At 47.3% G+C, this 140,617-nt stretch overlaps 4 protein-coding genes across 9 annotated transcripts; 2 read left to right on the top strand and 2 right to left on the bottom strand.

Moving 5' to 3' along the window:
• Positions 1 to 8,889: 8,889 nt before the first annotated feature.
• On the bottom strand, positions 8,890 to 23,386 carry SLC16A1 (solute carrier family 16 member 1). 3 transcript variants are annotated; one of them, XM_030465306.1, is made up of 5 exons: positions 23,316 to 23,386; positions 15,696 to 15,953; positions 12,520 to 12,663; positions 11,361 to 12,224; positions 8,890 to 11,081 (listed from the first exon to the last, which is right to left on the bottom strand). In XM_030465306.1, exons 2-5 carry the CDS (start codon positions 15,910 to 15,912, stop codon positions 10,804 to 10,806), a joined length of 1,503 nt encoding a protein of 500 aa, XP_030321166.1. In that variant the 5' UTR covers positions 15,913 to 15,953; positions 23,316 to 23,386; the 3' UTR covers positions 8,890 to 10,803. The 3 variants fall into 3 exon arrangements, with proteins under 3 accessions (XP_030321166.1, XP_030321167.1, XP_030321168.1); XM_030465307.1 differs by lacking the exon at positions 23,316 to 23,386 and adding an exon at positions 23,152 to 23,237; XM_030465308.1 differs by lacking the exon at positions 23,316 to 23,386 and adding an exon at positions 21,006 to 21,204.
• A 14,389-nt stretch (positions 23,387 to 37,775) lies between these two features.
• On the top strand, positions 37,776 to 56,976 carry LRIG2 (leucine rich repeats and immunoglobulin like domains 2). Its single transcript, XM_030465538.1, has 18 exons — positions 37,776 to 38,110; positions 40,642 to 40,713; positions 41,199 to 41,273; positions 42,578 to 42,712; positions 43,194 to 43,337; positions 43,471 to 43,614; positions 44,181 to 44,324; positions 44,581 to 44,724; positions 46,745 to 46,825; positions 47,621 to 47,692; positions 47,816 to 47,884; positions 48,389 to 48,552; positions 49,452 to 49,772; positions 50,684 to 50,965; positions 51,584 to 52,033; positions 52,280 to 52,429; positions 53,569 to 53,850; positions 54,468 to 56,976. Exons 1-18 carry the CDS (start codon positions 37,851 to 37,853, stop codon positions 54,695 to 54,697), a joined length of 3,219 nt encoding a protein of 1,072 aa, XP_030321398.1. The 5' UTR covers positions 37,776 to 37,850; the 3' UTR covers positions 54,698 to 56,976.
• An 18,768-nt stretch (positions 56,977 to 75,744) lies between these two features.
• On the top strand, positions 75,745 to 130,131 carry MAGI3 (membrane associated guanylate kinase, WW and PDZ domain containing 3). 2 transcript variants are annotated; one of them, XM_030465377.1, is made up of 22 exons: positions 75,745 to 76,090; positions 106,204 to 106,320; positions 108,113 to 108,232; positions 109,133 to 109,342; positions 110,603 to 110,777; positions 111,265 to 111,344; positions 113,303 to 113,360; positions 114,260 to 114,354; positions 114,955 to 115,143; positions 115,839 to 116,447; positions 117,467 to 117,498; positions 118,187 to 118,340; positions 118,446 to 118,537; positions 119,137 to 119,329; positions 119,982 to 120,167; positions 121,075 to 121,260; positions 123,271 to 123,373; positions 123,465 to 123,582; positions 124,048 to 124,191; positions 125,151 to 125,289; positions 126,353 to 126,442; positions 126,899 to 127,185. In XM_030465377.1, exons 1-21 carry the CDS (start codon positions 75,769 to 75,771, stop codon positions 126,400 to 126,402), a joined length of 3,372 nt encoding a protein of 1,123 aa, XP_030321237.1. In that variant the 5' UTR covers positions 75,745 to 75,768; the 3' UTR covers positions 126,403 to 126,442; positions 126,899 to 127,185. The 2 variants fall into 2 exon arrangements, with proteins under 2 accessions (XP_030321237.1, XP_030321236.1); XM_030465376.1 differs by lacking the exon at positions 126,353 to 126,442 and having other exon boundaries at positions 126,899 to 130,131.
• Positions 130,132 to 130,369: 238 nt separating this feature from the next.
• On the bottom strand, positions 130,370 to 140,024 carry PHTF1 (putative homeodomain transcription factor 1). Of its 3 annotated transcripts, none has more exons than XM_030465378.1 (18): positions 139,887 to 140,024; positions 139,765 to 139,821; positions 139,614 to 139,683; positions 139,116 to 139,274; positions 138,651 to 138,810; positions 137,791 to 137,916; positions 136,874 to 137,033; positions 136,086 to 136,256; positions 135,929 to 136,006; positions 135,254 to 135,463; positions 134,744 to 134,872; positions 133,912 to 134,184; positions 133,493 to 133,624; positions 133,265 to 133,351; positions 132,954 to 133,109; positions 132,473 to 132,568; positions 131,759 to 131,884; positions 130,370 to 131,361 (listed from the first exon to the last, which is right to left on the bottom strand). In XM_030465378.1, exons 1-18 carry the CDS (start codon positions 139,929 to 139,931, stop codon positions 131,341 to 131,343), a joined length of 2,256 nt encoding a protein of 751 aa, XP_030321238.1. In that variant the 5' UTR covers positions 139,932 to 140,024; the 3' UTR covers positions 130,370 to 131,340. The 3 variants fall into 3 exon arrangements, with proteins under 3 accessions (XP_030321238.1, XP_030321239.1, XP_030321240.1); XM_030465379.1 differs by having other exon boundaries at positions 134,828 to 134,872; positions 139,887 to 140,007; XM_030465380.1 differs by lacking the exon at positions 137,791 to 137,916 and having other exon boundaries at positions 139,887 to 140,007.
• Positions 140,025 to 140,617: the final 593 nt, after the last annotated feature.

Here is a 140,617-nt window from a genome sequence, read left to right as displayed (position 1 = left end):
GTTATTTCCAAGTAGCCATGAAATTGCTCAGGATTTCAAATTTCCCCACTCTGATGGAAACTCTTCCTGCTCAGAAGGAATCTGCAGGGAATAGAGACAAAATGCTTTGGAGTGCCAGTGAATTAGGAAGGATTTTCCTTAGCCCAAAGGGTAAATTCACTTCTTGCCTACCTCTCGTGGGGCTGAGGAGGATGTTCTTTGCTGAGAGTCCAAACAGCCCAGGAGTACAGCAAGATGTAGTGAAATGAGGCCACTAATTGCAAGGTAGTGGGCATGAGCTTGTGTTAAGCCCACCTGTGCCTGATTATGGGATCCTCCACTGCACATGAGCAGGATTAGGGGGCAATAAAAGGCCCTAATCAGGCACAGGTGGGCTTAACACAAGCTCATGCCCACTACCTGGCGATTAGTGGTACCTGGTTGCCTCATTTCACTACAGCAAGGGATCAGCCTCTGAGGAGCAGGGAAAGAGATAAAGCAGGTCTATGGAGATTAAGCTAATTAAACTGAGATTCATGGCTACAAAGAAAGACTAAAGCAGGTGCCTTATCTGCTGATTAAGGCAGAGAGGGATGGAGGACACCTGGCTTCTAATCTCAAGCCCCTCCTTAATGCCTTGTGTAGCCCAGGGCAAGCCAATTAATTCCCATTTTAGCCATTTAACCCTGCACTAAGGTAACCTCCATCCAGCTATTCACTTGCCCTGCAGCTTTGCTGAAGCTTGGAAATGTTTGAGATCCTGAGTCATTTCAGAGGCACTGGAGAGGCCCCATCACCCATCCCAGCTGTGGGCACATCCCATGTTCCCCCCCTTGCACCAGGAGCTCCCAGCCCTGGCTCCACCAGCTCTGCAGTGATGTCTGGGTGTGCCTGCTGAACAAAACATCTGATTTTCTGCAAGTCCTCTGGCCCTTTTGGCAGCACAGCCATCACCAGCAGCTGGGGTTTCCTCCCAGGGAGGGGAATGTCCCTTACAGCCAGGGACAGGAGCAACCCCAGAGGATGCTCAGCTCTGGCTGACCAGCAGGATTTCAGGGAGATCCCATAAATAATATTTATCCTAATAAACAAACCTGAGGCCCACAGCTAGTGGTAAAGGCAGCAGAAAAGGAGATCAATATGATGGCTAATGGATACAGAAGGGCAGTTTAATTGGGTGTTGTGTTTGATAAATTATTTGTGAAGTTAAACACACAATGAAAGTATTGCAGGGCTGTCTGCTCCAGAGGTAAATGAGTAAGCAGCACAAATGGAGCCCAAGTGATGAATGGTTATAAGCTCCATTGTTTGCTAAACTGACAAGAAACCAGGAGTAAAAACAAAGCTGGAATATTTTTAATTTGGTCTTATTTATGCCTCCCTGTTTGGAACTGGTTTGGAAGCAGGCCTTTATTTGAGACAGCTAGCACATAATGAACAGCTATATGGATTTACATTTTAAATTAACTTTGGAAAAAGTATAGTACTCTGTTGATTGCCTAAAATATGGAACAGTTCTGCTGTCTCATATTTAAACCCACAAAACCACTGCTGTTACTAAAAAATGGCTACTTTGGGAGTTTGAGCCCTGCATAAGCTGATTAGATTTAAATTCTGACACCATTTCCTTACAACTTTTCCCATTATTTAAAAACTAGTGCCCTGCACTTCACCTGAGTGGCACTCGAGCTGCAGCTGCAGACACTCTGGGGCTGGACAGTGGGTGACAGCCATGGAAACAAATGGAAGTGATGTTGATCTAGCAAATGACTTTAAAAAAAAAAAAAAAAGCAAAAGATTCTTTCTCAGTAAGGACTAGGCAGAAGACAAGGGATGGCAGCTTTCTCCAGCCAGCTTTGCCTGAATCCTAAGCCAGGACAGGAGTCCCTGGGTGTGCTCCAGTTACTGGATGCCTGATTTATGTAAATTTATCATGGAAGGGTGTGTGATGATAGTGGAGAACCTGAAGCCACCACTGTTTCCTCTGCACATCACAAAACCATACCTGAAGCTCTTTCTCCATCCCCTTTGGCAGCTCCTTCTTCTCCATCCCCTCCTCCCCTCCCCAGAGCCTCTCTGCACTCCAGCCAGGCTCTCTGCAGACACCCCTGTGCCTGGGCATTCCCTGGGAGCAGGCTCCAGGGTCAAGGCTGCTCTGGTCCTGAACTAATAAAGGGAGGAAGTAAGGGAGATTTTTGTGAGCACCTTCTGCAGACACAGGAAGGAGTTCAGGGTCCACTTGGGGCCTGCTAATTACAGCCAGAGAGTTTGGAACTAATGAAAGGAGTGATGAGGTCTCACAATGACCGAGGCTGAATGGAGAGGTTTCTGGCACCCTTTCAAATTGATTTTAAATATGAACTCACTTTAATCCTCCTCCTGATCTCATTCCCTACATCACTGATTCCTCATCAAACAGTTTAAATTAATTTGAGCCTGCCGTTCTCTGCCCTGCTATCTTTCCCCCCACCACCATTTATGAATTTTAAATCAACTTGTTAACAACCTACTTAGTTGCATAATTTTTCTATAATAATCCATGCCCCTGGCCGATTGCATATTAATTCTGGAGATAACACACTCTGCAGCTGATGACGTGGCAAGCTCATTGCTCTTCTCTTACTGCAGCACCAGGAAAATGTCTTTGTACAGACCAGTAGCCTGGTGGCTGCCAGGACTGGGGCTACTGGTGCTTTGCCCCCTGCCCTGCAGGAACAGTGGGGTGCAGGATGGCTTCGTGGCCAGGCAGGGGCTGTGCTGACCCTTCTCTCTGAGCTGACACCCACTCTCTCTGTTCATCCTCACAGCCCCGAGGCTCTGGAGCAAGCTGTGATGCAGGCAGGGACTGTTTCCAAGGTGGAAACTGAAGATACAACCTATACATCATTTCTTAAGGGTTATGATAATGGCTTATTGATTAATAGGAGAGGATAGAGAAAACATGGGAAGCATTGGAGGTCATAAATCCTGTAAATTAGGTAACCCTGCATGATCCAAGCAACACCAGCTCTGTGCCCAGGTCCTCCCATGGCAGCAGCTGCAGTTCCTGCCCTGATGAAGTTTTAATTCTCACCAGTATCAGGGCCAGGCTCAGCACCACCATCCCCATCCTGTGGCACAGGGCACTCACCCAGGATCCCAGGAAGGTCTGCAGACACAGAGGTGTTGGGTCCTGTGGGTTTTCCCCTCAGCTTCATAGGTAAAGGTCTCTTCACTGAGATGCTCAGAGCAGCCCTAGCTCTCTGTTCCTCTGAGGTTTAATTCTCTCCCATGCTTGGCTTTCATTCTTCCTCTCTTGTCCCTCTCAAGCCATGGAAAGCAACTCCTCTTTATTTGACCATACTGTGCATTAATCCTTCTTGTTCTATTGAGAGGAGCTGAGAGTGCCCTTATTCACGTTCCCTGCTTTTTGGTTGTCTTTTAAACTGTTTTGGTATTGTGGTTTGTTTTTTTTTTTTTCAAATGCCCTGATTAGAGAAGCTGTCCATTGCCTCTCACAGCAGCAAACCATGTGAGTGAGCCATCAGCACTCCGTTCCAGCAGGCAGGTGTTCTACCTGAGCATCCCTGCTCCTCCCAGTGCTGGCGGCTGTGACAGGAGGTGACCAGGGGCTGCCCAGTACCGCTGGTCCTGCTCTGGGGGTGTCCCTGCTGTGTGGAAGTCCCTGTTCTGGGGGTGCCTTGCTCTGGGAGTGGCCCTGCTCTGCTGGTGTCCCTGCTCTGGGGGTGTCCCTGCTGTGTGGGTGTCCTTGTTCTGGGGGTGTCCCTGCTCTCTGGGTGCCTGGGTCCAAGGTCCCGATGCTGAGACCTCCCCTGGGTCCGGGGCCACCCCCGGCTGCGCCCCCGCGGCCGCTGTCGCCAGCCCCGCAGTGCCCTCTTGTGGCTGCGCGGGGAAGGACCCCCGGGAAGAGGAGGGGGTGGGAGAGTTCGGGGGCAGCGGGGATGCGGGGACAGAGAGGGAGCTGCGGGGCCCCTGGCTCCCACCCACCCCAGCAGCTCACGGCCATCCCGCGCTGAGAGAAACTCGGGTGGCCACTGCGGGGACTGGTGACTGCCATGAACGTGGTGATGTCCTCAAGAAGCAATGTCAGGGGGCACTTGTGTCCTTGTTACTGTCACCTCTTACCCCGGGGATGTGGAGAGCTCCTCTGCCCAGTGTGGGACAAGCAGCCCAAGCACCATCCAGGGACTCCCTCCCCAGTCAGCACTAACTGGGCTGGATTTGTGTCAGGACATGATGCCCTGACTCAGTTCTCAGCCAGTGCCTAAGCTTGGGGCTGACCTGATGTGGCAGCAGAAGTTCTGGCTACCCAGCCATGGGCACTGAGTTGCAGGCAGGGCCTGAGCAGAGCTGGGCCCTTAGCCGGGGGGTGTCTGCCTGTCTCAGCTCCTGCTGTCCGTGCAGGACTCAGTTCTCCACCAGCAGCTTCTGCTCCAGTCCCGGTGGGATAAGTGAATCAAGGGATTAACCTCCAGGATGTCTCTAGGAAGGGTTTAATCACCAGCCTGTTTGCTGCAGTCTCAGCTGAACGCTGGGTAAATCTGCTCCCTCCATGCAGATAAAAGGAATGAAGATATCCGAGATGTGACACACTGCAGTGTGTCTTGACTCGACTCTTCATTATTGAGTCATCCGACTGCAGAATTGATTCCATCTTCACACGGTTTATTGCAGTTCAAAGCCTGGTTAGCTTTACTGTTTCATTGTCTGTGGGAGCTCCTGAGACAGACATCAAAGAGAGGGGAGCAGTGGAGGGGTGAGCAAGGGGCTCAGGCTCAGCACCCACGTGTAGGCACAGCCCAAGGAGCTGCCCCCCATCACTCTGCTCCCCACAGCTCAGCCACCCCACATGGGCAGAGAGGGACAGGGTGGAGGAGGGAGTGCTGGAGGAGGGGTGCTGCACGGGGAGGAGGTGAAAACAAGAGACTAGCTGTAATTGCAAACAATTATGTTCACAAAAACAAGCTCATTGACATGCACAACATGTGGCCTCTAATTAAGTTTTAAACATGGTTCGTTTTCCGTCTTTTCCCAGTTTTCCATAGAAGGTAATTAGCCATCTTTTTTTTTTTTCTTCTTTTTTTTCTGTGGGTACGTAACTAATTAATACTTTGTTAATCATGGCCAGGATCATACTGTTTTGATGAACTCAAGAGTTAATCTTTTCCCTGTGCGATCACTCCCAGCTCTCAAGCCTGGAGCTGCAAGTGCAGGCAGGCAGGGAAAACACATCAGAACCCTGCCTGCACCCTTGCCTGCAGCCCCCCGGGATGCTGGTGGCCCGTGGGACACAGGACACGGGTGTGTGTGCTGCAGGGGGAGCAGGGTCGTGGGGGGACATAGCCACGAGAGGGTGCTCATGGAGCTGGATCCGGCACCGGGCTCTGCAGTTTGGAAGTGACCAGAGCGTCCTGCCAGCACCCCACTCCTGCCTGCACCCCACTCCTGCCTGCCCCCTGCTCCTGCCAGCACCCTGCTCCTGCCAGCACCCTGCTCCTGCCAGCACCCTGCTCCTGCCTGAATGCCTCACAGCAGCTCCCGCAGGGTCAGTGATCTGGGGACACGTTTTCCCTTCCCGGAGCTGGTGCCCACCCACCCCAGGGTTCAGGGTGCAGGAGCCCAGCTGGCCCTGCACAGAGCAGCAGCTGCCCCAGCACTGCCCTTGGAGCCCCTTCCCTCCATTCTGGGTTTGATAGACCCACCCTGGTCCCTATCACCCACACACACACACTACAGATGGGCATGGGTCCTGCTCGCTGCTGCACTGACACTTCTCCACTTCTCACACAAGTGTTTGTTTCTTAGTCTCCAAGGCCATGTCCTGAAATGGGCAACTCTCAGCACCATGAAGCATCCATCACACGGGCAGCAGGGCTGGCAGCAGGCCTGGCTCAGAGCTCCTGGAGGAGCAGGGGCTCCTGCTGGGACCATGGCAGACAGTGGTCCTGTGGCAGCCAAGCCTGGAGCCATCCCCAGTGCATGTCACCAATGCTCAGCCCCAATCCTAATTCTAACAGTGACCATCCACTCTGGTTATAAATCTTGACTGGCTCTACAAGGCACAGCCCCTTCTCATGATTAACAGCAATAATTAAATTCTTAGCAAGCCACAGAGCAACGTCATGGGGCAGCATGGCAATAACAGCCACTGTTGAGATGCTGACAGCCCAGGAGGGATGAGCAGGGGATGCACTGTGGCCCCAGGAGGCTCTGGTGATTTACAGTGGGATAAATCATCTCATCCCCACATGCCTGGGCATGGACTTGTGGCATCCAGGGTGGGCTCCCCTCACCACACACCAGAGCGTGGCTGTGGACACAGAGGGGCACTGGGCCAAGGCACCTCGTGGCAGCCATCAGCCAGCACTGCAGAAAGCCTGGGGTGCCAGGACATGTCTGGGCCCATCTTGGGGCCAGTGCAGCTTCTCCTCACAGTGCACAGTCAGGGCATGCAGCACAGACAGGACCAGCCTGCTTGCCCTGTGCCTCCAGCCTGCTTTCTGCTCAAAACCCTCCTTTGCCTTGCTGCCCAGAGCCGCCCTGCACACACCCCAGCTGCAGCCTGCCAGCCCCTGCCCAGGCAGCACCCTGTGCCCAGACTTCGGGGTTGTTCTCCCAGGCTACACCTGAGAGACAAAATTTGCATGAAGTAGAGCAAAGATCTCAGGTCCACCCCGGAAAAAACCTGGACAAAGTGCAGCAGAGATTGTCCTTGGCAGTGTTTGCAGTGAGCACAGCCCATCCCCACGGGAGCCACCCAGGGTGTGCTGTGCCCTGCAGCCAACCAGCATCCCTCACCTCCCCACTCACCGCTCCCTGACACCAGCCAAGGGCTCTCATTAACAAAATATAACATGCAGTGAAAATAATTTATGATCATCTTGTAGCAATTGATTATCTGTCTCCCACACTGCTGCTTTGCTCATACATTACGGGGCTGTTCCTTTTCCCTGCAGAGCCCAGTGAAGGCTGAGCACAGCTGGGGCTGTCTGCATGGACCATGAGCTCTCCTGGGGGTTCCCTCCTGCTCCTCAGGATGGGGTGATGCCTGAGGAAGTGTCCCTGCAGCCACAGCCACCCCAAAACCTCCGTGGGAGCAAAGGTGTGGGCTGTGGTCATTCCCACACACCCACCTACAGTGAGAAGGTGGCAGCTGGCACTGGCCACCCTGTCACCTCTCCGTGTCCCAGCCAGGGCACCTGCAGCCTTCCCCACACCCAGCTAGGCAGCACAGGCCATGGGACAGCCTGGCCCTTCCCAGATCTCCTGTCCTGTCCATGCTGCCCTCAGCACAGCTCAGCCATCACCAGTGGCTGGGAACAGCAGCAATTGTTTGCAGAGCAGCCCCGACTGCTTGGCTGGAGCTGCACACTCAGCAGAACCCAAATCTCCCAAAAAACTTGAATAAACTCCCCAGGCAGAGCAGGAGCTGGGCAAGGACCCAGATCCCCTCCTCATGCTTGTCACATGAATGAGCTCTGTGGCCTGGCAAGGGGATTGTGCACATTGTAGGGAGGATTAGGGCATTTTGGGAGCCTGGAGGCACTGTGCCTGAGGGCTGCTGGGGGGTTTCTCTCCCCCTGCCCACCATGGCCCCTCGTGGGGCTGCATTCACCATGGCAGAGGTGTTCTGCCCCACAGAAAGGGGCATCAGGCTCCTGAGGGGCTGGGGTGCACTTGGGCAGCCCCTGGGGAGGAGAGGGGTTGGAGGAGGTGCCAGGGCAGACACAGCAGCTCCCTGGCCCCTGCATCCATTGACAGTCACCCAGGGACATCCCCTAAACCCCCCAGAATCAGAGGGGCAGAGGAAGGGCAGCCCAGCAGTGCCATCACTCCAGCAGCTGGCTCAGGTTCCTGGCTGGAGCCACTGCCTGCTCCCCAGGGCCTGAGCTCCCCCCAGCTCTCCTCTGGCCAGCAACCTCAGATGTTTGGGAAAACAAACTGCACGGGAATTAGCGCTCAACTATTTCCTCAATTCTGCCTGCTATGAAGAGAATTTTATTGTGCTCCTCCCGGGAGGAAGGAAGGGGACCTGGCAGAGGAAATCTGCAATAACTCACAGGCTGGGTTTGCTGTGCTGCCCTCAGCAGGGCTGACACTGTCACCAGCACCACGTCCCCAGCACCCTTCTGGGGTCCTCTGCAGAGGAGTGGGTCTCAGCAGGGTCAGACAGCCCCCCAGGTCCCTCCCTGACACCAGCAATCTCCTGAAGGCACCAAGGGCTGCTTTGAGCACTCACCACTACAGCAAAAGCCAGGGCTGCCACCAGCCACAGTGCCCCATGGATTGTTTTAGCTCCTGAGGGGGTCCAGAGGTCAAGAACCCGGAGCCTTGGCTGACAGAACCGAGGTGACCCAGCACACCATGGCTGAGCCCTGAGGGACAGAGCTGGCCAGGCTGCCCAGGGCAGAGTCCGGGTCCTGCTGTGGTGACAGCTCTGCCACAACCCCTGTGATCAGGGCAACCACATCAGGCAAGGGTAGGTTCCTCCTCCTGATCCCACACACCCTTTTCTTCCCCCTCCACGGGAGGTCCCAGACAGGATAAGGAGCCAGGGCAGGGCTGACACTCAGAACAGGGGACAGGGCAAGGAAGCCACACCAAGAAAACAACCCAGGATTTACTACAGAAGTGTTCCCAGCCAGCCAAGTCCCAGCAGCAAGAAATTATTTCAACATTTTTCCTTAGAAGAGTGGCTGGCACCCTGCCCCAGCCACCAGAACCTCTTCCAGGCAGCCCTGGCCACAGGGACATCCATGTCACCCACTGTGACACCCCAGGGCAGAACCCAGACCCCCTGCTCAGGGATGGGCACTGCAGAGCAGGGTCTGGGGGTTTCTTCTTGCAGAGGATAGGGAGCCCAGGCAGCTCATCCAGACCTACAAAAAGAGGGACAAGGCCAGAGGGAGCTCCTCAGGGTTGATTTATTGCGAGGTGAACCCATTGCTGCAGCTACAGACACACCATTTATGAAAACAGTTACTTGGCTTTACAGTATCACAGCTCAGCACTGTACAACAAAAATCCTTTTGTACAAAATACTCTGTTGGCTTTATAAAGTTACTCCACAGTATGAAAACACCCTGGCCTGCTTTCTGTGACACTTGGACCAAAATAAAAGCCCAAAGTGACCCCCCCACAGCAGAGGGAGGACAGCAGTGACCCCACTCAGCTGTCAGAGGGAGACACAGACAGACAGACAGGAAGGGTCAGACAGACGTTTAAGCCTGTGTCCATCCCTCTCACAACAAAGAGGGATCTCAAGGCTTTCACAGGAGTTCTCTAAAGAGGGGCAGGGGAAGAGAGATGTCTCTAAAAACAGAGTGTATGGGGAGCCTTGGCTGTGGGCAACCCACACCCCAAACAAAGCCTCCTCTGGCAGCTGAGGAAGAGGCTGGGAAGGGGAGAAGCCCCAGTGGGGAGCAGCTTCCACTCACTCAGCAGGAGTGGCAGGTGGAGACCCAGGCTTTGCCACAGCCCCACCTATTTCTCCCCCAAAACTGACCCAAAATACACTTCTAGGAAAAAAAAAAATACGCTTCTATGAAAGAAGTTCAACATTTGATAGGTAAATTGTAAAAAAACCCGAAGTTTATTTGAAAAAAAAAAAAATAATCCAAAGACCTCAGCCTCTTACATGATTTCTGATCAACATTTTCTAGAACTTGAGAGCCTTTAACCTGCTCCACGTACATTGGGATATTTTCCAGCACTAAAAAATAAAAAATAAATACATACAAATTCCTTCCTCCCCCTTACATGTCCTAGACGTGAGTGATTAGGCACCCACCGCCTGAAGATCTCAGTTGAACAGAAGCAAGTAAAAGGTTTCTCTAAGAGATATAAGAGCAAAAGCAGGCCTGTCTCAGGGATGTACCATCTCCACCCACCCCACCACCCTGCCCAGGGTCAGGCACCCATACACCTCTCCGGGTTGGACTGACCAGTACAGGGATGCTCTGGTGGAAACCCACCCCAAGAGGGGACCAAGGCTGGCACCCCGACCCAGCACAGCCAGCCAAGCCCCTGCTGCCTCCACACCATTTTCACATCACCCAGAAGTGGGCTGGGAAGGGGCACTGCCAGGGCAGAGTCCGGGGGGACCCCAGCCCTCCCCACTGAGGGCTCGGTGATGCTCCCCACCCCAAAGAGCAGCCAATCCTTCTCCAACCCCAATATCCCATGAGAGCACAACTACAAAAGAGGAATTTTTAAAAAACTACAGTAGCTAAAGTGTTTTCAAAAAATACCTAAAGACCACCTACAGAGCCAGGAGGCACCTGGCATGGGGGCTGAGGACCACCCTGCCCCGTGCCCAGATCTCCCCTCCATGGAGGGCCAGCGGTAAGAAGCGTCTGAAGCAGTATTCATCTGGGGCCAGCCCTGAAGCCCATCGTGCTTCAACAATCCAGCATCCTGCTTTTTATGGCTTTTTAACAACAAAACTCCCCCAAACACACAGATACACACGCACATCCCCACCCCAAGCAGAATACAGAGCTAAAGCACAGTTGAGTTAAGGCTTGTCCAGACTCAGCTAGATATGAAGACTGTAAGGCACGTATTAGTACATTCATGTTACTGTTAAAAAGCCAGACTATAAAAGCCCCCCCTGCCCCCAAACACACGAGGATACTGTGTGTGTGTGTGTGTAGTCCTGTTACCTTTGTTGAACACAGATGGAAAGACAATTCAGAGCCTGGTTAAAAATGAAGACCTGGTTTAAACACTTCTCACGGCCGCCCAGCACCGGCGGAGCACAGCCCCGGCCACCGCGCCAGGGCAGCGGCGCTTCCCCGACACTCCGGGATTCAGACCCGTCCCTCACATGTGGCTCTCCTCCTCTTTGACACCATCCTCCGCACTCTTCTGAGGCGAGGGGGCCACATCGTTGTTTGCCTCTTTCTGTTTCTCGGCCTCGTCGATGTTGGTCTCCTCCTCCTTCCCTTCCTTCCTTGCCTTCTCCTCAGCTTTCTGCTCCTTTGCCACCAGGCGGTAGTTGATGCCCATCCCGATGAAGAGGTAGATCCCAGAGATGATGAGGATGACCCCACAGGCCCAGTACGTGTACTTGTAGTCACCATACATGTCATTGAGCTTCCCTGAAGGACAGAGAGGGAACAGCTTAGTGAGGTACCCCCAGGAACTGCTCCAGGTTGTGGAGATATTCCCAAGCCCATCACCCTCAGCTCCCGGCCCCTGCTCTGTGCCAGGGGCTCAGCCTCCACTTCCTCAGCCACCCCTCAGATGCTAAAGCACCCTCAGGGCTGGTGCTAATCTCCCTCACCCCTGCTCCTGTGCCAAGGGCTGCTCATGGGTCAGGGAGAGCCTCCACCACCCTGTGAGGCTGGGCAGAACACATCAGGCATGGCAGAGCCTACCTAGCAGTGGGGGTCCCAGAAGCACAGGGCAGCATTCCACAATGGTCACCAGCCCAACAGCACTGGAGAACCGCTGGGCTCCCACCAGGTCCATCAGGGTCTCAAAGAGGACTGAGCTCAGCCAGCCAAAGGCAAAGCCGAAGAAGCCAGCGTAAATGCAGAAGCCAGCATAGGTGGTGGACATGGGGGCCAGGAGGTGGCACACCCCGTTGTAAACCACAGAGATGGCGAAGAAATACTGCACTCTGGGTCTGATCCACTTGGTGTTTGCCACAAGTCCCATGGAAGGTCTGGCCACCATGTCTACGAAGGCCAGGATGGAGAGCAGGAAGGCTGCAGATTCACTAGCAATCTTCTTGCTCTTTGCGTAATTGCTGAGAAAGACCAAGGGAGTGAACAGCCCAAAGAACATGATCACGTTGCCTGACAGATAGAGCAGGAAGCCCCTGTGTGTGAACAGGGACAGGTCCAAGAACTTGTTGATGGTCTGGAAAAACGTGGTCTTCTCTTTCTTGGTCTTCCCACCGATGAGATCTGTGCTGGTGTCACCGTCATCCTTTTTCACCGCCTTCCCAGCTTCCTGCAGCACCTCCTTAGCAGCCTCCTTCTTCAGCTGATCAGGCTTGGGGCCTATGGGCCGCATCAGGGATCCAGCAACGCAGCAGTTCAGCAGGAGACCACCGAGGATGAGGAAGCTGCCACGCCAGCCAAATATACCAAAGAAGAGCTGGTTGACAGGTGCCAAGGTAGAGAGGAAGACGGGGCTGCCGGCCATGGCCAGCCCGTTGGCCAGGGGACGCTTCTTGAAGAAGTACTTGCCAATCATGGTCAAGGCTGGGTTCAAGTTGAAGGCGAGTCCAAGGCCTGAAGAAGAGGACAGAGAAGGGGCTCAGGGCTCAGCCACCCCATGACCCAGCAGCACTGCCAGGCTGGGGGTTTCACAGCTCCCTTCCAGCTGTGTTAACTGCATGAGCAGCCCCCAGGCCCCACTGCTGACCTGGGAAGATGCTCCAGGACACAGGCAGGAATTTGGGAGCACCAGGATTCATGCAAACTCAATGACATTCCCTAATAATTACTCCTAATAGTTGCTCCTCCCAGCACCTCAGGAGAGGACCTGCCCCCGTGGCAGCCCTGTAAGGGCAGAGGTGTCACTTACCCCCTACCACTCCCACGCAGAAGTAGAGCTCCTCCACCGTGTTGCAGAAAGAGGCAGCAATCAGCCCGCAGCCGGAGAGGCAGCCACCAGCAATCATGATGGGCCTGCTGCCATACTTGTTGACCAGGATGCTGCTGATGGGACCTAGGAAGTCCAAGGAGATACGGCCAGATATCAGTTATCTTTGCACTAGAGACAAAGTAGATGCACATGAGGACGCAGAAGGTTTGTCACAGCCTCCCAGCTTTGGCACAGTGACATTTCACCCAGCAAGAGAAGCAGGGAAAGGACAGGAGGTTCAGAGACAGACAGAGATAAGAGTGATGTTTGGTTAGGGCACAGGCAGGACCCCAGCTGGAGAAGTGAGGCCCCGGCCAGTGCCAGCACACTGCAGCTTCTGCCAAGCACCAGGGGCCGCGTGTGGCTGCAGAAACATGGGGACTCCTCCAAGCCTCCCGTGGGCTCAGCCAGGAGCTGCCAGGGCACAAGACACTCCAGGGACAGGAGCTGGGGCAGGGCAAAGCCACCAACCCCACACAGTGAGCTGGGGCTTGGCTGCAAAACAAGTGTACAGCAGCACCCATCACCAGAGAGAGGTTTCTGAGGGACACAGACAAAGCTGTGAGGAACAGCTCCAAAAGGCACAGGTGAAGGTCCCCAGAGGCTTGCAGAGGAGCAGCACTGTGCCACCTGTGGGAGGCCAGGGTGCTTCTGTTTTCACTGCTACCCCTACAGTAGGAAGAGCCCAATAGCTCTGCAGACCCTCCTTTTAAGTGCTTCACTATCAGGAGCTCTAATCCAAAGCAAACAGTGATTAGATACTCCAAAGCATGCTCTACAGATACTAAAATGCATTTAAATAAACTGAATGAACATCTATTGAATATTAACAGACCTAGCTTTGCCATTAACAGATAGCAAGGTTGTCAACATGTTATTCATGGGTCCTCGGACGCTACTTGACCTTTCTGCCCAGTTTAAACAAAGCCTGGAGAAGGTTATAAAGCCCTGCTAGTGCAGAGGCCACCCTCAGCATCCCACTCCCCACACCAGAATCGGTGCCTCCCCTGTGCCAGCAGCTCCACATCCCCAGGCCCATGAGAGGCAGCACCAGGTCCCAGGGGCTGCCACAGCACCCCAAGCCCCAGACATTTGTGTGCAGAGCACTCAGCAAAAGCTGTACCTTGAACTCAGCAAACGGGATGCCCCTGGACAGAGTCTAAAGGCAGCAGAGGCCTTTCCTCCGGGAAATACAGCACAGAGCAGCAGATTCAAGGGCAGGGACCAGGAAGCCAGCCAGGCAGCACTGTGTTCCCTAACCCTGATAGCAATTCCCTTCTTTTTTTTTTAGTTTAGTTTAATTAAAAAGAATAAATTGCTCTCAGCCCTATTTTGTAGATCCACATGAAATATTTCTCTGAAAATGGAAACTGATCTATTCTGATTATTCATGCTGTGAAAAAAGTTTAAATGATGGAACTAGAGTTCTCTGTAATCCTCATGCAGAGCTGAGAAAGGGGCATTTGAGATTAACAACCCCCTCCTCATACCCTGACTATGAAAGCACAGGGTGGCTGCAGGACACACTGCTCCACCACCCCAGCCCTGCCCAGGATCTGCCCCAGCACGATACCATCAGCCCAGGATGTTTTGCCAGAGCACAAACTACATATTTTTGCCTCCAGGCAAGCACAGAGTTCCCACAGAAAGGTCCCCAGGGAACAGGGAGAATGGGATACACATTGTGACCACTCTGGCACAATTCAGACCTTGCAAAGGGTCTGGGCACAGGCTGCAGAAACCTGGATGGAGTGAGATGAGCAGCAGCATGTTCCCATGCTCTGGCATGTCAAGGATGCATCTGCACAGGTCCAGGGTACCTCCAGTATCCCTGCTCCTGCTTTGGGTAAGTGGTTCAGACTGGCAAGGTGCTGGGACCCAATGGCAACAGGTCAAGAGGAGCAGGAGAGGTGCTGGTGTCAGCACAGAGGGAAGGGGACAGGAACACAACCCCAGGACCAGGCAGCTCCAGGCAGTGCCACCCATGGGGCACCCAGAGGGACCAGCTCTGAGCTGTGGGGAGGAATGGCCCAGATTGAGCCTCATTAAGGCAGTTACACAGTTTACAAGCTTGTTATAACATCAGAGCAGGGAAATGTGCTGGTCGCTTCGCTAGCTGAGCGAGGACAAAGCAGAGCCTGTTCCCCCAAGGAAAACCTCGTGCCCAGCCGGGTGCTGACGTCAGCTCCTTTCGATGCACAAATGCAGGACACAGGCACTCAGCCACAGGCACCCAGCCAGCCGGGCACAGCAGCCCTACAGGCTCCCATTTGCCTCTGAAGTGGCCAGCAGCAGGCTCCCAATAAGAGTTTCTTTCAACCCAGAGCCCCAGCACCAGGCTGCATGTGCAGGCGGGCAGAAGAGGTTGGGAGCACATCACCCCGTGGGGAGGACACTGCCTGCAGAACAGCACAAAGCACACAGCCCAGGGATTGAAAAAAAAACAACCACCCAAAACATAGCTTCTAAAGGATGGGGGAGGGGAACTGCTTCAATTTAAGTAGTTTTGCTTCATTCTGCTCATGTCTCTGCACTTCCATTATGCTCTGTCATCCTCAAACAGCAACAAGCTGCCTACGGTGCTGCTTGGCACTGAGGCTCAGTGCATGCCAGAGCACAGCTGAGCCATCCCAGCTGAGCAGAAACTGGGGACAGATCCCTGCATACAGCCACTTTTTGCTGGACTAGATAAGAATTAAAAATCAGCATCTTATCTAAAATGAGACCCCAGGAGCAGGGCTCCTACGCATGGCACAGCAGCTCCCCTGGCCTTCGGTGAGCGCTGGGAGCAAACACAGAGTGCACAGCACACTGTAACAAGGACAAGGGCAGAATTACACAAGGCGTAATTCCCCAGAAAGATTTTATACTTACAGCTTTGCAGGAGGACAGATTAACCTGGTTTTTGCATTCTGGGCACTAAGTAGAACTTTTTGAGCAACCTCCTTCAAGAAAATTCGCTAAGGGAAGATTTATTCTCACATGAAGAGAGAATTCCACCTTTCAACAAAGTTTCAGATTTTCTCACAATACCAAGGTGTGAATCAGACCCAGCAGAAGAGCCACATCATGTACTGAGACACAGGCATGTGTCCTGGTGCTCCTGGTCCACTTACCTCCTGCGTACATAACAGCCAGCATGATGGAAGAGATCCATGAGACTTTGCTGCTGGATGCGTTGAAGATGACCTCAATCTCTTTGAAGAAAACAGTGATGGATTTGGGGAAGGCATAGGAAAACCCAATGGAGATGAAGGCTCCGACGACCACAGCCCATCCCCATCCTCCTTCAGGAGGAGTGTATCCCACAGGGCCCCCGACGGCCGGTGGCATCTTGAACCGAGTTGGCGGTGGCTTAGTTGGGGTTCAGAGATCTGCAAAGAACAAGGTATTGTTCATCAGCTGAAAATAGATGGCTGTATCCCTGCTCCTGGTTGTGTAATGGCACAGCTGCAGCTCTGCTGGCAATGCTGGCACAGCATCCCTGCCCTGGACCACCACTGAGAGAGCTGATCCAAGGGGAGAGCCCTCATGGCTCACCAGCATGCTGCCCTCATAAGGCCACCCCAAAACACACACATTGCAGCTGGCCTTTAAGGGACCTGGCCAGCAGGTATTTATGAGCAACAAATTTAAGACATGATACCCTGCCCCAAGCCAAGAGTGCAGGCAGCAATCCCACCAGCAGCAGCCAGGACACAGCAGTGAAGTGGGCAGAGCCACTGCAGGTCCTCCAGGAGGACAATCCCAGCACACCAGGACATCCTGGGACACCCCAAGCCACCCGGAGCAGGAACAGCACCCCTGGGTTATTAAATGCAGACACCCCAGGGGAAATATGTCCCCACACAGGAGCCAGAACATCTCCACTTCTACAAATAAAGCACAGGCGGGTGTCACAGCACAGCCCCAGCCTGGCCAGCCCTAAAGGTCAGAGGCAACAGCTAAACTTAGCCAGAGCGGTGACAGGGGAAGGTTCCTACAGCTGCCCAGGGACTCCTCTGCAGCCAGATCCTCCTGCCTCCTCCCCTACCAGAAAGGGCAGCAGCAGGTTTCACAAAAACACCCAAGCATAAAAACAATTCCCCTGAAAAGCTTAAAACCAGAAGAGAGTAGAAAACAAAATAAATGGGGAAACGTCACCCAAGCTTGCTGAAATGTGCAGTACCTCCTTAGAGAGGCTGACTGGGAGCAATGTGGGGACAGGCAGGGTCAGGCTGCTCACTCCTTCCCTGCACTGCAGCTGTGATGCAGCTGGATCTGGATCCCTCCCTGGAGCTCTGGTTACTCGGAAAATGAGGCTGATTCAGGCAGCAGAGAGCAGCACAAGCCATCCCAGGAGGAAACGCAGCTGCTCACAAACATGGGTTGCAATATGCAAAGCAAGAGGAATTGGTGCAGTCCCCAGAACTCCCCTGGATTTCAGAAGAGGCTTTCTGAAGCCCCGTGACCCTCCCCAGCAGAGCCCACCCCTCGCTCTTCACTTCTCTGCCGATGCTCTGGTTTTCAAACCCTGCTTCGAGCAGGAAAGTTTTCTCCAGAGCTCCCCTGGGTCTCTCCAGGCACAGCATCAAATCCGGAGCAGCGTGCTGGCTCGGGGAGGTGCAGCCTCCTATTTTTAGCACACATCCATTCAGGCTCACAGCGATTACCATCTCCTCCACCTCTGCTGACATGCCAGCACCCATCTGGCCCGTCCCCTCCTGCCCTCCGCACACCACACAACCCCACATGTCCCCGCCTTGCCTTCTCTCACTCCATCCCTCTCCACACACATCCAAGGACAGGATGGATCCAGGTGTTCTACTGGTGACCCCACCGTGGGGAGCCCCGGCTCCCAGTGGGCACTGGAGGCAGCAAAGTTACCTGATACTGCACCGGGTTCTCCAGAGCCACCTGACACCTGGAGATGCTCAGGTGATGCCTTGGACCCAAAAGGGAGGAGAGGAGGCAGAGGACTGCCAGCCAGGTCCAGTGAGCTGCTAAGGCTGCTTTACCCTGCCAGAGACTGATTTTTTGGGAAGTATTTCCCTGCATCCTGGCCAGTCCAACACATGACTACCACAAGCAGATCCCAGCCACCCCACTGCTCCAACAAAGGAATCATTTACAAGACACTGCCCTGGACACGTCCACAGCTGAACTATGCCCAGGAGCCAGAGAAGCCAATTTCTTCTCCTGGACACCTGGGGACAGCAGCAACACTGAGTGACCCCTCCAACACCAGGCAGAGCCCACACCAGCAGATCCAACTGTAGGCAGAGCTGGAGCCAGCACATCCCCAGACACCAGCCTGGGGATGAACACGCCAGGCTCTGCAGTCTCACCTTTGTCCCCTCAGCATGGGGAGAAGCCCACCAGACTGTTTCTGAAAAGCCACTATGAACACCAAGTTGTGCTTAACATCCCTTTTTCACACAGGCCACACATCAGAGTCTACAGCCCCCGCCTGCTTTGAGTCACACTGAGATTTCAGTGTTCAGTGAACTTTAGAGCATCATCTCAATACCCTGATTTGTCTGAAACATTTAAAAAATAATACTACCAGGTGTTGGCAATGAAAACTACCAGCAAGGAATAAAGTCTACTTCTTAGCACTAATTAAAACTACTGGCAATATTAGCTATCCAAAGCAAAAGCTGGGGGGTGATGATGAGGTGTTTGGGATTTTTCCCTTCTGCTCCTGAGACACACAGAGGTTTAATTCCCCACCACTCCTGAGAAGCTCAACTGCACTGAAATTACTGCTTGGTTCACCTATTTGTTCTTTCCCTGTGAACAGCATTCCCTCCTTCTGTGGCTGCACAGGTGGCATCTCTGCAACAACCTTTTGGCAGGCCAGACATGACCTCTCTTGCATTGCTGAGGCACAGTAAAAAACCTTGGACTGAACAAGACTCAAGCCCATAAAGCAAGATTCCCAAAGCTTGACGCCAGAGGGTTTACACGAGTTCTGCATGCCACAACATTTTTCCCTGACTCATTGAAAATCCTTAAGACAGACCATTTTTAGAAAGCTCTTCCTTCAAAAGCACTGAGGCTCCTTGCTGATTTGCTCCACACAGAAGTAGTTTCAAGGGAGAGGAAAAAGAAAAAAGCACACCAGGAAGACAGCTCAATTGGAAAGCCTCCCTCCTCTTTGCAAAAAGGAAAGGAAAAAAACAAAAAACCACCACCCTGAACATAGTTATGACATTTACAGCTCTGTTTTGGAAGAGCTGCAACGTGTAAGACGTGTTTGGAAATTGCATTCAAAGCTGCCAGGCAGCCAGCTACGGTTTGCCCTATTAGGACATAAAATAACTGTATTTGCAGTAATTAAAACTGATGAGACTAAGTAATGACTGCAAGTATCACATCTGCTCGCCGTAAATGTCTCAAGTAACCCACAGGAATGGGTAGCCTACAGCAACCCCCTTCTGCTCAGCACTGGGAAGCGCAGGGATTGAGACTTCTTGGGAAAGGAGGACTGGACTGTATCACCTCAAACCAGATCCTGCAGAAGATTGAAACCCTCTCCCTCGTTCCACACACAAGCAATCTTATCCCTTCTCCAGAGGGGCCTGGAACAGGAAGATTTTGAGACTTTTAGTTACATAATGCAGCAAATTGCTGCGCTTTTAAAAGCCCCAGACTGGCAGTACTCCAGAGAGGAAAGACAGAGGCTCACATTTATAAAGTGCTGCAAATGCCACAAAATATTTCTGGGGCAAACCCTTTATGAAAGTGCCCTCACATCGCTGGTTTTCAGGGTCAGAGGAAGCAAGAGGTCCCCCCACCTACGCAGGGGCCGTGCCTGTCACCACACACCTCCACCTCCCTCCCTGCACATCCCTCCAGCTCAAGGCTCTCCTGCTCACCCAGCATGTGCTGCCCTGGGACCTTACAAAACCTCTCCCAGGGACTAGGGCAGTGAGAGAGGCTGGAGAAGGGCAGGAAGCAGATCCTGCAGCCCATCACCACCCACACAGGCTGGCAGAGGTTCACCAGCACCTCAGCATGTTCCTCCTTGGCAGCTGTGAAGTCCAAGGTGGCTCATCCCAGCACCACTGCTGCCCAGCTGCTTCCCCTCCCAACCACTGCTCCTCCAGCACTCTCCTGGCTCCAGAAAAGGATGGGAGAATTCCTGGAGTGGGACCTCCACAGCAGCAAGAGCCCCAGGGGCATCCCTGCTGTACAACAGCCATTTGAGTTCCTTCTGCCTCTCTCAGATGGACACAGCCTTTGGCCAAACTCTTACACTGGAACACCCAGTTCCAGTTGCTCCTTCCCAGCAACACCAGACTTTGATCTGAGGGGACTCCTGTCGTGGCCAAAGGGAGGACACGGTGGAGGAAAACTGCTCCTCAGGAGCCTGGTGAGCAAACCTGTGAGCCCCATCCCAATGAATTATCCAAATAAGAGCCTAAAACACATCTACCCCTCCCCAGCAACGGGAGGGGCTCTCTTCACAGCTCTTCCAGTGCTCAACACGCAGTGGGGCAGGAGAAGGTCAAAAACATCCCTGGGGAACATTTATCCACGTGGGGAGCCAGCAGACCCCAAGCATCCCTGCCGGTCCCCAAAACTAAAGTGCTGGCAATCACAAACCGTCTCCAGCCAATAACTCTGTAGCTTCAAATTCCGCCGTTTTCTGGCCAGCAGCGACATGAAATAGAGATTGTTATGAGCTAATGAGACACCAGTTTTAAGCGGGTTTATAGCATTAAGCACGGTGCTGTAATTCCAGCGATCGTCCACAGCCGGGTTTAACCTGGCGGCTCACGGCCTACGTGACTGCCCAGCGCTCGCAAGGGCTCTGCACCAAGACAATGGTCGATTGAGGTCCCGCTGGGGGGTGAGGGGAGGTCAGCAACAGGGGCAGGCCTCGCTCAAGGCCGTAGTCTGCTCGGGCGAGCCGAAGGTTTTGCCAGGAGCGTCCTGGGGCGCCCAGCGCAGCCTCCGACGTGCCCCGGTCTGCCGGCCCGGGGAGCAAACCCGCAGACAGCCCGACGCCACGGGGCTCGTTGGGTGCCCTACTCCAACCCCAGCGAGCCCCGGCCTGCCGAGACACGGGGCAGCCCACACACCCCGCCGGCAGCCGCAGCCGCAGCCTCCCCGCACGCCCACCGCCGGGCTCCCCATCAGACAGACCCCCAGCCGGCTGTGAGGAGCTTGGTGCAGCAAGACACGGGGATGGTTGATGGGGAGCCCTGGGGGAAGAACAACCAACCAGACAGAAGGACGGGCACTTGCTTATGCTGCCCCTCCGCAGGGTTTCCCAGTCCCACCCTCAGCACAAGCTGTGCTCTGCCAGGAGCAGAGCAGATCCTCCGCACACCAGTAGCGCTTTGGAACGCTCCCGGGACACCCTGTGCCCGCCGGGATAATCCTCAGAATGATAAAAATGTTTTACAGAACAGCATCGGCATTCTTTCATTAGATACCTGCATCACCAGCCAGGGATGGCCACTCCAGGTTTCATGGCAGAGCAGGACAGCAGTAGGCTGCTAAAACCCCAAAGTCACAGCCTTACACTCAATACACAACTACTGCTCCTCTAGCCCAGAGCAAGAGCTGGGGCTGCCTGTGCTCCCAGGCACCACCGTGTCACAGCCATGCCACCGCAGGGGTAGAGGTGGGACACATTCGGAGCACTCAGGTGACTGTGGCTTCAGGAACTCTCTCTCCAGTCCCACATGAATTTTCTTTGGCTGCTGCACAACTACACTGCAGCAGCTTTAAGGGCAAATTTGAAAGTGACTCATACAGACACCACGGGTAAGAGGCTCCCACTTTCTCTACAGTCACTGTTATAGGCTGATTCCACAAAAGGAAGTAGGAAAAGCTATAAAAGTGCAACAATGAGATCAGCACTAGTGCCTAATGGGATACAACTTTCCTCCCTTAGCCTACGTGCAACTTTTCAGCTCCTCATAAAGAATATATAAAATAATAGCAAGTTACCGGGTATTTTCCACCTTAACTGCTAAATACATCAGGCCAATTGTGTGGGATCAGAGCCAACAGAAAGCACATGAAACCATTCACACCTTTTTCAAGACCCACCCACCGGGAGGGGAGGATGCTTCACACCTTCCTGGGTGGGGAGACAGGACCAGGAGATTTTGGGGCAGGGAGATTTGCGGTGCACTAGCAAAATACTTGCTAGTAATTATGAAATCTATCACTGCAGCGATTAATCCAAGATCGAGGAAGCTCCTTCTCACAAAGCCACTGAACAGGAGCTTCGGGGGGTCCTCCACACCTGGAGCCCAGACCCGCCCCCACCAGCTTTTCCCTGCATTTGACCCATTTCTCAGCCCTGCTCCTTGTAGACACAGCCAAAAAGCCCCAGAGCAAAGACACCCAGGAGAACCAGCCAGCACTAAATTACCTCGCTTAGCATGAAAATAGGATGCCTGAGCACCACAAAAAGGCTTAAGGCTCACAGAAAAGCACAAAACCAGCACCATTAGCTTTCGGGTTTCTTGTTGATGGAACTAAAAAGCTTCTTCACAGAGGAAATATAAATCCCAAGCAACCCTTGCGGGAAGTACCAGACCTCCCCGGGCAGGTCGGGAGCGCGGCAGAAGGGACTGAGCAACAATTTGCTATGGCAGAGAAGAACACAATCCCCCACCCCCTCCGACTGCTGCTACAAGTTATCCACCGTTTCCCTTTGATCCGCCAGCTCATCCTCTTTTCTCAGGTCAACTTCTGCCCCCGAGAAGTTCACCTCGGCACACATGCACTGCTGCCAGTCTGCTGCCTGCTCCCTGAGCGATGCAAAAAGCACATTAGAAGGCGCCTCTCCTGGGTTCCGAGCCATGCCAAGGTCTTGAGACCCTACAGGCTGCACATGCTGACCCCAGCAGCCAGTCACCATGCTGGGAAGACTTCACCAGCTCACCCACCCAAGAACCTTCCAACACCCGAGTGCCGATGCGAGCACCCGAAGGGGGAGCAGCCTCTCGATACTGTCCCAGGCAGAGGGCTCCAGCTCCATATCCAGGCCGCCCCCTCCCACCCCCAGCACTGCGGACCCACCCCCTCTCGCAGGACACCCACCACGCGGCTCCGGCAGAGCCGAACCGCCTCCCCGAGTTCCCCTTCCCTTATCGGGGAACAGAGGCTGCGAGTAACCACCTCTGTTCGCTGCGCTCCAGAGCTATCTACACCCGCAACGCGACGGGGCCAGCCCCTCCCGTGCAGGCCAGGAGGACAGCGGGGGTGCCCCGGCCCCGTGGGACCCTCCGGCCGCAGCGGGGACGAGCCCGACGGGGCAGAGCCACGAGAAGTCCGGCAGGGTCTGCCTGCGAGATGGCCTCGGCCCTGAAGCCAGCCGGCACCGGGCAGGGTGGCTGGGAATCCGGTAACCCTCCCCCACTTCCCTTCTCTCCAGGCAATGGAGCGGCTGCGGGCAGGGGGCTCATGTTCCGCCCCCCGAGCGGTTACAAACGCGCTCCCCAGCCGCCCACCGCACCGGGCTGTGGATGTCGGAGAGGCCGCCCCGACACAGCCAAACCCGCCGCCCGCCCCGACAGCGCGGGGCTCCCCCCCGCCAACCCCCGCCGTGGCCCCCAGACCCACCGCACCACGTGCCCGGGATCCCCCTCCCGACGGGCCGGGAGCGGAGGCCTCGGGGAAGCTCTCGCAGTGAGGAACCCAATCCGACCTGCATCCCCCCCCCTCGCCCAGTCCACCCCGGTTCGGTTCGGTCCCGCCATGTGGGCGGCTGTGACGCCAGGCCCTACCTGCACGTGCCGCCGCCGGCCGAGTGCCGCCGTCCCCGCCCCGCCGCTATAAGGGCGGAGGGACAGGGCGGGGGCGGGGGGCGGGCGGGGTCTACCCGAGCACCTCCCATCCACTCCCCACCCCCCCGCCACGTGCGCACCGCCCCCGCTGCCCCGGCACCCCCCGACACCGCCCCGGGACCGGCGGGGCCCAGCCGTGCTCACCGGCACGTACCGCGCTGCCGGGGGAGCGGGGGGGAGCGCAGCCCCGTCCCCAGCCCCCGGACCCCCTGGTTCCCGCTGCTCCGGATCCCCGATCCCCGAGGCGCCCACGCCGTTCCGCGGCTCACGGTGGCGGCGGGGAGCGGGTTTCCGGTTGGTTCCGATGGCAGCGGGCGGGGGCCGGTCCGAACGCGGCATCAGCCCGGGGAGTCTTTGTCCCGCAAGCGCTATGGCAGCGGTGCTGCGGGTGGCCCCGAGAGAGGGACGGGGACAAGGACAAGGCGAGCCCGGTCCGGCCCAATCCCTCCTCACTGTGCCGGGCCAGCCGTGACCCCGGTCTCGGTGGTCCTCGCTATGATTCTGTGACCCGCTCCCTCTGGGCGCAGCACGCTGCCACTTCTCTTTATTATCGCTCTCTTGTTGCCTTTCTTGTTCACCACAAGATCTCAGACGGTCGCTGGCCGGAGCTGGGAGCCCGCAGCCTGCGCTGCCGGTGGGAGATGTTCCTCGTGTATCTGCTGCTAGTTTAGCCGGAGCAAGCCCGGGCAGCCGCTGCCACGGATGTCAGCTCCATATGAAAGCAGCTGAGGGATGGAGACAAGCGGGATGCCATTGGCGTTCCCCTCACAGTTCGGCTTTGCAAGGAAACAGGCCCGGACTCGGGGTACCCAGCACCCCACTGTGCAGGAAAGGCCCTTGCTGGAGGAACGTCCCCATCCCGGGCAGAACTCCTCACCTTCCGAAGGCAAAACCAGCTGTGGCACCCGAGCATCACCCGCTCTCCTTTCTCCACGTGGACCAAACCCTGCACAAAGGGACAGTTACCTGTGGATGTTTTCCAAGAGCTGCTCTCTCCTGCAGCCTAATGACACTAATTGTCTTCTGGGTTGCATGTCTAATGCTATAATTTGTTTTAGAGCTCGAAAGAAGTGTGGTGTAGTTCAACTCAGAGCCCGAAGAGAGAAAGAAAGGAAAAGCATTGACACTGCACAGATGGAGGGGAGCAGCTGCCGGGGAGGTGTGAGCCCTCTCGTATCAAAGGCAACAACCGCTCCTCGCGTCGCAGCCAGCGTGGTTCCGGGGATGCTCTGTGCATGTCGAGGCACTTAATGGACCAGGTGCACTCGATAAAAGAAGACCAGGGACTACCACAAACTCATTCACCCACTTCTGAGGCAAAAACCTCGTAAAACAAAGAGCGAGTGGGTGGGAGGTTTCGTGAGCAGCAGGGTAAATAACAATTTGAAGAGGCAATTTTGGATCAGACACAGAGTGCCGCTAAGCTTTGCCATTCTTTAACATCCCAGCTAGGATCAAGGGCTCTGCACAAATGAAGCTGTACATGCCCTGGGCATGTCCTTTCCCTGGTGCTGCTGTGCAGTGCCCCGAGCAGGGCTGTGTTTTAGAGAAACATAGAAACTGAGAGTCTGGGGATGGCAGAGCTCAGGTGAGATGGGAGCTGCCGGAGCAGTGATGGGATGACAGGCAGAGGAGAAGCTGTAGGACAGTGCTGCTACTGCTGCTGTTTCTCCAGCTCATGGAAAGTGGAAAGGATTCCTTCCTGTTCTGTTCCAGATTACTTGTGTCTCCTTTAAAAGACCGATTTAATATTAATCCCTTTAGGGGATTTTTTTTCTGGTGAGGAAAACAGGATATTGTTTCAGGATATTGGGCAACAAAGCTGTCCTTGAAAAGCAACTCTAAGCAGCCTTTCAGGCTTGCTACTGGCTGCATTCGTTGGGGGCACTAATCGAGCTCAAAGTCGGGTACAGACAAGGCATTTTACTTCTGGAGTGTGAGAAAGGCCACACCAGAGCAGTTCAAGTTCTGGTTTTCTGTGTTGTAAACACTAAGGAACTGTAGTAATTTTAATTTGCAATCACCAGCTCTGGTTACTCTTGAAATTAATGTCTCTAGCAGGTGTAAAAGGCAAGCCATCTCATCTGCCATGAGTACACATGTCCTGCTTGATAAGAGAGGCAACAACAAGTCCAAATCCAGGAACTATTGGAAATCTCTTGGGAAAGTCTGTTCTTTTGAGATATCCATCCTAGTTTCCTAATTAGGCTTTGGGAAAAGGTTTTCTGAAGTTCTGGATTCATGTTTCACTTCAGCTGAGCTTCCAGGCTTTGAGTTTACTCATCATAGCAACACGGTGACAATGGATGGGGAAGAGAAGGCGTCGGAGCACTGTCCTCAGGGACCATGCAGGTTCTGCCTCTGTCGGATGTCAAAGGCACAACATTGTTCAGGGCTGTGTTGGTGTAACAGCCTCTCTCATTGTTTAGAAAATAATCTGTCTTAGGAAGACAGTGTCTACTGGTGAGGAGTTAAAAATGGCCACTAATATGACACATGAAGCCTCTGCAGTTGTGGTTGTCTTTCTGCTCATGTAGGTCAACTCTTCTCAGACCTCTGGGCTCCATTGGCTGCTCTCTGCTCTGCCTGCCATCCAGCTCACACACATGTCCCCTGAGACACAACCTTCCCTTAGCCAGGTCCTGTCTCAGCAAAGCTGTCCAAGCCTCTTGTGTCCAAACACCAGTGACCACGTCAGAGTCCTGCATCTGCTGGCATGCTGGCACAGTGAGGAGAGGAGGTTTTTCTTACACTCAGTGCACTGATTGCACTCCTGGTGTCCACTGCCAGGAGAATGTTCTCTTTAGCTAGAAATAAGGGACCTTTGACTGCATGGAGACCATGTATCAAATGTTGAGAGATGTCTCAGGTACTCTGTGGTCCTCCTTTGACCCTTGCACTGTAGCTCCTTAAGGATGAGGGGTCTCATACTCTGGGGTGAGAGTTCTCTGGCTCCTTTCCATGGGCCCCTTGTGTTGCAGCCTACACCATGTCCCCTTTTGCCAAGGAGCAAAATGGCATGAGAAATAGTACCCCTGTTCCTCCTCCCTTGCCATCCCTGGAGCCAGAGAAAGGCAATGCTGCTCGATGTACTTTCCAATGCTAATTCTCTGATCTGCAGGGACTCAGAGGGTCTCAGCTCACTCTTCAAGGAGTGTGGGGGCTGCTGTCCTTCCCTGCAGATTGCCATCCCATCTGTTCCTGTCACAGTGACTCGTTCCTTCCACGCTCTCCTTCCTTGTTTCCCCAAGTGCTGGCTTCCTGACAAGCACATCTTGGCAGCTCTCAAGTCAGCAGCTCATCCTATAGGGCCTATATCAGGAGCTATCAGCCCCTTGGTGCAGGCAGGGGAGGGGCAGACATCTCACTAGGCAGGAAGTCTCTGCCTTCTGCTTGGAGGCAAATCCCACCCCAGGGAGTGACTGCTGGGATGGGGCATCACCAGGTGCTGTAGGTAGCACAGAGGTCCTGTTCTCAGGGTGGACACCAGACTGTGGCCCCATCACTCTGCTGTTCTCTTCAGGCTGTGGTCACCTGAACCAGTCTGACCAGCACAAGATCCTGTTCTGCAACATGCACCAGATGCTGGGATAATTTTCCTCCAGAAGCTTTCTAGCAGGCCTGGGGACCCCTGAGGAAGGAGGCAGGGGTACCGGGTCAGGCCAGGGGGTGGGTGTACTTCTCACCATGTCCAGCTCTCCCGCGGGATCACTGCTGTCCCAGAACATGCTGTTTTAATGACTCTATTCCTGTTCTTGGGGTGGGGAGGAAAAGGTGGGGGCTTTGCAAATAATTTAACCATGTCCTGCACCAAATAACTTCACGTGTTGATGATGCTGCCTCACCTGTCTTTTGGTCTCCTCTGTATCCCTGCCCAGCCAGCCACTTCCAGCTGGTTTCATAGCCTGCAGCATGTGGTCCCCACCAGTCAGGGCCATGGCGTTCATGGCCGTGTCTCTTGGCCTTCAAACAGGCCACAGCACTGCTCCCTCCACACAACACCTCTGTCTTTAGATCAGCTTCTACTGCTGCCAGGTTTGGTGTCTGGGCTGCTTCTGGCTTCATCATGGGGATAATCTGGAGCTCCTGGCTGCTCTCCTGCTCTGGTTCTGCTCTGCAGCATCTGTAGCAACTCTTTCCTTGGGATGTTCCACTTGAAATTTTTGATCCTGAATCATCTTGGGTGAGCTTGGGGCACCCTCAGAGTTCCGAAAAGGCAGGGAGAGGACCGCAGGCATCCCGAGAACCAGGAGGATTGCAGGCAGCCTGCCTTCCCCCAGGCACAGCCAGTTCCAACACCATGGAGATGCCTCTCAGCCCTGGCACCCCAATTCCTCTGCCCAGGGCTGCCCAAAGCACTGAGGTATCACTGGGGCAGACCAGGGCACTCGATGATTTGGGGTATGAGTGTGTGGAGCCCACGGCACTGCAGGGCAGAGCCACCAAGCCACCAGACCACTGTCAGAGGGGGAAAGGCAGTGGGTGAGACCAAGGCCCTGGACGTTCAAATGGCCTCATCTGTTGTCAGGATATTCCTGGCTGGTAAGCAGGGCTGTGTGCTACCACCTCACTGCACAGGGTAGATGACTTCCCCGGCCTGGTCCCCTCCAGAGCCACAGAGTGGCCCAGAACTGTGCCAAGACATCACGGCTGTGCCAGTCCCTGCAGAGGCAGCGAGCACGGAGCCAAATGCCTGCTGAGAACAGACAAAACACAGCCCCCAGTATTTGTTCTGAAACCTGCCCAGAATTACTTTGGCCTCGATGAGACTGGAGTATTATTTTCCTTAAGTATTTTTAAACCTGGAGTCTGGCAAACACCAGAGGGCTGGGATTTCCTGGCTGGAGCACACAGGTTGTGGACAGCAAGGAGCCAGATCCTGGTGCTCCACCTGGAAAGCCCTAATGGCCAGCATGGCTGAGCCAGGATGACCAAGCTGGCAAGTGCTTGGGAAAGAACCTGCAGAGCTGCCCTGGGGCTCTCTGACTGCAGACTTGGGGACTGAGCACTCAGTCACCCTCAGAGGCACGCAGCCAGGCTGGTGCTGGTGCAGAGCCCTGTGCCAAAGGGACTTCCCAGCCTGGGCTGCTCTGTGTCTGAGTGACCAGCAGGAAGGAAGGGCAGAAGTTGCAGGGAGGAGGTCAGGGACATTCTTCTTTTCTCCTGCACCAGTGAGGGTGATGCAGAGCCCTCAGATGAGGTCCTGATGATTCAGACTGGGTCCTGGGCAGCATGGATGTTGTCCCATGTGTCTGTCCCCTCCAGAAGCAGCCTGCAGAGCTGCTCTCCCTCAGGGGTGGCAGCAGCATGGGACCACCTAGCGCTACTCTCCCTCTCTGGGCTGTCTCAATGTCTGAAAGCCCCCCTGAGATAACTCCCCAGAGCTCACTGGGAGCTGAAAGGGGACAGAACGTGTTGGCAGTGTCTTCCTGGCTGAGTTTACTGATGCTGCTGTCTCAGTCCTTGCCTTGCTGGAGCCAGCAGCAGGACAGCCACGTTTGCTGCCACTCAACACTGGTGAGCACACGACCCATTGTGTGCACGTGTAAACACACATTTGTGCTGCTTGTTCCAAAACCCCACTTGTTCCGTTCCCAAAGAGCCAGGACTGACAATGTCAGGAAAGCCTCCAACCCCACAGCTTTTTTCTGCCGTGCTTGTTTGGAGGAAAGATCCCCAGGGAGGACCTCATGGCCTCTGCAGGCCCCAACACTGACTGTGGGGCCCCAGCTCTGGCTTGAGCCTGCCCCAAAAGTTTGGTTGGAGCCGGCTCCTTCTGAAGTGGGTCAGGTCCCTGCCCTGCACAAACACAGGCCTAAGTCCAGCACCGCCAAAGTACACTGAACCCTGCAGGCAGTCCTGGCCCTGGTACAGCCTTTTGGGACTTTGCCTTTTGCTGCTGGGATTTCATGCCCTGCCACCAGCAAGGAGCAGGGTGGGATGGAGATAGCTTGCCCACCAGGATGCTGATGTTCTGCCAGCTCTGCCAGCTGCCTCTTCCACTTGCAGGTCCCACTCCTCTGTCTTCTCCTCACCCACAGCCTCCTCACAGAAACCCTTAGCTGCACAGCTTGTCTGCAGGAGATAGTGCTCCCAGGAGCAGTGAGCAGCAAGAAAACTGTTGTGGGGGAGAAAACACATGTACAGACCCTGAGCCTTCCAAGTCCATGTTACCAGGGAGAAGGTTTGGGCAAAGCATCCATCAGAACCAGCTGTAGCTGGCAGATTCAGCTCTGCTTCCTTCATGTGCCTTCTGTGTTTGGTTTACACAAACTCTGGTGACTGAGCTGTACAGGAAGGAGAAGCTGCATAAAGAGATTTAGTGAGTCTTACATACAAGCCAGAACTGCTTCCTCAACCAGGCAGATGCCTGTGAAGTGTGTTTTGACCTTCCTACACACCACAGCACAACAGCCCAGAGCCTGAGTGCCAGCACCACTGCAGGGCCCATGCACGCTCTGCCTCCAAAGAGTCTCAGAAGAAAATCCTTGCAACAACCACAGTTACCATCTAAACAAATCCCAGACCTTTCATAAATAGAGAATGGGGTTAAATGTACTTAATAAGCTGCTTATTCTGAATTATCATCCCTGCTTTAATAATAGCTGATAAGCTAGTCTTTTGTGGGACAACAAACATTTCTGTTATTCCCCAAGTTCAGCTTTCGGATAAATAAAGTGAGCCCTTGTTTTTAAGCAGGAGGTCACGCTCCATCTTAGGATAAAGGCACTGCTACCCTTTCCCTGCTTTACAGGCTTACAAGAACAAAATGTATAAACTGAGACAAAAAGTCATAGAAAATTAGAGTAGGAGCAGCAAAAGAAAAGTCAAACACGCTGACATCAAGTCCCCCTCACATGTGTGTTTAGCAGATAGTTTGTTATCATCCCAGTCCAAAGTTAACCTGCTGGAGAGCTGCTGTGAGAGAGTTGGCTGCATTTGCAACGTTTCGGATTTCAATGTTTCAGCTGGGTACAAACAAAACAAATGCTATAAAAGCTTGTTTTTTTATTAAACCTGATGCTGATGGGTACAAGTACTCATTTTATGGGTGGAAGTTCATTGGGGCACAAGCACCAAAGATCATTAATCCCCAGCAGAACACAGGCTGTGTGCCCGGTGCCATGGCTCCGCCGGCAGCTGCCCCGCGGTTTCCACTTCCCCGTCCCAAACAGGAGGGAGGAGGAGGAGGAGGGCGACGACGCCAAAGTTTCCGACCGCAGCCCGGGGCTTGGGGCTCTCTCCAGACAGGGTCTCACCCCTCTGAGCCCCCTCGTGTCTCCTCCTGTGCCGATCCCCCCAATACGGCTCTGGTAGCCCCAGCTCAGGGCGGGCTCCATCACCTCCACCTCCTGGGGCTGCGGGGCCGGGGCAGGAAGCTGCGGTCGAGGTTGTTGGTCTGCCCTGTCTCATCTGCTATTCTTGAACACCTCGGGGGGTGAGCCGTGTTTTCGCTGCCTTGGAGACGGGATTCGCCTCTCTTAAACCCTAGAAAAGCAGCCGCCGGTGCTCCAGTGAGCTGAGGGATCTCGCTCCCCTGGGATTCCTGGGGCTTAGCTCCCCCGGGGTGGTCCCTGTCCCTCTCTGGGTCTGGGCTCTGCCGAAACCACACGGCTTCAGCAAAGGGACGTTCTGGGCAGGTCCGATCCTCATGTGTCACCAGGCACGGGCACTCCGGGCTGTGTAATGCAGTAACAGGATTACTCCATGACATGATGGCTGTGAAATAATCCATAGTATCATTCAGTAAATCCCGGTATCCAATTACCCTTCTACATGACACCCCTCCCGCAGACCGGCACCCTGCCCCTCCGCTCCCCCGCACCTCTCTGCCTCGGGGTCATTTGGGATCTGAATGGTTTGCGTTGCGCTGTGGCACTCGGGCCCTGTGCCAGGCTGCCCCGCTCCCCCCTACCCCGCTCCCCCGCACCTCGATGCCCGCCTCGACATCCCTCCCCTCCGTAGCGTAGTGCCCGGCCGGTGTTCGGCTGGATCGGGCCGCGGTGCCAGCGCCCCGGGGACCAGGAAGGATCCGTCCTGGCCGGGAGAAAGTCTGCGGGGCCCGAAGAGGGCTGCGAGGCCGCCTTTGAGCCGGGCTGTGCAGGGAGCCCAGCACGCACCCGGCCTCCCGCGGCACCAGAAGTTTGCAAACAGTTTTCCAGGGCACTTTTCTTGTGCCGGCAGCTGCTCTTTCCCTTTCTGCAGCCAACATTTCCCTTTCTGTGAGCACAAAGCCCCGGGAAGGGACAGAAGCCGGTGGTAGGGGTTCACAGGGTGCCCGTGGCCGGTACGGAGCTCACGGCTACCAGCACCGCGGCTGCTCTGCCTCTGGCAGGTGTAAAGACATCGCTGCTGGTGCCAAGCCAGGCAGGGACCGTGGCCAGCTGCAAATTTCGGATGTGTTTTTGGAACCTTTGAATCGCTGGCCACCCGCCAGGTTTGTTATTTGTTAGTGTAAGTATTATTTTCCCAAGTGAATTTCAAGCTGGTGAGAGGAGCTGGGCAGAGGGACTTTGCCAGGAGGCCCTGGGCATCCTCAGTGCCGAGGGAGTGGGAGGCAAGGGCAGGATGTTGCAGCAGTGCCAGCAGTGCCCTCACACCAGGAAATCTTGAATTTCACCTCAGCTGCAGAGGGAATACAGCAGAAGCTCCCATGCACTGGGCAGACTCCGTGGACCAGCCTCTTGGGAGCAGGGTCAGCACATCTGCAGACCCCTAATGCCACGCAGAGGTGTCAGAGGATTGTGACCACAGGCATGGTGTCCCAGGGTGAGCAGGGGATTAGTAACACACGTTTCTGTCTGAAAAATCCCAGGGTTCCACTTCAGCCAGCTTGAGGTCGTGATGAGGCTGAGCTGTGTGTCAGCCAGGTCTGCTCAGCTGGGTTCTAGAGCCCACAAAGACACAACCTGACCCTCATACAACCTCTGGAGCAGTGGATGCAGCTTTGTGCTTTCCCACTTTGTGTTTTCCAAGCCCAAGCTCCTGCACCCACCCATGCAGACAGAGGCAGAGCTCACAGGGCCTCGTGGGGTGCTGGGGTAGCCCTGGGAGCTGGTGAGCAGCCACTGTGGTGCCTGTGAGCTGCTCCGGCCTCCCGTGGGCAAGTGGAATCAGCAGGGATCAGGAAACAAAACAAAACAGGGGCAATCTGTGGGGGATGAAGCTGCTTTTCCACCTTGGAACCCCGAGCCTCAAATCCATTCCCCTCCAAGAAGGGAGAGAAAACCTTTGGTAGGGAAAGGCCAGGTGTCTGCCTCAGAGGGCAGGGAAGGAGAAGGGCCAGGACAGAGCATGGGAGGGAGCCATGGGGTTGGGAGCTGTGGGACCAGGGACAGAACAGAGACAGGTGCCAGCAGGAGGGAACGGGCCGGGCTCTGGCAGGAGCAGGGCACAGGCGACTGGAGCGTGTCCTGTCACACCCCGACCTCCCCCTCCAGCCCTCCCCCCGTGCTTCCCAGCTCCCTGCTGCCTTCCCTGCCATTGTTCGGCAGCCCCGGGGGTGAGGCAGGGCCGGGAGCCGGGCTGCCCTTCCTCCTGCCTCCTCCTGCCCTTCCGCCTGCTCCCCTGCCTCGCAGGACATGGCCGTGCCCAGCTGCCACCACTTGTGCCACCAGATCCCCAGGGATTCAGGGCAGGGACACCGTTCCCTTCCGCCTGCCCCAGCACCCAGCCCTGGGGAACAGCAACCAGTTCATCCTAGGACAGAGCAGCAGTGACCAGCACTTGCCCAGCAGACAGCCCAGGGCTGTGCGTGGGGCCAGGATCTGGTGCCCAGTGATGGGGATGCTCAGAGCAGACACACGCAGGAGGCTCTGGTGCCCCCTTGGTGCCCCCCTGGCTCCCCCCTCGCGCCCCCTTGGCCTCACTGATAAAGCCTCCATGATCCTATCTGCAGGCAAAGCTGTTTCTGTCACATTACTTCACTGCCCTGACATTAAGGTGATGGATTTTATAAGGAGACCTTTCCACAGAGCTGAGTGTTATTCCTGTGGCTCAGCAGCTGCCACTCGCTGTCCATGTGTCTCAAAAAGGCAAACGAAACCCCCCTGATCTTGGGCTGCTCCTGCCAATGGAGCAGGGAACACACCAGTGCCCCAGTGCTTTGGCCTGCAGCTCCCTGCTGAGGAACAACCCAGATCCCAGGAGTTTTCTCCTTGTTCAGGGACCCCTGCAGCATTCCCAGCACTGAACTGGCAGCTCAGCACTGGGTGGCCTCACGCACAGCGCTGGTACTGGGCAGAAGGGTCTACAGGTGCCCCCCAGTGTCACAGCTCCAAGACCCAGATGAGCCTGAAGGATTAATGACCTTTTTTCAGTGTTTGTTTTAGGCAGAGTCTCACTGAAACCAGAGGGCTCATGCTCCAGGGCTTAGATAATGGTCTGGTATGAGAATGAGCTCCCCTGGTGAGGTGCAATTTGGAGAACTTGAATGGGGGCTCCAAAACTGGTAGCAAAGAAAGAGATTAGGATCAGTATTTGTCCTTTTTTTTTTCCTTTTTCCTTCCTACTGGGGCAAAAAATATTCCTGTTTATTGCTACAAACCCTTGGGGGCTGTATGGTAAACTCCCAGTGGGAATTACTGTCTCAAGAGATCAGAGATCTCAAGAACATCCCCTTGCCAAATTTACACTTACTGCTACCTCTAATCAGCCTTGTTTATCTCTCCCTGCGGTGGTATTTGGGAAACCAGCACAGGTCAAACACAGGACAATTCCCTCATTGTTACCAGATACCCAAAAAATCTCCTTTCAGGCCACACGGAACCCATCACAGCACGGACACCATCCCCAGGCCTTCTCCTGGAGCCTGGCTCTGGGCTCCTGCAGGTCTGGGCCCAGTTGGGTGAACCTGCAGGAGCTGCTGCTCCATGCACTCTGCAGGGAAGGGGCTGGAAAGAAGAGCTGCAGCCCCCAGCCCCTGGCAGTCCCCACTGCATCACCCGGGCACTCACACTCTCCCTGCTCTATATTCTTCCTAAGAAAATAAAGCATCACTGTCCTATTAATTATGTGAGTTATGGAGCAATATTTTTCCCAGAGTCACCTACTGGTTCACATATTCGTTTTCCAGGCAGCTTAGCCAGTAGCCTGGCAACACGGTGACCTTATGCTCTGCTCAGCTTTGAGCGTTTTATTAGCCACACTGGACTCTCTCCACTGCTCCATATTGCTGAGCCCCTCATTAGTACAATTAATAAGCTGCGTCTGTCAATTCAATCAAATGCCAGGCTCGACAGCAGGAGAAAGCTTTGGCAGATCAAGTAGGGGAGATTCTGGGTAGCACTGGGAAATTGCAGGAAACCTTTCATCTCCCCTAAGGAGCCGAACAAGAATGGAATTGTGGGATTGGGATTCTCTCAGGTCATGTTTATTTATCACCGCTCGTTAGTATAATAAATCAGGTCCCCTGTCACTTTGAATGAAGTCATAGGTTTGCTGGAAGAACTTGGCAGAACACCTTGATATTATTAGAGTTGGTGCAGACAAAGCCTCACGAAAGGCAGTGCCCTGGCTGGGGTGGGCAGGACCCCCAGAGGCACCCGCTGGTCCCTGTGGCAGCAGGGTCATCCCAGGGCAGAACCCAGGACAGTGATGGTCTCAGGACACACCACGGTGCCAGCAGCACAGCTGCCGTGCAATGTGCCCCAGGTACTCCAGAAGGGCTGGAAGGGGTACTTGTCCCTGCTCCTGCCTCCAGGTGGGAGACATCCCCACCTTGACTCTCCTCCACTCCTGCCCACAAGTCTCCCAGGAGGCACAGACCACCAGGCCAGCAGCCCGGGCACTGTTCTCTGCTGTCCATCACGTGTGTCGGGCACATGTGACAGCACTTTGCCTTTCACACCTCTCTGAGTCAGGCCAGACTTTGCCCTGGCTCTGACGTTGGCATTCCCTCTGCATCCCAAGCTGGCTCCGGCGGGCGGCCAGGAAGGGCCCAGAGCTCGCAGTGCTGCAAGGTGTTTGGTCCCTGTGCCCTCAGCAGCAAGGGACCAGGGGGTGTCCTTCAGCCTGCCACCTCCTCCTCAGCCAGGCACCCCAGCCAGGGTGGGCTGCTGCAGATGTTGGGGATGTCACAGACACAGTCTCCTCACTTTTCCACACCAGAGAGGAGATCCATGAGGTGGTTCCTATCCCAGTGCTGGAAGTAGTGCTGGGTGGTGAGAAGGAAGAGCTGTGACAGGCTTGTCATAGTCTGAGTGCCCCAAATAGATCAACATCACAGATATATGTCCCAAAAACATTCCTAAAATAAGCTTCCCCAGGAAATCCTTTGATCTGGTCTGATGATGAAAATGTAAATCTGAGTAAAGTCAGAGTTTTTGAAAGATTCATTTCCATTTAGTTTAAATATAGCTTAAATGTTGCACAATAACAACTCTATTCCATTGTTCAGTTTATCACAGTATTTTTGTCTCCACGCTGGGATAAATATTAAACTGTTCCTAATCTATTGCTCACAGATCCACTCCAGGAGACAGTTAAACTCTCGGTTTCACAACTGGAGCTGGTCCTGCACTGATGATGAAATGCAGGGTCACCTAGCTCAGCTGTGTGCTCAGGGAGCCTTCCCAAGCCAGCCCATCCCTGTCCCCATTCTTGTCTGATGCTGAGTTCCATCCCTTCACCTGGGAACTCCCCAGGCCATGCTCATTAGTTCTCTTGTCTCCAACTGACCCATAAATGCTGAAGGAGACAAACACACTGCCAAGGGCGAGGGAGAGGAAGGGCTGCAGGTGTTGGGCACATGTCTGCAGAGCCAAGAGGCCCCAGATGAAGATGCTATTGTGTTGCAGTGATTTCCCAGGAATAACAGGCCTGGAGATCTTCATACCGTTCCTGAGAAGCACTTGGTGAATGAGGAGGGTGTGGGTTCGGGTGGGGGCATCCCAAAGGCCACAAGGCTGTTTGGTGCTTTTGTCATTGTTTTATGACAATACCGTGAAGGACACCACGAGCAGACACCACTGCAGAGCAGCATCTCTGCCTCTCCTGGCTGCATGCACACTGTGGGGCTGCTGGTGCCCGGCAGGGCTGGGGTTTGGCTCCAGCTCCCAGCTGAACAAGGAGTGCTTCAGAGGACGTGCAAAAGCAGCACTGGGTGAGCAGCACGCACACCAGTGCTCAGATGGGCACGGCAGCAGCTGCAGCTCTGTGTTCCTGCAGCCACCAAACCAAACAGACCAGGGGCCAGGCCTGGGAATGGGCCAGAGGAAAAGGGACCACTTCTCCAATCCCACCTCTGGAGCCCAGTGCCAGCCCCTGGAACATCCTCACTTCTGGAGCAGCCCTGAGCCGTCAGGAGGGAGGGTCAGTGGGTGAGGGCATCCTCCCCCACAGTGCCAGGCCTCTCCAAGGCTTCCCAGGAAAATAACTTCCATCTTTCACATCTTGCAAAGCCTGGCCTAAATAAACCAGTGCCTGAGCACCCTGTGGATCCTCGGTTGCCACCCACCATCTGCATGGCAGCGTGGCAGGAGAGACACAACACTCTCCTGCCCCACAGGGGACCCTGTTGCATCTGCCCCCCTGGAAAGCCAGAAAATGCCCCCTCCCACCTTATCTTCCCCTTAGCAGTGGGGGTCTTGGCATGTCCTTAGCCCCCATTTCCTCTCCCTGCTCTTGTTGACAAAGCAGCAACAGGAGAACAATGGGGCCAAGGGCTGCAGGGTGACACCCTGCCCCTTCCTCAGTCTGCCTGCTGGCTTTCCTGGGCACAGCCAGGACACCCCATGGTGGTGGTGGGGCTGCAGTGGGGCAGGACAGTGCTGGGCAGGGCAGGGGACACCCCACACCACGCGGGTGCTGCTGGAGCATCTGGTGATGGAGGGGACACACAGAGTGTCCCACACACCTGTGTTCTGGTGAGGAGACCCCAGAGCCCTGAGAGGGGGACAAGGCAGGTGCAGGGCAAGGTTCAGGTGAGGGAGTTGGGGTGAGTGCTTTTGTTGCGAGCTATCATGCAGGCTGACAACGACCAGAGTCGTTGCAAGGATTAGGGAATTAACCGAAGAGCTCTCCCCAGCCCGTGCCTGTCAAGGCCGGCAGCTTTGGAGACCTCCCTGCTTCAGCGCAGCCTTCGCTGTAGGCAGCACTGATGAAGAGCCGGAGCTGCGGCGGGTAGAGCCCTGCCAAGCCCCGACTCCTCCTCCCGGGGGCTGCCTGGAGGGAACGGGCCCGGGGCACCCCCGGCACATCCCGCACGGAGCAGCCGGGGGTCCCGCAGCCCCAGGACCCCGCGGGCTCCTCCGCCGGGACACGCGCGCCCCCCAGCGGCCAATGCGGGAACGGGGAGCGGGGTGAGGGCGGGGCTTATACGGGCGGGGTCTCCGGTGGACGATGCCCCTCCCACATCTGACTCCGCCCACAGGCGACCCCACCCATCTAATCCCCGCCCATTCTGGTGAGGCCCCGCCCTTCCCCGCCTGCGCGCTGAGGTTGCGCTGCGGGGCGGGGCCGGGGCCGGGCCGCGGGATGCGGGTGGCGGGGTTGGGCGTGCGGGCCTCCCGCGGGGTATCGACCCTCACCCGGGCCCGGACCGGTACCCGCACCGGTACCCGGACCCTGCTGGTGCTGCCGCTGCTGGTTGCGGCGCTGTGGATGCGGGCGGGCGCTGAGGCCTGCGCCGCGCCCTGCTCCTGCCGCCGCGGCCTGCTGGACTGCAGCCGGTACCGCCTGCCCGGCGGGCCGGGACTGCGGAGGATCCCGCCGCTGCCTGCCGGCACCACGGGGCTGTGAGTGAGCGCCGAGGGGAGGTCGGGGGAGTGCGGAGAGGCCGCGGTGCCGAACGGGCGGCGGGAGGCGAGCAGGCCGCGGCCTGACGGGGGTGTGCGGGGGGTGTGCGGGAACCGGGCCTGGGCGTGCTGCCGGCTGCCGTGGTGTGTGTGCTCCCCCGGGAAGGCCCTGGCGGAGTGGGGGAGAGGGTCTGAGCGGTGGGAGCGGCCGAGTCGGAGCCGCTGGAGCGGAGGGAAGGAGTGTCCGGCCCCGCCGGGGAAGGGACGGTGCTCCCGGAGCCCCCCGAATGCACCGTGCGGTGAGGAGTGTGAAGGAGCAGCTGTGGTTAGCACGAGTTTGGGTCGTATCAGTCTTGTTAGGTGAGGATAGGATATACTCTCTTACGTCCTGCTGGGGAATGTTCCCTCCAGCCCCCAGCTGTGCAGCTCCTGCGGGTGGGGTTTCCCTGCCTCATGGCATTGCAACCCGGTGACTCCCTCCTTTTCCCTCAGGAAGGTCCCTGCGAGCTCCACTTGACATTGATGGCCGTTGTTTTTCAAAAAAATCTCCAATTAAGAGCCACCCTTAGACTCTGCTTAATTTAGCAATATGCTAAATAGAGTTCACCCGGGCTGGCACCCATACACCTTTACCCTTCCTTGGCCATCGCTGTCCTGGTCACCACTGTGTTTGTCACCTTTGGCTGCAGTGTACTGGAGCAGAAGTGCTGAAGTCTGAGGGGTATCAGAAACCACTTCTGTGCTCAGAGGAGTTCACAGGCTGTCTTGGAGTGATTGTGTTTTCTGCTTGATAGAAATAGCAGTATCCCAGACCAAGGAAAAAATCTTGTTTGGAAGATAGCATAAACACACAAACCACTGCTCAGTCAGCTCCAAGAATTCCTCTAGCAGCACTCAGGTCTGGTCTGCATTAAAAACTGGGAATGTCCAAGGAAGCTTGTCACCTTCTTGTAGTTCTTTTCCTTCCCTGCATGGTAAGCAGTTGGAAGTGTTTGAGAGAAAACGTGTATTTCAGCAGAAACACAACTAACTTGTCTGTTAAACCTTTCCTGTACAGAAAGGTACAAAGATACCTTAAACTTAGCACTTACCAGGGAGTGTCAGTGCCTGGAAAAGTGCCCTGGAAATCCATCAGGTGGCTGATAAAACCAAACAATATCTCTGCTCTTCACAGAGCAAGTTTTCAAGCTTCAACCCTCTCTGAGCTGCCAGAGGGTGTGTGCAGAGCACCAAGTGCAGTGGGAAGAAGCCGTGCTGCCTCTACCTTATGCAATCTGACATATGCAGCAAACAGTAATTAAGTTTATGTTCCCTGCTGTAGCTTCCAGGATTTTGGCACACAAAGTGTGTGTGGGGGGTGGTGGTGGTGGCATTTTTTCTTCACTAGGACTGCTCTAGCAGCTCTCAATCTAAATGAGCTATAATGCACACAAGGTGTTTAACCACAGCGGATTTGTTTTCTCCTGATGTGCTTTTCCCTGCCAGTTTTGTGATGATATTTCACCTAATTTTGAAAACTTCTTGGTTTTCCTAACTCTTTGAGGCTCCTTGCAGGTGATGCTTCTGGTGTGGAGAGTTTTCTGGTTTAGCTTTTAACAAGACCAGGAGAGCCCCTTCGGAACTCTTTTTTTCATGACTGAAGTATTCAGGCAGTTGTAACTTGATGTTTTCTGCTGAATTACATATGTTTTGTGGAGAAACATAAAGGTGATGAAAAGAATAGGATAGTCAAAGAGCAAATACTGTTTTATGTGTGTGCATCCTAACGTTTCATTAATTAGAACAAGGCATTCAAGCCCTGCTTGTAGGGCAGTCACCTGCAGGGGAACAGGGAATGCTGCTGGCTGCTGCCTTCCAGTCCTGTGGTGTGCCTGAAATGGTGTTTACATGTCCTGGTAACTAGGGAGATGATAGGAAAAAATAGATTAAATATCAGATAATTAGTTCAGCTGGACTCATTCACAACAGCTTTTTGGGTGGGGTTATGTATTTATAGCCCCATGGCTGCTTCAGCACCTGCACCAGCCCTGCTGTGGGGAGGGAGTGGGGATGCTCAGTTGAGCTGAATTAGGATCAATCCCCCAGGATCAGACAGTAATCCATTTGGGGTGGGTTTGCTGTTTTATTTACTCAAGAGATGAATACTACTTCAGCTCAAAATTAGTGTTTAGATTATTTTATATGCAATGCCAGATGAATCTCTAGAGTAGAAATTGAGTGTGTTTGCTCTGTATCTTGCATAACACAGACCTCACAGGAAAAATCAAAGTGAAAAGTTTTCTTTTTTGCAACAATCAAGCACTGTAGATAAAGATTTAAAGGAAGTACACTCTGTTCAGATAGTCTTTTTTTCAAGAAACCTTTTCAACCAAAAGTTCCTCAATTCAAACAGAGAAATAGAACTGTCTAGACAAGCCAGAACTTCCTTTTCCTCTGGTGAAGGAGGAATTTTGTGTATTGAAACTGTATAAAGTGTACATGTGAGGTGTTTTATTCCTGAAATTAGAATAACTTTTCTCTTTGTTCTCTAGGGATTTAAGTCATAATAATTTACTGTCATCCAACTGGAGCATTGATTTGTCTGCTCATACACTACAAGAAGTGTAAGTTAATTTTTGAGGATAAAATCTAGAGATTTTGTACCCAGTTCTAATCAGTACATTTCACTGCATGTCTAGGAATCTGGTCTGACTTGTGTAAATATTCAGTGCCAGTTAACTACAAATGCTCTGTGCTGGCAGTACATTTTATGTATAAAACTGATGCTTTGTGAGCAGAAAACACTTTCATAAAAGGTTGATCAATATTTATAAAGAGAAACCAAGATGTTTGTTTTGACTATGCCTGATCCTAAGTTAAGAGAAGTCAAGGTATCCACAAGAACGGACAAAAACTTGTGTACTTCACTATTAAATTGTCCAAACTATCAGTATTTAGTCTTTTGGGGAATCTCTCTCATCAAGGACTAAGTATTATTAACATAAAATCATTAAATGTGTTCTGTGACAGAAGTTATTTCTGGTCTGTACAGAATAGGTTTTCTTTTCTTTGAAGTGCCAATAATCTCACTTGTTTTTTTTTTTTTAAGGAAAATGAATTACAATGAGCTAAGTGAAATTCCATATTTTGGAGAAACAACTTCTAATATAACCCTTCTCTCATTGTAAGTAGTGGCTTGTCTGTCTTTTTCTCATTTAACAAATAGGAGAATGGTGTCAGGGTTTAACACTGGCCCAGCAATTAAACCCAATAACAAACACTCTCTATTAATGTCTCTTCCCTCCCTGATAAAGAAAGGAGAGAGAATAAGGGAGAGAGACTTATGGGTTGGAAACTAAACTATTCAATGAACTATTCAAACTTTAATGGAACAGTAATGATAAATAGGAAAAATTACTAAATCTATACAAATATACAGGAAAATGGAAACCACATTTCTCCCCCCTTTTTCCCCTGAACTCTCACGTCACCCCCGAGGCTGCAGGGCAGCCCTGGGAAAGTCCAGGCTGGAATCCTGGAGTCGGCAGCAGTTGGGAGCTGGAGGCAGGAACACACAGATAAGGGCTGGCACGGATCAGGAGCACAGGCAGAGGAAGGGATGGAATCCTTCCAGGATGCTGGGTGAAGGAAGGGAAGCAGGAAAGGCAGGAAATCCAGAAATCCAGCTGGGCCCTCGTGATCCCTCAAATTTATACTGAGTGTGACGTGTATGGGATGGAATCCTCTGTTTGGTCAATTCTGGCATCTATCTTGTCCATTCCTCCCCAAAGGAGGGCTCAGGTGGGACCTCTCTATCTTCCTGGACAGTAAAATGTTTCCCTCAGAGCTGAGCAGTGTCCTTGGCTCTGCACACCAGTCTCTAGCAGTAACTATAAACATCAGTGTTATCAGTCCTAGAAGCACACACTGTCTGAGAAACTTGCTGTTAATTTCAGCAAGTGCAACTACTTAAAGAGACTCAGTTAAAAGCAGAAGTACAAGACAGAAAATCACCTTTATCCTGGCCCAAACCAGGACAAATGGCTATCAAGCTGTTGGAAAACTTAGCTTCTTTTGTCTTGAAATGCTTCTTATGTGAAGTGCTTTAGGGAATATGTAAGCACTCTTTAAAGAAACACAAATCAGTTAGACAATCAAGTCATCCTAAATTACCAATAAAATGCAGTTAACCAAACCAGGCAGCTTTGAAGGGAAGGGAATTCAGTCTAGGAATGAGGATTCCCACAAGGAACAGCCCAGCTACAGGCCCCAGAATTTGAATCTATTCATAACTCAAGGTGGCAAATTGCTTTTGGGTTTTCATTGTTGCTTTAGGAATGAGCACTCTGAAGTGCATGCTACATGCTACATGCTCCACTTAAGAGGCTTACTAATGCTGTTGATACACAAAACCCTGTGGTTGCTTCACCCATGCAGCTTGAAGGTTGGCATAGTTTGATAATCATGTTTTTTGTTGGTATTTTTCAGGGTACACAATACCATTCCAGAAATAAACGCTGAGCAACTCCAAGCTTACCTTTCATTGGAAAATCTAGATCTTAGTTCTAATCTTATCTCAGAAATCAAAGCTGCTTCTTTTCCAAGGATGCAACTGAAATACCTGTAAGTAGGAGTGATTTGTTGTGTCTGGGATTCCTGGCTCTGCAGCAGTAATGCTGAAGGCTGCATCTGCTCTAAGTTACTGCCCTTAAGTAGGCAGTGGATGTAGTTTTGCACTGGCAACTTAGCTATGAATGTGCTTGAAATAAAATAGTTTTCATACCAATCTGTATTGCTTTCTCTCAAACAATATGGGAAGCAATCACTACAGCTGTCAAAGTGCAGGTACTTGACACAGCAGGGATGGTGAATTGTTTCTGCCCATTTTGGGTAAATCACTGTTGACATTGTCTTGACACTGTCTGACTGAAGAATTGGCAGCTCCTAGTACTGATACCTTTGGGGATGATGATGTGGTTTGGTATATCAGAATTCAGATTTGTCAAAGAACTTGAGTTCTGATAAAAAGTGGTGACTCTGAAGTGCTTGTGTGTTTTGAGTCTGTAAAATTCTCCATGTTCTGAAATGCTTCTTCTTTTCCTAGGAATCTGAGTAACAACAGAATAACTACTCTAGAAGTAGGCTGTCTTGATAACTTATCTAGCTCACTAATGGTGGTAAAGCTGAACAGAAATAGGATTAGTGTGATTCCACCAAAGATCTTCAAATTGCCTCACGTGCAGTTCCTGTAAGTAGCAGTCTTGAAAGCTTTGAAAACAGCATTTACTGCCATGGTGTCCATCTCAGTGTGTGCTCATGACTCTGACGAAGTGGTGTTTATCCAGAGATGTCTTAATGTTTGCCTGTTGTCTTTTTATAAGGGAACTGAAAAGGAACCGAATTAAAATAGTGGAAAGTCTTACATTCCAAGGACTGGAATCCTTAAAATCCTTGAAAATGCAGCGCAATGGGATTAGCAGACTAATGGATGGGGCATTCTTTGGCCTGGGTAATATAGAAGAATTGTAAGTATGCCTGGTTGTGGGATTTCTTTGAAGCACTGTAGCTGTGGTGGGTTGTGTCCTTTGTGGCTTTCCTTACATCAAGGCAGTATGGAGAGATCAGTGAGCATCACAGGAGAAGTTTACATTGCTTTGGTGTCATGTCTGGTTACTTCAGAAGGGGGAAAGATATTGGCTCTCTCCCCAACTTCTTTATACTTGGTGGTCAGGAATGCTTTGGCTCTGTGGGTTGCTTTTCCCTGGTTGGAATGGTTCTTTGTTGTGTGATTGTTTGACAGAGGTAGTGCAGGGGTGTGCCATGCAGTGTTAGAAGTGTTTTTTTTTTTAAAAATAATGTTTAGGAACAAAGGTACAGTTTTGCTCCTGCCACTGGATCTCTGCAGCTGTTGTTGAGTTACTCAGTTCTTCATATTCTTCATTTTGTTCACTCTTTTGGTTTCAGTGGAATGAATAAAATCGTGCATTTCAGGTTGCCTAAGGCTTAACGTTGCTTTTGAGATCCACAAGGTGAAATTTTGGAAGTTCATTGATTACCCATTTGGTAAATGCTTTTCCTTCTAATTCCTTAGAGAACTGGAACATAATAACTTAACAGAAGTAAACAAAGGCTGGCTGTATGGTCTGCGGACACTGCAACAACTCTATGTGAGCCAGAATGCCATTAACAGGATCAGCCCAGATGCATGGGAGTTCTGCCAGAGGCTTTCTGAGCTGTAAGTTCTGGGCTGCTTTTCTTTGGGGATTTTGTGGTGTTACAGTAACAGATTGGATAGCACATACAGAGCAGTTGTGAATGACCAGAGGAAGTACTCACTTTATAGGCCCATTTTAATGCTGTGTATTTTACTTATTTTTATAAGTGTTCTGTTAGAGAAGTTAATGCAAACTCAGTAGTTAATAGAGTTCAATAGCATCTTCATCATTAAGTCTTCTTTACTTGCATTTAAAGTACCTGTTCAATGTTTCCAGAGACTTGTCATACAACCAGCTAACTCGCCTCAAGGAATCTGCCTTTGTGGGACTTGGTTTGTTGGAGAAACTAAACCTGGGTGACAATCACATCAGTCACATTGCAGATGGAGTTTTTAGAGGTCTGACAAATCTTCGAACCTTGTGAGTACAGAAATCTTAGAGTTCAAAATCTCAGTTTAATGCAGTAAAACCTTTGGAGATGAAGGAAATGAGTATTGCCCTATGGAAGCCTGTGATCAGTGCTTGGGGCTCTGTGCTGTCCTGTGTGCAGGGGGGGCAGCACTGCTTATCTTTTGGTCTGTGGAGATAAGGGAATTGTGGCCCAGCTAAAACCAACCAACCACTTAATTTTAGTGCTGATAAGAAACTGGCTTGGTGACCCTGAGTGCCCAGGTGCATGTCACCCTGGTAGTGAGGTGTGGAAAAATGCCATTTGTGGAGTGAATGGTCAGCCTGGAGCTCTCTGTTCCAGAGGATTGTGTTAGGGTTGGAACTTGGGCAACCAGCAGGGAAGGCATTTGGTTGGAGCAGGTTTAGCCCACCCTGCTCTACTGCTGAAGTCCCAGGTTTGGTGAGTGGGAGGAGGGTAGGATTACTCCTTGCTGTCAGAGGCACAGCTCTGTGCTTGCCAGACCCTTTCATAGCAGCTGCAGCTATTTGATATTTCTGACAAGAAAAGACTCAATCCTGGCTCTTAATGAAAAAAAAAAAAGTGTCCCAAGTAGATCTGAACACTTGTAATCATCCTAAACAATGGTAGTTGAGAAAGGAGTGAAAGTTTGTAACCCCTCTGTCAGTTCATTAAATAAATGCTTAAATAAGCAAACTCACCAGAGAGATTTATGTAAGCAGTCATAATCTGTTAACCTTAATGCAACCTTTTAATGAAATAATTAAAACTAATTTCTTAGATTTAGAGTAGCATGAAAAAAAAACAAGAGCAGATTAATTAGTAGTTTTTCATGGGCTCCTCAGAGGCATCAACAGCTGAAGGGTTGGCCATTTGCTCTGGGGTTGGAATGTGCAGGACAGAGGGCAGTGGTGATTAACAGGGCTCCAAGCATTCGAGTCCAGCCAGGCATGAGGAGCCAACTCCTCAGCTCACACAATGAGGGGCTTTTCTTTTGGGTTGCTCACTCATTTTGCTAAGTGGTCTGAGCAGTGGAGTGTAAAAATGCTTCAAACAACATGAGATACTGCATTGCTGTCAGATTTGTTCCATTGTTGCCTGTATACTGGTTGTTTCAATGCCAAGGCTGATGTAAACACTTCTCTGTATGTTCACCTCGTGCTGCTGTTCTGCAATGTAGCTTTAATTAACAATAATAAAGTGTTAGACTGTATATTAACTATATTAACACAGGGACTTCTGTGCACAATCATATCAAAGCAGATGAAAACTGTGGCTTTGATGGAAGCTTGTCTCAGTCTTTGCCACTCAGCCAAAAAATACAACTGAATTTATTTTTGCCTTTTTAAAAAGCATTTAATCCTCTCGGAATCATTTTGCTGTATTGCTTTTGCTGTTGAGACTGCTCTTCTATGTGAGGGGCCAGGGTGCTGTGCAGAGGTCAAACAGAAATCCCATTAGCTGGTAACAAGATTTGTGAGCAGAATATCAACTTCATTCTGAAAATCTACTACTTCATGCCTGGCAGCCTTACCCAGTAACCTGTGTGTAATCTCTTAATATGCTAATGCTATTATAAGCCTGTTACTCAGGAAGATTAATGTTGCTAGTGTATTGGTTAATTCACTTACATGAACCAGCTTGCTTCAGGAGCCTCTCCCAAATTCTGGTAAATAGTCCATCACATGAGAAGTGCAAGTCAGACTGGGTCTTTCCTTAAATACCACATCAAGTAAGTTGTACTTGAGAATTTGTTTGTGGTTCTGTCTGCAGCCCTGATCTTGAACAGGTCTGTTTTCTCTGAAAATGGAATCTGAAATCTGATTTTCTCTGAAAATCATCTCTGAAATGGAAAATTCATCTTCTGATAAGCTTCTTTTTATGAAAGATTTGGGACCTTGCAGGTGACACAGTGCCAGAGCACCAGAGCAGGCCTGTGCAGCAGTGAGTTCTCTTCCTCAGCTCAGCTCACCACTGGCACAGGTCATGATGTTGTGCTGGGGTTTCTTCATGAGAGCTCTTCTCCTGCAGGGATTTGCGGAACAATGAGATCTCCTGGGCCATAGAAGATGCAAATGAAGCATTTGTGGGACTCAGCAGGCTGGATAAACTGTATGTATTACAAACCATTGACATGACAACACTTCCCAGGCATGCAGAATAGAGGGAGAGTGCAAAATATTAAGTACCTGTGAATCAGACTTGAGGCAGCAAGCCTTTCTACAGCTATGTTCAGTGTGTTTCCCCATGTATGCTACAACATCTTGATATAGGCTTGGGTTCCATGTTCAGAAGCACTGGATCACCTTGCAGCACTAATATGAAGAAGTTAAGCATAAGTATTTGAATGCATTTATTATTGAATAGCCCAGTTCTGCTGTGTGGTGGTTGTCCCATTTTGTGCTTCCTTAGTTTGGGTAAAAGTCATTGCTTATCAAAACCAAACCCAAACAAACAAAACACAAGCAAAATATTTTCAAGCAAATATGAAACATTGTTGAGTTAATAGCTTTTCAGCTCAGACTGTGCATTTTCATCCAGTGCCATGTGCTTTGCAGGAAGCTTCATCTTGTGCAGTCTCAGACATTAGTGACAACAAATAGCTTGGTATAAGGGTTCAGGAACTAACATGATTGTGGCAGATGGGTATCAGGAAGTTACTGCTTCACTCCCAAGTTCTACTTAGCACTGTTCCATTCAGCTGACTTAAATTGTCTTCTGACACATAGCTAACCCAAATCTCTAAGAATGGAAAGGAACCCTGTTCTTAGGAAAATTAGAGCCTTTAAGCTCAAAAAATAGTGCTAGAATCAGAAAAACTTAGTTAAACACCATAGGAAACTACTTCTGGGTCTTTTTTGTGAACTCATAGATGCTCAGACTGGTTTGGGGGGCTTTATCTTTCAGAATCTTGCAAGGAAACCAGATTAAGTCGATTACCAAAAAAGCATTCTCTGGTCTTGAAGGACTTGAACATCTGTAAGTATATTACTTCTAATTATTTGTCAACTTCAGTCTTGTATTCTCTGTCATATTGCCAAGAATTTAACTGAAGTAGCATATTAAACCATACTTACCCATTATTATTTGCTTAACTTACAGAGACTTAAGCAACAATGCAGTTATGTCCATCCAAGAAAATGCATTTTCTCAGGCACACCTGAAGGAGCTGTAAGTTCATGACAACAATTTACAGATCTCTTTCAAGTCCTACCTTGTCATCTATCCTTCAGCCATTGTAAGACAGGCTGCAGTTGACTGAAGTGTGTCTGCTTTCATCATAAAACTCTTTAACAGTTCTGGTAAATTACCAGCTCAGAGGCAGTAGCAGTATACTTAGATTTCAGGCTTGATAAAGTCTGCACCTGTTTCCTTAGTTGCCATCAGTAGAAAATAACAGTTGAGCACTGCAACAAAATGTTATGTTTTTGTATCATATGATGTTTCAGGAAGCTCAGCACAGGCTGGCATGTAGACAGTGAACAAAGTAATTAATCAGGAATCTTTCAAGGGGTTAACAAACATTGCATTTTGTCTTCCCATTTTTGGGGCTAGGAAAAAGCTGGGTTTTTTTTTATATCATATAGAGCTATTTTTAATAGCATGAAATCACGTGTAGGAATGTGAACTATATAAATTTCAATCACATTTTTTTGTTTTGCCTTGTTTCTGCAGAATTCTGAACACCAGCAGCCTGCTTTGTGACTGCCAGCTGAAGTGGCTGCCACAGTGGCTCACTGACAGCCAGCTACAGGAGGCTGTAAATGTGAGCTGTGCTCACCCTGAGTGGTTGGCAGGACAAAGCCTTCTCAGTGTGGACCCTGATGATTTTGTCTGTGGTTTGTATTTTTAATGACTTTTGATACAAAAACATGGTAACACAAGCCCATGCAAGTACCTTTCTGAAATCAGGCTGTGGCACTGCTGGAGCTGTTTGGTCTTGGCTGGGAGGCATCACTGGGTTTGCTCTGGAGTTTGGGAGTTAATTCTGCCACTCTTTGCTCTTTTTTTTTTTGTATTTGATCACTAAAGCTAACCTGAGGGAGTCATTGCAGTCAGGAGACTGCATTGTTTTTTGCTTCACATTGCTGTTAAAAACTGATTATGCTTCCATTCTTCTGCTTATGAATGCCTTTAGCTTTGGGAGGGCTGTGTGACACTTCCTTACTGGTTCTTGTCCATACTGGCAAGGCTGGAGTGTTTAACACTCTGGCATGTTTTCTCATGCCCATATTCATTCTGATACCCCTGCTGTGGTGCCCAACACTGAATGCTGCTGTGTCTTTGCTGAAATAACATGTACTTGTAGGAACTCCCATTGAGTGGGACGAGATAGTGACCTGCCAGCTTGCTGTGTTTTGGATCTATAGAACTTAAAGGCTCTTCAAGATGTTTAAACTATCTGAAACTGAGTCACAGTCCTTCATAAAACAGCCTAACTCTTCAGCAGAGCATGACTTCTGTGTGTGATCTAAATATAGCAAATTCCAGGCAGTTGTATGAAGGGCAGGGTGCTTCTCTGCTGGTTGTTCTCAGTGCTTGCTCTCCGTGCCTATGTGTGATTCTAATCCTCTTTCACAGATCCATTTCCAGCTGAAAATAAGCTAAATAAGTGCACCACAAGCAGGACAGCTGTTCCCAAAGCCTTTTTTCTGCTTGTATTGTCTTTTGAGTGAGTTTTCATGCAATATTAATCTCAGGTTGGAGAGGAAAGTGATCTTGGTGCTTTTATTTTCAGATAACTTCCCTAAACCCCAGATCAGGGTGCATCCTGAGACCACTGTGGCTCTGCGGGGCATGAACGTGACTCTGACCTGCAGTGCTGTCAGCAGCAGTGACTCCCCCATGTCCACAGCCTGGCGCAAGGACAGTGAGGTCTTGTATGATGCAGAGGTGGAGAATTTTGCCAGGTATCAGCAGCAAAGTGGTGAGGTGGTCGAGTACACCACTGTCCTGCATCTTTTCAATGTGAATTTCACTGATGAAGGAAAGTATCAGTGCATCATCACCAATCACTTCGGCTCCAATTACTCCAACAAAGCCAAGCTGACTGTTAATGGTAAGCAATCATGGTGACAAAGGAGAAACACTTTTAACCTAAAGCTGTATTTAAATAGCTCTAAGTTTATTTTCGACTGTAGCTGACCCAAAATAGTCTTGCAAGACTGTCTCACTGGTATTTAGAATTATCAAGTACCTTTAAAAAGCAGGAAAGAAGTGTGTGGAGGAGTTGTGGGTGAAAAGCCTTCTGTTCACTTTCCAGAAGGGACAGAAATCTCCCTTGCTTTCATTTTAACACAATCAGTTATTAACCTAGTTAAATGGAGGTAAAGTCTCTTAAACTAAAAGCTCCCTCTGCTGTTCCTTCAGAACTAAGCACCTTTCCTATGCGTTTGTCAATCCAGGAAAGATTCCACTAAAAGTAACTTGTGGGAGTGGAAGCAAACTCTGAAAAATCCCTTATGAATCCTTTGGGTTTGGTTGTAATGATTCTGTTTATTTTGGCTTAAGGGAAGGGAGTGATAATACAGTGCTCTCATCTCTGGGGCCCTCTGATTCCCATCATACTGGGGGGCAGAAGTGCTCGTGTTGCTTTTGCTTGTCCAGGGCAGATAATGCCAAGTGGCACATGATGAGATGGAAGTTCACCTTTCCTTATTACCAGGGCAGAAAAAGTGTGAGAAAAGGCTTATAAAGAAGGCTAAACTCATTCCCTGCCTTTCCCCCCAGGAAAAATGTTGTCCTTTGTATCATCTGAATGAACACTGTAGATGCTGTATTTGAACTTGGAGGATTAAAATCTTAGAAATGACCCCAGAAAAATTGTGCAGTTCTTCAGAAGAATCTGCATCTGTATATTAGGGAAAATAAAAGTGGTTTAGGTTTGCTTTCAGATATCCTGTGTCCTGTGGAGCTTTTGCTACTTTTTCCCTGTTATGAGAGCACTGAAGCTGTGTCTCCTTTGATCAGAGCTGCCCTCATTCCTCAAAACCCCCATGGATCTCACCATCCGCACTGGGGCCATGGCCCGGCTGGAGTGTGCTGCTGAGGGCCACCCTACTCCTCAGATCTCCTGGCAGAAAGATGGTGGCACAGACTTCCCTGCTGCAAGAGAGAGGAGGATGCATGTCATGCCTGAGGATGATGTATTCTTTATTGCAAATGTGAAGATAGAGGACATGGGAATCTACAGCTGTATGGCACAGAACATCGCAGGGGGGTTGTCAGCAAATGCCACGCTGACTGTGTTGGGTAAGTGGTGTGCTGATCTCTGCTGATGTGGATCCCTCCACTTCTGCACTGGTGTGCAGCTTGTCTCTGAGTAGCAAGCTTAACTCCTGAAGAGTGGAGTTAAAATACAAAGAGCAGCACTTGATGCAACTTGTGAAGCATTAGGAGCCAAGCTGCAGTGCTGACCAGTGGCATTAGTCTGGGCTTTGCAGGAGAGGACCAAGGGGCATGTCCCAGTCCAGAAGTGTAGAGTAGGCAGATGATTTGTGTTGTCTTGGAACAAATTTAGTCACAAGTAACACAAACGGTGCTGAATAACAATGGAAGGACAGTTCCTTATAGAGTGCAGTATTATTTGAAGGCACAGGCTTCTAATATTACTGTCACATGCAAATTTAGTGTTGGAATGCATAAAGCAGACTGTGGCTGGCATAATTTTGGGGGTGTTTGATGTACCTGTGTTTTCTGAGTGATTCAGCAAAGAGCTGTACTTACAGGATTTCCTCCATCATATCCTTCATTGCTCAAGCTTAGGTTCAGGTTGTAAGATCAGGTTTTTAGACACTATGGATTTACACACTGGTGTTGTACAATGAAGTTATCTTACAGTATTTTTTTTTTTTTCCTCCAATGTCCCAGAAACTCCCTCCTTTGTTAGGCCCCTGGAAGACAGGACAGTGACACGAGGTGAAACTGCTGTCCTGCAGTGCATAGCTGGGGGCAGCCCTGCCCCACGCCTCAACTGGACCAAAGATGATGGCCCTCTGGCAGTCACAGAAAGACATTTTTTTGCTGCAGCAAATCAGCTTCTCATCATTGTGGATGCTGGACTGGAGGATGCTGGGAAGTACACCTGCATTATGTCCAACACCCTGGGCACTGAGCGTGGCCACATCTACCTACATGTCTTGGCTTCCCCAAACTGTGACTCTTCCCAGGGTGGCATTGTCCACGAGGAGGATGGATGGACAACCATAGGTATTGTGATCATTGTTGTGGTGTGCTGCGTGGTGGGAACATCCCTGGTGTGGGTGATTGTCATCTATCACATGAGAAGGAAGAATGAAGATTACAGCATCACTAACACAGGTAAAAGGCAAAAGCAAGTCTGGAGCCCTGTTTACAAATGTTTTCTGGACCTGTAAGTTCCCGTTCTGACCCTGTTAGTTTTGAGCTAGCTCTGGGTATTTTTAATCACAGAGGCAGCAAAAAGGAAACCATGTGTGAGCTGAAGCTCCAGATGACATATTTGTTGGTGTGGGTAGTAGTATTGGTACTACCTTGAAATCTTTACACTTGGCTGTTGATGTCATGAATGTTAATTCTACCTTGCAGAAGAGATGAACCTTCCTGCAGACATTCCCAGCTACCTGTCCTCCCAGGGAACTCTGTCAGAGCCCCAGGAAGGCTACAGCAACTCAGAGGCAGGAAGCCACCAGCAGCTGATGCCTCCAGCTGGTAGCTATGTTCACAAAGGCACAGAGGGTAAGCAGTGTGTTCCTGTGTGTGAGCAGGATGCTGGTGCATCTCTGGTCCTTCTAGCTGGCAGCAGTGTTGCACAGCACAAGACAGTTCTGCATCTTAATATCAAAGGTGACTTCCTAGAGAGGAATATAGGTTGATTGAAACCTTTCCATTGATCATTCTGAATTTGAGGCATCTCCTGTTTCTCTTCAATTCTTTGTATTCTAGGTATGCTATAAAGGTGCTTCTGCATTCTACCCACATTGTTTAATCTTTGGTTCAGCATCATTTAGGCTCACATCTGCCTTTGCATGTAGATGTCATGACTGCTGTCCTTCAGGTGCCAGATGAGTACAGTTTCCTCCAGAGGCTCTTTGCTTCAGGGTTTGTGATCTGTTCAGCAAGGCAGGGACTTCATTAGGGAATTCCTAGGCTAAATGTTACGGTAGATTTTAATGCTATTCCTTTCCTTTGGCATCTCAAGAATCCAAGCAATAGAGGTAGAAATAAAATTGACTTGGAAGACAACTTGCTGTGCCTTTTATCCTTGGCATCACATTACTGCCTCTGCCAGACATACAGTCCTCTTGCTGCAGCCATAGCTGGAGGTATTTGCTGGGTGTTGGCTTTTTCCCTGCCTTCTTTGGACACTTTTCAGAATATTCATATTGAGTCTATAGAGATGCTATTTTTACCATCCAAATGCTGAGCAGCCATCCAGTTCTCTTGCAGGCTGACTTTCAAAAGGGATCCTTCAGAGTAGTCCCATGATCCATTCCCTCCTCCCCTCTTATTTACAGACTAGACCGCAGGGTAAGAGTTCTCCAGTCTCAGGAAGGAGCTGGGAAGCAGCTTGTCTCAGTGACCACTTTATCACCTGATGTGGGGCTTGCAGGGTACCAGAGCACCAGCAGATGTAGATGGGATCCTGGTGGACCCCTAGGGAGCCCTTTTGTCCTTGAAACAGGAGAGCAAACATGAAATCACTCTCAGGCATGACCATGGTCTCTCCCTGGTCAGCCTCAGAAGGGCAGTGCTGTGGAGAATTTGGATGGTGGGGAACCCAGGGCATTTCTTATGCTAAGACATAGAAGAGTCTATGGAAATCAGGTGTCCTTATCCTCTCTGAGGGTATTTTGCTTTTCTGTTGTGTTTGTCAGGTGGCACAGCACCACTGGTGATCTGCTCAGACTGCTATGACAATGCAAACATCTACTCAAGGACACGAGACTACTGTCCCTATGCCTACATCTCAGAGGAGGATCCCTTGGATCAAACTCTCCCAAATCTCATGGTGCAGATGCCTAAGGAAACGTACACAGCACGCACCCAGCATGAAACCAGTACCCTTGATAGTCTCTTAGCAGAGAGAGACATGTCTGTTTTCCTTACCAACCACGACAAAATAAGTGAAAATAAAATCTCCTCCCAGCAGATGAATGGTGAGTGTCCCTTTTCTGTTTTGCTGCTCTGTACTCCCTGTAACTCTGCCCTTCCTCGTGCTGCCCTTCACAGCTAATCCTTCAGGGGTCTGTAGTTTGGGGAATACCTCCTCTGTTTGTTAACCATCTGTTCTCAGAGCTATCCCTCAGGTAGCAGCCAGTACCCAAGAGGTGAAGAGGGTAATGTTAAAAAGATATTCCTTATCTTCTGTGCCTCTCTTGTAGCCTGTGGAATGTGATCCCATGTGTGTGCTTCAAGCACATCTGCTAGCCAAGAGCTGGAGCTTCCCATAGGGCATTCAAATAGCCCTCTGTTTGAGCTGGCCTGAGTTTCAAAGAACTCCAGAAGATACTATTTTTTTATTTTTGTAAATTGATTTGGTTTATCTTGACTTTCTTCCAGGTAGCCTTTTTAAAAATCCACACTGAAACTGTGTGTCTTGTTTCTGGTGACTAGCAGATGCTGAAATGGGAGAGCATCCAGTCAAATACGCTCTCAAAACCAGAGAAAATAACCTCAGAAAGACTGTTATTGCTGGGCTGCACAACTCAAACCTGCCTGAATTATTGCTTAGCATGAACTCACTCCTGTTCATCTTCTAATTTTTCTTCCTCAGAACCCTTTCAGCTTCCCTTATGGGGAGTGAACAAAGACCTGGGGCTCTCCCATGCACACTTTCTGCATCAGCCATCAGCCCGTGAGACCCCGCGGCCTCTCCGGAGTGAGGGTGTTCCTGAGAGTGACCCTGAGCAAGCTGCTTCACCCAGACCTTGCCACAGGTTACATGAACACAGCTTTGATTTTAGCAGGACACGGAACATTCATGACTACAGTGAAACCACGTAAGACACTAAAATGAAGTCTTGAAAGCAAATCCCTCTCAACTGACTTTTTGTATTTACTACCTCAGGACTAACCCCAAGGCCAAAGATGCTTTGTATGTGTGTCTGCAGCTGCAGGCTGACCAAACCCAGTCAGACTCCCTAGGAGGTGGTGGCACATTCCCTTTTTACTTGGATTTCTGCATACTGGAAAACGGGAATGTGCAGCACAACACGTGGATGATTAGTGACACCCACAAGAGCAGCACTCAGACTTGGATTTTCTGATGTTGGAAGCAGCCTTTGTGTTGGTGCATGCATTGAAAAATCTCTCAAGAATGCATAGCTATTTCACACCACATTGTCTGCTTGAAAACAAATGTTCAGGGCCTCCTTATGGAATTCCCCAGTAATTGTAAGCATAAAAACTCTTGGCCAGCTTCTTGTTGCTTAGACTTTTGGCAGGCAATGTTACCAGTCTAACATTGAGGCTTGTTTTCTCTGATGAATAATGGACTCTAGCTGTAAATAAATTTGCATTTATAAATATTTTGTATACACTAAGCATATAAAAGTGTTGGCTGTAATGTAAATATTTTTTTTATTATGCCAAAGTATGTATCATACTGTTAGTCTTGACAGCTGCATATCAAGGGTTTTTTGGTGAGACTGAAAGCTTGCTTCAGATAGGATAGCTAAAGCTGGCTTCATTTTGGAACTTAGGTACGTGGTGAAACTGTGATATTGGTGAATGTTGTTGTTAGGTACAATTCTGTGTGCATTCAGCCTGGCTGACCTGACCACGAGCTGGTCCATTTCATGACATTAGCAGAGTTCCAGAGTTCTTAAACTCCAGGCACCCACCCTGTCCATAGCACATCCAGCCCTACAGACTCTGCAGAACTCAGCTCTGTTAACCTCTGCTCTAGGCTGTAGTGTCCAACTCCCCAGAAGTTCTTCTAAATGACAAACAAACAAACAAACATTTGGGATAGCTGTAAGGTGAGAGTTTTGAGTGCTTTGTTTAGAAGTTTATCTGAGCTTTTTTCTTTAAAAGCCTTTGTATTGTGTATGTGGCAGAGAGGTCTCTATGTGTTTGTCCTGCCTGACAGTTATGTGAACTTCTAAAAGAAGAATATTGTGATGAAAGGCATTGGATTAATTGGGAAAGTCTTGTTGCATTTTTCAAGCTGTAGAATAGCTGCTAAAATGAAAACAGCTGCATGGTGTATTTTTCTAAAGACAGAACCTTTTTGGACCAGCCCAAGAGAGGTATGTAAGGCTTCTCATTGATCTATTCCATGGAAGGGTGTGTGGCTGAAGTAGCAGATGCAGTCATGCCAAAGCACAGCTGAAATTTTTGAGACTGGATTATTTGTGTAAATGAGAGAGGAAAGGCTGGGAATAATTTTTTTCCCCACAGTCAGACCTATGAAAATGAGCAAATATTATCAAGGGCTCTCACCATGCTCTCAAAGCAACTGTGTTTGCTTTGACAGCCAGCAGCTTTAGTAGGAAGAGGCTCCAATTGTCCTTGACCTTTGGATAAAGTAGAGAGAAACACAGGTGTGTTGAACTCTAGTCTGGGCTCTGACATCTGAAATGTTGTGATAACATATATGCTAAAAGAAGAATCTTAAGTTCATTGCTTTCTGGTTTTATTTCCTCCAGGCTTCTCCTTTCTAGACAGCCTTTCAGCCATGGTGCTTTCAATCCAAAGTTATCTCTGTTGCAAGAACCCAGTACTGTCAGTTTAAATTCAAATGAGAAAGGTCAGGTCATGAAACTACAGCAGCAGCAGTGTCTCATCCTTTTGGGCTGCTTGCTGCCTTCTCCAGGTGCTCACCCAGGCTGCTGTGGCAGCTTCTTGGCATGTGCAGAGCCCCAGCTTCCCCCTGTTGGGAACACAGCACTCCTGCTGCTGTTACTTTTTCTTTCATCCTCTCTTTTGTGGAGCTGAGCTAATACAGCTCTGTCATGGTGCAGCTCTTGATGTCCAGACCTTTGGGCACAACTTCCTAGGGCGTTTGACTTCTCTTTAGGTAGGTAAGATGAAAACCAAGACCTCAAAATCAATGCTGTCTGCACCAGAACGAGCTGAAGTGCTACCTCTCAAAGCCATTTAGAAGCTAAAGCTCTGCTGATTTCTGTGAGATACTGGCCTATAAAAGCTGTCATTATGAATTAGGACATTTGCATTCCTCCATGAGCAGTGGTATCTCTTGAAAGTCCATAAGCTTGTTGTAAATAGCTGATGCTTGTAAGGGGGTGAATGCCTTTCTGTGCTTAGCATTGTGCAAAAACTTCCTAGGCAGACCTGCAGAAAAAAAAAAAAATCAAGTCTCTCTTTCCCTTTTCCTCCAGGAGGTGCAGACAGCACAGAGAGGCCATTTTACTTGCAGTAAACACTTTTTCTTCAATTAATGCCAAAGTACTCACAGTACAGGAACTTGGGTTCATAAGACTTGTTCCTATCACTATATCCTAGTGTTTATTTATATTTTTTCCACATAAGAATGTATATTTTGTATAGCATGTGTAATATATGTTTGTCTATTGTAATATACCTCCATTCAATAAAACACTGTATACACTGAGCACCCAATGTCATTTTGTTAGTTTGCAGATTAAATAATTATTTTTTTATTCCATGATATTTCATTTTATAAGGAAAAACAATACAGTCAACTCTGCTGTCTGAACAGCTGTTCCTGGGCAGCTGCCTGCTTTTTGGATGGTCTTGTATTTTCAAGCCACAACTGCAGGGGGCTGGCCTCAATGATCCCAGCCTCTCCTGCAAGCCTTGATTTATCCAGGAGCTGGAGTGCTGTGGATCCCCACCCCATCCCGTGATCATTTCAACAAGATGCTCAGGAAAAACCAGCTGTTGCCTTCCCTGGTAAGTTCAGCTCTCCCTGGTTCATTACGTACATCTCAGCCTGGCACAGTGTCAGAGAACCAACAGCTCTTGAAGATAAGATCATGAATAGTTAATGTTCTCAGTTACCCAAGCATATTTAAAAATTAACACTGAAGACCAGTGTTGATGAGATTAAAAAACTGGGTCATCAAAGAGAGGAAAAAGCCAGAAAACAATTGCATCTACCCTGGGGCTTTGCTGATAATGACTGAGTTTTGTGGAAGATCCTATCCCTTCCTTTCTTCATTCCTTCAGTGGTTTAAAATTCTGGATATTTCCTTAAACCCCCTTCCCTCCCACCTGCCAGATTCCACTCTCCTCCTCCCCTCTCACAGGAGTTTCTGGCCCCTTCCTGTGGGTTTCCAGACTCAGGAGTGGCAGCACTGGTTGGTTCTGTGACCACCCGTGCCCACAGGCAGCAGGGGAGCTGATGGTTGGGATGGAACAGGGTGAAATGCACAACAGAGCAACCTGGGAACCTCTCCTTAACCCTGGGCCTTCCTGATCCAGGCAGGGCAGCTGTTTGGTCAATTCTGGCATCCACCTTGTCCATTCCTCCCCAAAGGAGGCTGCAGGTGGGACCTCTTTATCGTCCTGGATGGTAAAATGTTCTCATCAGAGCTGAGCAGTGTCCTTGGCTCTGCACACCAGTCTCTAGCAGTAACTATAAACATCAAGTGTTATCAGTCCTAGAAGCACACACTGTCTGAGAAACTTGCTGTTAATTTCAGCAAGTGCAGCTACTTACAAGAGATTTAGCTAAAAGCAGAAGTACAAGACAGAAAATCACCTTTATCCTGGCCCAAACCAGGACAGCAGCCCAGCTGGGTTCCCTTTGGTAAGGAAGGCTGCTGTTTATCTCATTTTCTCCCAGGGAGATGCCATCGATCTGCTCTGTGGTGAGACTCATGGGTTAAATGGGGAGTGTGGATCCAGCAGGGATGCTGCTGCCCCCACCCTCTGCCTGGGCTGGGGTTCTGCCCGTGGTGGGCAGAGCTGGGCTGAGGGATGGGTTAAGGCTCTGTCCCCAGAGCTATGATACAGGGATCATGACTCTCAGTTCCAGCTCATCTCTCTTGGCTCAAGAAAGATTTCCTCTAAATGAGATCCTCTTGTGTATAACTTGCAAGTAACACAGGGGATAACTGCTCCGCTCACCACTTTGAAAGTTCAATATCACGTTAGGTTTAATGTCTCTTCCAAAGACTTATATATGTAATTCATGCCAGCATTTAGAAAAATCTCCCACGTCCTTGCTCAGATTTATTGTTGATACCATTTTGCCTGATGCTGGATGTTGCAGGGATATCTATTGAGCGGTGGGCTGTGATTTGTGACTTGCCAAAGGGGATTTCAGGCTGCAGAAATAAATGTGCCCTACTCAATGAATAGCTAATAGCCTGCTGAGAGCATCCCTGGCAGCATGCTTGGCTTTGGTAAGGGCTGGCTGAACAGAGTGAGGAGCTGTTCTGCAGAGCAGGACAGGTCCCTTTCTGAAAAAATTTTAATTAACTTAAAACAAATGCCCAGGGAAGGGCCAGCTATTAGCTGCCTTTGCTTCCTGAGACTCATCCCTGCTAATTAAGCAGTGTGTCAGTGCAAGTGACCTACAGATAACACAGCACCCAATTTGCATTTAAATTAAAAAACATATTTTTAAAATAAAGGTTTTATTAAGCCCTGTTTGTTTGCTTTGCCAGGTGTACACATTATCAAGACCTTTGCTGGTTTTTATTAAGCAGCTCCGGGTTCCAGGGCAGCACAGCCAGGTGCAGACCCTCCCTCCCTCTCCAGATCTGGAGAAGTTTGTGGTGGATCCTCTGCTGCCCCATGATGTGATGAGTTCTGCTGGCACCTGTGCTTCCCCCAGGCTGTTCATCCTCAGGATGCTGCTTCTGATGGTGAGGGGCTCGTTGTGTCCATTCCAGTGGGATGTCAATCTCCTACCTGGTGTTTTTCCTCCCCAGGTTGTGGTTACCTGCAGGAGCAGCATCACCTGTGGTTCCCTCCCCAGGATGGGGCTGTGCCAGTGGTTTCCCACAGCCGTTCCTGCTCTGCCATGGGTGCCCTGGGGCCACTGCCCTGCACCTCAACCCTTGCCACGAGCTCCTAGGCCACAGAGCTCAGGGTCACTGAGCTGGAACAACTTCACAGAGACCGACTCCTCTGGGTACACCCGCTCTGTCACATCCTCAGATGTCCTCTGGCTCCTTCTCATACAGAGTGACAAAAGCTTCTGTCCCATCTCCATCTCCCTCTGCAGCGGGGGGTGGGCTGTGCACGGTACAGACCCCGGCTGTGCAGAGCCATACCCTGTGTCAGTGCTCACCTACCCCATGCCTGGGGCAGGGTGTTGCTGCTCCCTCCCTGGGCACTGTGGCTGTAGAGGTGCCGGGTTGGTGTTGTGCTGGATCCTCCCAGCTCCCTGGTGGTCGGGTCCCCTTGTGGGTGGTGGTACCTGGCTGCCTTCTGCCACCCTGCCCTCCCTTTGGGCTGCACTTCACTCCTCTGCAGAGGCCTGACAGCTTTGATTTCTTTCTTCTGGTTAGAGAACATGAGGTTTTTGACAGCTGCCTGTGCCATTATTCTTCCCCTAATGCTGTTGTTGTTTTGTGCTACTGTCAAATCGCATCTTATTAAAGTTCTTCCCATCCTGTCAGCGGCAGAGGAGCACGAGGGGCTGCCTAATCTCTCCCGGCTCTGTCTGGGGAAATCGCCTTTTATTATTGATAAGGCAGCGCTGCCTTCGGAGGACACAGCTCTGCCACGTGTGGGAGCAGGAGGGCAGCAGCTCAGCCCCACTCGCGGCGAGGTCAGCCCGGAGCCAGGAAGGAGATGGGGCTGATCCTGCCCCGAGTGCCCCCGCTGCTCCTCCCACACCCCCAGGGCAGCAGCTCCCTGGTCCCCATGGCAGGGGGGCACCCTGGCACCACAGATGGGTGCCCCTCCACCCTGAGCAGGAGCCCTGGGAGGACCAGGCTGGGCAGACTCCATCCTGGCTGAGGTGGGATGGGGCTGCTACGAGCTCCAGGGGTCCTGGTGTGTCTGTGGTTGTGCTGCTGCCACACACAGAACCCCCTTGGGTCCCAGGGGGTGTCTGGGGGAAAGAAATCCAGGTCAGTGCAAAAACCCTCTCTCCAAACATTAAATATTTATCTGTGTTTACAGTGTGTGCCAGCTCGGGGCTGCAGCAGAGGGGCAGCCGTGCCAGGAGCCTCACACATGTGTGCACCACACGTCCTGGAGCCCGTGACAGAGGTGACAACGTCTGACCCTGCCCACCCTGCCCACAGCTCCGAGGGTCGTGGCCATGCTGAGGTTTGCCAGAAGCGGTGCTGGTTAATGCTGGCTGGGGCTGGTTAATGGCCCAAGAGGGCAACTGGACCCACGGGCTGAAGGAGGAGGACGGATCCTCCCGGAGCCCCCGTTCCCAGGGTGGGTTTGATCTGCCGATGGGCTCGGGTTACTCTTTGCTCTGTGAACAGTCGCACCTTTACAAAGCCACTGACACTTCCCACGGCTTGCTAAAAATTCCTTGGCACGGGAGCGGTTCCTCGGGCTTTGTTCAGCTGGAGGGAGATGTTTCCACCAGCAAAGAGCCGGGCGCTTCCCGAGCTCCGCAGGGCTGGTGGAGCAGCTCAGAGCAGCTCAGACCCGGCGTGGGAAGGAGCAGCTGGAAGATCCTGGTACCAGTGGGCACCCTGGGGCAGGAATGGGGCCTCGGGCTTCTCATTTCCCTGCCCGCAGGATTCGGGTGTGAGGTCCGGGCACTTTGCTGGCACAGAACCTGTGATGCTGTGAGAGTTTGAGGCTCCTTCTCCTTGGCTTGTCTGTGAGTCCTAGGTGTGCCCAGGAGCAGAGGCCCCGGGGACTGCAGGGCCAGGACTCTGCTGCCAGGGCCCTTTGGTGATGGATTGGGCAGGAATCTGCAGAGTCAGCACAAGCCCAGCAAATCGCTCTGCTGCGCTTGTTGGAAGCCATCACAGCCAGCATTACTTTTTTTGCTGATAAATTGTGTTTTTAAATTAGCTGCGTGTCAGACTGGTAAATAATGCATCTTATAAATGAAGAGAGCATTCAGACCCAGGCTGGAACAAACAGCCTGTGCTGCAGATACTGCAAGGCCTGTGCAGCAGGGAGAGCAAGCAGCAGCAGTACCTGGAAGCCTCCTGGACTGCTTTTCAAATTGCCTTTTTAAATCTTCAGTTCCCACAACATATTCTGTGAGCTTTTCCCATAAGCATAAATCTGGGAGTAGCTTTGATGGCAACATAAAGGTTTTATATGTATGAACTCAGCAGCAGGGAAAGCAGGAGGCTCCAGAGGTTTCAGCCCTTGGGAGAGCCTTTCAGGAGCATTTGCAGCCACATCAGAGCCATCCCAGTGGCTGCCTTGCTCCAGCCCCCAGCAGGCAGCTTCCCCAGCCCCTCACCACCAAAATTCAAGCAGAACAGATTGTTAACTACTATTAAAAGTCCCAGGAGTTTCATGGTACCACATGCTGCCTGCAAGGAACAGATGGACTTGAAGCTCCTTGAGGTCTTGCACGTGGTTTTGCTGTGGGTCAGATGCCCTGACACCCCCAACTTTTTCTTCGAGAAACCCAGTCCCAGATGGGGTGTGCTGGGGAGGAAGGTCTGTCCTGAACCCCTGCCATGGGGGGTGAGAGCCTGGCTGCACCTTGGCTGCTCAGCCTTGGCAGTCACCTCAGGCACTTGTGCAGGGGCTGTCACCAGGGCTGTTCCTGGCGTTTCTCTGCCACACGTGTTGGTCACACAAAGCCCTGAAGCTGCCCTGTTTGGCTCCCAGCACCCCAGCAGATGCCTTGGGTTGCTCTGGGCACACGCAGCCGCAGAGCAAAAGGGTTTCAAGTCAAAAAGTGTCTCGGGCTGGGGAGCTGCTGGCGTGCTGCCCTGAGGACAGGCTCTCTCATGGCTGCAGGTGAGCAGAGCTGGGGCAGATCCCAGCTTGGTTGGTGAGTCCTGTCACCCCCACACCTGCTGGGGACCCGGGGCCCTTTGCACAGTGGGAGCACCCACGGCACGGGCAGCGCTGCACCGAACACCCCTGGTGCAGACTGGGCTTGGTGCTTTGGTGGCAAGTCTGTGAGATGCTCTGGAGTATCTGCCTCTCCCCAGGAGGGTGGTGATGGGGGCTTAGCCCAGCCACAGAGCTCTGAGCAGCTCTGCTTGTCTCTGAGCAGGCTGCAATGAGGAGAGTTTGTGGGTGATGGATTATGCGCTGTTATTGGAAGCAATTTCTGACCGGCAAAGTGCTGTGAGGAGCCTGTGGAATGGACGTGGAATTAGTACAATAGATGCCTTGGATACTGCTAAATGGGAATAGTTAAGAGCTAATTAAAAATCTGGATGGTTTCCAGAAATAAACAAAATGGCATAGTCAAAGTGCCTGTGCAGTGTTATTAAAAGGCAAGTTCTTCACTTTGAGGGTTGAGGTGGGGCTGCAGCTTCACAGCATCCTTCTGCCCAGATGCCTCTCCTCTACCCACCCCAGCAAGAGGGTCGTCATGGCCAAACCTGTGCCCGAAGGCCATTGCAGGTGGGACCCAGACCCCACTGGATGCTTGGGCCAACCCTGGAGCTTGTGGTGTGGCTGGGAACAGGGCAGAAGAGAAGCCACAATGGACTTTGGGGTGCCCATCCAGCCACCAGCCCTAGTTATGTGTGAACACTGATGCCTGTTTCCCACAAAGGTAATTTTGTGCTTCTCTGACTTAATTCTATTCATTTTTTAGGGGTAATTAGTATCACTTCAGTGTTCTTTTATGCCCCAGTAATTGCACCTTGTTTCAGGAGTGAAAGTTAATGCCTCTCCATTCAGGTTAGAGCAGCACAGGATGATCAGGGATGATGCAGAGCAGAAGCATGTTCAGGAGCAATGCTGCCTGCTAGGAAACTCACTGCTTGCATTGCTGGAAACATTTCCTATTTTACATTTGAGCTGCTCCTGGATGCTACAGCTTGGTAGCAATGAGCCTCAGGGGGAGGCCAGAGGAGTGGGGTCCAGTTCTTGGCTGGGCTGGGGGCACAGGGCAGATGCCCACGGTGTGAGACAGAACCAGCAGCACACGGTGACAGGGCTGTCACCTGCTGCACAGCCAGAGGGGATCAGCCAGGACCTGATTTGGTGACACCAGAAAAGCAGAAGGGTCTGGATGGTGCTGCTGGTGCCTGCAAATGGTGCCTGGCAGATGCCAACCTGAGCACGTGTTTGGAGACCTCATTTAAGGCATCAGTGACTTTGATAGCATCAAGGACTAGAAAGTAAACACTTCCACTGTAAATCTTGTCTGCTTTAAAGTAGGTTATATTTTCAAAGTGCTTTAGTTCTTAGGAATTTAATATTGCGATGTCAACTGTAAGACAAGTAATTGGATGGGGAGAAGGTTGTTGCTGGGACCTGAGATTAAAGGCAGAATTTTAAAGGCTGTGTTGCATGCGGGTGGGTGTTTCTGCTCACTGCAAATATGACCCTGGAGGTTTCACAGGCAACGTTTCTGTTTGAAGTTGGCTCTGTTGTGCCCGTGCCATGCCTTGCTGCAGGCTGAGCACCAGGTGACTCGTGGAGCCCAAGGTGAGAGCAGAATCTGTTTCCCACAGAAGCAGCTGTACAGTGAAGCTCTTGCATGAGGCTTCACCAACTCCTCCTCCCCACCAGGACCCCAAAGGGCCACCCGTGTCCCTATGGTGTCCCCCGGGTGCTGCATGGGGTGGGCAGTGGTCAGGGGGGAGATGTGTGGGGCTGGGCTCAGTCCTGCCAGCTCCCTGCTCACCCCCCAGCCCCAGCAGGCAGGTGAGCTGGTCAGCTGTGTCTAATGTAGACTGATGGCAGATCAGCTTTTTCTGTCTTAATTTGCTTATGACCTAGAGAATTAGCAGAGAGGATCTGTTATCCTGCCAGCACGCTAATGACTCCTGCAAGGGAAGGGCTCCCCAGGGAAGGAGTGGTATTTGCTAACCTTTCCCTGGCTCACTTTACATAATAGCACACTCCTCCAAATGTCCTCAGTGTGACTGGCTATTCCCCCTCTCCTTCATGCCACATGCTATTTTATTTTTTAGATTTCAAGAACACTGCACAATAAGGAAAGGTGCTGAATTCCTTGTGTCACTCATCTTGCATCTCCCTTTGGAGGCTATTCTTAGCCACACCATCAGTTATGAATTCAAAGGGAGGCACTTTTCCTCTTCAAGGTCTCCAAAGATTTCCTGTATCCTTATGTCCAGATAGAAAAGAAAAACAATCTGAAATCTGCCAGTCTGCTCTTACAGTAGACTGGTTTTCTTCACAATACTGTGCAGGGCTGCATGCAGAGGACAGAGACCCTTTTCAGGGGGCATTTCTGGAGGCAAGCAAAACAAATCAGCATCAGCAGCAGGACAGTCACCAGGCAAGTGAACAGCACAACAACCCAAAGTACAGCAGAGATCCAGGAAGGCAGTGCTGGGGTCTCATAAAAACTGACTCCTGGCTTTATTTAACTTGAAAATTCTCCATCATATCCCAGAAACCCTGTATTTAATATAATAAATAAATAAATTTTTGCAAGCTTACAACATTTCTTAGGCTAAGTGCATTCCAGCCAAGCAAATTGTGTAAGAAATGAAGTCAAGAATAAACCTAAGCTGGGCCAGGACAGCAAACTGTGGAAGAGAAGGCTCCTGCTCTGCATTCATGAGGCCAGGAATCCAATCTAGATTTGTGCTGTCTCAGTTGTTTGGGCACAACTTGGCCTTCCCAGGCAATGCAGGTAAGTGCACAGCTGGCGAAAGAAATCTCTCATGCTGGCAGAAACCTGGCAGTAAATAAAACCTGGTTCTGTTTTGTTTCTGCTTGGCAGCAGCTGGGTGGGCACAGTGATGCTGTGCTGGGACTCAGCAGCCCCTCTGCTGCAAGTCCTGGGGGGCTCTGGCAGCCCCAGCCCAAGGTGGGCTCACTCCTCCCGATGAGGATGGTGTGGCAGAGAGGAAGGCCTGATGGCACCAACCCATTTGGGTCCCATTGCTGGGGCTTTTTCACCCTCCAATCAGCAAGGTATTCTCCAGAGCTCAATCCCATCTCTCTGAGGGGGCTGCATGTCACCCAGCAATAGGACAAAGTGGGTGATTACTATTTGTGCTCTCAGAGATAAGAGCAAGCCTGGGAGAGGCATAAAGCCTCACTTAGAAAGGATGAAACCATTCACAGGCTGAAGTTAAAAGAGTGTGAAGAAAGATAAGGAGCTAAAATGAGAATAAAATGAAGGTAGCAGACACCGTGCAGACAAGTAGTCAATGGAAATTCATTAGTTTGTCAGACATAGGCAATGGGAGCTGAGCTGGGAGCCCAAAAGGCTGAATGCATTTGCACTGAACCAGAGCAAATGGGAATTAATTCTTCTCCGTGTGTCTTTGCAGAAGAGGAAACTGTTGCCCATCCGCTGTGAAGTGGAACCCAGCATCATCCTCAGCTCAGGAATGTCCCTGCTTGGAGTCCCATGGACCAAACCTGCTGCCTCTGTCAGGTGTGTGCCACAGGAGGTGGCAGCTCAGGGACCTGCTGCCCCACCAGAGCCTCCGTCCCGAGCAGACAGGGCTCTCCCTGCCAAACCTTCCTTGGGGATGCAGCCTTCACATCAGCGCCCCAGCCAGGTAGGACAAAGTGATGATTAATTAATTAATTATCTGTGCTGCAGCACTGAGCTGGCCATCGCCAGGGCTGGTGGGATGGGACCTGTTGGGCTGAGGATGGGGCTGGTGGGGGGCACGGGCAGACTGCAGCACTGACCCCCCCACCCATCCCCTCGCTCCTCTCCCCCAGCCAAGCACCCAGGGGTGGGGGATGCTGAACTGAGGGTGTCTGAGCTGCCAGCTGCCTGGTGACCTCCTGCCACTCCATGTGACAGACATGTGGGTACACATTCCTCAGCCAGCCCACCTTGCCTCCCGCAGGAATCAATGTGTTAATTACCCTGGCAGCACAGGAGAAGTGCCAGCAGGTGCAGTTAGCACTGTTATAAGCTGCCATTTATGTCTGTTTTTATTTCTACACTTCTTGCCGTTAAAAGCCCATAATTAAGGTAATTAGAACAAAGACATTTGCCTTGTAATCAGTGTATATTTCAATAAGATATTTCAATTTACAGGAGAAAGTCGTTAACTTATAATTTAAATATTGCTACATATATTGACAGTGTGCTAGTGGTGCCAGGGAAGTGTTTATAGATCCAGCTCATTTACAGCATTAATGATATTCTGGGGTTTTTTATCCATTTCAATTTGATGAGCACACATCACACCTCCGGGAGGTGACAGAACAAGTTCCAGGCAGTTCCTGGTCCCCGGGCAAGCTGGGGGGAGCTGAGCTGTGCCATGGCAGCTGTGTCTGGGTGCCCCTGGCAGGGGACACCGCAGGCTCCTCCGTGGTGACAGCCCACAGCAGGGGCTTGGGTGGCCTCAAGTCTCTCTCAGACATTACAGAGAGAAATTCTGGCTCTGGGGATTGATTTCTCACTTTACCATGTCAGAGGGTGTTCAAAATTAGTGCTGTCAGCATCCCGGAGCTGATGTGTGCTGGCAGCAGGGCAGGAGGTGGGAAGGCACTGCTGCTCCTCCTGCAGCTCGTGGCATTTCCCACTCTGCATCCCTTGTCCTGTGTCAGGCTGTCCTGCCCCATGTCCTCCCTCCTGCCCCACGTCCTCCCTTCTGCCTCCCTCCTGGATGGCACCGTGCAGAACAGGCAGCATAACCCACCGTGGCACAGCAGGCTTTGCTGTGCTTCTGGAGACACAGAAATGGCCTTTTTTTCCCAGCACTGTCCTTGGGATGGTTTTTGCAGTGACATTGTCCCCATTAAGGTTGGTGTCACCTCTGCTGGCTCCTGCTGGGGAAGGGGTGGGTTGGTGTCACCAATGTCCCTGCAACAGCTGCCAGGCACCAAGTGTCCTCTCCTGTTCACCCGACAGTGACATACAGCAATGTCCCTCCCCTCAAGGGCTCTCTACAGCCAGCAACTCGTTGTTTCCCAGGTTTAAAAATAGTTACAGGCATTATAAACAACCTTGTACAGAACACTTGAAACTTGTTTTTCATCCTATCTGTGTTCCTCGTGGGAATGAAGACTCTTACCTCCTCCTCCCTGTGCTTGGTTTACTGCTCAGTGCAGGAGAGGAACACGAACAATACGGCTCATCCAGTACCCAGCCTCACATAAAAGAAATTATCTACTTATTTATTTCTGCTTCTAGGATGCTCCAAGTTCTTCAGGGCCCCTGAGATGGACCAGCAGCACAGCAACCACCAGAGAATCTCTTGGAGCCTTTTACCTACCAGGCAGCAGCTTCCCAAAAACCCCCCAACCTGCTTATAGACAGACTTTGGCTCTTTCTCAAGAGCTCCTTCCAGATCCAAGGCCTGTCTGGAAGTCTCCATGTTAATAGACACTTGCACATTAGCAGTGGTGAAGTTTTTATCTTCTGCTAAAAAGGTATGAATTATGCAGCAGGGAAGTGCATGAGTTAGTGGTGTGTAAATCTCTCAGCAGCACCAGCACCGTGGCTGACCCCGGGGTGCTCTGTTGCTGGCTCTGGCTCCTGGCAAGGAGGTGCTGGTGTTGGTGCTGGTGCCTGTGCCTCATCTCCCAGGTCCTGTTACACTGCTCACACCCACGCTGCTCTCCTGCTTTGAGCACCTAGTAAATCCTGAAAGATTTGCTTTCTTTTTTTTTTTTTTCTCTTTCTCCTTTTCATGTACAGCCTCTGAACAGCCACCGCCCTGGCTGCTGCTCTGTAGGGGATTTTTATTTGTGCAATGTGTGTTTTTTGAATTTTCAGGAGAAATCTTCCCATGAAATAATTCATGATTGGAGGAGATGGTGAGAAAACTACCTCTGCAGAGCAGCCCCAGCCCTGCTCCCATCAGCCATCTGCCAGGTGATGGGCAAGATGCTCTGACTTGGTTCATCTCATCTCATCTCATCTCATCTCATCTCATCTCATCTCTCAGGTTTGTCTCTTGCAGCACAAGCCACCTCTGGCTGCTGTTTTCCATTCTCCTGCCCTCTCCCAGCCAGGCAGCTGTGCTCTGGGAAAACCCCACTGCTGCATACTCCTGTGCAAGCCAACCCTCTGAACCTGAGTCATGGCACCAGGCAGCATTTGACGTAAACCTGCAGTTAATTACATGTTCTTGCTAAAAATAATTGAGTAGCCTATGTGGCTTTAATGACATCCTAATGAATTGATGTGTCAGCTCGTTAGGTGTGCTCTGTAAACACCAGGTTCAGTTCATCCCTGGGTCTCTGGGCACCCGCAGCACAGGGAGGAGGCAGAGCTGTGTCTGTGCTCTGCTGCCTGCTCCAGATGCTCACAGCTGCCAGCAGAAGGCTGCCCGTGCTCTGCCCGCACGTGGGAGGGATTCCCTGGGCAGCCAGAGAACAAGCTAGACAATCAGAAATTAATCCAGAGACCAGAAATGTGTAGTCCTGTTGACTTCAGTGAGGGTTACAAGCAAATAGTGCTGTTCATTATTAGCTGTGATGACTGAACAAGGCCAGAAGCCCAACCTATGCTTGAAGGAAAAAGCTTCAGCAAAAGTTAGCAAAATGATGCCATGCTCCCATAATCAGAGCACTACTCAATGTCATTGTTTTTCATGTTTGCTACCAAAATACCAGCTACAGCTCCCCTACAAAGCCGTGCAAGTTAGTTAACCTCATTAAATCCTAAAGGATTAGTCAGCTGTTCCTCAACCACACAACTGTTAGGAAACATCTAAAGCTTAAAGTTACGTGGCTTGGAAAGTGATTTTCTAATATGCAAACTTCAAAGGAATTTTGAAATCCTGCAGCGTAAGTGAGACAGGCAAACATTAATCCACTGGAGTGCTGCTTAATGGCCTGTTTAATTTTTGTCTTGATAGGGGTTTATGAGCAGCTGAGCATGAAGGCTGCTGCGTGTCAAGCAGGAGTCCACCTCCACCCTGTGCCACCTCGCGCATCACACCCCGGTGTCCCCTTTGCTGTGGAGGACAGTGTGTGCAGGTACTGGGACCAGACCCATCTGGGAGGGTTTCCTCCCAGCCACTGGTGGGTGATGGGGAGCCAGGGCTGGTCCTGTTGCAGCTGCAGAGATATAACAGCAGGTTCTTGTCCCCCCAAGAACACCCCATCCCCCTGTGCCTCTCTTTGCTGTACCAGCAACCCGTCACCACGCCAGCTTTGGGGAGACCACCCTGGCTCACCTCAATAATGCTATTAACTGTGAAGTATGAAGGAATTAAACACACTGCGTTTTGAGAGCACAAAGCACTGAAACCCACTAATTAATTAAGCTGCATGGCCCCCCTGTGAGATGCAAAGGTAATTGCTGTGTTCATGGCCCATGTGGGAAAAGAGGGAAAGGGATTTGTTGTGTCGGTGGAGCCTCTGCAATGGAACAGCAGAGCACAAGTGGGACAAGCAGCCCCCACTCTGCCCCCCTGGGGTGGCTGTGCTCTGCTGGAGTGCTTGGATGTGCCAGAGTGAATCCCAAATTCCCTGCTCCGAAGCGCTGAAGAGTGTCAGTGTAATGGAGACAGAGCCAGGCTGAATAATGTATCTGCTGGTGTGTTACCATCTGAGAAACCCGTTAGTAATAGAAATACATGAGAAGAAGCAAGAGGACATGATTGTTTAATGGGATGAGGGCATGCTCTAGGATACCCACATCTCTGCCATTCAGGCTGGCCCAGCAGGAGGGGAGAGAAGGAGGGATCCATTGCTGTTTGGCAGTGTTTCAGTACATCTGATGCCTGTGGATCCCTTCTCTTCTGTCATGTGCAGCCCATTTGCACCTTTAATGTGCAGCCTTACTTTATCCACCTAAAAATGAAAGGCACTATATCAAACCTGGAGACCAGCAGAAGACCCTGGTAGTTGGACCCGATTTCCAACCTAAATGATTCTGCAGGGGCCATCTACCAACACCCTTTTTTTTCTTCCCTTGCTCAGTGAAGCTGGTTTTGAGGACTGAATCTGAAAGACAGAGAACTGTGTGCTCCACCACACCAACCTTCCCAGTAAGGTTGAGCTGAGCTGTGGAAATTGAGAATTGATATCTGTAAAAGAGATCCATCAGCAAAAGAAAGAAAAGTCTCTGCTTTTTAAGAGGGAAATTAATTTTGACATCTTAATTATAAGTCAGAGGAAAGGTTGGTGCTCGAATGGTGAGCTTTGAAGATTATTATATCGTCATTATTCATTAATGACTGCAAAAGAAACTAGCTCTAAATGATGATGGTGAAGTATAATGGCAAACCCATGAAGCTTCTATTATATCCCATTGACTCCAAAAGAGGCCTTTGCTATTACCTTGATAACAAAACCCAGAAGTACTAATCAGGTTTTGGTCTACAGTGAGATGTATAAACACTGCAAGGAAAAAAAAGGGATCTAGGAAATCTGTCTCACTGTGTTTAGAGAAATAGTTTAGAAATATAATTAAAATAGAACAGGACTTCCAGAATTATGGATGTCATTTTTGTCTGGCTGGTGGTATTTTTGTCTGGCTGATACGACTGGGAATAGGGAGGAAGGAAGAAGAATGTACAGAAAAGTGTCTCACTAGTGCCCTTTGAGGAACAGAGACATAAGTAAATGTCCTCTGATCCTCAGACTGCCTTAAGCCATGCTGAAAACCAGGGGGAAATGGAGAAACCTGCTCTAGGAACTGAATATGGTGACTGTGGAAAGATGGGAATTTATTTCTCAGTTAGTGGATACTCAGACGTTGCATCTCACAGCAAGATTGCCATGGTAGCCATGGAAAATAAGGAGACCTTTATTTCTGGAGCACAGGGAGGTCTGTGAGCAGCAGCAGCAGTGGCTCACAGCCCACTCAGAGGGGTGGGGGGCAGCTGGGTTGGAGGTCCCTGGGTGCTGCAGCAGCACCTGCTCAGGAGCTGGGTCCCCCCATCCCCTGTCCCCTCGTGGGGGTCTCGTGGGGCTGGGCACACTGGTGCTCTGGGTCAGCTCTGCTGGGTAAATCCTTGGAGTTCCTTTTCCACAGCTCCTGCCTTTGGCTGAGAAGCAGAACAGGGGCCAGAAATATCTCTGCAGATCTCCTCTGGACCCCAGTTATGTTTTTTGCCAAGTTCTTCACCTAGAGCAGTAACACCTGGGTGCCCCTGTTGACGTGGTCTCTCCTGTCCAAATGAGTGACTTGATTTCTTGCACTAAAATACAAATTAACTTAAACTCCCTGTAAGAGGTTTATTTCAATATGAGCTGTAATTACTGCTGGGGCTGTAGGAAAAAAAAAAAAAAAAAAAAGCTTTCTTTAAAACTTTTATCAAAGTTATTTTGTGTTATTATGGCTTTCTGTGATGTGCTTGGATTTTCCAAGCAGCAAATAATTCTGCACTTATCTTGGTTGCTTTGATAATGTTTTTATGACAGATCTACTGAGACTCTAACTACATTATTAACATTAAAAAGGGAAGAATGGGGACAGTCTTTTCTAAGTAAGCCTGTAAAAACCCCTGCATGCTATTGCTACTGCTTAAATACTAATCATGGAAAGACAAGAAATGTATTAATCATACAGCTTTGTAGGGAGTAGTGTAACCAGACAGGAATTATGTTGCTAGGAATAACCAATGCAGCTGGGCAAGGTTTATTTGCTGAAATGAGACTTTCTGAAATGGCAGTACAGTCAGAAGAGATCCTCTGAGTGACAAAGCCAGGTACATGGACAATAGGAGCAGAACAAAGGGCTGGTTGTGTCAGGCTGGAACCACCCCACCATGAGCTGCCTCTGCTCCCCCAGTGCCCAGCCAGGAGAGAGAAAGTGGCTGGTGAAAAGGAGCAGGAATCAGAGAGGAGCTGGGGATTACATTTATCAGGCAGAGACTGGGATAGGCTTTTGGACCATGTCAGCTCTCCCAAATCCCTGTGAACGGGGCTACAAAACTTGACAAGGCTGCTACAGATATTTCAGATCCTATTAAAGATGTAAAACCACTGACAGAGCTGAACTGCTTAGAGATGCTAACTTGGCTGCCATGGGGAAAAGGTTCAAGCCAGGGATTTTACTGGGTGATGATCAGAAACACCCAAATGGGGAGAAATGGCTGAACTGATGAACACGGTAAAAGCATCATCAAACCAGTAACTTCTGTTACTTCTAGGTCTAGACTTCAACACCCCAGTACTACCTGTAGACTCTAAATCCAAAACCCATGCTTTAGCTGTGATTCTGTGTGACTCTGTGCCTCCCAGCTCACTGCCTGACTGTGCCTTTATCCCCACTTTGCATCCACTGGGATCTGCAGGGCCCATCAGGATGCACTGCAGGCACCTCCCATGTCCCAGGGCCACGGGAGGCTGAGGGGCACTTGTACTTTGACAAGTTCTCTTGGTTCATCTTGTTAACTCCTACCAAAAGCTACAGGAGCAACCAGCCACCCTTGCAGCAGGTGTACATGGAGCAATTGCAGTAGTTACTTTTTTCTGTTATTATTGTGGAAGTTTTGACTCTTGAGGGTGAGCTTCATAGGAAGCAGCACAGGAGATGAAAAGTGCTTGAAAGCATTTTATGTCTGCTCTCTACATCTCTGCATTACACTTGTTGATGGAAATTATTTGCCCTCTTTCTGCAGGGTTTTGTTTGTTGTTCTCACCTTTTTTATTTATTTATTTATTTATTTTTCCTGGCTTGAGGATAACTGAACACTGCTGTCTTTGTGCAAAGCCAGTGCACCACTGGTCAGGTGCAGGCTCATCAGTTGTCCAAGTTTGTAACCTGTTTTTTAACCCGTTGGCAGATATTTGCATCAAGCCAACAAACCATTTGTTATACTTCTTGTTCTCCAGGTTCTCCATTGCATTGTTCTGCCTCCTTCCATGGTGGTTTCTTTCAGTTTCTGAGCATATGGAATTTGAAGTGTTTCAGGTATAAACGATTGCTGAATGTGCAGCTAGGAAGTTGAGGCACACGGAGAATCTGACTTCTACTGATTAACTATAAATGTAAATGTAAATGTCTGCTCTGTACTGGTGCACTTTGCTTTCAGTTCAGCCTTACTGAGGATGGAATTGTCCTTATTTTGTGTGTGTACATGTTGCTTGAGCATTGTGCCTCTGGGTCTCTTCCCTTTAAGGACAGGACTGATGAGGTACATATAGCACAGGCTGTTGGCGTGCAAGTGCTGGGCACAAGGAGGACCTTGGAGGAGTCCAAATGGAATTATCACAATTCCCTTTCTCTCCTCTTTGAGAAGGTGTCTTCACACTCTAATGAAACAGCAGTCTGACATGTTCTTGCTGATTTGATTACCTTTGAACTTTGGCAGTGTGATAAGCAGATTTTGCTTCCCTGCCACGACATGACAGAGGTGCTGATGTCTGGGGCTCAGCACCCTGCTCCCGTGTCACCTCTACCTGAGCTGCTGCCAACAGCAGAGTGGTGGCTGAAGGAGCAGCAGCCTCAAGACTTGCTTTTGCTGTTAGTGTTAGCAAGAGGCTAACGTGGCAACACCCCCACTTCTGAGGCTGTCTCCCATTTCAGGTGTGTAAGCACTGTGGGGATCACATTCCATTTGGAAGGTGCAGCCAGTGAAAAGACTGAGTTGTGTTTTTGTGAGGTAAGGGTGGACAAACCTCCTGTGCAGGGGGGTGGATAAACTGCTGTCCTGGAGCCCAAACTACCCTCATCTCCCTGAGACATCCGTGCTGTCTACACGTTTGTGTGTGTTCTCTGGAACGTGTGGCACATGCTCCTGTCAGCAGCTCCTAAATCACAGATCACTCTGGGTGTCACAATTCCCATGTAAAATATTGCAGGTTGGATTTAAATAATGTGACAGCCTCCTTTTTAACGTCCAGATCGCAAGAGCTGCAAAGCTTTCAGCCTCCTTGCTTCCATTCTGCAAGTGTATAAGAACATTTCTCTCTGGCAGTTTTCTCTGTGCCTGCTGGCAGGCAGCCTGAGATACCTCAAATAGCACCCAACACAATGAGCTCAACCTGTGCCTGCTGAAACTCCATTAATGCCCGAGGCATTACACCTCAGATGGGTTGGGAGCATTTGGTTAGTGTCCCCAAACAAGTTCAGGTTACACTGTTTTACCCCAGCAAGCACAGCTTTATGGTAAGACTGGCGTTCTTCTAACTTCTTTGGAAGCATTCTTGCTTTTTTTTGTAGTACTCACTATAAGCCACAGGCTAACAGGCCTTAAAGGGAGCGGAATCTGTAACAACTGGAGAACATCTCACAGCAGAAAGTGCTTTGTAGTGAGCAGGTTTCTCAGTGACTTTTGTACCATGCAGAAATTAACCACTTGCTGCTATTTACCACTGCAAAACACTCCGTGTTGAGAAGTGATGCTCCAGATGTGCCCTGTTGTGTAAACTGGGGTGAACACCGGGAGAGTGGAAACAAAAATTCCTCGTTTTACAACTCAGCAGACATTCTTTGGGCTCTGCAGATACCGCCTGCTTCGTTTCCTCCTATGTGGAGAAGTCTTTGCGTTCTGCAGTCACACCTCGGTATTTGCACACAGCAGCAAAGCAGCTCCGGGGTTTAGCGCAGCCCCGCGGGCACCGCTGGAGCCTCCCGGGTACCCCCAGGACGCTGCGGTGCCCAACAGAGACTGGCAGTGGAAATTCAGCCTCAGGGGAAGAGGACACAGAAACTGGAACCATCATGAAGGCTTCCAGAGGATCCAGATGTCGAAGGAACTCCCCTGCGCTTGGCAGGTTCCCGTGTGCCAGCTGGGAGGGCTGTGCAGTCCCGGCTGGGGGGCTCCTGCCTGAGGAACGATCCTCCCTGTGGGCTCCTGGCTGGGCGGGCCTGCTGGAGGTCTCTGGGCCGACCGGGCGCTGCCCCAGGGGTTGGGTTGGGTTGGGTTGGGCTCGGTTCGGCTCGGTTCGGTTCCGCCCGTCCCGCTCCGCTCGCGGCGCTGTCGCCCCGGTCCGGCGGCCACGCGGCCGGTGACGCACAGGCCCCGCCCCTCGGGCCGGGGGCGCGCGGCGGGGGCGTGGCGAGGGCAGGGGCGCGCGCGGCGGGGCGTGCCGGTGCCGGGCGGGGCGCGCGCGGGGGGGCGGTGCCGGGCGGCAGTCGGGCGGCAGCCGCGGCCGGGGCGGGAGAGGCGGCGGCGGCGGCGGGGGCCGGGGCGGGCAGCGGCGCCCCGCGGGGCGGCATGTCCAAGACGCTGCGGAAGAAGCGGCACTGGCTGAGCAAGGTGCAGGAGTGCGTGGTGTCCTGGGGCGGCCCGGCGGGCCCCGACCCCGACCTCCTGCGCGGCGGCGCCGAGCGCGGCGAGTTCCCGTACCTGGCGGGCCGGCTGCCGCCGGGCGGCGAAGGAGCGCCGGGGCCCGTGCTGCTCTCGGGCAAGGCGCCAGCGCCGGGCGACGTGCTGCTGGAGGTGAACGGCACCCCCGTCAGCGGCCTCACGCACCGCGACACGCTGGCCGTGGTCCGGCACTTCAGGGAGCCCGTGCGCCTCAAGACCGTGCGCCCAGGTGAGCCGCAGGCCGCGCCGCTCCCGCTGCCCGCCCCGCCGGATCGGGTAGGCCCCGCCGCGGCGGCGGCCCTGCGGGGGGCGGGTGCCGGGCTGGGAAAGTTTCCCGGGCTCCGGGCGGGCGCCTCCGCCGAGCGGGGCGGTGGGGAGTGCGGGCAGGCGGGTGGACCCGGAGTCCCGCCCCGGCCCCCGAGCGGCCCCGGCGGGCGGCGATCCCTCTCCGGCCCGGCGGGCACCGCGGGCAGTCGGTTCGGGCCCGATGCCGTGGGGCGCCGCTGGGCGGGCCCGCTCCCCGCCCGGGGCTGAGCTCGGTGTGGGGCGGGGGGGTTCGGGGTTCCCGCCGCTCCCGGGGGTCCCTGCCCGCACTGTCTCTGCGTGGCAGCCGCCACCGGCTCTCCGGTGGGTTCGGGTTTGCGGGTGACTGAGCAGCGATCCGCGGCTCTTGGCGGTGTCTGTGCGAACGGCTGGAGCCGGGCGAGGGGCAGGTGCGGCGGTCCCGACCCGGGAGCCGGGAATGCCGGAATGCCACCGCCCCGACCGGTGCGTTCTGATCTGCCGGGAGACAGGCAGCAGACTCAGGGTGTTCATTTCCCCGTAGATTTGGATTAATTTTGAGTATCCTTTAATTAACTAATGATATCAGATCACTGTGGTAAAGCCGTCTTTGTCAACGTGCCTGTCACACGTCAGGTTAATGCTGAAGAGTGGAACCTGTGCTCGTCTGAGCTCAGCATTCACAGCAGAACGAGCTTCAGATTTGCCGCTTTCCTGGTCAGGAAACCCAGGTGTAAGCATGGTACCTTGTATAAAATTGTCTTTGCTAAAGCATTTTTCTCTGAATCACAGCTGATGCCATGGTTCCGTGACTGAAGGCTATAGTATTTCTTATACAGTTTTTTATTTATTTAACACCTGCCTTGTATGTCGTTCCTAACTGCTGGGTTGCAATTTGACTTTAGGTAATATATATTTTAAATCAGATTTCTCTCGTTTGACCACTGATGAAAAGCCATCTTCTCTCTGCAGATTGAGTAGCTAGTCCTGATGCATATCAGCTGTCAAACCAATTAGAAAAACCCAAACAAATCCATACCTTAAAGCACCTACAGAAGCCTGGCACGCTTTGAAAGATACCTTTATTTATGAAACTGGAAATCCAATCCTAAGAAAATACAAAAGAACAAACTGCTGCATGTTAAATGTAGAATAAGAAGATTAAAAGCATGAACAATTTTTTTTAATATAGTAAACAACAATAAATCTCTTTTAAAAAGCAAAGGCCTATGGAAGTTGAAACTAGAATTAGAAAATCAAAGGAATTTCTGCTGTTTACTACAGAGGGAGATAGGGTTATTCCTGTACTGGGGCTTTCCATAACAGAATTAGCTCCAACTGGCAGAAAAGATTTTAGAAGAAAATATTAGAATGAGTAGTAGAAAATTACTAGAGCCAGATGATGTTCTTTAGGAGTTAGAGATATGAAGTACTAAGCAGCATTGTGTTGCTCGTTCCTTAAATCATCAGTGCTGTGGGTTAGGAACAGGTTAAAATATGGGAATGGTTTTCTCAACAGAAGGAGACTATTGCTGGAGTCTTGCAAAGACCTGTGCTGTTTAGCATAGTCATCCAGAGCTTGTAAGCTGAACTCTGGGTTGAGTTGTAAAAAGAGAGCTAGCATTCTTATGCTGATTTTTATATAACTTCTGGAACAAATAAAATTAGAGCTTCGGATCCAGCAATTTTTCCCATACTGGAACATACTGTAAGCCTTATTTACCACATCAGATGATTCTTGCAGTAATTCTCTGAGTTAGATCCAATGTCCTTAAATATAGATTTTAAAGCATACTTGTTTTCCTAGGGGGGGTTTTGCCCAGCTCCATCCTGTGACTGAGAGCTTCTCATAATGAGTGCTGTTGGGACAGAAATCTGGGGGAATCCAACTTGAGGGTCTTTACAATGACAGTGAGGAATTTGTTGCCTTGCTTCTGAATTTTAGGGCAACTTTGGTGTTTAAGAGCTGGCTCCAGCTTCCAGGTAAAGCCTGTGAAGGTGTCCCCATGGTCTTGAAGAGCACGTTGGGGGAATGGGCTGCTTTGTTTCAAGTAGTGATGTAGCCCTTCATTAAAGGCAGCAACAGCTTTAGTTGTCAACAGTAAAATCTGTCTCTGATGCTTACAGCAACCTCATAGAAAATTTAAAATGGAAATTTCAAGATGCTGTTTAGTCTTGTTTGATAAGACACTTGAAAGATATGAGTGTTAATTTGAACGCCATCTGTTAACTGCACATCACAAATGATGGACCATTTTGTTGATGAAGAAATTTGTCCTTCCCTTCCTTGTTCTGTCCTTACTTGCTGAGGAGGGAGGAGAAGGAGGAGGAGGAGGAGGAGGAGGCTTTTGTGCCCTGCTGGGGATGGGTGTCATTGGTGCCACAGCCCTGCCCTGCTGAGGGCTGGCTCAGGTGCAGGACAGCTCATGCTTCAGTGCTGGTATTGTCAGAATGGGGTAGCAGAGTCTGCAGAAGGCCAGTCTGTGGCTGTCTGGCAGCATCCCTGGGCTGATGCTGGGATCTGAATTGTCTAAATAAAAGTTAGAAATCCCTTAATATCAGCTGATGTTTAAGATCACAATGACACAACGATTTTGGTACAATTCATCATCATCTAGATCGGATGAGCAAAACAGCAGTGCAGGGAAATAAGGCTTTTTGTGCAGTGTGGTATTTGCATGTGTGTGCATCCAGGCAGATGTCAGCCTCCTTGTCCTGAGTGTCCTTGTGTCCCAGACACACCTGGGCAGTGCTGGTCACAAGCTGATCACCTGCTGGCATGTGCCTAAGTGATGGCTGCCAAGCAGCTCCAGGACCTTCCAGTCCAGTGTTACTTGGATTAGAACATTAGCCTGGGAACTAGCTGGCACTGCTTTAGGTTCTTTCATTTACCTAAAGGACAAAGAAAATGATTTTGCTGTAGTTAAAGCAATTGTCTTTGAGTACCAGGTTCATCCTCTAAAGATACCTACTAGTTCCAGATGGCATTGAGACATAGTGAGAAAGATGGTTGTGTGTGCAGGAGAGCCTGCTTGCAGGAATACTCCTCAATGTAATTTTGGGTGCCTTCCTTCTTCATAGTGGCATGGTAGCCAAAATACATCAAAGCAGTCTCAAAGTAACAAGAATTACTGATTATCTGCAAGCTCCTCTTTCTGCAGTCTGAGTTGCCAGATACTATGTAGGAAGGAATGTGTGTTCCTTCCAGACTAAGAAGCTTTGATGACTACAGCAACTCTGCAGCACTTATTATGGTTTCATGGCCACTATAACTAGTATTTGGGAAGAAAGGGCAGTCATGCCATTCTCCCATTTGAAAAATGCTTCCAGAACACATAGTTTTGTCCTTTGGTTATTGAGAAAACGTATGTTGGCTCATTGTGTCAAAACGGGCCTTCAATTAAAAAAAAAAAAAAAAGAAGGCTACAAGATTTAAAATTATTAAAAGTGCCTTTCAGACTGATTTTTTAATAGTCTAAATGAAACTACTAAACCTGTTTCCCCACGTATTTGTTTCACAGTCATGGTTGGAGCTTTCCCTCCGACTGAGGCATTTTTTTGTTATCTCCATCCTGGATTGCCAGCCCTGCAGTAAGGTGGTGTTTGATCCTTTGATTTTATTTCTTCACTCCCATATCCAGTGTGTAGAGGACTTCCCAGCTCCCACAACACTCATGATCTTTATCTTTTCAGTCCTCCATTCCATTTCCCATACATACATTCTGCCCCAATCCTCAGCTGAGGCATGTTGTACTTCGTGTGTGCTCAACCAGTCTGCAGCTGTTGGATGTGACATCTCTAACTACCTCAGATCTATTGTTTTATTTGAGTTACAATGCATTAGTACAGAGAATGAGATGACTGACAGGTGGATGTAGTACTCTGAAATTCTCAGTAGGAAGCATTTTTTCAAGTCAATACCTTTCACTAAATCATGTGATGCTCTTGGGACTTGAGGATCTTGAAGCTAGCAAGGCCCTGTCTTGCCTAAGTGTTCTCCTGATCAAAATCTAGCAGAAGCTTACAAGACAGCAAGTTATTGCTGGATGCATTTGCTCATATGACTGCAGAATTGCACAGTGATCGATCCCTGACACCTCTGTTGCTGATGGGAGTTAATGGAAATGTTTAGAAGTCGGGCTGTGCACGGGGGTCCCTTCTCTGAAGCAGAATAACTGAAAGGAGCGATGACAAATGCAGTGACTCAGATCAGGATCCAGCACTTGAGACATGTTACTTGAAGCTGAGCGTACAAGATTAATTTGCATTTTCTCTTGTGCTTGAAGTAGGTACAAAGCCTCCGTGTGGGGGTAAACATTTGCATGTTTGGCAATTAAGGCAGAGAGGAGGGCACGCTGCACTCTGAGGCTGTTTTCACAAAATCAGATGAATTCTAAATGTGCCGTGTTAAAACAGAGATCAGAGTACACACTAGGATAATTTTGCCTCTCGGAGGAAGGCATTACCCTAATTCTGTGTTTCTCTGGAAGCTGGCAGTAGGCCAGCTCAGTGATTAAACTAATGTGTTACTCTGCCAGTCTGAGGAGCTGAAGCAGCCAGCTTGGGTCCTGCAGTCCTTGAGGCACATTCAGTGGGGGCTGCTGGATGCTGGTGTGGGAAGCTGCCCCTCCTGCCTGAGAGTGCATTGGGAGCTGATCCATTTTTATAAAAAAAAAAAAAAAAAAAAAGTAAAGGTTGATTCATTTTACCACACCAAGAGAAGTCCAAATCATACAGGGTGTTGCTGTAATGAATGTGTGGACTATCCCAGCGTCATGAAACTAGGCCAAAGACAGATGTGCAGTCTTGGAAAAAGAAAAGGGAATAGCAAACACTTTCTGCTGGAAGCTGTCATTTCTCTAAAGCACTGGTAGCAGTAGTGAGGTGTCCTGCAGCAGTTTGAGAGCCACCTTACACAAAAGCTATTGTGTCTCAGATGTGTGGATGCAGAGGACTATCAAGTGCTTGCCGAGAGATGGGTATTAGTATGTGCATGTAATTTCATCTTTCTATAAACATGTTATTCTTGGCATAGAACATACTGCCTTTCCCTTTCACATACTCCTTTGTTTAAATTTTACTGTGATGAATGCTGTCCTAATGATTTCACCATAAATGCACTCTAATTGTTCTATTCTTTCTTGGTGTGTTAGTTTCAAATGATAACGAGGCCTCGTGTGGCTTTTGATACCATCCTGCTTAACACCATGGTTTTAATTTCTACTTTTTTCTTCCCTTTGGGAGAGCCATTCTTTTTTCCTGAACTGTTTGCTGATATCTCTCAGGAGAGACTGCAGAATAGCACAGAGTAAAGCCAGTGTTTACCTGGAGCTGGTGGCAGAGCAGGAGGTGTAGCTGGTGTTCTCCAAACCCACCTCTGTGTCTGTCTCCTCTGTGTTGGGGAAATGAGATTTTCAGTAGGATTGAATAATCAAGCACTTGTATTCCAGTTATTCCTGGAAGGAAATTTTCTCATTCAGACAGTTTAAATTCTTGCTTATATGTTTACAGTGCTTTTCTATTAAAAACAAAACAAAACAAACCCAAAACCAAACACAAAACCTTAGTTTTACATGCCAGCATTGATCTTGTTTAAAATCCTTGAAACTGTGATTTTTGCCACTACTCTGCAATGCCAAGAGGCTTTCTCTTCTATGTGAATGGAGCCAAGAACAAAGTCAACTTGAACCTTTATTTGAACCAGGACTGCAACAGCAGATTTCATCTTCATAATTTTTGCTTATTGCTCTTGAATTTCTGGCTGCCTTAATGAATGCTAGTCAGTTGTAGAAAATGGATGGGTTTTATTGCTCTGAAGAGTTATAATTTCCTTAATTTTTTAAAAGAATTTTCATTTTGCTTTTGTAAAACAAGCACACTTTAAAATTAAACTGTCTTTTTAGAAAATTCCTGAAGTAAACTATTGTCCTGGTATAACTTGCTATGCACCATGTTTCTTTATTACTGGAACATCTGCTTCAAGATATTTTCAGCTGATGATTCTTTAAAAAATCCTGGAATAAGATAATTATGCATTCAAATAGCTGAAAAAATTAGTAATAGATTGTTGCTCTGTTTTAAGCTCTTTGATTTCATTTTTCTCATTCTTGTTTTTAATTCTTGGTGCTTCCTTTTAAGAAATCTTGTCATGTTCATGGACTGCTAGTTAAATCACATCTTGTTCCCTGAATGGGAACAATTTTCTTCTTCAAAGCAATGGTATTCCTGAGAGTACTACATTTGGATTAAGAAAAATATGTGTTCTTTGCATTTGTGAGTAAATTTCTTATTTAGTTCTGCTGAACAGAAGGGGGAAATGCAGTAGGAAGATTACAGATTTATTGATCTGTTACACGATCATCGAAAACAGAATTTTAAGTAATTCATCCTTTCAGTTGCTAATTGATATTTGAGTCTGTCAAATTTATCTTTTGGGGGCCCTGTGTGGATCACAGTGGGAACAGGAGCTGCTCCTGAGTGACACACCAGCTGTAGTTGGATCATAGAATCATAGAATTGGCTGGGTTGGAAGAGACCTCAGAGCTCATCAAGTCCAACCCTTGAACCACCGTTGCGGTTCCCAGCCCATGGCACTCAGTGCCACATCCAGGCTCTTTGGAAAGATCTCCAGACACGGAGAATCCACTACTTCCCTGGGCAGCCCATTCCAATGCCTGATCACCCTCTCCAGAAAGAAATTCTTTCTCATCTCCAACCTAAACCTCCCCTGGCACAACTTGAGACCCTTTGTGCCCTCTTGTCTTGCTGAGAGTTGCCTGGGAAAAGAGCCCAACCCCCCCCTGGCTCCAACCTCCTTTCAGGGAGTTGGAGAGAGTGATGAGGTCTCCCCTGAGCCTCCTCTTCTTTAGGCTGAACAGCCCCAGCTCCCTCAGCCCTTCCTCACAGGAATTCTGCTGGATCCCTTCACAGCCTCCTTGCTCTTCTCTGGACCTGCTCCAGCACCTCAATCTCCTTCCTGAGCTGAGGGGCCCAGAACTGGACGCAGGACTCAAGCTGTGGCCTCACCAGAGCTGAGCACAGGGGCAGCATCCAGGATGCTGGAGTTTGTTTTCCATACTGGATGTTCAGACCTCTGCACCAGCTGTGCCTCGGTGCTGCTGCTTGAGCTGCAGATACAGGTGGTTGCATGGAGCCATGTTCTGGGGTTAGCTGAGGTGTAGTTTTCAGTGTGAAGTACAATCAGCCATCTCTTGTTCCAGCTTATGTTACTGTGCTTTTTTTGTCATATGCAAATGCAACGTGTTAAGGTAATGATCTTTCATGGAAATGTAATTCCATTTGCAGAGCACACCAAGGTTGTTAGACATAACTCTGGTCTTCCTCTGACAGTCAGCTTCTAAAGTGTGTTTTCATAGCTACCTTTAAAAATACTTTCTTAAAGCTGCTTTTCACTATGTATGTTTCACAAGCCTGTAATTTTTCACAAATTACCAGTTTCTCTCAATTGAATGTAGCTTCTTCCAATTGCAAATCACCAGTGTGCTTGCTGTCCATCCTGTGTCACTCTTCACTTACTGAGTTGTAGGCTAGCTTGTGTAGCTTGATCAATTGTAAATTGTTTTCCTGAGATACAAGTAAAAAGTTAATTCCTTTAAGCTCTGGATTGCAGTGTCTCTTCAGGTACCTGTAAGCTTGAATTCTAGTTCTGTCAGATCATGGTACACTTGAATATTGATTCTTGCTGTGTTCTACTTCAGTGCCATTTCATTACTGATTTTTGGTAATAAATACAGTCTGACTACCAGCTGGTGTCTTATGAATATGGATTTTGGAAGCTTTATAAACATCAGAAGTATTCTGGCTTTTGGTGTCTACGAGTGCATTATTTCTATCTGCATGATAATGAAGTATTCTTTCAAAAAGGTGGTAAGGAAATCAGCAAGGTTAATGTGAGTGTGTGGATTTTCTGTTATTAAAGTTGTCTCTTCTTGAACACACTGCATTTGGAAACAGAGAACATAGATTCTTTCAGGTCCAGTAGTATTGTCCCTTGCTATTCCCTCGACATGAGAAGCTAACCCAAAATCTGAAGCAGCTGGTGGCATCACCTTGTCCCTCTGGTGGGAGGGTTCCTGAGCTGACACAAGCAGGACAGGTCAGATCCAGGGGGATGTGGGAGCTGCAGATCATGAACTGGAGTTCACTTTTTCTGCCAACAACATTAGGGAGTGCTCATCCTATAGAGCAGATGCAAAGTAGAAAAAGTAGCAGAGATGAAAAGAAGAAATCACCACACTGGAAAAACTCTTTTGTAATGAGACAGAGAGGTGTGGAATGGCAACACAAAGGAAACAAGTGCAAGGAATGGGAATATCCAGGAGCAGTAAAGAAGAGCACAATAATGGTTTTGTTGCTCCTTCTCTCACAGCACAGGTGAGAGGCTGTAACCTCGAGGCAGCAAACAATCCCTGGTAGCAGGAAACGTGTCTTGAGGGGCAGTCCCTGCAGTCAGGTTCAACAAGGTTCTGTAGTTGAACTTTGCCTTCTAACACTGTTCCAGGGATTGGTACATGCTGATTAATAACTGTGGGGAGGCTCAGGTAGTTGGGGTTTTTCTGATTCGGTCCCAGGATACCTTCAAACTGAAGACATGGGAAGGCTTCCTTCACAAGTTTGTGGTGTTTGGAATATTATCTTTTTGTTGGCCAGGTGTGAGCTGATTTGATTTATGAAGCTTAATAACAATAGGAAATAAAGATTTGGAAACTCAAAATACTTTTTTTTTTTCTTAAAGAAGCTGCTTTTCTTGAAAACAATCATTCAGACACCTGGAAGATGTGAATCAGGCTAAAAGTAAAAAGATGTTTACTCCACTTTGGCTCTTGGCTTGCAGCTTTACAGCATTTAGTAGTTGTTCACCAACCACTCCAAGTTTACACAAAAACACTTTCAGAAGTTTTCATCTCATGATGCATCACAGAATAACCATCATAGTCATTTAGAAGAAAAAACAAGCTCCCTTTTCCACCCACCCACTAAAAACCCACATGCATTTCTAGACCTGGCCATTACACACTTTGCTTCTTTGTAGTGCAAATATTAATAAAGATCTCATGCCTTAGGAAGAAAAATGAATGGTTGGTATGTTCCAGTGGTGTTTACCTCCTGGCAATCAAATGCAGTCATCAGGCCAGTTTCTCTGAGCTATGAAGAACACCAAAGGCCATTTTGAATTTTGAAAATGCAAGTTGGGAGATCTCTGCAGTCTTCTGCCAGAAGCTTCTCTGAAAAACAACCATAGATATGTGGTGGTTTAGCCTGTCTATCAAGCTTTGAACATAGAAAATAAAAAGGAATGTATTTAGTGCTGAATTTCTACTAAAATGTCCCTGGTGCCTTTGCCAGAGTTTTTTTTTAAATTTCTGTTTGGTTTTTTTGTGGGTTTTTTGTTTTGTTTTGTGGTTTTGTGGGTTTTTTTTGGGTTTTTTTTTTTTTTTTTTTTTTGATAAAACATTTAGAGAGGAAATAATGTCCATTGAACTAGGATTGTTTCACACTTGCATTTTGAGAGCAACTTGATGTTTGCTTCTCTGTTTGGGATTCAAATTGTGTCTCTCCCATCAGGGACTGTTCCAGCATGCAAGCAGGGACAGATCATGAAGCTTGGGGACCCTTTTGCCAGGACTCATCTGTTTGCCTGGTGATGTGTGGGATGTGAGGCTGGGGTCTGTCTGCCTGGTGGGTGCTGGTGGGGTTTTTTTCCTCAACAGATCCCCTGGCTGGGGTGGGAGTGATGCACAGCCTGCACAGGCACCAGTTCTCTGCTTAGCTAGAAGAAACATGGTTTAAAGAATTCTCCTTTCATGTTGATGAAAGAACAGATGAGAGAGAAAATTCCATCTGAAGTGGCTGCTTAATTGCAGTTTGATACAGTGATGTAGTTTATCAAATTAAGTTGTTAGTGGAAGTGATGTTAGGGTGGAAAGTGTTTTGTACTGTCGAGCAGTAACTTCCAGTGTGTTTGTTCCAGTGTCACCATGTCTTGTGTGTCGAAGTTAAAACCATTTTTAATCCATCTTAAATGTTTCATGAACACTGGGAGTCCCACAGGCCCTCTGTCTGCAATGTCCTGAAGCCTAAATATGGCCTCAGGTTTTCTAGATCTGAAATTGAGTAGGTCTTAGAGGTGGCCAATGGCATCCTGGGCTGGCTCAGGAACAGCGTGGCCAGCAGGTCCAGGGAAGGGATTCTGCCCCTGTGCTCAGCTCTGGGGAGGCCACAGCTTGAGTCCTGTGTCCAGTTCTGGGACCCTCAGCTCAGGAAGAAGATTGAGGTGCTGGAGCAGGTCCAAAGGAGGGCAACCAGGCTGGTGAAGGGAATTGAGCACACACCCTATGAGGAGAGGCTGAGGGAGCTGGGGGTGTTCAGCCTGGAGAAGAGGAGGCTCAGGGGAGACCTCATCACTCTCTCCAACTCCATGAAAGGAGGTTGGAGCCAGGGGGGGGTTGGGCTCTTTTCCCAGGCAACTCTCAGCAAGACAAGAGGGCAGGGTCTCAAGTTGTGCCAGGGGAGGTTTAGGTTGGAGATTAGAAAGAATTTCTTTCTGGAGAGGGTGATCAGGCATTGGAATGGGCTGCCCAGGGAAGTAGTGGATTCTCCGTGTCTGGAGATCTTTCCAAAGAGCCTGGATGTGGCACTGAGTGCCATGGGCTGGGAACCACGGGGGGAGTGGATCAAGGGTTGGAGCTGATGATCTCTGAGGTCCCTTCCAACCCAGCCAATTCTGTGATTCTATGATCTGCTAATATCTCTATTTAACTCATTAACTGGGGGAATCCCAGTAATTAAACTGGTTTTAATTCTTAATATCCTAAAGAAAAAAAATTACCTGGTTTGGTGTTAGAGAAATTATCGTTGTAAGTCACTAAAAATGAAATTCCTGGGGTGGTTAAGACTGGTAGTAAATGTTACCAGCAAATAGACAAAGTACCTGATATGTAACTTGATTTTGCCTGATGTTCTTAGCAAAGCTAAAGAAAACGAAGCAAACAGAATCTTAGATGACAGGTGTTTCACTGTCTAGTTTAGTAAACTGAGCCTCTTTAAAAAGTATTTTATCTCTTAAAGAGTTGCTGTCGTTGTAGCCAAGGTTTAGGAAAAAGTCAGGTGCATGGGTTGTGGAAGGAGCACAGCCTCAGAATTAGTGGGTCTGGTGGGTAGGAAAATCACTCTTTTAAAAACAAACTGAAGTGCCTGTCTTGATTCAAGGTTTCCTTTTCATTGTAAGACTGTGAAAGATCACAGCAAAAGTATAAGTGAAGTAGGAATGAGGGCTGTGTTATTCTTTTTGGCACAATTCTTATGTTTGCACAGCTGGTGGCCAACCAGCTTTAGCCTGCAGCTGAATGTGGAGATGTATCCCTGAGTTATTCCTTCTTTTCCTGACATTATTAAAAAGCAAAACATAAAACCATTGACAAATAATTTGAACTCTGTCAATGTGCTGATTATGTATTTCTGTGTAAGAGCTGTGGACATGGGTGGATTATTAAATCATTTTGACACAGTTTTTGCTCAGATAGCAACAGGAACACTCAACCACCCAGAGTGCTTGAGCCTTCCCCCTCTCTTTAAGGTTTCATTGCTGTTGTGTGCAGCTTTGTTTTGGTTCCATGCCAAGTTTACTGTGATTTTCTTGCCATAGGAAGAGCAGAGTTTGCTGGTACTACTCATTAAATGCAAGAGGATTAACATCCAGTCGTTTTCCTCTAAAACCACAGAACTATCAGGAAATAACTAAGCCCTAAAGTTTTAGATTTGTAGAAATTATTTCCTCCTAATGCATTTCCTTGGGGGGGGGGGGAGGAATTTCAGAATCCTGTTATGTAAGAGAGAGCCAGAGCCCTATTTTAATCTCAGGAACTGATGTTTAATGGCTTGTTTTTTCCTTTATTGGTCTAAATAATTCCTCAGAAATCAGCTGACCAGAAGTGCTAGGGAAGTATTTTACCTCTTTTGCTGAAACTGTTATTGCTCAGTAATTTCACTAATCTTCTTTGCAGTGAGATTAGATTGTAGATGCTTTGGTGCAGGGAGAATTTATTTGTGAAAACTGCTTAGTGCTGTGGGCACCACGGAGTGGACACAGCAGTAAGCAATCAGGTGCAGTGTTCCATTGCTGAGAAGTGTTTTGAAATAACTTATTGCTGTGGCTTTGCTTCAAGTTGACAGTGTTCCCTTGGAAGATGGTGTTTGTGATGTGAACTTCGATGCATCGTGCTCAGTTTATGACAACAAATGATGCTGATGTGAGTTGGAAGACAAAATTGCTGTGTTGTTATTTCACATGGAGATTTGGACCCTGTAATCTAAAGGAGTTTTGTACAAATAAAAATTGTTGTCTGTTATCTTGATCTCTGACATCTTCAGGTGCCACTCATACATGTTCTTTTAAAATGGTTTATTATAGAGGCATTAATATGCCATACTTATGAATAAAATATTTTTTAAATGCATTTGCTGATAGATAAGGTGTGAAATGTGAACGGGTGTGTACAGATGGTGGTTAAAGTACACAGAACAGCTGAGGTGACAGCTAACTGGCTTATGCTGTGTCCTCTTAGGAGTTTTGAAAAAGACAAATAGTTATGTTGTGACAGACCTATCTAATATAATTAAACCCTATTTTGTTGCTTACATACAGGCAGCAGAAAGACAGTTCTCAGTGCAAGGCCTGAAGTATTGCTCATGTCATGGAATTACGAGCTACAGCAACTACTTGCCTCTAAATTGCCAGCTTTCCTGTCTGCCCTACTTACTCAATATGAAAAAAACCCTAATCCTGTGGATTTTATTTCCCTCTCTGTAGGACAGCAGTGAGTAATTACTTTTCTCTGGTGAAGGTAGAGATGCTGGAAAAGTTTAATTAATGCCCATTAGGAGATACTGCTAGTACTCAAATGAATTCATTAAGGCAGGGAGCTTAATATTCATCAAAATAGCAAATAATTGCAGTGGAACTAATGTTGTTTACACTGCTGCCTGTTACATCTTTTTGTTCTGCAAAATAATTCAGGATATATGGATCTTCCTTAGCCAGGGATGTTTTTTCTAACCCCTGTGTGAAGTGTACAGGTTCAAAATGAGGTTGGGTTTAGAGCATCTCAGTCGCCTGCTGCTTTGTCCCTGTGGGGCTGAGGAACACCAGGGGGAAAGGTCCATTTGTCTGCTCAGCCCTGAGGGACATGGGGAGGTGCCACAGGTGATTCAGAATCAACCAACAGTTTTCTGCTTCTTCTCTAAGCCAAAAGTCTACTAAAAATAGGATATTCTTCATTCAGCCATCAGGCTCTGATGTGTAATGTGAAGTGTCATGCTGTAGAGCAGTAAAAGGGTTTTTACCTGAGGAAGTTCTTTCTGGGGGCTGTTTTTTCTTATACCAGCTGAAACGCAGCAAAGAGAAAAAGGACTTAAATCAATTTCTGCTTTCTTCAGTCACCCTCAGGGGGCATAAAATTTACTGTTCTGAAATCCTTGCTTATTGCCTCTTGGCAAACGCATTTGTTTTGTTTTGGGTTTTTTTTCCTAATTGAACTATGTTCTTAAGAGGTCCATTGCTCTTCCTGGTTTGTGTGGTAGCAGGGACATTGGATATTAATGAAATGGCAAAGAAAAACACCTCTCCTGTTGTGGCTTTTTGTTTAGGGGTATGTTTTGTTTTGTTGGGGCTTTTTTGTTGTTAATAAAATGCTCTTTGACAAAACTTTCTATCTTATCTAAGGAATTGACAATCAGGACATGCAAACTGGGCCCTTTCTTCAGGCTGCTTGCAGTCATCTGGAAAGATTTAGTATTCTCTATTACCTGGAAGTATGAGGTTTAAATACAAGGTGTGAGGCTCCTCCTATATAGACAAGAATAAAATCTGCTGTTTGAAGTATCAGGGTGTGCCTGATTCAAATGCAAGAAATTCAGGTGCTGCCTGCAGCCTTGTCCAGACCTCAGTGCACACAGCACAAGAATTTAGAAGTAGAGGAAATCTAGGAAATTTGACTCTTCATAGTTTTGGGCATGTGTTGGTTTTTCACAATAAGAGATGCTGCAGTCTCCTGTTTCCAGCACTGCTGCCCCTGGCACAGCCACCCCTGCCCAGCACACAGGGCTGATCTTTCCCAGCAGATCCTGATGTGCAGCTGGGGTTTCACCTGATTGCTCTGACAGTGCCTCCAGGAAAGCCCTGTTGGTCTCCTAATAAGAATTTAACCTGGCAGTTAAAGAGAAGCTGATCTCCATTTCCTCATGTTACTTGTTTGAGCAGCACGATGTCTGGTTTCTTTGCTGTTTGTGTAGAGCTGCCAAGGGGTTCTGAAGGGTGAATTTTGGTATTTAAGTGGTTTTGTTTAGTAACAACCAAGTGCTAGCTGTGTAACTGCTGCCTGAACCTCATGAATAAAATCAGAAAGGGCCTTCACTGCTATTCACTCACAGTTTTGTGAGATGATGATTGTTAGAACAGGTACCTGCTGTCAGAATTGCTTGATCGTAGGTGAAGGGAAGTATTTAATCATCTATGTTCTATTATATTGGTAAGCTGATATGTATATAATCAACTTATATTGAAGCTCTGTTTGAACAAATCACTGAGGCTGGCTGTGTATATGATGTTGTATATCAGATACTTGTATTCAAGCAAAAAAGGTAACCTTTTAAAGCTCTTACCTTCAGGTTCATGTGTGGGTTGTGGAAGCAAGGAGAAAGGAGGCATTTTAATAAGAAGTATCTACCATGGATAGCAGAAATATCTGCTCTGTGAAATACTGTGCTCTGGCAATAGTCAAGCATTTCAGAGAGATTACTGCAGAACCTATACAGTCAGACAAGGCTGACAGAAAAGGGAATGATGCAATAAATACAGGAAGAAACTACCATGCTGTCAGTTTGGGTTTTCCTGTTGGGCTGTTCATCCATAGCTGCTTTCTGATTGATTGTGAATGGAGAACAGAAATTAGATTTGGCTTTGCCTTCAAAGCTGTCTTTTTATTTGAAGTGCTTTCTTATGAGAATTCCATTTCTGTGTCAGTCTTGAATTTAGTGAGCTCTTTAAGCAGATATAAATGAGTCCAGCCTTTGGAGACAGCTGCATAAAGATGATGACTGGCAAGCTTCCCGAGCTGAATGCACTGCAGCTCAGGGCTCCCAGTGTGAAACTCATATTACTGTAACTGGACAACCCTTTCTGTCTCATGTTCTATACAAACATGATTGCTTTGCTTACGACATCTACCTTGTGCCGAACTTTCAGGGGCAAAAATTGAACTGAAAGCAACTGGTGAAAGTTAATCTCTGAATCCAATAGATTGTCGTCCACACAGCTGTAGACATCTGGCAGAAAGCTTCTGTTTTCTGCTCTGTTGTTTAGACTTTGATTCTCATTCACTGCCAATATGTCTATTTTGTGGTCATTTATTGTGCATAGAGTAGGGAGTGTAGCTGGCTTGGAAGCTCAGCACAAGTGAAGTGATACAAGCCATTGTATCTGAGTGCAGCCGTGGCCCATGGACCTTCTGAAATCAGATTATTTAGGTTTTTAAGGATGGCTATATATTTGTTACATAAACTTGTTTATATGATGGAAAGCACGAAGTAAAAATGAAAGCAGTGGTTATCTTGTGAAGTTGCCATCCTTGCTTTTCCGCTCTGCTTCAACTAGTTCTAGCTTATAGCATGTTTTGAAGTAGCAGAAGAAGTTTGTACTGAAGGTAAAAATAATTGGAAACACAGCTCTTGTGTTGCCCGTGCAGAATGACCTCTGCACAGGTGAGCAAATGGCAATGCATGCCAGCTAGAACCTAATCTGCTGCAGAACAGACCTGTCATCTCTGCTTAGAAGTTCACGTAGGTGGCAACAAAAGAGTGAGTTTTGCTTAATGTTCAGCAAATTCTGAAAACCAGGTTTTTTGTTTTAATGAATAGATTATTTGCCCTTTTTTAATCTGCCAGTCTCTCAAATGCAGATGTTCTGAAAACTTTCTAGCAAAATATTTCCTAGAAGAAGATTAGCTTGTAGAAACTCTTTGGAAATTTTATGGTTTGGTGGTTTGTTTCATTTTTTAACTTCTCTTGATAATACTTAGCAGGTAAAAGCACAGAGGAGAGGCAGCAAATAACTCTTTGCAAAGTTGCTGAGAGCACTTTGTGTAAGGCAATGGGGCCTGAGTGTGTTATTCCTGTTGTTCTCCTAAGTTGCAGCAACCTTTAATAAATACCCTGCACTGAGGAAACGAGGATATCTCCTGTCTGTTCTGTGTCTGCTTTGGGTGGGTATTCCACTCTCTCTGAGACATGGGTTCATTAGTAATGCGAAGGTTTATGTATTAATAGCTCTTAGTTAATAAACTCATTTACCAGCTTCTTTTTCCACATGCTGACTGACATTCTCCATTGAGACTCTTTTCTTACAAACTAATGATAGATAGAAATGCTGAGAAGCAGATGTTGCATGACCAAGTAACCAGCTGTGCACTAACAAAATGAATCTCATGGTGATTAGTTAACAGTTCCTTGGCAGTCAGAGGCATATGTAAAACAGTAAACACAGCATGGGGAAATAATAATAATAATTAAAAAAAAAAAAAAAAGGCAGCATTTTCTGAGCTTAAAACATTGGCCACATCAGTTCAACCATCTGTGTTGCTGAAGAGCTGACTGTGTTGTGGGTAAGTCATACCAAGGTCAGTTGAACTGACTCAAAAGCCCTTAACTCTTTATTGGTAAAGTACATTTGTGTTTTCTGAGTATGGGGTGCATGTAATGTGAAGGACATGAGAGCCACGGGGATAGAATCATAGAAGTGAGTGCCACATCCAGTCTCTTTTCAAATATCTTCAGACACGGAGAATCCACTACTGCCCTGGGCAGCCCATTCCAATGCCTGATCACCCTCTCCAGAAAGAAATTCTTTCTCATCTCCAACCTAAACCTCCCCTGGCACAACTTGAGACCCTGCCCTCTTGTCTTGCTGAGAGTTGCCTGGCAAAAGAGCCCAACCCCCCCCTGGCTCCAACCTCCTTTCAGGGAGTTGGAGAGAGTGATGAGGTCTCCCCTGAGCCTCCTCTTCTTTAGGCTGAACACCCCCAGCTCCCTCAGCCTCTCCTCATAGGGTCTGTGCTCGAGTCCCTTCACCAGCCCAGTTGCCTCCTTTGGACCTGCTCCAGGACCTCAAGCTCCTTCCTGAGCTGAGGGGCCCAGAACTGGACACAGAACTCAAGCTGTGGCCTCCCCAGAGCTGAGCACAGGGGTAGAATCCCTTCCCTGGACCTGCTGGCCACGCTGTTCCTGAGCCAGCCCAGGATGCCATTGGCCTTCTTGGCCACCTGGGCACACTGCTGGCTCATGTTCAGCTTCCTAAGCTTGCCTGAACTTGTCTGAACTTAAGCTGTCAGTAGGGGAGAATTCTCACTGGTGTGGTGGGGTTAACTCTGTTACTGGAATGAAGCAGCTGTGGTTGTATCTATGGGTGAGTGCATGTAAGGAGGATGATAAAGATTGTTATGACCTTCTGGGTATGTAACGAGCTGTGGCTGCAGTTACCACAGTCTTCCCCCTGCAATAATTCTCTTCTGCAATGCCTTTTTTTTTTTTTTTTTTTAATCATTAGAGAAACAGATGAGTGTGCTAGTCTGTGAAAGCTGTTGTCCTTCCCATTTTACCATTTCAATGTCCTTCTTGCCCCTGCTGCCCAACAAAATAGCACAGACCTGGTTTTCAGTTACCATCACAGATAGCAACAGTCTGAAATTAAATTTGGAGAAAGTGTCAAAGTTGTGAACACTGTTTTTTAGCACTGCTCTGGTGTTACAGCTGGCTTTAGACACATCTTCATGCAGCCCAGTGATGGGAAGATGCAAGGATTTCCAAGTTCAATGTTGAAAACAACCTATGTGTGGAAGGCTGGTTCAGGTTGAGCTCAGGAATGTGATTCTGCATTTGGAGGCTTTGCCAACCAGCTATTAGAAACCACTCTTTTTCATGTATTAGTGGCTTTTTCATGTATTAGGACTAAAAGTATTGAGTACCACAGCTTTGTAGTGCTGCTCTGAACGTATCGTGTCCACGTGGCACGTTGGTTTGGATAATTTACAGTATTGTTAAGGACTTAAGTAGGCTTTAAACTTTCCTGAATAACTTCATCGTGTTAGAGCACATGCAAATAATAAAACTTAAAACCTTAGTATATATCTGTCTTGTTAATTTTTATCACTGCTTACAGATATTGTGCTCCTGGACTTTTTTCTTATACTTCAAGCAATACTAGGTTGCCAAATAATGGAGTTAATAGTACATTTCAAGAAAAAAAATATTTTTTTCTATAATCCTGGCAGTAACTTTGTTGGTGAACCGTAATCCAGAAGACTGGCATTTATGCAGATGGTATGTTTCTGCCCAAGGAAGTAAACTAATTATTACGAAAAACCCAATCATTCCCTGTGAAATGCTGTTTCTTGTCAGATGTCAGAAACATGTGCACATATGGAAACAACAAAATGGAATTTAGTTTTCTAAGGTTCTTCAAAGTAACTGGTGGATAACCTGCCCGTTTTGCCATGAAACTAAATCAGTGCAGTAAATATTAAAGTAATTCTCAGTTCAGGAGATAATTTTAATGGAAAAAAGCAAGTGTTGACATTTGGACTCATATGCAGTGCAACTGAATCTTTTTAGCTTAACTTTTTGCTGGTACTGGTGTTGCTCTAGAGAGAAAATAACATCTAATTAGGTTATAATAATTGTACTCTTGAGGATAAATAGGAAATTTTCATAGGAATCTAATAGGCAAACTTTGTTCACAGAATGGAGTTGTGTCTATTTTTGTGATTTCGTAGGTACTTAATCTGTAAGATAGGAACTGCTCAACTGCTGGATTTATGGAATCACTTTTAGTTCATCCACATTCTTTTCTGAGTCCTCCAGGGCCCAAACACTTTTATTTATGGAATATTTGAGAGTGGGAACAGTAACAGTGCAATTATTTTTTTAGTAAATTGGAAGCCTTCAAATCTCCTGAAAATTTAAAGCTACTGCATTGTTTTGCATCAACACTGTGGTTCCTGGTTCACGTTCCAAATTCTTTGCCTGCATGACCATAAAAATAAATTATGAACAATCAGCTAGGACAGGAGGTGTAATCAGTTAAAGCCTAATGAAGCTTATACTTAGAGCAAGCTCATCTGCTACAATGGTACCTCAGCTGAATGGGTGGTTTCATAATTGCATTTCAGGTTATGCTGATAATACTCTTGTATCTCAGTGCCACCTCATTACAGGCTGTCTGCCTCGGTCACTGCACGCCAGCCGTGTGGGAAGGTCGAGGATCCTGTCCCAACCTTGGGAATCTGCTTGGATAAGGTGCCCAAACCTGGTTGTGCCCCTGCCAGCTGTGCTGCCACCAGGGTCTGTCCAGTGCTCCAGCTGGAGGTGTGAAAGCTGACTGGAAATTTAAATTAACACACAAACTATGGAGGTGAGCACAGTGCTGCTCCCCACAGCTCTTGCTGTGATGTTTCACACCATCACAACTCACACTGCAGCTCCTGAACTGGCACTGGGGATGCACTAGGACTGCCCGGGCAGTTCCAGGTCTTGCACGTTCCTCGGAAGCAGGCTGAGTGCTCCCTGTGTGCTGGCATCGAGCTCTTCACGTTTGCTGTCTGCAGAGGAAATGCTGGTTTGTATTTAATTGAAAATCCTGGGTGCTATAACTGAAAATAAACCTTATTAAATGAATAGTGATGAAATAACAGGATATGGTGTGCAAGGGAAAAGATAAATTCCTTTCAATTTTAGTATTGTGCAATGATTAACTTAAGACATAGGGAAATGTTCTTTGCTTATGTGATTACTTCAACAACAACATGCCATTAAGATCATAAACACATGCTTCCCTGCAAAATTAAATTATAACAAAACTGTAGTTCATGGAGCAAAACAGATATTCATGGGTGTGACAGATAAATGTGTGCTCAGCCTGTGTGAAGGGAGTTGGAGTGTGCTCATGTCTCCTGGTACCAAATAAATGATGGAAAAGGTGTTTGGAGACATCTTTATATAGGTGAAATTCATTTTCTGAATTGAAAAAATTTAAAAATATTTTGAACAATGTTGGGAGGTCTTGAATTATTTTTTTCTACTTTGTAGTAATGCCATGGGTTGGGTGAGGTTATTATAAAACTGCATCATAGATGTTCATTATGTTCTCAGAGGTATTCTGGGGAAAATTATAAATCTTATATCCTTACAAGTATGATTAACCAGAATTGATGCTAAATGCTGTTTTGAGAGAAAGCATTTTTCATGTTTTATTTTCATGAAAATGGGGTGATGTAGGCAAGCTAAAGGCTGCAGTGCTGTTCATACCAAACGATGCAAAACATCACCGTTGATATTTTCTGTCACCATTTGTTTTTGCCCTGCTGCAGAGCTGCTGTGTGAGCTTGGGTGAGCCAGGGCACATCTGGCACTGCAGGGATTGTGCTGCGGGGGGGATGTGCTGTTTTCTGATGAAGCTTTGAGATGTCTCTGATCAATACAGCTGTGGCACACATCTGGTGAGGTGGGGAGCGCTGAGCTGGCACTGGGCTCTCACTCTGGGGCACGGTGAGACGCAGCTGATCCACAGCATGGGTCACTGAGAGCTGCTGGGCCAGGCACGAGCTGTCCCTGGGGAACCAGCCTGCCCAGGGACTGTTGGGATTCCTCATAGGAACTCTGCAGTGTCTGTTCCTTGGAGCAGGAGTTGCTGGGTTATCAGTGTGTGGGTTATCAGTGGGGTCTCTGCCCTGGCTGGAGCTCGGGGGTCCCTGCAGGACAGAGCTGTGTGTGCCCAAAACTCCCTCAATGCACCTCCCACCTGGGAATGAGCCACACTGTTGGGAGAACTGTTGTTTCCTAGGGACATTTGGGGTGGGTCCATTATTTGGGAGCCCACTTTGCTCTTGTGCAAGCTTGCTCTTGCATCCAGCTACAATGGACCTCGCAGAGAGCTGAAGGATGCCTTCACTGTGGATGGTTTCTCTTGCCTGTGTTGGTTGGTCAGCCAAGAGGTTTGTTCTGTTCCACAACAGACATTCAGCATCTACTCTGTATAGTTCTTGCTCTGCCCAGCTCCTGACTGAAATAGGTTACTGGGCCTAGAAGTGACACAGAGTGTAATTTCATGTCTTGCTTCCTATGGAAAGCAGGCTAAAAAAAAAAAAAAACTGCCTGTGATTTGCATAAGTGCTATTCTAATCAGAACACTCAAAAAATTAAAAAAAAAGCAAAAAGAAAAGAAAGGTCTTGGCATCTGGACATGTACCCTTATGCTGGGAAAACAGTGCCAAGTCCCAAGCAGATTAAATGGCTTGTGTAACACAGAGCAGCTGCAAGGACATTTTTCTTTGGGGATGTGACTGAAATGTGTCATTCTGCAGAGCTGCACGCTACTTAAGCAATAAGATGTGGTATGTTATACATATGTCAGTGGCTGAAACGTGATGCTATGTTAGGACAAAGACAGTTTCTGCCAAGCACTGCAATAGGTTAACCTGCAAAAGTGCCCTGTGTGAAATCCCTTGTTGGGATGGGATGTTGAAACAATACTTATTAAATGTGAGGAGGTTTGAATTTGAACATCAGCTGCAGCTTATCAAAGGGAAGCATTAATATTAGATCAGTTTGGGGACTCATGTAACATTTTGTATGTTAATGGTGCTTTCTAGACCAAATTGGTTTATTTCCCATTTCAATAAATCCTTTCCTTTAGCATGAATAAACTAAAACCTCACTCTGTGAATTTCAGGGAATGAATGGGTGGTTGTTTATATATTGGAGAAAACAAGCCATAGTTACCCCAACAATAGTCACTTCTATTGTTCGGGTTACTTATCTTTGTTTTGGAGTGTTCCACTTCTGTGTCTGCTCTAGTAGGAGCAGACTAAATGATTTATGTGTTACTACAACCTCTGACAGCTCCTGAAGACTGTGATTTCACAGGTCCAATGTCTGTATTTGACTTTACAGCCCGAGTGCTGCAGCGACAGCTGCTGCTCATGCCAGGCAGCCTCTGCAGGTATAGTGAGTTGCACAGTGATTAAAATTCAGCAAGGGATTGAGTGCATAATTAGGAAGCCTTAATAAAGTGATGTTATTAACCCTGTGTTTTTACTTTTTATTATAATTTTTTTGAGATGAAATTTGCATATTGAATTCCAACACGTTTGAGCCCGTTTGTGTGTCACCCGACTGGCTCCATTGCCATGGTGGTTTGATTAGATCCTATTCTGTCCTGCTTGATGTGTTTCTATTAATTTATTGTTGTGGTGTCAAAAACACGTTGCCTCTCATGCTTTACACTTCTCTCCTCCTTTGAGAGGCATAGTTAGATCTTGCAAATCTACACTTTGTTCTGTGAGGTGCTTTGAGCTCCCAGGCTCTGTGCTCTGTGACCTTTCAGATATCCCTGTAAATCCTTCACCTTAAACCTGGCAGTGGCAGAGGCTTCCAGGGTGTAGTTTACCTGGAGCTTTGTTCTTTATCATCAGTGCAAATGCATCATATTTCCTATGGAAATCATGTGCCATTTCATCAGGTAATGTGGGGACCTCTAGCAGACAAGGACAGGGACAAGCAGAGCAGTGGTGGAGGTGAGGAGATGCAGCTGGAGGGAAGGATGCCTTTGCCTGCTGACCTGCAAGGACAGCTTCATCTGCTGGATCAACAGGGATGTTTCAAGGGTGGCTTTCCACTCAGACACTCCTCACTGACTCTTTTCCCAGCCACCATGATAGCATCAAATACAAAATGCTGTCTGTGAGCTCAAAGTATATCTCTGCTTTTAAGCACTACCCCATGGTAATAAAAACCCGAATTCTCTGCAGTGAGTCTTAGTTGTTTCAGATAGTTGTAAAACCCTCCATCTTTTCCCATGAATTAAGCAGGACACATGCTGCCTCCCAGTGAAGTGTGGGGAAGCACTCATAGCAGATCTTTATAAATAGGCCAAAGATTGTTGATCTGTTCAGGGCTTTTTTCACATCTCAAGAAAATGCAAAATCAAAGAGAGAAGAGGGAAATCTCCATGTATAATAAAAAAGGTCAAACTGTTCTCTTGTGGAAAGTTCTGCATTTTTCCTCCCCGCAGTTAAGTTGAAGGATATGGTTATGTTTGCATTTTATTTGAAACCCATTCATTATTTTAAATTATTTGAGTTCTACTCATATCTCCTTCAGTGTCTGATCTATATCAGAAGCAGCTGTAGAGTTCTTTATGCCTTGCCATTCTCCTATTTAATAATGATACATTAAATACTTTGCGTTATCAGAGAAACCCCTGTACATTTGTAATTCTCCTGACTGCTCCCATAGTTAATGGATTTTTTTTGTGTGTGTGTGCAACATATTGCTGTAATCATATCAGAAGCCTGAAGCTGGCATCTGCAAGTTTTAACTTCTTTACTCAAGGATTTTGATTTTAAATATCCTTAAGGTTGTAGGCAGAAACTGTAGAGGGCTATACAAGCTTTTTTGCTACCAATGCATTGCAAAAAACCAAGTTAAAATGACTTCTGCTGTAATTCCATGGCAATCATGCATGGGCTGAGCATGTCTAGAGATGCAATGCGATACAGAAAAGCAGAAGTAGCATTCAGTGAAAAATAATCATAGAATCATAGAATTGGCTGGGTTGGAAGGGACCTCAGAGATCATTGAGTCCAACCCTTGAACTGTGTGGTCACCAGTTATTGCCAACATTTCTCATCATCTCTGTGTACTGATCCTTTTTGGTTTTTACATGTATGTATGGTTCATGGTAGCCCACTAAATGTATATAATTTATTTTCATGAAGACACCTACCTCTTCATGACGTTCTGCTGGGCTCTGATGGAGAGTTCTGTAACTGAAACAGGATTGCTGCAAAATGCTCCTGGTTCTTGAGGCCAGTAGAGCCTTTATCTGTTGTTGTCCTACACAGAGGTTTCTGAACACAACTGGTCTTTATCTACAACTTCTTCTGCAGTCCCCAAGTGGTGTGTGTCACCTCCTGCCACATCAGAGGTGACAGTGTCCAAGGAGCCACTGGGAAGGATGGAGCAGCCAGGAGCTCAGCTCTCAGGCTGAGCACTTGGGCTTTGCTGGTCCTGCCTCTGCTCAGTCTGTGCTCAGCCTGTGTTCTGAGTGCTCTTCCTGGCAGGTGAAGCAAAGCTGTGTTTGTTGTTGCTTGAGATGGGATGGGATCTGCCCTCCATGGATGCAGGGCAGTGTCTGTCTGCTCTGCTTGTGGGTGTTCCGTGCTCTGGAGCTGCGAGTGGTGAGCTTGGGGTAGGTGGTAGAAGATGCTTCTTTCCTGGAAAAATGCTTGATTTCACATTGCTGGATCCTTATTTTCGGGATTCAGCCAACTATGATGCATCTATTTGCAAACGAAGGCAATTGTTGGTTGGGTAACAAGTGTTATTTTCAGATACCAACCAAATGGCATTCAAAGACTCCAGCTAAATGCCATCTATATTCTGCCATGATTTTCTTTCTTCTTCCTTCTTCACTAAACAATAGATTTATTTTTTTTTCACAGTAGATAAAGAACCCAGCTATGGATATTCATGACCTAGACTCTTCTTTTATAGTTGACTATGCTGTTTCTGTATTGCCAAAAATAAAAACCAGGAGGTTTGCATACAGGTTTTTGCTCCCACTGTTTGCATTTAATCTCTTGTCCTTCTCAGCTCCAAGTATTTTTCAGAATAAACAATACATTATTTGCCAGTGCTTTTTGTATTTCTTAAAGATTGTTTGGAGGTACCCCTTCCAAAGCATATTTTAGTTATCTTCAAAACTTGAGATGCTTCAGTGATGAAGTTCATAAGCAAACACAAAGCCAAATTATATTTGCATACATTTACCAACAATGGGCTGGTTTGCTGGTGGAACGTTTCCAGCCCTGGATGATTTCAAGGGAACAGCACAACACAGTATGCTGTGATGTTCAAGAATAAGGACTGAAAAGCCTTGTCTCCCTGAATCAGTCACCACCTTGAGTGAAGATCTGAAGGCATTATCCTGGAAAGGCTTGTGTTGATTGCCCCCTTGATCATTGTTGATAATGAGCAGTGTCCTAAATCTGTAGGCTTAAAAAGCCCAAAACTCATTGTTACTGATGTTTCCTAAGTGTGTTTTATATTATTAACAAAAATAAGATCTCCAAAGTGAAGAGGGATGTTCCTACTGTAATGAGGTTTGTGGCAACCTTATTTCTTAAATCTGGAAAATGGTTTTTCATTTCTTTCAGAAGTACTGTAAAACACTCTTCCAATATATTGAATGCTATAATAAATTCCTAATACCATGAGGTGTATCTCTACCATAGTTTGTGTAAATAAGAATATATTACCAAGAATATATTGGGCAGCATGTAGCAAACTACAATTAAACAAGCCTCTTAAAGTAAGCCTTTCTACTACATTTTAGCTTTCAGCTAGTACATCAGTCTGGTTAAATGGATTATTGTGGCCATGGAGTGCCTGGAGATTTTTTCTGTACAGTAGACCCGCTGTAAATTCCTCTATGAATTGTTCTGTGTCTATCCTGTTAATGTAATTAGATGAATCTGACATACTCGCCCTTTACTTTCTCTGAATTTGCAGAATAGCTTTAATGACACAGCCATAGTTCAGCTACATGAAAAATCCTTAATTCAATTTTCTTTAAAGAAGATTGACACTAGTAACATTTAGCCACTTAATAGCCTAGATTTCACAGCATGGTAATCAGGAAATGCTCTGCACCATGATTTCTCTTCAATACAAAGAAAAAAGATTTCCTATTGTAGTTAAAAGTTTATGGATTAGTTGTTTTAATTGGAGGAATTAAATTCCTTCCTCTGCTGTTAACAGTGTTGGTAATTCCAGAAGAGTTTTGCTCTTGATGTCTGTTAGTCTGCTCTCAACCCAAATCTCTGCAAATGAGGCTGGATTGAGGGAGAAGGTGAGAAATCAGTCAATATGGCCAGACCATATTTTTTTTTTTTTCAAAGTTTGGCTTTATGAAATAGATTGTTTGCATTTCACTGAAAAAACCAAGCTTCTGGTGTATTTGGCTCTTCTCCCACATTTGTGGTGGGAAATCAAGTTGAGACCTTGTCTGCTCTGTTCATTGTCAGGCGAAAATCTGTGTCTTGTGACAGATTTCTGTTTTCAGACAAATGTCACTCCCTACCAGTGATACAGCAAAGCAAGATGCCCTTACAACACCCAGAGACCTGCCCACTGTGGCCCTTTGCAGAATCTCTGCTGAATTAGTCACCGGTTGGCCTTCTCTGATGTCTGATCTAGCAATCAGAAGGCATGATTAATTTAGACTTTGGGAGCAGAGCAGTGTGGACCTACTGCTGTTTGAGTCTCATTAAAAAGCAAAGGAGCAGGAGCATACATGTCACATTCCTGAGATGATTATCTGTTTGCAGCCCTTTGAACATCCTCAAGCGACTTAACTCCAAAGCAGCTGGTAGTCACCCATGGTGAAGAGGTGCTTATTGAGCCCTGTGGACTCAACACTGACATTTTCTTTCTCCTAGAAAGTAATGCTTCAGCTTTCAGGGAGTTTGGCTGCTCTTTGAAGAATCAGCAGTGTACCTGGTGAGTGAGCAGAGCTTCCCTTGAGTGGAGGTCAGCCCATGATGGGACCAGGACCTCTGCTACCAGAGACATCATTGGCCCAGACCTGGTCATCATCTCAAATTCCTTATAGGCCTGAATATTCCTAGGGAGCTCCTCTCAAAATGTTGCTGTCTCTTTCTAATTTAATTGAAATAGTTGAAACCTCCCACAAGTTTCTTGTACTGGCAGTGTAGGTGTGTATTTGCTGGGTGGGCAGCATCGTGGTGCCATGTTCCTGCTGGGCTTTCTTGTTTTTTCCATAGTCTGTAAGTTTGGAGGTTCTGTTGCATGTGCAGATCAGTAACTTGTGTTAAATGATTGTATGTGAGCAGTTGGTGATGAATGCAGCTAATTAGCTGCATTCTAACTATATCTTTGGTTTCCTAACATGCACACTGTGTAGCTGAAAGTGTCTTTAAATGGCTTCTGCTTGGTCACATCAAAGATCCCTCGACCTTACTTGATGCATCAGTAGCCTAGTTTTAATTAAATATTAACTGTTTCCCACTTGATTAACCCTTATAATCCTGTTCTGGTTACTTTTGAGCAAAGCCATCTAGCTGTTTTATTAGCCCTTAGTGTGTGTTTCCTGCTTGCAGTCACAGCGTATGCTTTTTTTCAAAAGTTTGCCAGAAATAATCCTTGTTTTCATCCCTTCACCCTTCAGCTTTGCAGCTCCTCCTTAGCATATAGATGCCACTTTCTCTAGGAGGTGTTGGCATGGAAACTTCAGCCTACAGCTCCCCGCATGTGACATGCCATGCCTCTAGAAAGTTGTCACCTATGGCTGTGGGCATAGAACATGCATCAAAACAAAACTGAGAATTTCCACGTGGTGTTCAGAGTGATTTCTCTGGGATATTGCAGGTATTCCACACACTTAGCAGCATTAGCCAGATGGACTTGTGACATTATTTTGATGTGACTTCTTCTTGGGCAGCAGCATAAAATCTTCACAGTTTGAATTCATAGCATTTTAGTTCCATATTTATACTTTTCTGTTTTACCAACATAACTACTTTAGAATGGACTACTTGGTGTTGAGGTCTAGTAGCACCATGGCAGTGCTCACCTCTTTACAACTGCAGTGTATATGCTATAGCATTTCTGTGACAGGTTGGATGTATAAATAGCTCTCTTTGTCCTGCTTAGGTGCACAGCAAAGGCAACTTCTTCATTGCAGTTTGTGGTGTGATAAGAAATAAAAGCCACTCCCCCTGTGTCTCTATCACTCATACTTTGTTCTGTCCTTCTCTGTGCTATGTTTTGCTACAGTGATGCTCAAGCCTTTTATCTTCTTCAGTCACTTAGCTTTCCTTCCCAAACTGCAGCGTGTATATCCTAATTTAAACAGTTCTTTTGTGTTTAATTTAAATTGAAACTGAAAACAAGAGGCTTGTGCCTGCTCATCTCGCAGAACCCGAATCGCATAAAGTACATTATTCCTCTTGACTGGTCCCTGTGTTGCATGTGTCATCCTTCAGAGACAGCTCAGCAGCACAGCAAACACCAACCCGACATTTATTAGGTCATTTCAGAGAGTCTGATACACGAGGTTCTCCTAAAAGCCTGCGTGAAACAATGTAAAGGAGCATGTTCAGCTCCTGGAGGGGGAAATATCTGGCTTTTGCGTAAGAACAAGCTCTGGAGGCTGCCTGGAGCATCCTTACTACTACTTTTATTTTTCTGCTTTTTAATGTACACTATTCTCAATGTGACTTTGTCATTTTTTCTCTGCTTACTATTTGGTTTGACTTTCTTCTGTTTTCCCCAGGCAGTCCTTTCAATCTTCAATTTAGTCATCTTGGTTTCAGAGTATAGTCCAGTCTTTAAGGTTTTAATGTTAATATTAACCCCTTGGTGTCACCATACCCTTCGTAGCACCTTTGCTTTGCTTTCTTTTTGGTATTTATTGAAAAAGGTTTATAGGCTTTTAAATTTTAAGGCATTAAGAGGGTAAGATCAGTGAATATAGTCTCTGTAATTCTACATCCAGCACAGATTTTCACCTCTTTCCAAGTTTTTCCAAGGTACAAGGCTCCAAACGTAGCTAGCAACCAGTGAAGTGTGTGTGTATTGATCTGCCTAAGTGAAATATGTTTGTATTGTTAAACTGCAGTGCTATAGATCTGGCTTTGACAGGGAGATGGATGGAGCATTTCAGTGGTGAAACATTTTTAATGTTGAGAAACCATCTTGTCTACAAACAATAAAGTGATTTGCAATAACAAATGGAAAATAGTTTTCTTCCAGGAGATTACACCATTTGTTTTCATTTTCCATGACATGTTTTGCTCATTATTCTGCAGGAAATGAATCCAAAGTTTTATAAAGAACAGCTCGTGATGGCAACACAGGGAATCAGGCTGGGGGCTCACTGTCATGACCCCAGAGCACTGGGGGTCTGGGGGCTGCAGCACAGCCCAGCCGTGTTGTGGGGCTCACTGCATCACCCGTGCAGCTCCTGCAGAGCTGTCAGTTCTGTGCCATGGTGTTCCCTCAGCACTCCACAGTGCTCTTTGTGTTTTGAGTGTGACTTGTAAAAAAATATGACAGTGTTAAAGGAGGGTGAGAAATGGACTTTGTCCATAACCTGTTGCTGATGTCACTCAACAGGAACAGCTTCTGTTCCCCAGTGGTGATGTGCCAGCGTACGCCTGCAACTGGCTGTCCTCTGGGTTGGGTTTTGAAGACAAAGAGTAAGAGTCTTTTTCCCTAAAGCCCTGAGTGTTCTACTGGAGTATGTAACTTAAATTTATCAAGGTCACTGAACCCTATTTAATGTGCTTTCTGGGAAGATGACGGGGTACAAAAGATTGTTTTGTACCCTTCTGTCAGAAGGATGAAGCAGTAATACAAGAGCTCAGTTATTTGTGTGCTGAAGGGGCCGTGGTTATCTAGTGATATGACAGATGTGCTAATGATACCTGACAGAAGTATTGCAAAGGAATAATTGTAAAAAAACGTCTTCTGTCATGCTATGTTTTTTAAAAGAAACATTTTCTTTTTGTAATATCAAAAGTGTGGATTCCCATGTGACAAAACAGTGAGTTCAGGTGCTTCATCTGTAGGTGTAAACTGGATAAAAAGTATTATCACTGTATTTTGAAGTAGTTTCCTGTTTGTAGACACTTTTAATACATTTTGTGTTTTGATACTTTTTCTTGATTTCCAAACAGTTGCAGAATATTGTCACTATCCTGCTTGGGGGAGATACTGAGGTTGGATGGTTTCTGCTCCACGTTAGGCTTTGGTAGCATAGAATGGCTTTTCTGTTTCAGGTCATTGCATTTAAAGCAACAACTCTTTCTACTGCTTTCTTTTTTTGAAATGTTTATGGCAGTGAAATGCCATTCATGTTCTGAGATCCTAGTTAATTTTTACAAGTTATTCTTCTTTGTTGCTTTTAAGGAAAAGTCATCAACAAAGACTTACGCCACTACTTGAGCCTTCAGTTCCAGAAGGGCTCGATAGACCATAAACTCCAGCAAGTGATCAGAGACAATCTCTACTTGAGAACCATCCCTTGTAAGTATGTTGATCATTTGATCTGTTCCTGCTAACCCTCATATAATTCAAGAGCTTTAAATGCCTTCTTGCCTAATCTGGTTTATAGTTTAACCTTGCAGCAGGAACTTCTGCAAATAGCTTTGCTATTTTCATATCTTAAACTGTGATGAAAAGGTACAGCTGATACAGACTGATAACACAGCAAAAACTTCAGCATTCAGAGCTCAGGGTATTTCAGGAATATCTGTTTAACTCATCAGGAATTTGTTGGTTGCTGTTAGAATAACCACAGCCGCCATGGGGAATAAAGCTTCCTCAGCGTGGTCAAACACTACAAACACACCCTGATTTTTGTCAGTGGATTGTTTTTTGCACAAAGACAACAAAGAGACCTCAGAGGGTCACGTGCATTAGGCAGAATAGCAAAGCTGGAAGGAGAGTTGCAGGAAGGGATTAGATGCAGAAGGCATTGCAGTGACTGAGGACACAGGGCAGGTGGTGTTGGCACATCCTGAGAAGACAGTAGAAGAGGGTGGTGGCAAGAGGCAGGGTGAATCTGTGGCCCAGGAGGCAGAGGAAAAAATAGCCCATAGATAAACTTCAGTGTCACAGCAAGAATTAATTAGTCAGAGAATCTGGATGGACCTGTCTCATCAGTTATGCCAACCCTTCTGCTCTGAGCATCTGCTGGCATCTCCCAGTCCAACCAGCACAGGTGTTGACTTGCCCCCAGCAAGGGGCCTAAAGGTGACTGCTTTGCCAGTGGACATTTATAGAAAGCACTGTTCAAGGTCCAGGACACACTGACAGCTGTCAAATAGTCTGTTGTTGCTTCTTACCCTTCTGTGCCTTTTCATTTCTTAATTATCTCAAATTCATCTCGTACCTTGTCTCAAAGGTTCACTGATTATGTGGAAATATTTATTGCACTGAAAACTTGAAAATGTGTCAGCTTACATTTTTGTAACTATATGAATTCCATTCTCAGTTTAGCATCATTATCACAGTGCTCATGTCCAAGGGTTTGTGACCTTCTTTTAAGAATAATAGTGAAAGACAGTTTGTTTACTAGAGGCTCTGCTGCCTGAAAAAAAACCTGACTTATGCCTTTTTACGTTGTATGTACTAATGAATCAGTGCAGTCCTTTTCAGGAGCACTTTAATTAAGCTATTGTAACTATGGGAGGCCATATTTATAGACATAACACTTTGAGAACCTCTGCACTGACACAGCAATGTGCTGATAGCTCGGGTTTGCTGTTTAGATGAATGGCATTCTGAGTTACAAGATTAAAAAATAGGTTTTGTGCCCAGTTATGGATTTGGAGGCCCAAAAATCAGATGTGGACACTGACCTCATTACAGATTAGTGAGTTAGTAATGGTGAGAACAGTGGAGAGAAGCACCATTGCTGCTGTGTTAAAATACCACAGCTCTTAAACAGCTCTTAAACAACTCCCCAGAATCCCAGACTGCTGTTGCCTGGCTCAGGCGCCGTCAGCTGCCACAGAATAAATTTTCAGTTCACCAAGCATAAGAAAGAATTCTCTCTAATTACTGCCTCACCCAGCTTTTTTTTTGTCCCCCTTCCTCAATACCAAAACTGTCGTTCCTATGTAATTTATTTGCCTAGTTTTTATACATTATTGTTCGCTTGCTCACCAGTGTTCTGACTTTGATGTTTCTGGAGTGACATCATTGTATGAAGACTTTAAAAAAGGCATTGTTTTTACTGAATTGTACAGTAAACAGCATTGGGTAAACAGGCAGCACTGAAGTATCTCACAGGAGTGTTTTTCTGTCTTTTCAGGCACTACAAGGGCTCCCAGAGATGGGGAGGTCCCTGGGGTAGACTATAATTTCATTCCTGTTGATCAGTTTAAAGCACTGGAAGAAAGTGGAGCCTTGCTAGAAAGTGGAACATATGATGGTATGTTGGTCACGTGTAATGGAGTGGGAATAAGGACAGAGCACTCATGTCCAGCATCGTGGTCTAAGTGCAGCTCCCAGCACCCAGGAAGTGCCACTTTTCCTGCCCATTAATGATCATTGCATTAATAGAGCAGCAATGATAAATCTGCAGGAATTCTGGGAAGCTCTCTTGCTCTGTGCTCAATTCTCTAATAAAAATCATATGAGCAGTCAGGAGAGAGGTCAGTTGGTGAAATGCTTTTCCAGAAAACAACAGATGATTCCCAGTCTTTGTGTTGTAAATTGAAATTTCAAGTGAAAATCTGTTCATTTTTCTCAAGTACAAATAATTTTTAGATGAAGCAATATTAATGGCTTGTGTTTAGCCAAGTGTTAGTGACTAGGAAGTTGTTGGACTGTAGTTTTAAAATCAATTGTTTTTAACAGTTTTTATGTAAATGGGAATTTTGTGTTTCTGCCCAAAATTAATTTAACCTTCTGTGTTTTTCTGTTGCTGCATATTACTGTTAATCAGTTAAACAGTATATAGAGGAAGAACAATTGATTTTCAGGTTTTTGCTTCTCTTAGACTGTTTCCCAAGTCTCTTCATGGAGCATTTGTGAATTCAAGGCAAAGTATCAAATTCATTTTTCCTATGAAAACACGTGGCAGGATAGAAATTCTGAATTACACTTATTGTTTTCTGATGTCCTGTAGCACCAGCAACAAAAAGACAATGCGGACATAAATGGGTTTTGATTGTTGGTTGTTTTTTATAGTAATGCTGTCTTCTTGAATAAGTTAAGTTACAGTTCTGATCTTTCAGCAAAAACATATAATATGGGCAAGAACTTTCACAGCCAGTACTTTCAGCAGGTATCAGTGCTTTTGTCATCTTGATTTTTGTCTCATTGTCAGGTAATTTTTATGGAACTCCAAAGCCTCCAGCAGAGCCCAGCCCCTTTCAGCCTGATCCCGTGGATCAAGTTCTTTTTGACAATGATTTTGACACTGAGTCACAGAGGAAAAGAACCACATCTGTCAGCAAAATGCAAAGGATGGACAGTTCTCTCCCTGAAGAGGAGGAAGAGGAGGAAAAGGAAGCAGTTAATGGCAGCGGAGGGATAGGTTGGTTGATAAGGGGAGAAATTCCCTGAAGTATTGTATGAATGGATAAGAAATGTACAAATAATGTTGATGCTTGCTTGAGCTGCTTCTTTATTTTTGGTGAAGTTCAAAGGCAGTTTTCTATTCGGATTGCTGTTTTTACTTGATTTTGAAATTATCTTTTAAAAAGAAACAGCTGTTCTCCCAGCCAGATGTACAGTTGCATCATAAAAATGCACTGCTCAGTAGAGAACATGTAGTGCTGGGTATTGGCCAGTTTCATGAGCAGGAAGGAAAAATTTATCCACTCTTGAAATAACAGAATCCTTTGCAGAATATAATCTATGCCCTGTAAATGTTATTGTTGGATTTTGAGGAGTTGATTTTGTGTGCAGGAGATTTTAGTGAAACAACTGGTTTAAAGGGAGACACTAGCTGTAAAATTTTCAGATTATTTCTGGTTAAGAGAACTGAAGGTGTCTAGAGGGGAGTTTGTGGGGAGAAATAAAGCAGAGGATATTGAGACTGGACAAGTGTCCATCCAGTCGGGTGTTTCAGAGATGGGCAGGATGCCCTTTTCCTTTTGCTGTCATGGTTACTCATCTCGAGGGGGAAGAACTGATCGTGGAGAGAAGCAGTCACATTGCATTTGCAGATGATTTTTTTTCTGAGTGTGTAAGGCCAAACCTGATGTAATCCTGCAAGCTTCAGGGTGGCAACACCACAGCTCAGAGCAGCTGGTGGCCAGGTTGGTGGTTGGATGAAGGTGATGGACAATGTCCTGACCTGGAGAATACTGACCCTAAACTGAAGGGGCTGAAGGGGCAGTGGCTTGTGTTGAAGTTTTCTGTTGGAATTTTTGGGAGCCATTTCTTGTTGTAGCTTGCAGGAGGGTGGTTTTTGTTTTACTGGCAGTTTGGGTCTTTTCTACTTTTCATTCTGATGCTTTAAGGACTATTAGTAGGATTTGGGGGTGGTTTGATGCATTACAAACACTGTTCTCTATGTAGTCAGCTTGGATTTCTGCCATGTTGATTTTTCAGCATAGTCTCAGACACAAAATACAAGGTTAATTCTGTTTGGCAAGTGAAGAGCAGAGTTCAGTGTTTTCATGTCAGCTTTTCAAAGTTCACAGCTGAAAAAAAAAAAAAAAAAAAGTGGAAAAATGCACATCACATACAGGGACATGCTTGAGCATTTAGCCAGAATAAGAGGGTGGTTCTTTGTGAGGAACAACAGAAGTATCTGACAAATAGTAACACTTTCCCTGAACAACTGCAGAAAACAAAGACAGACATTCAGATTCTCCTGACTGGATGAAACCTGTTCCCAGCTACAACCAGACAAGCAGCTCCATGGACTTCAGAAATTACTTGTCAAGGGATGAAACCCTGGAACCACTGCCCAAGAACTGGGAGATGGCCTACACTGACACTGGCATGATCTACTTCATCGAGTGAGTAGAGAAACACCATGGAGGGGCTGCTGTGCCCCCCAGGGGGAGAGGAGTGCAGATGAGCTGCAGTCTAGGAAGCTGCCTGCTGCTCTTGCACATTCTGCTGATCTTACTGCTTCTATCTCTGTATGAAATTTAATATATTCCCCCTTTTGTTTTCCTTGCTGACAGTCTGTGCTGCACGCTTGATAAAATTGCAGTTGTGCAAACCTTATGGTTCCATGTATTAAGTCTGTAATTGGAGTTTTACATCTCACAAAATAAAAAGCTGGGTGGGTATTGCTAGATGAGGTATAAGATCACATAAATCTTCACTATGTCAAATGTCTCTGGAATTCAAGAGCTTGTTTATTCTTTTTTTGATGTTTGTTACATTATCTAAAGGCTACAGTTTCTGCATGGTAGCAAATATATCAAAGTTAATGTAAAGCAAAGTTTCTTGGATCTGAGGGTGTTCTCTTCTAATGGGGTGTGTTCTGCTCCACAGCCATAACACCAAGACAACCACATGGCTTGATCCACGGCTCTGTAAGAAAGCCAAAGCTCCTGAAGACTGTGAAGATGGAGGTGAGATATTCAGAATTCATTTGCCACCTGTGACCAGTAAATGCCTGAGTTCATCACAGCTGGATATGATCCATGACTGCTGTGGTAGAAGCTTTCTCTTGATACGTGAGACTGGAGCAGGCAAAGTGGGGTTGAGTATCCCCAGTTTGGTGGCAGTAGGAGTTCATGGAAACTTGGGAAAGTTCACAGTGTGTTTTCACTGGAGTAGGTGAATCTGACTGAATCATGGGTTTATCTGCATTCCTGAGATCAGAATGAGGTATTTTGCTCCAGTAACTGTCAGTGCCTGGGAGAAAGCTGCATATGTCAGTGTCAGTCTCACTGGAAGTTGTTGCATGGACAGAATATGGCAATAGGAAAAGGTCCCTAAGTGTTAGAATATAGGAGTAATGAAGAAGATACAGCATAATACGCATTGCCAGTGAGACCTATTGCATGTGACATAATATAATATTTGAATGCATAAGCAGAGGGAACAATCTGACTCCAACTCTTCATGCTGTTTCTTCAAGACTTACAGGTCAGGTTCTTGATTGGCCTACAGGTAATTCCTGAAACCACTACCTACATAGTCATGCAATTTAGTCAGCTAGAGAAGAGTACCAAATAGCTCTGTCTTCTGCAAATGCTTGACTTGTTACAAAAGCTGAGGCAGACTCAAATAGCCTGTCATCTTCCCAAATTGCACAGCCTCACAATCCTGAATTCCTAATGAAGCCAGCTGGCCAGTGGATGCTAACTGCTGCTTATTAAACATACGTGCAGCTCACCACAGGATAAAAAAGGACACTTTAAACAAAGATGCAGGATATCCAAATGAACGACGTTTAAATGAATAGACCCACTGGGTCTTTTGTCAAACCCTGTGGAGTAATGCTGGTATTAATAATTGGTAACATGCTGTCCTTTGCTAGGAAAATTCCTGTTGTATCAAATTTAGGGCAGCCTCAAACAAGATTACATACCAATTTTATCATTCAAATGCCTGGCTACCTGACTGTATCCATTATTCTAATATTTAAATTTCCATGGACAAGATAACTAGAACAGTAAAGTTGGAACAATTGGACCTCTGTGTTAACTGCTTATTGTCTTCAGTCAGTAATGATCTGCTGCTGAGCACCATCTTCCCAGGTTCTGACTTTGCCATAAAAAGGAGGTTTTCATATGTAACTTTCAATACCTATACCAAACAGGTATTTTTTTTATTTTAGACCCCTAACATAGGGATGTCCAAACTCAAGCCCCTCTCTAGCTTGCTGTGGCTGCAGCAGCACAGATCTGTGTTTCACCCTCTTGGCAGATTTCATCCCAGCAGTCTGTGCTGAATGTGACATGGCCAGACCTCAACACCTGCCAGCTGGTTTTAGAATGTCTCACTACCTTGTAACATCAAGGTGATATAGCCAACCATAGTGGGGGTTCTATTTTTGCTCATCACGTGTGGCTGTTACTGTTCTGACTGAAGGTTTCTTGGGTTGGCTAAAAACTAAACCATTGCTAGAGTACAGTTGTATTGGGGGCAGGCACAGTGTAACCATATCCATATTGTATAGTTTAAAGAGTCAACAGCTATCAAATCACATTCATAATTTATATTTAATTAATTTTAAATAATGTATTTTTCTTCCCCTTTATAGGTTCTTCCTCCTAAATAGGTTAGTTTGTATCTTGTCCTTAAGTTTATTATATGTTTGAAGTGGTGTGATTTTGTTGAATAAAGTCTCCTCATCTATGGAACAAAGAGTGAGAGTTCTAGGCCTTCACACTCCCGGGAAAAGGCTGATATCCTTTCATCAGAAGGACCAGCCACAAACAAATGAAGGGGAGAAAAAAGGACCTGTATTTTCCTTGTATTTTTCATGAGTCTGTAATCTGTCCTCTCGTTCCTTCGTAAGAATTCATATTTGCCAACAGTTTGCCACTGTAATGGAGAATTTTGTTCTTTCTGATTGCAGAACTTCCTTATGGATGGGAGAAAATAGAAGACCCTCAATACGGAACATATTATGTTGAGTAAGTGCTAATTATTAATTTGACATTGTCATACACTGAGCAGAAAGTAACAAAGCTCTTGATCTGCAGTGTGTATGGGTTGTAATGCAGTGTGGGTATCAAACATGAACCAGCTGTAGAGGCAGTGAACAGTGCACTGAAGATCCATGACTTTCAGGGTAGGAAAGCAAGTAACAGCCAAAGTAATTTACTAATGGGAATGACCTGATGTCTTTTTCCTTAGCTTTAATAAAAATGGGGTCACTTAATTTAAAAGTGGGACCTGGTAACTGAAAAAGAGCAAGAGGAACTCGTATCTCATTCCTGTCTCCAAAGAGCCAAGGAAATAACTTCTAAATTGATCCAAGAGCTCTTCTGAATCTTCTTCAGGTCAGAGTAAATGCAGCCTCTCTTTAACCATGGAGAGGAAAATTAGTACAGCTGGAAATGTTTGCTTCAGAGAAGAAGATAACATTTTTTGACTTTGCAAAGCCAATGAAGATATTTAAATTCTGCTTTAGCTTACTGTTTGTGCTCCTTCAGCATCTACTAGTAAAAAGGTGGTGTCTGAGTTTGTTAACATTATGGGTAGATGAGAGCAACACATAATGTCAAGGAAAAACCTGTATTTTCTCAGTTCTGATCTATTACAACCTTTTGAAAATTTGTGGAGCAGAATGAAGGTATATTCTACCTAACAATTACAGGAAGAAAAATTAGATTGGCTCTTAAAGTAAATCAAGTTGTTGAAAGAACAATAATGCTGCCCATTTTAGTTAAGATATTGCTCATTCCTCCAGAAGATTACTCTGAGATACTAAAATGCAGTATTTGTAGATGTATCTTTTGTGGTTGTTGTTCTGTGACACAGGCAGAATGCTTTCTGCTCAAATCCTGATCTACCTTTTGTATGCCCACAGTCATATTAACCAGAAAACTCAGTTTGAAAACCCAGTACTGGAAGCCAAAAGAAAAAAACAGCTAGGACAGACAGATGTTGGCCCTTCAAAATCAGGTATTGTGTTTGTTGTCACTGTTATCTTTATCTGCAGCTATGCATCATAAGTAACCAGTTTTGGAATTCAGCAAGGCATTAACCTTCTCTTCTTGCTGGAAATCGTGGTGTTGCCTTCCCTAATCTGTGCAGCTTTTTAATTGATTTTTTAATATTAAAATTGACTGCTTTAAAATAATTTGTACTGTTCTGAAGCTGGTTGTCATAACCTTCCAATAAATGGAAGGTTAGCAGTGCAACCAGAAGATTCAGATAAAACTACACCTTGAATTTTTATGCTTTTGATCTACTTTAAATTTAGTATTCTAGGGTCAGAGTGCAAGACTGGGAACTGGAGGTGAGAGCTTTAGCTCCAGTTCTCTTGTAATCTGTACAGCCACCTTGAAAACACTGTTCACTTTCCTATTCACTGAACTCTGCTGTGAAATGAGGGTAACAGTATTTTGTTTGCTTTACTCCACATCCCTCTGGTGGAGGTCACCAATGTCAACCAAACAAATCATTAACCTTTTCCGACACCTTAAAAAACAAATGAAACAAGAAAGCTACCAAAGTAACCCTGCTCTCCTGCCTTCATGTCTTTGTTCCATAATTCAAAAGGGTCAGAGAAGTCTGTCTTCACCAGAGACCCATCCCAGCTGACAGGAGCACTTATAAGGACATCTCTGAAAAAAAGTACCATGGGCTTTGGCTTTACAATCATTGGAGGGGACAGACCTGATGAGTTCCTCCAGGTGAAGAATGTGTTAAAAGATGGACCTGCTGCTCAAGATGGGAGAATTGCACCAGGTCCAGTATTCTGTCTCTGAACTTCCATTTCCTGCGGTGCTTTCAGAGAATGCAGCTTCTGAGGGGCAGGAATTTGGAGGGCTGACTCTGTATATGAACACCTCACCTCACCAAATGAAAGAGTTTTCAGATTTGTGAAGGATCTTGTGCAAAGTTTCATGCTCAAAATGATGCAAAATATGAAACAAGCTTTCAGGCCTGAAGTATAATTCTGCTTCATTTTGAAAATACATACTTAGCCATGTGTGACAACAGCCTGAGAGCATGTAGCTTGTGGGTACAATCCTAGCTTAAGTTCAGCCAGTCCTAAAATAAACATGGGACCCCCCCAAAAAATCCGATTTATTCTGGATTGAGTTTAGAATGCTGTATGATATGAATTAAAGTAGAAGACATCTGCTTGCAGTAGTATGCGTGCACTGCTTCATCTCCTGTGGATGTACAGTATAATTTTTTAAATCTGCTGCAGATTAAACTTTATATATTTAGCACGCTATTTTGAGATGAAATAGAATAAATGCAAAGAGTAAATCCTTTATGCTTTTTGGCAACAGATAGCCAAGAAGTAATAGCCCAGACACCACTCATTATTAATTTTAGAGACTGCACAGTGATTTCCTCCAGCCTCAGACCACAGGATAGGTGTGGGTGGTTTCAGTTCTCTTTTTGACACTCCTGAACTTTCTCTCTAACAGGTGATGTAATTGTAGACATAAATGGAAGCTGTGTCCTTGGCCATACCCATGCAGATGTTGTCCAGATGTTCCAGCTCGTTCCTGTCAATCAGTATGTGAGCATGACTCTGTGTCGTGGTTATCCTCTTCCTGATGACAACGAAGACTCCGTGGTAGATATAGTGACAGCTACACCAATTATCAATGGACCACCTGTGACCAAAGGAGATGTCTGTGTGAGCAGCCAAGATTTAATTGCAGGAACAGTTGTGTTGGACCAAAATGGAAAAATGACCCCTATGTTGGTCAATGGTCGTCTGAATGGCCCTTCCCTGGATACAGCTGAGCAGAGGATCTCTCTGGCATCATCAGGAGGCTCACAGCCAGAGCTGGTCACCATCCCTCTAGTCAAAGGTCCTAAAGGCTTTGGGTTTGCCATTGCAGACAGTCCTACAGGACAAAAGGTGAAAATGATTTTAGACAGCCAGTGGTGCCAAGGCCTTCAGAAAGGGGATGTAATCAAGGAGATTTGCCATCAGAACGTGCAGAGCTTGACACATCTGCAGGTGGTGGAAGTACTGAAGCAGTTTCCAGTAGGAGCAGAGGTGCCACTGCTTATCTTAAGAGGAGGTACATATGTAATTTATAGTTGTTGTATATGGTTATGTGCTTTTTAAAAGACTCTGTTTAGTGTGGTATCTAAATTGTGTCTGCTCTTCACAGTTAAATAGCAGCTTATTATGTCTCTGAGCCATTATGTTCTAAGTTTAATTTATACCCCTGAGTGTCTGGGGTAAGGGAATGTTGCTAGGGTTTGTCTTTTTTTCAAAAATGTGTTATGATATGTTTATGCACTGTCTCTTCCAAGTGTCCTGGAAGTGCTAAAGCAAAACCACAGTTTCTATTATAACACAAAGGGTATGAGGGAATGATGTATGGAGTGTTCTCAGTCTCCCCATGTGTATTCCAGTGACAGTAGCTGTAATGGAGAGGTGATTACACAAGACAGGAAGAAGCACCAGCAGTGAGATGGAGCTGAGCACTGGAGAGACAAGAAAAATTCTCATTTTCACATCTGTATTTATACCTTTACATTGACTGTCACTCACAGACCAAATGTGTCTTCTTCCCAAAAGCTGACTAGTGGATAGTGTGTGCTTGCCAGAAGGAGCTTAATGAATTATGGAGTGACACATGGCTGCCTAGTGTCCCTTTAAGCTTTTTTTGTAACTCTGAGAGTGTCACTTCAAACAGTCATCAACATTTGCAAAAATCTCCAAGTCTTTTATTATATAAATGCTACTATTCCTTAATCAACTGAAGAAATAATTAGGTTTATTTGTTAGCAAGTGAAATTCCCTTGGACAAATTCACAGACTCTCCATGTCCAATGAGCTGACATGTGGTTTGTTTGGCCAGTGTTTGCAAAAAGAGAAATAGGTGTTATTCATTGTTGTGCAAGTGGCAGTTCTAATTTGAGACTTCTCTGAAGTGATTCTTTTTTTTTTTGTCAACTGAATATTCACATTGCCATTAACAAAGAGTGAATGAGCAGTTACTATTTTCAGCTCTGGAGAAGCTGGTTATATTGCTTTTATGCTGTTCTAACTTTTGGTGACCAGTTGCTTTCTACATTGTATTTTCTTCAGGTCCTCCCTCCCCTACTAAAACTGCCAAAGGGGTGAGTATTAGTGATGTATTTAGATTTGTTTCTGATGCAGAATACAGTTGTAGCTGCTTCTTCTAACTTTGGCTTGCCACTGGAGTATCAAAGCTTTATCCCAGCAGTGGGAGAATGTGAACTCTCAAGTCCAGTGTGCTTGAAACAGGCTGCACTCATCATGATTTGCAGACTCAGTTTCTTCCAGTTATACAGCTGCCCACCCTAAATAATCAGGGTATAAATCTCTGCAGTTAGAGGAGGCAAACCTTGTCAGTGTGCCTCTGTGTCTGTGCACTCTGCAGCCACACTAAAAATACTGTTGACTTGGGACCTGCATTCTAGCACATGTACAGCAGCAACTTCTCATGGAGCACTTGATGTTCAGTGGCATTAAGCAGCATGGCAAAATAATTCAGTTAAAAAGGGCAAATTCTTGTGTTTGTACTTGTGTGTCAAACTGCTAAATTGCTTGAGGTTTTTTTCTTTTCATTCTTTATAAAAGGGTATAGCTAAGTCTATTCTGCTTGTGCTTCTGCTTAACATGCACAGACACATGCAGACTGCCACGCTCCAGTTTCCTGGTTGGATTTTACCCAGCATAAGTATTTAGAGTTACTTCACTGCAGAATCAATGGGAAATTAGGATGGGAAATGACAAGGGTGCTTGGTGCCCTGTGCTTTTGATTTAATGTGGGGTCTGTTTCAGAAGGACAAGCAGGACAGCTGGAGTGGTTTGGAAGCTGTTGGTGATGCCATGCCACAGCCAATGCCATTTCCACCCACTGCTGTACGACCAGGCTCTCCTAAACTGGACCCTTCAGAAGTCTACCTGAAGTCTAAGACTATGTATGAGGACAAACGTGAGTATTTCAACTTGGAAATAGTTCATTTTGTGGTGCAAAAGCACAATTTTTCAGTAATCAAAGATAGCTCCTTACATGTTTTGAAATATTGCTTTGTCTTAGCTCCAAACACAAGAGATTTGGATGTTTTCCTACGAAAACAAGAGTCAGGCTTTGGTTTCCGGGTGCTTGGAGGGGATGGACCAGATCAGCCTGTAAGTGGAACAGTTCACTGTTGCCCGTGTATTATCCTACAGTATTGCTGTTAGAATCATTCCTGCTCTATCATCCCATTTCCCTCTCATTCCAAACAGTTCAGTGATGGCAAAATTGATCATTTCAGTAACTGCATTTCAAAGGTTAAGAATTGATTCAGATTGCATCTATTTAATTTTCTCTTTGTGGCTGATTCTTGTCTGCATCAGAAGTGGAAGAAATAACAGAGGCTTTTGTCTCCATAGTGTCTGGGATATCATAGATATGTAATAAGCACACAGTGTAAACTTGTGTCAAAAGTTGGGCTTTTTCACCAACAAACAAATATGCTCGGGAGATAGTGATGCTTATGGAATTCATGGAAGTAGGAATTAAAAATCCCCCTAAACTTTGTGTACTTACTGAATACTTTGAGCCCCAAATTGTACCCACTGGGCTTGTGCAAAGTACTATTGCTGGCTGTGCTTCTGCTAGCATAGGATGGTCAGATAATCCCAAAAGCCTTCATCTGCCTGGATTCACCTGGATTCCAGCCATTACACGTTCTGATGAGCTCATGTTCTGCTGTTCAAATCCCCTGACTCTGCTCTGCTGACAGATTTACATTGGAGCCATCATCCCCTTGGGAGCAGCAGAGAAAGACGGGCGGCTTCGAGCTGCAGACGAGCTGATGTGTATTGATGGGGTTCCTGTCAAGGGGAAGTCACACAAACAAGTCTTGGATTTGATGACCAGTGCTGCACGGAATGGTCAGGTGCTGCTCACAGTCCGTAGGAAAATCTTCTTTGGTGGTATGTGTCTGTCTGTCCTTTTACAATCAGATCAACTTTTCCATTGCATTATTCAAAAGTAAAAGGAAAAAGCACCTTCAAAATCAGTTCTCAGTTTCTTTTAAGATGTGCTTCGATAGACAGACTGGTTCAGGACCAAAATAGTTTAGGTTTCCTAAAAGAAAGGTTGGCTTCAGTCCTCAAGATGCCTTTTTAAAAAGTGTTTCTGTTGTTCCAAGTAAACAGTTGGTCCTCACTTAAGATAGCAATACTTGTAGTTTGTAGCTGGATCTCTGCCATAGATCTTGTAGCATACAGAAAAGCCATGTTTGGTTTTTGGGTTGTTTTTTTTTTTTTTTACTGTAAAAAGGCATCAGATGGCTGTGACAGAGGCTGTGCCCAGTCTGTTCAGCAGTGTGCAGGCAGTGTGCCCCCAGCTCTCCTTGCATGGCTGCATATCCATGCAGGACTCTGAGCCTTTCAGTGCTTTATCATCCATCTGATCTCTGTTTGATCCACAATGTACTGTTACTGAACTCACCCTTACTTTCCCAGGCAGACACTGTTTCCTCATGCTGGCACTGATACTGATGTGTACAGTTTTGCTGTAGTCACTTGGTAAAACAGCAATATTGTTTTTTTCCCTATTTGTTGTTTGTCTGTCACCTGCAAGGGGAAAAGCAAGGGGAGGAGGAGGAGTCTCAGCCTGTGTTGTCACAAAATGGCTCTCCCCGTCTGAATCGGGTCGAGTTTGCAAACCAGCTGCCCCCAGAGGTCTATGATGTCCGTCTGCAGAGGAAGGAGAATGAAGGATTTGGCTTTGTCATCCTCACCTCTAAGAACAAACCTCCTCCTGGTGGTAAGTGCTTGTGTTCTCCTTGCTGCGTGGTGCTTGCAGCAGAGCTGCTGCTGGAGGATCCTGGGGGATCCTCAGGAATTGCTCCACGTGTTGGTGTTACTTACTCAGCACACTGCCCAGATGCAATCATCTTTCACTCACAATATTTCACAGCCCACCCCAGGACAGCTTGGTCTGTCTTGCTTCATGCTGATGCTCTTTCACCCAACGGTGATGTGAGTGGGGAGTGGGAGGAAGCCCATCAGAGGCCACCAGCCCCTTCAGGGGGCAAGCACTGGTTGTGGGCAGTCTGGAGAGCTGTCAGGCCATGGTGGTGATGTGGATTTTCACATGGTGTTTATTTATAGGCTCTTTGTAGAGCTGATGGAGCCCACCCTGCCATGCTGGCTGGATCTGCCAAGGTGCTCACAGGTTACTGAGTCTGTCAGGAGAACTTTGATTTCCTTTTGAAGTGTATTTAAGGCTTAATTCTTGGCTTCAAGGAAGAAGAGTTAACCTCTGCATCCTGATTTCTAATTGCTGTGTTGAAGTGGATGTCCATAACTGTCTCTGAGTCCACACAGTGCTCCAAGGTCTGTGTGTACATTTTGAGTGGATAACAGATTGCTGCAGAACACTCCTGGGACACGTGGTCTTGCTCATCCCTTTGAAGATGTGACCCATTTTCTCCCCATATTTTCCTTTAGGCACAACACCTTGTGTGTGGCCAGGCCATGCTGTCAGGGCTTGGCATTTCTGTTCACTTTATGGGGTGAAGCATTCTGCATTATTGCAGGTTTTTCTTGTCCTGGCAGTCCTGCCCTTTAGAGCAGGGGTGTTCCCTGGGGTGACGGTGGCGATTGTCTCTGCGTGATGCACACCTGACATCGGGGTCATCCTGGTGCTGTGCTTGTTCTCTATTTCCTAGTGATTCCTCACAAGATTGGGCGAGTTATAGAGGGCAGCCCAGCTGACCAGTGTGGGAGGCTGAAGGTGGGTGATCGCATCTCAGCAGTGAACGGCCAGTCCATCATCGAGCTCTCCCATGACAGCATCGTGCAGCTCATCAAGGACGCGGGCAACGTGGTGACTCTGACTGTTGTGGCTGAGGAAGGTGAGGGCAGAGCACGGCCCCAGAACCTGGGTGGGTCCAACCACACTGACAAAGCCTGGGTTTTGTTGTTTGGTTTTTTTTCTTTTCCTTCCTGCCATGTTCAAATTGCCCAGTGCTGCACCCCTGGGGTACAGCAGAAACTTCCTGTAGTGCTGTCTGCCAAAACCACCTGCTGAAAAACGGTCACACCCCACCATGAAAACCTTGCTCGGGGGTTTCCTGCAGAGCCTCCCAGGCAAATTCTTCACGTGCAGCTGCCGTGTCATCTGAACAGAGAGAAATATTTCCATTATCACTGAAATGGAAATATCTGTGGCTGCAGAGTCCCACCTTCTGAGTCCGTGCTTTCAGTGAAAGCTCCTGTGCAGCACTGTGGTCAGCATGGTGTTGTGTCTACACAAACAGTTCTTTATTAATACATAACCTTCCATCATGTGAAAAGTTTTTTCCACCCCTGCTTACCACTGCATTTTTCTGGATTGCTGCTAGTGAGTTTAATTAAACTTGCTAGCATGATTTTACCAGAAATTTGGCTTTATCACCTTTAAATAATAAATGCTTAGAGTTGAGTAAGGTCAACAGATGATTCTCTAATTTCACATTCATTGCAAATATTTGATGTCCTATCTCAGCCTGTAATACAGATTTTTCAAAGACTTAGAGTCTTCTATAAATTGATATTTTTCTAGAAGTATTTCCATTTTTATCAAATCTATTTTATTCCAGTTTGAAGGGACACACCTCAAAGCAGTTGCCCAGGGAAATGTTTATAATGCATCTGCAGTCTAAATTGGTGGCATTAAATCTGTTTCTCTGAGACTCTTCATCAGCTTTATTTTTACAATAAGCTTTTGGAAGATAACATTTTTGTCCCTTATTTATACATGATCTTACCTGGACTCTGTGTGAGTACTTTTCCCACTTCCTCAATTTTTCAATTACAGATTTTGAGCCAAAATTTAGAGATAAAATAAGAATCTGAGGAGAATCAACAAAGAGAGGAGAAAAAAAAAAGAAAAGGAAAAAAGAAAAGGAAAAAAGAGAAGGAAAAAAGAAAAGAGAAAAAAGAAAACAAAAAGTCATTAGCAGGTGATGAAACTAGACTGAAGAGGCCAGTCAGGAAGGAAAAAGTGTGGCTTAGAAGAGCTGAAGTTGGTGTGTTTCAGATGCAGAGAATTTTGTGACTATGAAGGAGAGAGAAGCAGAACATTTTCCACTGAAATGGAAATATATCACCACTTGATAATTCTCCTTGATTTAGCTGGGTAAATGCAGTTTATCTCACAGCATAAGCCTTTGTAGGAAGCCAGAGTGGATGTGAATTATCCAGGTCTTCAGATGTTTTCCCCACTGTGTTGAAGGGGCAGAGCTGAGCTGCAGAGATGGCTCACAAGGCAGTGGTTGACACCAGGGAAGAGGCAGCTCCAGAGAGAAGAACACCAGCATGGCCAGGAGCTGTTCAGCATCACAAAGCATAAACCCTACAGAGCTTGCTGTTCCCCAGTGCGTCCTCTGAGACTAAGAAGGAAAACACTGCCTTGTACCTCTTCCCTCTGCCTCCTGGCGTTCACCAATGTGTGATCTTTGCTTTTCAGATGAATAAATGAATTCCACTTCATGCACCAGAAGATGTTCTTTAACGTTTTTCACAAAAGCAGGAGTCTGTCAGCTTTTGTCATGTATTAGCTGGAAACACAAGAGAGCAGGCTGAAAAGAGGACTGGAGAATTTGAACAAACAGATGGCATTTTTCTTGCCTGTGCTTCTAAATTAAAATTCTGAGTATAAACCAGGAGTAAAAGTTGACATTTTGTCTCTAGAGAAAAACCTATTTAAGGCACATCCTGGTAACAGCAGCAAGCAGTCCTGTGAAGGGCTCGGGAGGTCTCTTGTATCTGTAACAATATGCATTAAGTTTTCCTTAAGATGCTTGAGCACTTTGGGTTTTTTACTTGTTATTCTTAACTGGCAAATGCAGTCACTGACTGTCAGTTCTGCTTTGGTTTGTTAGAACACCGTGGTCCTCCCTCAGGAACAAACTCTGCCAGGCAGAGCCCAGCCCCACAGCACCGGCCACTGGGACCAGCACAGACCAACTCCCCCAGCACAGACAGGTACAGTGCTCTGGGCTTTGGAAAACAGGGGCTGAGGGCAGAAGGATTGGTAAGGCAAAGCTGACATCCCTGTCCTTCCATCTCTGTGCAGGGGAGCTACAGAAGGTGAAGCAGGGAAAGATGTCTCAAGCAGTTACAGACTCTCCTGGCCTGAGCACAAGCACCCGACACAACCCGAGGCTGCAGCCCTTGGTGGACGTCACCCCCAGGTACCATCCAGAGGGTGGGAGACACACAAAACACTCGTATCAAGGCACTACATAGCATTGCCATTCAACAGCAGGACAATGAAACATTTCCCTGTCTGATGTGGGTAGAAAAGTTGTGTACAAATGCATGGTTTTACTAATGTTCTGAATGTTTTAATCTCCTTGGTATACTTGAATACTCACTATAATTACTAAAGAAGAAGAAAATCCTTGTAACGAGGCTACTGCAGACACCTTGGCAAAGTTTCTTGAAAAAAAATTTCATGCGTGTCTGAAACGTAAAGGGAAGAACACACTCTGTGTTTAGGCTGTTCCACATGGCCATATGTGAGTTGTGATGAATTCAGTTTAAATCAGGGGTTGTATTTCTCAAAATATAGAAGTACATGAAGCTTTTTTCCAGAAAAACAAATGTTTAAATCTGCCTACAGGTCCTCATCTTTTTTTCTCTGACTTCCTGCACAGAATCCTGGCTGTTTCCCAGTAGAATTGGAAAGGGGCCCTCGAGGGTTTGGATTCAGCCTTCGAGGAGGAAAGGAGTACAACATGGGCTTGTTCATCCTTCGACTTGCAGAGGATGGGCCAGCTGTCAAAGATGGCAGAGTACATGTGAGTTTCTCCTCTCAAAGAAGTCCAAGCTGTCCTTTGATACATTAATGTTTGTGTTTTCATTTTGCTGTTGCTGTTCTGTGCAGTGAAGATAGTAGGAGCATAAATTGTTTCGGAGACAATTATATTAATTTGTATGTTTCTGGAAGGAATTCACTTTCAAATATGGTCCTAAAAGCAGAATAGGTGCAGTAGCAAAGGCTGGTGGGACTGGACCTGCTGCTCAGAGCAAGGACACCAGCATGGTGCTGGCTGTCCCCAGCAGCTCGGGGCACAGAGGGGCTGTGCTCACCTCCCGTGGGGCTGTTCACAGTTTTCATGTCACGCAGTTTCTCCTTCTCAGCTGGAAAATTGTGTCATTTTGAAACACAGAAGGGGAATTTCTCACTCGGTTAATTGCAACTGGGCCTGATGGGAGGCGTGTCCTGCCCGGTGGGTAACCAGCCAGTGACCTCCTTTGACAGACAGTTTATTTAACAAAGCCCAGGCCGGCTCTTTAAAACTGCTAATTTTATGCACTAGTGACATCCCTTGGTTGATCCATGTATTGCGAAATAGGTTTCATCACCCTTTTAGTGGGAGATTATTCCAACCCCTTTCCAGCAGCCTGCAGAGTTCAGGTGAACTGTAATTACCTGCCCAATACCTCCAATTGGCCTCAGAGCCCTTACACGTGATACCTGCAGAGCTCTGGGCTCTCCTGCCTGCAATTAAAAACATCCTTTCCTCACATGAAGGTCATTGTGCCACGGCAGCACTGAGCTCTGCAGCAGGCACAGGGAAGCTGCTGAGCAGCTCTCCTGGTCAGTGTGACACCTGGAAATGTTCTGCTGCTGCTTAGTGGGGTTTAGCATGAGAGGAAAAATAGAAGCCTGTACTTTTTTCTTTCTAAATTAAAAATGAGTTTACAGTGTCAGAGATTCACAGAGGCTGACTTAGTTACTCTTTTTTTTCATCAGGTTGGTGACCAGATTGTTGAAATTAATGGAGAGCCCACCCAAGGAATCACTCACACACGAGCCATTGAGCTGATTCAGGCTGGAGGGAATAAAGTTTTGCTGCTGCTGAGACCAGGGACTGGCTTGATCCCAGATCACAGTAAGTCATCCCAAGTGCTGCAGGCAAAAGAAGAAGGAAAGACAGAAGAATGCTTGCAGGAGCTCTGAGTTCAGCTACAGAGCACAGAAGTGGTGATTTTGAGTCTTGCTTAGGAAAGGCTGCAGAACTACAAATCAAAGACTTGTGGTTGTGGCAGCATTTTAAAGGAAACAACACTTTCTCTCTGAGTGCTCATTTTAGTCTTTTAACCCTTGATTCTCCCACCAAGATTCTGATGCTAAACTTAAATTGTAGAGTCACTTTTTCTGACTTCTGAGCTTCTCAACAATAATCACCAACCATGAGTTTGTCCCTGGAAAATTTTAGGTTGTGTTCAGTCGTTTACAGGAACCAGCCAGCATCCACTCAAAACCTGCTCCAAACTTTCTGCATTTCATTCCTCCAGAGAGCTGGAAGGTGGCCATTCACATTTTACTGTTCAAAACTGCAGAGCACAGCTCAGCCAGGAAATTAGCACATGGCAGGGAGACAGCCCATCTGCGAGCTGCCAGGTCTGCTCCTGCCATCCTGCTGCACTCCTGTCTGCCTTTGCCTCTCGCAATGAATTACCCTGAATTACCATTAGGGGTAATGAAAGTTAAATACAGTCTTCTTGTGTGCTGATGAGCTTCTGCTGAAGCTGCCTTTAAAGTCAGTATTTTCAAGCTGTAAGAAAGGGGGAGGCAGTGGGTGGGCACCTCCAGCTCTCCTGACAAACACCTATAGAAGCTTGATATGATTTCAGCAGTGATAAATGGTGTTTCTCCTGCACCACAAGGGCTCCTCAGTAGTTATCTGGAATCACAGAAATCTTTGGAGTCTGAGGTAGAAAGAGAATCACAGAAAAGCATGAAAACACCTCCAGAGACCATCAGGTCCAGCTCTTTGCCCAAAGTGAGGCCTGAGATTAGGTGAAGCAAGTTAGATCAGTGATGATGGAGAGGGGGGAAGGATTTTGTTGCCTCTTACCTTGCTGTTAATCATACATTTCTGATTGAAATCTTGCTTGCTGTACCCTGTGATTTTGGTATGTAGTCCTGGGCTTTTTCTCTTCCTTCTTCAGGTTTGGCTCCTTCCAGTCTGTGTCCCTTCGTGAAACCTGAGCAACATTAAGGGCTTTCAGTGCTTTTCTTGGTTTTTCCTTAAAGACTTGGTAAATCTGCATGTCTTGTGTTTCATCTCTTCCTGTTATTAAAGTGCAAAGCTACAAATATCCTCAGCTTTCCACAGTTTTCAGTTTTCTTTTAGTGTAACAGTCTTAGTTCATTTGGGCTTTTTTATATTAAACAATGTAGGTCAGGGACTTCCTGTTTTGCAATTTTGCTGTGTAGTTGTGCTGATACAAAACCATGTCAGCCCCACAGAGGTCATGCCAGTGTTCTAAAAAAAAAGGTTTTTTCCAAAATAACATCCTTATGGTTGTTGTAAAACAATGCAACGTACAAAACTGACTAAATAAGAGTTTGAGATTATGTCACTACATGATCTTTTTAGACTGAAGTTTTCATATAATGTCCTGGAACCTCAGTAGTATGCACACTTCTAAATAACTGATTTTTTTTTTCTTTTTTGCAGTTGTTTAATAAACTCTCTTGCTGTTCACTTACAGGTGATTGGGATAATTACAATCCATCTTCATCAAATGTAATATATGAAGAACAGTCACCATTATCTTCATCTTCACATCCTGCTTCCCCATCTGAAGTGTGTCATTTACCAGGAGAAGCTTTAATGAGAGTTCAGCTGTCTGAGAAACTGGAACAAGCAATGAACACTGTGCCTGAAAAGATAAGCACTTTAACTGAAAACCAGTTTGAGATGAAGCCTCAGTCTTCTCCCCAGAAAACAAAGGCAAGATGGGAATGTCCCTCCAGTCCCAGGCTTGAAATCACAAAAGGGAGTTGGGAAGTAGGAACCAGAAGAGACAGATCTGCAAGTCCAGAAAAGTTAGGGGCTGCAGAGGGACACCCTGCCACAGGATTCCACAGCCCCAGAAAAGGGGATTCTGGAAAAACCTATGTCAATCTCTCACACAAATCTGACAGTTCCAGAAAGAGTGAGAGTAAAATCACAGAAATGGGGATGAACAACAGTAACAAAAAAGAATATTGCAGTGGAAATCAAGGAAGGTCTGGCAGTCCTCAAAAGCTTCTTGGTAAGCAAGGAATTGTAGAAATGGTAGGCAGGCTGCAAGAGTATCCAGACAGAGCAACTGGTGGTGATAAGGTGACTGTTGAGAAATTGAAAGGTGGAAATGGTAAAGCAGGAGTCACCAGGAAAGAGACAAAGCAGAAGATGTCTGGAAAGGTGGAAGGGTGGTCTCCAGAGCAACAATCTGTAGTATTTGATGAGAATAATGTTCCATCCAGTGACTCTTGGAAAAACACATCTGAAGACAAAAAAATAAAGAAATTGGACTCTGGAGAGCCAAGTTCCAGCAAATTCAAAGCGTCCAGTCTTTCCAATATCCCACTGCTTTCCCTGGAGAAGCAAAGACCAGAGACACAGGACACTGCTGTGCTGAGCAGACAACACAGAGAGAGACACCTGGAGCGGCCTGATGAAACCAAAGATGATGGAATTTCCAAATCTGAGAGTAGTTCTCCAGTCAAGAAAACACCAATAACTCCTGGACCGTGGAGGGTACCAAGCACGTGTAAAGTCACCCAAACAGCAGGAGTGGCTGAAAAACGGGTTTGACTGACACTTTTTTTTTAGAACATATTTTAATCAAGTTTCTAATGGTCATTTAAAAGCATTGTTTCTTTTCATGAAGTTGTCATTTTTTTTCAGAAACTGGTTAGAGGGTGGAAAGTATTTGATTCGTTCTTAAATTATCTAAGCTGCATGAAGGACCTTTTGGATTGCTTAACTGAAACCCTTCCATAAGCTGCTGTCCCCACGTCCTTTTGAAGGCGGTGTTCTGCTGCTCCCAATGTTGCACTGCTACGGCTTCCTCAGATAGTATTGTGAGTTTCTGAACAAAATTATTTAATGCCTAATTGCCAATGGGATCATGACTCACCTCCTGTTCCTGTGCCAAGTTACCTACTGTATCCAGCCAACCTAACCCCTCACGTATGTATTCAAGTCACAGGAAAGGCAAGGTTTGGTTTGAAGTGGGTGTTTTCTCCAGAGCATGGTGCATGTTTACTAAAGGAAATACACATATTTTTACTGGGTCAGTAAGAACACAGGTGAGTTGGTTCTCTCAATTCTAGGGCAGCAAGTCAGCCACTGATACTGTTCAGTTGGTGTTTTTTTCTGAAATTTTTATACCTAATGCAAAATCATCTAGATAAAAATTCTACTTGCCATAATCAATGTTTTGTAATTTTGCTTTTTATGAGCACAGCAAAATTGCTTTATTTTCTTGATCGATAAGGATGCTTGTGACAACTGTTTGCCAACATCTGCCTGAAAAGAGAATATTCTGGGATCAGTATCCCTGGTTCCACTGGTGGCACTGCACCATCCCCCATGTCCTCTGCACGAGTAGGTCCCACCTTGGGGTGGTGGTGGCTGCTGAGTCTCATCCTTAGTTAATTAATGCCAGTTAGGAATCAGATTTTTCCCCTCTGCCCTTTCAGATGAACCAACTGCCACTGCAGCTCCTGAAATGAGGTTCTTGCCTGTGTGTATTGGAAATCTCCCAGATGTTACTTGTAGTTTGTGATCTAAAAGTGCTGAATTGAGTGCTGCACATGAGACAATATCTGTGGTTTGGGCTAGAATACATATTTTGAAAAAGAGGCATATTACCACCAGAATCTATTGACACATCAGTCCTACAGCTGTAAGAACAGCAGACTGCATAAATTTAAGGCTTTTATTTTATTCATAGTTTTAATGATGATTTCCTGCCATATCAGGCTTTTTTAATGACTGCAAAAAATGTGGTTAAAGGCATCCCTTGGTCCTGTTTGCAGGAGAAAGAAGTGTAAAAGATCAAGCTTTTCTTTTACTCATGATAAAATTCAAGCTAATACTTTGCTATTATGGAAGTGAATGAGTTAATATCTCGTTTTGGCTTGGAAACATTTAATGTTTTTAAAGCTTAATGAAGCACAGTGAATCAGTTGAATTATTTACAAGTACAGATGACTACTCAAAGAGCTTTTTAAACAAAGACTTTGAAAATTAAATAGGCTTTAAAGCAAATCTGAACTGTGCTCTGCTGCTTGACATTGGATGATCCGTTGAGATTTGCTCTGTAGCATAACACGTACAAATACTCCCTGTTGTGGAGTATGACTGTGAAAATATTTAATACTTTGAAGTAGCCAGTGTAGATATTAACCATGTATTCTTAACAAAAGAATCTGTTTTGAGTTGTATGCACTTGCCCTAACCACTGCCTACAGTAACAGACATTTAATACAAAGATGAATTAGCACCACTGACATCCTGACCCCTCCTCAGCTCCCCCTGTATTTTTTCTATGTTATGTGACCTGATTTAGTGTCTTACCTGTGTGTGATTTCTCCTTTATAGAACTTGTATCTGTACTTGCTGTATCAGATGACTTAGCAATGTGGCCTTGGAATGCTAAGCAATGTATGGATGTACTGGGTATAAATGTTTATATATTGTACAGCACCTTTATACATACTTCTGAGGTTCTGACTAGAGAGAGACCTGTAAATCGCTCATTATTTTTTATATAGATATTAAAAAGAAACTCCAGTTCTTGGCCTGTTGGTTCTGCACTGTATAAAATAGATTGTTGACTTTCAATGGTGTGATACTTTACTTTAAACAGCTCAATTTGTGGCCCAGGTTTTACTCACAGATATAGCACTCTTCTGGTAAACAAATGCAATTTATTTTTGGAATAAAAAAGCCCCAAGTCCCTGTTCAAATGTTCAACAAAGGTATTAGAAAAATCATCAAGTCATGTAGAATCAGTTGTTAATGTAGAAATACCTGTTTATTTGTACATTTTGATATGTAGAATTGTCATCTCCTTTTACATCTTACAACTTTTCCTTGTACAGAAAATATCTGTAAATAATTTACTACCAAAAAAACTTACACCATCTTACCCTGCACGTGAAAGATTGAAGCTATGGAAAGTTCCTCAGTTTTTGCTTTTTTAATTACTAATAAATAGGTAATAGTAGAGTCAGTGAAGGAAAATATTAGTTTAACAGATGTCCTTAAAACATCTTGTTCCTCTCCTATGCCCTCTCTAAAGATTCCTCTCTTTGGGGTGAGAGAGCCTTTGCCCCCTCTCTTCCCCTCGGTGTAAGGCACTGCCACAGTGTGGGGCTGCAGCAGCTGCTCAGAATCTGGAGCAAAGCTGCTGTCCCAGTGACCCCAGGACAGGACAGAGCCTGGGCTGAGCACACCTGAGATGTCACAGGGAACAAACACAGCAAAACGTTCTCTGGTTGATAAATGCTTCACAGCATTTACAGACCAGCCTTGCAGTTGTTCTCAGGTTACTCACCTTTCCACTAAATGCTCTTCATTCATTTGCAGAAGACCCAATCTAAGCCAACCAGAGTGATCTGTGGTATTGCTGAACTGGCAGAATTCACCTCGTGCAGATGATGTCTCTGCACCCTGCAGTGGTTCAGGATAGAGGCAACGCCTCACACACCTCCAGCTTCTAAGAAAATAAATACTCTTAGCACATTCAGAGCTCAGAAGAGGGATGCAAAACAATCATTTCATTGTAGCTCCAGAGCTCTCTGACAAGGACCCTGCTCAGCTGCACCAGGAGGGGTCAGGTAGCATTGTGTCCCTCCAGCAGGGCTGTGCTGTGGCTCCACACAGTTCCTGCAGTCTCAGTGCATTGGGCTCCTTCATTCTGTCCTGTTGGGTTTGCATGGCATGGGATGACTGCACTGATTAGACCAGTTTGTTCTGTGTGGTGTAGAGCAGCAAAGCAGAAGAACGTCTGATACGGGCACTGAGAATCTGTTTCAAAAATGGTAATTACAGATCTCTGTAGTTTGAGAGCACCTCTGCTTTTTTTGCCCAAGATTTCTTATCTTCTCTGGTCTATTCGTGGTGGAGGCAACAAAGTGCTGATGTTTGGTGAGTTCATGGTTTGATTTTCCATAACTGCAAAGAGATACAGAGAGTGAGTGTGGGTCTGACTGCTTTTCATCTACAGGTAAGACTTAGTCACTTTTACCCATCCTGTGGTGAATGCTAAAGCTCAGCAAGCTGCAATTTAAGTGTGAGCCACAGGAGGAGAGGAAAGAACCCAGGATTCTGAGTAATGGCTTTAATGGGCACTGGAGACCTGAACACAGCTAAAATTTAAGTCAGCTCTGTCCTTCCTTCCCTTCAAAACTGGCTCCAGGAGATGGTGGCTCACTGAGCATGGTTTCCTCTGAATTACAGGGCAGAGGGAGCCTAATTCAGACCCCCAACCTTTCTGCTTGAGTGGGAGGACTTTGCCAGTGGTACAGAAGTGACCCCACAAGCTTTTCTTGTTCATGGGGGTTGTACTCACTCTGATATTGAATCCTAGAAGATCACTTATGACACCTGAGACAGCAGAGAGAATTACAACACGTGTTATATTGTAGATTAATGGATTCATAGTCAGGCCATACAGCCTAAATGGAGTATCTAGTTCCTGCAGTGAAAAGAAAAGGAAAAAAATCCATTAGCATTTGTCCATATCAGCAGCAATTAATCCTTGGCAGCCTTTGCTAGCCATGCACTGCCTCTGCATCTTGTCTTAAATGTAGGTACAGAAATTCCCACTCTATTTTGGCCCTTCCAGCTCAAAGATGTTTTCTAACAGCCACATTCAATCCTTTGTAGCAACCCTGGCTGCATCACAGGAGCCTGACACAACAGGCTGTAGAATTTTAAACAAATTAGTCTATATGACTAATTTATGACTTTTAGACTATGCTACCTTTTTTCTAAACATCTTCAGCATTGAAGCTGCTGAAGAAAAATGAGATTCAAGCAGCAGGGAGCTGTTGTTTTCATACAAGCCTCTCCTTACCTAAGTCATAGTAAGCTGCTACTAGTCAAATGCTTGCATCACTAATAAACCACACCAGGCTTGTAGTGCTTGATCTTAAACCATGGCTACAGAAGCACAGAAAAACTCCCTCTGTGAACTTAAACCTGGTTAAGAGAAATGGGAAGAGCAAAACCCTGCAGTCCTTCTTCCAGAACTCAGCTGTGTGTTTTCAGGAGAGCAGCTTACCTTCAGCAGCTTTGTAGATAACTTCAGAACATTGTTTACTAGAGACAGCTGCTCTTTCTTGTTTGGCTTCTTCTCCATCTTTAGGTATAAGTTTATCTGTGACAGAGACATTACACACCAGATGTTAGTACTCCAGCACTGGTCCCCAGTTGATTTCTAAGGGAAATTACAGCCATGTTTTGCAGTCTACTGTCACACCTGAAGAGGTGATGCATCCACAAACAGGTATTTAGCTGCTGCTTTTCCCAACTGACATAGATAACACGTGTTAATCCAGATGCAAAAATAATGAAGAATTTTAGAATTTGAGTCATTCCAAATATTTAATAGCTGTACAGTGATTTATCACCTGTCCAGCACAAGTGTTGGTTTCTGTATTTTGAGAATTTGCTGCCAGTATTTTTAAAGCTGGTTTGAAATGCAACAATTCTATCCCAAACAAGCCACAAAGCCAAAGGGAGACTGAGCTAAACAGAGATACCTGTTCAGTGAGCAAGATGGAAATATTGCTGTATTTCTTGTTGGTTTCAGAGCCCAAAGATGCCAGACGTAGTAAGAAGAGAAGAAGTGCTGCCTCCCAGATTAGGAACTCCCAGTTGTAGGCTGCATTCAGAAATGTTTTGTGACCCTTAAGAACCTGTATTGAAAATGAAAATAATTCATCAGTAATGAGTAACCTGCCTGTTCTTGGGAGAAGTTGCTCTTACTCCTCCTCTGAACCACTAGAGCTACTGTCAGCCTGAGGGCTTTCCCTCTACTTCTTTTTTATTTTTTAGAAAGTCACAATCTCACCTGGGCACAGCATATAAAAGCTATTGAAAGAGCCAGTAAAAAGACTGATGACACGACCACATCCACGGATCGCTGGGGGCCTCGCCGCTGCAGAAACAAAACCTGAGTCAGGTCCCAGCTTAATGGTGATAAAAAGTCAGGCAGTGATGTCCAGAGGGCAGACAGCACTGAGGTGAAGTACCTGAGAGCTGGTTACACTCTCTGCAATTACCTTGGATCAGAACTCACCTTCAGATAGGAACGAAGGGATAACCAGATCTTGATGTTTTCTACCTTCTTGAGTCTGAAGTGAGGAATTTCATATTTCTTTGCTTTCCGAGCAGATGTGATGTGACTAAAAAGCTTGGCAAACAAAAACCTCTGCAAAAACCAAAACCATATCAACACAAACATACATTAGTCTAAAACAAACAAAAAAAAAGATTGCTTGGAATTGCTTAGTGGCTATTAAAAGGTTATTTTCCACTTGAGGGCAGGGCAATAGGGTGGCACAGAGGTCAGGAAGGGGACTGTGACTGATGAATAAGACTCTCACCAGACTCTCCAACCAAAACTTCTTGGATATCTTCTCAGCTTTGATACTTCAGCTGGCTTTGGTAGAACACCTGCCCAGGGCTCAGGAAAAGCAACAGTACACTGAAACTCACCTGTTTGTATGTTTTCTCAGCAACACACATCATGAAGAAAAACATCCAGGTTAAGCAAAGTCTTTCAAGGAAGTTGATGGCAGACAGAACAATGACAGGGGTGCTGGCAGGTGCCCCACAGAAGATGTGCAGAAGCTCCATTAGAGAGATGGAGCAGAGCTGTTCCAGGTGATCCGTGCGGAAGAGTCTGTAGAGGAATGGGAGGAATGCCAAGGCAATGGTGATGACGTTTCCCAGCATCTGATACCCCACTCCTTGCTGGTAGGCATTCACCTGGCAAGCAGGAACAAAACCAGGATCATTTCCTGGGTTTATGCATCAAGGAAAAGACACGTGGAAGCACTCACAGTTCCCCTTCCCTTCCAAGGCCTAAAATAATCCCAGCCATTTCAGTCCAAACCCAACAGAAATCACTCATTACTCTTCCAACAGGACCTCCTAAATTTTGGTTAATGCAATTTTTATGTAAGACTACTTGGGACAACTGTATTTGCAGTAGAGGAGACTTTGCTTTTTATGCTGCACTTTATATTTGCATGTGTAGCTATTTTTTGGTGTAGTGAAATGAGGCAACCAGGTGCCACTAATTGCCAGGGAGTGAGCATGAGCTTGTGTCAAGCCCACCTGTGCCTAATTAGGGTTTATTGGCCCCCTGGTTCTGCTCATGCGCAGTGGGGGCCCACCCTAATTAGGCACAGGTGGGCTTGACACAAGCTCAAGCTCACTCCCTGGCAATTAGTGGCACCTGGTTGCCTCATTTCACTACATTTCGGGGTTTTTTTGCTGTTTTTTAAGGGATGATGGAGGCTGCAATGCCTTACAGCCCTCTTACCCTGCTCATGATAATCCCACTGATCTCCAGCACAGACATGTCCACCTTCTTGCACTCATTCCCTTCCCAGATCAGTGCACTCACTTTCGCAGATGCTGGACTCGTATTTTGCAGCCACAACAAATGGTTCTATAAAAGAAGAGAGTGCAAGAGGCACATAAATCTCTTTCTGTCCCAGTATTAAATAGTGCTTCTTTCTAACAAGTATTTAGATTGGGACAGGGGTTCCGAATTTGTCATTGTGTGAAATACTTTGGTTTGGGATCAGCAGTGGCCCAGGTAAAGCCAGCAGGGAGGAAGGAGTTGATCAATGACAGTTTTAGATCATTCCAGACTTTGATCAGCACAGCTGGCAGAATGGGCTCCTCCAGCATTGGGTTATTAGCATTATTCCAAGAGCATTCAGATTCAGATGTGTCTTTCATATTACTTAGGAAAAGAGGGGTAAAAGGGGTGTGTGTGGTGTGTGTGATCTTTGTCTCCTCAGGTACTGGATATACATCAACAAACCTGCTGAAACACATCTTCCTTCACATCCCGCCTGGCACCTCTGGCAGTTGTGTCCTCACTGTCACTGGTGCAGGAGGAACGACACTCAGGGCCGTGCAGGAGATCATCCCACAACATGTCCTCTGTCTCTGAGTCATGGCGAGTGCTCTCCGAGTCCCTCCGGGTGGTGCTGCAGCTCCGGGATCCTGGGCTGATGCAGGACCTGGAGTTCTTTGAAGAGCAGAATTTACAGAGCACAGCCCCACTCCTGACTCACACATCCACCTTCTCCCCCCCCAGCCATCAGCTGTGTCAGGGTCCCCGGGTGCTGGGAGCACCACTGTCACCCAGCTGATGCCAGAAGCATCACCCAGGCACAGGGCACTCACACAGCAGGAGTTCTCCACCTCTATTCCCAACTTTACAAACTAAAAATTTACTGACTCATCCCAGTGCAAAAGTTTTCTGGCTTGTACATAATCTATTTTAGGATTTCATTTATATTTTATCTTTATTTGCATATTTTTATAATTTGATATATATTTTATATATTTTATTTTCAGGTGGGAGGGAGTAGCATGAGGGAAGATAAAGTAATGAAGAGAACATGTATCACAGAATAGATTTTCTCCATTTTAAAATCAAAACTCATTACACAAAAGCTACAGCAAAGGCCAAACCATGACATCACCATACCTGACCATAGAGTGTGGATTCCAGTTCAGATTCTACAACACTATCTGAGTCTCTGGCACCTTTCAGGGTTTGTTTGACCTGCCAAACCCAGGTAAAACAGTTTGTTATCCACAGCAAAAAAAATGTGTGGAAAATGAGATAAACTCAACACAAGTACCTGTGAGACAGCCTGGTTCAGAGAGACAGGAGGCCTCCTCTTCTCTTCATAGCTGTTGTCACTGGAAGCCCCTTCCACATTCTGGTGTAACAAGCCCCGTTGTGCCACTGCTTCAGCTTCCTCCTCACTGGAGAGCTCGTCAGAGACACCCCCTCTGATGGTGCAGTCAGTCTGGAAATGCAACAGTGAGAGTAAGAACAAAGCCTGCAAAAGCCAGCAGGAGTTCATCTCCACAGCAGGTGTGGAAATAGAACCCAACTTAGCACAACAGAAACATCACAAATTTTAACCCATCAACCCCACCCTTGCCCCGCCACAGAGCTGGTGAGAGGGGCCCTGAGTGGGTGGAACTTGAGTGGGGTGGGAAAAGGCAGCAGCAGCTTTTGGATGTGCCTGACCAACAACCTGAGGCCCAGGAGAACTGATGCTACTGAAAACTAATTTATTTCTTTTTAACCACTATCATCAATCTTCCCTAAGTGAGCATTTTGTCATCAGAAGTCTATAATTAAACAAGCACTTTGGTAAGCACAGTGCATTTCTGGCTTGTCTGTGTTTGACACATGACTGCTGCAACAGAGGAGGTGCTGACACTTCACTGTCAGCTGCTCAAGAAGAAGAAAGGGGGTTTTAGGTTTTCTATCTGCAAGCAATACTCCTTTACTCCTAGTAAAGAAGGGAAGTATCTTGTATTAGATCAAACCACAAAGTTAAGCATCAACAAACTCTTGGGCATGAGCAGAATAAACTGAAATTTGTGACTTCAAATGGATCTTTCCTGCCAGTACCTGATGGCTCTTTTCCCCATTGGAAAGTTTATTTTTCTCTTTGAAGTGCAGCAGCCTGTGTTCAGCCCTGGCATGTCTTTGTGTCACGCCAGCATTCACAGCAGTCACACCATTTTCTGTCTCAGTCCCTTTCTCAGCTACCAGCTTCATTCTTCTAGTTCTGTGAGAGAAAATACAATTAAATGCTTTCATGAAAAAAAAATCATGGTCTCTTTCACTTGCCACAGAGGTGCAGCATTAACTGTATTGCTAAGGGAATGTGTCTTCTGCTGACAGGCTCTTCATGTCCAGATTCTGCAGTCACTGGACAGTCCTTTTGTAACTCTAATACTGTCCTAGAACCTCTAAACCAAAAGGGGACTTTTATTATTATTATTCTGATAAAAAAATAATAAATAGGAATACTTCAGAAGACAGAAAGTCCTCATCATGAGACAGGACCTGTCAGTCACAAATTCATCAAGAAACTCACCTGAGAAAACAGTAAGAGACAATTAAATATCCCAGAGAACACAACCTGCTTTCCCTCTAGCTACTTTTAGGAAAAAGGAGGTGGCAAAAGGGGGTGACTAGCCAAGCAATTCAAACCAAAGGGCACAATTGCTTCTGGAAATCAGGCAAAACAGCAGTATCATTTCAGAATACACACTCAGGAAAGGTCACACAAATAAAAACAAGCTCTGCCACTTACTGCAACTCATCTAAGGCTCAGATTTATCTCCACTGTGAGATGCAGCACAATGTCCTAATGAGGACATCCCTAATTCCTCAGCAATCAGCCTCCTGCAGTCCCCAGTGTGCTCTCAGTTCAGAGGAAACTGACTGGCAGCCTCTGGGGCTCAGTGACAGCACAGGTTCTGTCTCCAGCTGCTCACAGTGTCATTACAGATACAACACAGAGAGAGAAGATCACCTACCTCCTCTGGAAAAATGCACTGAACACACTGCTAACAACTGATGCAGATTCAGACTGCTCTTCTTGACTGTTTTTGTCAGGAGAAGACCAGCTGCTCCCATCAACACCCACAGCTTTGCGTAACTTCCTGATTTATTTTAAAAAGGAGAATTAAATTTGCATGGCAAGCTACATGTAGGTCTTTCTTAAAAGACTTGAATCAGATTTAAGCAGTTTTTTAGGTGCTATTTCTTCTTAAGTTATGCTGACAGAATGCTTATTTCCAAATAAAATAAATTTTATTTGAGTTAATAGAAGTTACACACATACCCACAGGACACCCAGTACATCACTAGGAAAGGATGCAACAGACAAAATCTGATCTCAGTCTTTGTTCTAGAACAAAGAGGCAAAAGGAGGCAAAAACTATCCTGTGCTCAAACACATATCAGTGTTTAACCCAAGGGACAGACTGTGACATCTCCCACATGCACAAGTCATTGGTGACGAATCCACCACATCCAAACCTCTCACATCCAAACCTCTCACCCTTTCCCTGCTCCCAACACATCTGCAGCTCCCCACAGCTGCAGCCCAAGCAGGACAGCCTGGTCTGCAAAGCCTCAGAGAAGCCATCCTGCATGGAATGCCCTCCTCTGGACACAGGGAACTGCTGCAAAGCTTCCCCAAACAAGAGCCAACTGACAGCTGAACCAGACCCACCACAGCCTGGTAAATCTGCCTTGATTATGAGAAGATTACAGGGAAGACAGAAAATACCTATTTCCAGATTACAGCTAAATCACATACTTACACAAGACTAGAGGAGAACACCTTTCCCCACTCTCTCCCACCACAACCAGTCCCCGTGTCCCCGCTCACCTCCGGCGCCGGCTGAGCCCGTTGCTGGCTGAGGTTCTGGTGATCTGTGTGGACACAATCTGGCAGTGCACGGTGCCCATCAGCAGCATCAGGCACAGGGGGCCCAGGACCTCACTTGCATTCACCACGGGCATCATGAAGTACAACACCACTGCTATGACTTAAATGGAAAAAAAAAACCAAAACAAAACACGTATCAAACGTGGCAGTTCAGAGCACAGCCTGGGTTTTTCTGTCATAACTGTTTTTTTTAACTGTTTACTTGTTAATAAACAATAATAATATTTTTTTAACTGTTTATTTGTTACTCTGTTATATAATTTCTGCAAATACTAGAGCCACACATCTTGAAATCTACACTAAGCAGGTCTCAGGCAGGATCACACTGCTTTAAATCACACTGCAAAATGCTGTCACATTCTTTGCAGGACAGGGATTGTGGTGCAGATCACTACCAACCCTTACCTTGCATAACATAGAGCACCAAGAGCCACATAAAAATTCTCTGGGAAGTAACCTGTATCCACCACTGGCTGAATAATGGAAAAAACACAACTCTCACAATCCCTTTCCGAGTCAGTGATGTCCAGGGGATTTCAGGCTTGGCTTTGGCAAACGTTGAACCTTGGGATTAAAGAGAAAACAAAGTCATTAATTGTCAATTACAAGGATTTCTTTACTTATGACTTCTTCTTTGGCCAGGACCAAACCTTTGCCACAAGTCAGAGGTCACAGAAGCCCAACAGGCCCAGGACAAAGCTCCCTCTGGTCTCACCCCTGGCAGCTGAACCCCCCCCCCGGGCGTTCAGTGCTCCTTTGGTACCGGTACCAGCACACACACAGAACCCAACAGCGAGCCCTGGGCCCGGACCCGTGCTCTGCCAGAACGCAGAACCCCTGGCAGAGAGCTGGATCCTCTCCCCAGCAACCTGGGACACGGGATCGCTCCCACGGGCCACTCACCGCGGATCAAATCCACGTCGATCAGGTCGGGCTGGATGTGAGCCTTCTTCTTAGGTTTGTTTTTGAGGCCCTAGGGAGCCGAAAACAAAGGTCTATTAGCGGCGAGAAGAGCCGGTTCCGGCACGGAGTTCGGCCCGGCCGCCGCCGTTACCTTCATCTCGGTCTGCTCGATGGATTTCTCCCATATCTGCTGGTCGTAGGCCCCGATCTAGAAGGAGAAGGAGGCTGAGGGTCGGGCCGGGCCCGCGCCCGCCCGCGCCGCGCCGCACTCACCTTCTTCTGGTACCAGGAAATGGCATCTCTGTCGCGAGAGGCCATGGGGCGCCGCGGGGCGGCCCGAAACCGGTCCCGGTCCCGGTCCCGCCGCAGGCCCAGGCCCCGGCGTAGGCCCAGGCCCCGGCCGCCGTTACCCTGGAGACCGCCGCCCGCCCCGCCAGGCAGCGTCAGCGGAGCGCCGAGCCCCGCCCCGCCCGATCAGGAGCCGAAAGAAAGCAGCCAGGCCCGTAAAGGACAAAATCAGACTTTGTTTATTAAAAAAATACTTTACAGGAAAAAAATTCTATGCATTCCGTTGGACTATTTTACAAAGAAATAGCGTAACAGTTTGACACTGGTGTACAGTCAGCTACTGGCAGCCGCCGCCCCCCCCCCCCATCCCCGAGTCCTCCCCCGGCCCGGGCTCCGCCACCGCCCGCCCCGTGAGATCCCCCCGAGCAGCGGCCAGCGGCGACTCATACACCAGGGCCGCACAAAGCAAACAGTCTTCAGGCAATTGTACACGTCCTCTGCAGGCAGAGACCTCAGATAAATTAAAACCACAGAAAAAAAAAAAAAGAAAATTCGTAGCTGCCAATCCAAGTCGAATCACGAGAACAGCGACACAGAAATCTCTTTGACATGTACAGAGAAACTGCAGCCCGGGGACAGCCCGGGGGAGAGGGGACAATGGGAGCGAAACCCTTGGCCCTGCTGGGACCCAGGGATACCCCGGGCCAAGGATGAGG

This window comes from Calypte anna, chromosome 26 (assembly GCF_003957555.1).
Source record: "Calypte anna isolate BGI_N300 chromosome 26, bCalAnn1_v1.p, whole genome shotgun sequence".
Classification (NCBI taxonomy): domain Eukaryota; kingdom Metazoa; phylum Chordata; class Aves; order Apodiformes; family Trochilidae; genus Calypte; species Calypte anna.
Note: the sequence above shows the minus strand (reverse complement) of the source record. Positions and strands in the feature narration are given on the sequence as shown.

What these genes read in the sequence shown, in the direction of transcription:
- SLC16A1 (XM_030465306.1), bottom strand. Translation starts at nt 15,912, where the DNA reads ATGCCACCGGCCGTCGGGGGCCCTGTGGGATACACTCCTCCTGAAGGA. An exon ending in GGCTGTTATGTACGCAGGAG is followed by an intron (nt 12,664 to 15,695) that starts GTAAGTGGACCA and finishes TGGACTTCCTAG; the next exon opens with GTCCCATCAGCAGCATCCTG. An exon ending in CTGCGTGGGAGTGGTAGGGG is followed by an intron (nt 12,225 to 12,519) that starts GTAAGTGACACC and finishes CCTCTTCTTCAG; the next exon opens with GCCTTGGACTCGCCTTCAAC.
- LRIG2 (XM_030465538.1), top strand. Translation starts at nt 37,851, where the DNA reads ATGCGGGTGGCGGGGTTGGGCGTGCGGGCCTCCCGCGGGGTATCGACC. An exon ending in CCTGCCGGCACCACGGGGCT is followed by an intron (nt 38,111 to 40,641) that starts GTGAGTGAGCGC and finishes TTTGTTCTCTAG; the next exon opens with GGATTTAAGTCATAATAATT. An exon ending in CTGGGTAATATAGAAGAATT is followed by an intron (nt 43,615 to 44,180) that starts GTAAGTATGCCT and finishes CTAATTCCTTAG; the next exon opens with AGAACTGGAACATAATAACT.
- MAGI3 (XM_030465376.1), top strand. Translation starts at nt 75,769, where the DNA reads ATGTCCAAGACGCTGCGGAAGAAGCGGCACTGGCTGAGCAAGGTGCAG. An exon ending in GACTGTTGTGGCTGAGGAAG is followed by an intron (nt 121,261 to 123,270) that starts GTGAGGGCAGAG and finishes TTGGTTTGTTAG; the next exon opens with AACACCGTGGTCCTCCCTCA. An exon ending in AACTCCCCCAGCACAGACAG is followed by an intron (nt 123,374 to 123,464) that starts GTACAGTGCTCT and finishes ATCTCTGTGCAG; the next exon opens with GGGAGCTACAGAAGGTGAAG.
- PHTF1 (XM_030465378.1), bottom strand. Translation starts at nt 139,931, where the DNA reads ATGGCCTCTCGCGACAGAGATGCCATTTCCTGGTACCAGAAGAAG. An exon ending in ATGGGGAAAAGAGCCATCAG is followed by an intron (nt 136,257 to 136,873) that starts GTACTGGCAGGA and finishes TTGCATTTCCAG; the next exon opens with ACTGACTGCACCATCAGAGG. An exon ending in TGAACCAGGCTGTCTCACAG is followed by an intron (nt 136,007 to 136,085) that starts GTACTTGTGTTG and finishes TGGGTTTGGCAG; the next exon opens with GTCAAACAAACCCTGAAAGG.